The 144,179-nt window shown below is 35.7% G+C and overlaps 1 protein-coding gene and 6 pseudogenes across 7 annotated transcripts in view; 1 reads left to right on the forward strand and 6 right to left on the reverse strand.

Annotated features, from left to right (window-relative positions):
• Positions 1–7,143: 7,143 nt before the first annotated feature.
• Positions 7,144–87,236, reverse strand: LOC309870316 (olfactory receptor 6C2-like; annotated as a pseudogene). Its single transcript has 3 exons — positions 87,224–87,236; positions 64,696–65,467; positions 7,144–7,287 (listed from the first exon to the last, which is right to left on the reverse strand). The product of its transcript is annotated as an olfactory receptor 6C2-like (transcript).
• Positions 34,883–35,819, reverse strand: LOC309869881 (olfactory receptor 6C2-like; annotated as a pseudogene). The gene has a single exon. The product of its transcript is annotated as an olfactory receptor 6C2-like (transcript).
• Positions 87,237–93,727: 6,491 nt separating the features above from the next.
• Positions 93,728–94,698, reverse strand: LOC309869853 (olfactory receptor 6C3-like; annotated as a pseudogene). The gene has a single exon. The product of its transcript is annotated as an olfactory receptor 6C3-like (transcript).
• Positions 94,699–107,151: 12,453 nt separating this feature from the next.
• The window catches only part of LOC309869860 (olfactory receptor 6C1-like), a 38,606-nt pseudogene continuing 1,578 nt past the window's right edge, over positions 107,152–144,179 (reverse strand). Inside the window, exon 2 of the transcript in view lies at positions 107,152–107,947. The product of the transcript in view is annotated as an olfactory receptor 6C1-like (transcript). The remainder of the gene's footprint in view (positions 107,948–144,179) is intronic.
• LOC309869898 (olfactory receptor 6C3-like) lies at positions 116,664–117,596 on the reverse strand (the record flags this gene model as incomplete). The annotated part of the gene is made up of 1 exon (XM_082741665.1): positions 116,664–117,596. One exon carries the CDS (start codon positions 117,594–117,596, stop codon positions 116,664–116,666), a length of 933 nt encoding a protein of 310 aa, XP_082597791.1.
• LOC309868842 (olfactory receptor 6C3-like) lies at positions 132,876–136,430 on the reverse strand (annotated as a pseudogene). Its single transcript has 2 exons — positions 136,270–136,430; positions 132,876–133,764 (listed from the first exon to the last, which is right to left on the reverse strand). The product of its transcript is annotated as an olfactory receptor 6C3-like (transcript).
• LOC309869908 (large ribosomal subunit protein uL1 pseudogene) lies at positions 141,161–141,796 on the forward strand (annotated as a pseudogene). Its single transcript has one exon. The product of its transcript is annotated as a large ribosomal subunit protein uL1 pseudogene (transcript).

The following is a 144,179-nucleotide window of genomic DNA, read 5'->3' on the forward strand; positions in this document are numbered from 1 at the left end:
CTCTGTGCTCAGCACAGAGTCTGCTTGAGACTCTCTTTCTCTCTCTTTCTGCCCCTGCCCCAAGTCCTCTCTCTCTAAAATAAATTAAAAAGTCTTAAAAAAAAAATACAAACAGACTCATAGATAGAAGACTCATAGATAGAAGAAGTTTCCAGAGGAGCTAGGGGTTGGGTGGCAGGTGAAAGAGGTGAAGGAAATTAAGTTATATAAATATAGTAACATGTATATATAGTATATATTATAAATAATCTATCATTTTATACATTATATATAAATCCTACCTTCTTTATCCATTCATCTATCAGTGAACACATAAGTTGCTTCTGTATCTTGGCTATTGTAAATAATGCCACAGTGAACATAGGGGTGCAGTAACATGTCTCTTCAAATTGGTGTTTTTATTTTCTTCAGATAAATACTCAGACGTGGAATTGTTCAATCATTTGGTATTTCTATTTTTAATTTTTTGAGGAACCTGCATTCTATTTCTAATGTGGATGGACCAATTTACATTTCCATCAATAGGGAACAAGTACCCTTTTCTCTATAACCTCATAAATATTTGTTACTTTTTGTCTTTTTGATGATAGCAATTTGACTGGTATGAGGTAGTATATCATTGTGATTTGGTTTGCATTTCCCTGATGATCAGTGAAGTTGAACATGTGCCTGTACATCTGTACATCTTTGGGAAAATGTCCATTCAGGTTCTCTGTCCATTTTCTGACTGGGTTGTGTATTTTTTTTATATTAAGTTGTGTAACTTTTTTACATATTTTGGATATCAACTCTTATCAGATGTATGATTTGTAAGCATCTTCTCCTATTCAGTAGTTTGCCTTTTTGTTTTGTTGATGTTTACTTCCCTGTGCTGAAGCTTTTCAGTTTGATGTAATCCCATTTGTTATTTTAACTTTTGTTGCCCTTGACTGAGGACACTGGCTCCCCTCCCTAAAATTGCTGAGACCAATGTCAGAGAGCTTATTGCCTTTGTTTTCTTCTAGGAATTTTATGATTTTAGGTCTTACATTTGAGTCTTATACCCATTTTACATTTATTTTTGTATATGGTTTAAGACAGTGGTCCAATTTTTTTTTTTTTTTTGCACATAGCTGTCCAGTTTTTCTAACACCATTAATGAAGAAATTGTCTTTTCCCCATAATATATTCTTGCCTTCTTAGTCATAGGTTGATTAACCATTTGTTTGGGTTTCTTTCTGGGCTTCTATTGTATTCCATTGATCTTTTTACCTGTTTTCATGCCAGTGCCACCACCCTATTTTGATAACTATAACTTTGTAATATAATTTGAAATCAAGGCATATGATACCTATAGGTTTTTGTTTGTTTGGTTGGTTGTTTTTATGGGGGGGTTAAATTGCTTTAGTTGTTTCGGGGCTTTTATGGTTCCATACAATTTTAGGATTCTTTTTTTTTTTTTTTAAATTTTTTAAAACTTCTTTTCAGTGTACCAGAATTCATTGTTTATGCACCACACCCAGTGCTCCATGTGATACGTGCCCTCCATAATACCCACCACCAGACTCACCCAACTTCCCACCCCCGCCCCTTCAAACCCTCAGATTGTTTTCAGTTCTTTGCTATAGTCCTGTGAAAAATGTCATTGGTATTTTAATGGGGATTGCATTGAATCTATAGATTGCTTTGGGTAGTATAGACATATTAACAATATCATTTTTTTCAAATCCATGAGCATCAAATATCTTTCCATTTATTCGTATCTTCAATTTATCTCATCAGTGTTTTATAATTTTCAGAGTACAGACTTTCACCTCCTTGGTTAAATTTATTCCTAAGTATTTTATTCTGAATGCTGAAATCTTTTCTGTTTAGTTGAGGAATATAAAAGGATCTCCACCCCCACCATTTCTATTTATCATTTTACTGGGGGCACTTAGAGCAATAAAGAAAAAAAATATAGTAACCTCTCATTATTTGCATATTATTTGATTGTGTGTTGACATATTTAAAATACACCACATGTAAATCACTAGAATTAATCATTAAATTTAAGAATTAGTAATTACTAAATTTGGGAAGATTACTAGATAAAAGTCAATATTAAAAAACAACAGTACCTCTAAAACTAGCAACAAACAATTATAAAATAAAAATTAGAAAAATCCATGTAAAATAGCAACATATTATCAAAGGCTTAGGAATGAATCTATCAAATACCAGTAATATGTCTATCAATATTGTACAAGGCCTCTATACAGTTAAAATGAAAATATTTTTAAAAGTAATTAAAGACACAAATGAGACTCTTTTAGTGGATTAGAGTTCTTAATGTTATAATGACATTAATTTTCCCCAAATTGGCTAGTTGGTTCAATGTGATCTTAAAATCACTGAAGATAATTTTTTACTTGTAGAAATTGCCAAGGTTTTTAAAGTTTTATGAAAAACAAAGGACTGATAAGAACAAAGTCAACTTGAGGAAGGAGAAGACAGTTATTCGGATTACACTACTCGATATGAAAACTTATAAAGCTACTATAAATAGAATAGTATAGTATTGGTTCAGAGATAAGCATATCAATGGAATTAAATGATGAAACCTCAAAAATATTCACTCACATATCAACTGATGATGACAAAATCGGCACTGAATTCAAGGAGAAAAGGGAATCTTTTCAAGAAATAATTCTGTTATTTCGATATTCACATGGAAATATAGACCATTGTTCCCTATCTCAAACCATAGAAAAAGTCAATTTCACATAAGCCATTAACCTTAGTTTGTAAGAACTGTGAGTGAAACTTATAAAATAGAACATAGTTATCTACCTTCATGATGTTTAGTTAACAAAGATTTCTGAAACAGCAAAACCCCAAAACAAAACAAAAATACAAAGAACCCTCTATCAACAACAGAAATGAAATGATGGATTGGATTTCATTAAAGTTAAGATATTTTGTTTTACGAATTTAATATAAACAAAATGAACAGGCAAGACATGGATAAGAGATAACTTCAGCATTTGCCACTGACAAAGGACTGAAAATTAATAAAACTCCTAAAAATAAATTCAAACAAAGAAATCTAATAAGGACAAATTATTTGAATAAGCATTTCACAAAATAGGATGTCTGATATCTGAAAAGCATATAACAGGGTATCGAACATAATATGGCTAAATTTAATAGGTCTGACAAAGTTTCACGTTGGCAAGAATATGAAGCAATTATAGTCCATATATATTGCTGATAGGAAGATAAATCAGTACACTATTTTTGAGTGTTGTTTGACAATGTCAACTAAGCTAAACATAGGGCTAACAGATAGCCTATCAATCCACTTTTAGTTCTGTATTCTACAGATATGAGTGTTTATGTCTGCCAAAAAAAGGTGTACAAGAATGTTCTTTGACCTTTATATATGAGTCACATATAGGAAACAACCTAAATATTTATTAATAGGAGATGGCTAAATTAATTGTGCTATATTTCTATAATTTACCAGAACTTATAAATTGCTAACACAACTTGGACCACTCTACAGACACGATGTCAAAAAAATGAAACTAGACCCCGCAGAGTACGTTCTGTTTATTCCTATTAATTTGATGGTAGTGATTATACAAAACTGAGCTTTGGCATTGTAAGTCAGCAGAGCAGATGCATTTGGGAGGATATCGACATTGAGTAGTATCAGAAAGATGTCTGGGGTGCTGAAAATGTGCTGTATCTGGATCCGTGTGATGGTTACATGAGTATCAGTGCTTAAGAAAACTCATCAAGCTGTACACAATTATGTGCTATATTACATATTATCATCAATGTTTAAAAATTTATATTTTTAGTGAGTCATACTGAAATGTATATGAAATAATGTATGTATATGTTTCAAATAATCAAATAGGGGATGGAAGGAATAGATCTGTTTATAGATGAAATAAGTTGGCTATGAATTGATACTTCTTGATGTGATTGAGACAGTACTGTGCATTATGAAATGTTCTCTATGTAAGTTGAAGAGAAATGAAGTGTTTAACATACAGCTTGGGGTAGAATAAGCACTCGAAAATATTTGTTGTTGATATTAAGATTTTTTAAAAGATATTTTTAACATTTTGGACATTTTAAGAAATTTAGGAGACTAGTTGTAATTACCCTTGGGCTGAAAAAGCCTTAGAACAAGACCTGGAGGACTATAACTCCTCAGTCTGGGCCCTCAGGTAAGCTACTATTAATGGGCTACTATTAATGAGCAGTAAGGGACTTTTATTCCTATAATGCAGGCCTCCTCTAGCAACTTGTCTCAAGACAGGTGAGGGTTATTATTGTAATCTAAATTCCCAGAAACTAACAATTTCTAATAACTTAGTCATTAAGTCCACTCGTCTCTGGAAACCCCCAGTTTGTCAGATCAGGGGCTCTGGACGAGGAGAATATAATTCTTAGTATTGTCTCCTTGGGAGTGAGGGCATTTACTAGACCAGTGAAGGAAATCAGAGAAGGTTGGGCAAAGGTGAAAAAATTATGTGGAAAAAAATGATTCCACCAGAGTCAGATCTTTTGTATGAACTGGAGTCAATGCTATAGAATAATTGATACAGTGAGTTGCCAAAAAGCTCTGCCTGCATTATTAGAAAGAGCTTCCCAGGGTTCCTGAACTCATTGCACTCAGCCGTCCTTCCTGCCTACTCAATGCCAAGGAGTATTGCTCTAAAAAACCACATTGCTTACATATTCAGATTTCCATTTTTAATCTTAATTTATATATATTTAAAAGTTCAACACTTTTTAAAGGAAAGCAGAGTTATGTTATGTTAGTGGTCACTACATTTATATTTTCTTTCAAAAGTTCTTTTCATTCTTAACCCACAGATTAATTTCATTTGTACATTATTAATCTTATATTAAAAAATGTACTGCATTTTTTTTTAAAGATTTTATTTATTTGACAGAGAGAGTGAGAGACACAAGCAGGCAGAGCAGCAGAGGGATAGGGAGAAGCAGGCTCCCCACTGAGCAGAGAGCCCGACACAGGGCTTGATCCCAGGACTCTGGGATCATGACCAGAGCCGAAGGCCGTCAGTTAACCAACTGAACCACCCAGGCGCCCCAAGATGTACTGAATTTTATAGATTAAGCTTATGTGAGTGTTTTTTAATATTAGAGTTAATAATTTTAAATGTTACTTATATTGATTTCATTCCATGTAGGTTTGGCTTGAGAAGTCTCTTGAAAATATCTTTTTTGCTGAAAGTGTTTCTTTGGTGAGGTTTTCTTAAATCAAATACAGAATTTTTGGTCTAATAAACAGAATGAGTCCACTACTAACCAGCACTGCTTAAATATCTGAAGCATTCCAATAGAAAGGTGATGTAAGCCACGTATTTAATTCAGACATTTCTATAGCCATATTATAAATTAAAAATAAATCAATTTAAATGGTATATTTTATGTAATTGAGTACATCAAAATATTATTTCACAATCAAGGTCCCTGAAATGTTATTATAATTTTGTTTTACTTCTTTGTTTCTCAAGGTGTCAATGAAGGGGTCCAGGAAGTAGTTCTAAACGTAAGAAGTAGGGAGCCCTGCCATGCCCTTATTAACAGCCACTGTTTCCATGGCTGACTGTGTAATATAGATGAAAGTACTGCTTCCATAGATTTTCTTCGAGTTGTAGTCATTTCTGTGCCTAATGTAGATACATTTCATGTTTTTACTTGTTTTCTCTTTTTTACATGTTTCTCAACAACCAGTGCATATAGTTATAAACGTATAGAAACAAATAAAGATGCAAATATATAACCTCTGTCTTTAGAATTTTACTTGTTTTTTAAGAATTGTTGGAACTTTTACTTCAAATTAACCTGCTAGTCAGTGATGTGTTGAGTATTCAAAATTGAAAGAGGTTACATTTTATAATTCAGCTTTGGCATTAAGAGGCAAACATTTGTCATAACTTCCTTTTTTTTTTCACCTTAAGATATTTTTGTTGTTTATAATTGTGAAAGGTGAAATAAAATGGAGTCATTGATGTCAAGGGGTTCTAAATATGGGATGCCATTAAAGAGGTGGGCTGTATGCTTGTTCTCTTCAGGTAGAACCATGAACTTCCGAACTGGGCCTAATCCCAAATACCTCAAAGACTCTGAAATAATATTTACAACTTGCTACAGTAATGGACATTTGCTTAGTGATGGCCTTAGCAACCAGTTATGTTCAGCCAAGATTAGTTTTCTGCTGCTAACACCAATTAAAGTTTTTGTAGACAACTTATACAAGCATTCCCTTTTTGTATTTAAAACCCCTGGTTTTTGCTTCCTAGTAGGGCATTGCTGCCCAGCTCTGGTACCTGAATTATAATTCTTTGATCCCAAATACACACTTTTGCTTGACTATTGCTTCCTGACAATTGTAGGTTGACAGTGATGTTCATATTTTATTTAATGCACTAGTCACATACCCCTTCTAAAGTGTAAGGCATTTAAGGGCAAGAAACCTGTAGGTTTTCTATTCTATCTCCAGTGCCTGAATGGACCCTGGCATCAAAAATGCTCTTAAAAGCTAGAACTATAAAATGCAATACACAATTACCCTATCCAAAATACACAATTAACTCATTGGTTCTGCTTATTTTGTCTTGTTTTGTTTGCAGTTTTGTAAAGGCTTGTTAAGATGTGGAGCATTCTTTTGCTTCCTAGAAATGTATCACATTTTCTTTTTAAGAGAGCTTTGAATGTGTGGCTCAGTTGGTTGGGGGTCTGCCTTGGGCTCAGGTCATGATAGTCCTGGGATCAAGCTCTAGTCAGGCTCACTGTTCAGCAGGGAGTCTGCTTCTCCTTCTCCTCTCCATCTACCCCTCTCCTAACTTGTGCGCTCACACGTGCTCTCTCGCTCTCTCTCTTAAAAAAATAAATTTAAAAAAATTGTTTTTAAAGAAAGTTTTCTGAAATAGACTCTGCTAGAAAGAAAGGAGTTAAAAATCTAAAGATATATGCTTAGGAACTAATAATATTTTTATGAAAATGTGGTTCCTTATGAGTTTGAGACTCATGATATAGGCTCTGCATATCCATTACTGAAGATGACGAGCTCTAGTATTATAGTTTTAAAAATATGTGTTTCCTTAAACAACTCCTTTCTCACTTGAGCAAATTCTATTACTTCGTTGAGAATAATGCAATTCTTTTGACTGAGTCTTTGACAGCTTGTTTTACTTGCTTGTTTCTCAAGGTATAAATGAAGGGGTTCAGCATAGGAGCAATGGATGTAGTAAGGACTGCCACACCCTTATCAATGGCCACTGATTCCTTTGGTGAAGGCTTAACATAGATGAAAATACAGCTTCCATAGGTGATGGAAACTACAATCATGTGGGAAGAACATGTAGAAAATGCTTTTTTTTCTTTGCTGAGAAGAAGAGAATCGTAGAATAGCCTTGATGATGTATATGTAGGATAGAAGTACACATAGGGTCATAATGAAGGTCAACATAGAACAGGCTATGACCATCTGCTCTATAAGCCATGTTTCTGAGCATGATATTTTTAGGAGGGGGGATGCATCACAGAAAAAATGGTCAATAACATTAGAGTCACAGAATTCCAGATTTAGGCCCAGGCTAAGTGGTGGGAGAATAATCAAGAAGCTAGCTGTCCAGCACCCAAGGATAAGTCTTCTACAGACCCTCTTGTTCATGATGGTCACATAATGCAGGGGTTTGCAGATGGCAACATATCAATTATAGGACATGGTGGCCAGGAGAAAAAATTCTGTTACACGAAAAATAAAAGTAAAAAAAAAATCTGAAGGACACAATTGTCATATGTGGTTGTCTTGTCATCTGTTGATATGTTGTACAAATATCTGGGAATACAAGCAGAGGTAAATGAGATATCTAAGAAGGAGAAATTTTGTAAGAAAAAGTACATGGCATTCTGAAGGTGAGAATCTATGAAGGTAAGGGAGATGATTGTCAGGTTCCCAGTTATGCTTAACATATAGGTGAGAAATAGAAAGATGAAAACCATAATTTTCAGTTGTGGATCATTGGTCAGTCCCAACAGGATAAACATTGTTTTGTGTGGTTTCTCATCATTGACTTCTGACTTCAATTCAGTCTGCATTTAGAATTCAGGTATATTTGATATATATGCGTTGGTAATTAATGGGAGAAAAAACTAAGCAAACAATCACATGCATTTACAAAATTTTCATTTACAAATATTATCAATACACTGGTATTCTAGTTTCTACAATTGGGTGTTGTTTTGGTAAATTCAGGAGATATTTTAAAAAATCAGAAAAATCTGTATCATACTCCAAAATATATTTTTTAAAGATTTTAGTTATTTGAGAGAGAGACAGTATGAGTGAGGAGAAGATCAGAGAGCGAAGCAGACTCCCCATGGAGCTGGGAGCCCGATGTGGGACTCGATCCCGGGACTCCGGGACCATGACCTGAGCCAAAGGCAGTCGTCCAACCAACTGAGCCACCCAGGCATCCCCATACTCCAAAATATTATGGGTGCTTCCTTCTTATTACATTTTATTTGAAATTTATATATTTTTTACTTATACCTGGAATTTGTTTTTCCTGACAGATAGATTTGACTGCTTATGTTTTGTGAGATCATTTTGTCCCTGCTCAGAGACTGAATCTTAAAGCTGAATCTTAAACTTTCATTATCACCTTCATACATTTCCTTGAAGTTTTGTTTTAATAAGGAACAGATCACAAATAGTTTGAGACTCATGATATAGGCTCTGCATATCCATTACTGAAGATGACGAGCTCTAGTATTATAGTTTTAAAAATATGTGTTTCCTTAAACAACTCCTTTCTCACTCACCCATTTCCCTGACTTTCATATTTTCTGTTTAGAATTACACTAATTTCCCACTGTGGTATGGGAAGACAGGAAGTATTTTGATGACAAATATATTCTATAGAATGAAAATATGTATGTGTTGGATGTAAGATATATAGGGATGTAAAAAATAATTATAGATTTTCTTAGTTTTACAACTGTTTAGTTGAGGTTGAAACACATTTCAAAATATTGTTATTAATATCACTAACTACAAAAAATTTCAGATTGAGCTATTAAACACATTCTTCAAGCATGGCTTGCTTTAACTGTGACTCAGTTTTTATCATCTACAGAATGGAAATAATATTTTCCTTCATCAAAAAATTAAAGACTAATATATAAAGTACTTAGAGAGTACATGGCTGATAGAGTGTGATAAGTCTATTTTAACTACTTCAATTACCTTGTCCAGAATGATTTTCCTTTTAGTTACCTTACATTCAATCATCAATATGCTATAGTCCTGTTTTGTTCTCAAGAACCTATTGAAATACTATGTGCCAGAATTTATCACTTTTGGCTTTTTTTGCTTTTAAAGTTTAGGGAATTTCTAAGTAGAATGTGTACCTTCAACCACCCAATATTCATAGCATTTTCTCTTAACTTACCTTAATACCACATACATGTTTATTTGCCATCTTTTTGCTTTCTAATATCTCTCTCTCTCTCTCTCTCTACATATATATATATATATATGTGTATATATATATATATATGTGTGTGTGTGTGTGTGTGTATGAAATATTACACTTTTTAAAGGTTTTATTTATTTATTTTTTCAGAGAGAGAGTACAAGCAGGGTGAGCAGCAGACAGAAGGAGAAGCAGTCTCCCTGCTGAGCAGGGAGCCTGATGTACTCGATTCCAGGACTCTGGGATCATGACCTGAGCCAAAGGCAGATGCTTAATGGATTGCATGACCCATGTGTCCCAGTTGTTAATACGTTTTTACTTCTTAACACAATGCTCCCTTTGAGTGTTTTCTTGAACTCCTAATTTCTAAAAATGATTGTGCTTCAGTTACATAAACAAATGCACTCCAGACATAAAAAGCCAAAATGAAACTCTTAATTTTCTATACTCTCATCCTATTTCTCCCCCTGTGTGTGTGTGTGTGTGTTTGTGTGTATTTTTTTTTAATAATCTAACTTGTGTATTTATTGAAGTTTTACTATATGTTAGATCCTGAAAAAAGCATTTTACATGGATTATCTATCTGGAATAATCTTCCCTCCACTGTGCTGTGTTTCCCCACCCAATCTTGATTTCCTGAAATGACAGAATTCATAATACTTATACTCTGGCAGTTAATCATAACTTCTCTCTATTAAGTTAACTACAGTTATTCTTATAGCCACAACTTGAAGATGCATATAATGTTGAAAACTAGCAAGAAAACTTCTGGTCACTAATGGCTGAGTCTGACCACTCCTGCAGTAACAGCTCTCAGGAGTATACATAATTTCCTTGCAGTTTTTATCTTCAGGTGATTGTATCAATTTCCGCACAATAGCTGTAGTGCCATCACAAGCCTAGGAAATAGTTTTGTTTTTGTTTTGTTTTGTTTTTTAAACTCTCAGACATTGAGAAGAAAAACAGGTTCAAGGGCACTCTGAAAGAGTGGATGTTATGAACTGTTCTGCTGAGAGAAGAGAATTTTCCAGTTTCCTAAGCTTGATATTTATTTGCCATGTCTGCAGCAAAATTAATAAACAGAAGAGTCCTTGGTGACCCAGGTTCAAAATCGCTAATGAGTCATCTGTGTAATCATTTCACATCATTTGACCTTAGGGTAAAAATAAATAAAATAAAATAAAATAAACTTAACACAGTAGTAGTGGGAAGATGTCCTTTAGAGACAGGAAAAGCAACAGAGTCATTTAAGAAACTTGTAGGAGAACATTGACTCTTAAACTAGTCCAGTTCTTTTTTTTTTTTTTTTTTTTAAAGATTTTATTCATTTATTTGAGAGAGAGACAGTGAGAGAGAACATGAGCGAGGAGAAGGTCAGAGGGAGAAGCAGACTCCCCATGGAGCTGGGAGCCTGATGCGGGACTCGATCCCGGGACTCCAGGATCATGACCTGAGCCGAAGGCAGTCGTCCAACCAACTGAGCCACCCAGGCGCCCCCCCTTTTTTTTTTTTTTTTTAATTCTTATGATGTAAGGTAGTTAACAGATGATAAATCTCCCTCTCTGCGTCTTCAAATAGTTATGGAATGAACAAATTATATGTTAAAACTTTTGATTAGATATATAACAACATAAAAATCACAGTGAAATATTAGAGGTAATATTTTGGAGAATACCTTCCATTCTTTCCTTCCTGTAAACATATGCATGTTTGTCACATATAGTAAGTACAAATGCACGAACATTAAATTAAAAATACCTCTGTGTTGAGATATACAGACTATCTCAGCTACTTACCCTTAGAAGTGTGTGAACCTTGTTATATCTTAATTATTAATTATTGAGATGCATCATTTTAAATCTATTTAATTTCAGTACACTATATTAATATGACATCAGAATTTAAACCAAAATTTAACATTGTCATAAATGTATATTGCTTCCTAAGTTTCACCAGTGTAAGATATCACTGTATGGATAATTATACTGTTTCCAATTACCTTAAATCATTTTAGCTTCTTTTTATATTTCTTATCATTATAAAAAAATTTATAATGATTAAAACATTGTGAAAATATTTTTTGAACATTGATAATTGATAAGAATTGAACTCTTCATAGTATTGGTATATTTATAACTGTTTTTAATTAATAATTTTATTAATTCATTATTTTAAGTAATAATTAATATCTTCTTTTAAATTAAGTGTATAAGAGTATCTTTGTGCATACACCTAAGTCATGAAAATATATCTTCTTTTTTTTAAGTAATTATTACCTTCATCCATTTATGGATTAACATGGGTCTACATTGGGTTACAGATTTTATACAGTAAAATTTACATACAATAAATGGGCCATTTTTTAATATTTCAGTTGAGGAATTTTTACAAAAATATACCTCTCTAATTATTACTTCCACTGAAATGAGTATTTCCATTTCCCTACAAAGTTCCTTCCTGTCTTTTCCTATTAAAACCCTCTAATTCCAGCCAATGGAAATATGCTTTTCATCATTTTATATTAAATTTGATTTTTTCAAATGCAAGTCTTTTTCTTGTGTTTCATATGAATGGAATCATACATAATATTCTTCCCTTCTGTGTTTTTTATATTCATCTTTTTTTAAAAGATTTTATTTATTTATTTGACAGACAGAGATCACAAGTAGGAAGAGAGGCAGGCCGAGAGAGAGAGAGAGAGAGAGAGAGAGAGAGAGAGAGGAAGAGAAGCAGGTTTCCCGATGAGCAGAGAGCCTGATGCCGAGCTTGATCCCAGGATCCTGGAATCATGACCCAAGCCAAAGGCAGAGACTTTAACCCACTGAGCCACCCAGGTGCCCCTGTCTTTTTGATAATAGAAGTTCTATGAGTGTGAGTGATATCTCACTGTGGTTGTGATTAGCATTAATGATACTGAATGCCTTTACCTGTTGGCCATCTGTGTGCCTTTTTTTGAAAAATATCTATTCATATCCTCTGCTTATTTTTTTAAATTGGATTTTCCCCTATAAAGTTATGTAAGTACTTTATATATTTTGTATATTAACTCCTTATCAGATATATGATTTGCATGTTTTTCCCCATTCAGTAGATTGCTTTTTCATTTTGTTGACATTTTCCTTTGCAGTTCAGAAGCTTTTTAATTTGGCATAGTCCCACTTACTTATTTTTGCTTTTTATTGCTTCTGCTTTTGGTGTCCAATCAAAAAAAAAAAAATCATTGCCAAGACCAATGTCAGAGAGCTTACCCTCCTATATTTTCTTCTAGCAGTTGTGATTTCCTGTCTTATGTTCAAGTCTTTAACCTATTTTGAATTTATTTTTCTGTATGGCATAAGATAGGGGACAAATTTCATTCTTTTGCATGTGGCAATTCACGTTTCCCAGCACAATTTTTGGAAGAGAATATTCTTTCTGCATTGTGTATTCTTGGCTCCTTTGTCATAAATTAATTGACAATATTTGTGTGGGTTTATTAATGGACTTTTTATTCTGTTCCATTAACCTCTGTGTCAGCTTTTTTGCCAATACCATACTGGGTTGATTACTATGGCTTTATAATCTAGTTTAAAATCAGATAATGCGATACATTCAGCTTTGTTCTTCTATATAAAGATTGATTTGGATACTCAGGGTCTTTTGTGGTTTCATACAAATTTTAGGATTGTTTGTTTTATTTTTGTGAAAAATGCCATTAGAATTTTTGTGAAGACTGCCCTGAGCATGGTATATCTCTTCATTTATTTGTGTTGTTATCAGTATTTTTCATTAATGTCTCAGAGTTTTTGGTGTATAGATCTTGACTTTCTTGGTTAAACTTATTCTTAAATATTTTAGTCTTTTGATGCTATTGTAAATGAGATTATTTTCTTAACTTCTTTTGCAGAGAGTTCACTATTAGTGTGTAGAAATGTAACTGATTTTGGTATAATGGTTTTGTAAACTTCACATTTACTAAAATTCTTTGTTATTTCTGTTAAGATTTATTTATTTATTTATTTTAGTGGGGGACAGAGGGAGAGAGAGAAAGAGTCTCAAGCAACTCTATGCTGAGTGTGGAGTGTACTTGATTGCACCACCCTGAGATCATGACCTGAGGTGAAATGAAGAGTCAGACACTTCACTGACTGAGCCACCCAGGTGCCCCTAAAATTTTTATTATTTTTAACATTTTTTTTGTGGAGTCTTTAGAATTTTCTATATATAACATGTACCCAAATAAAAATAGTTTTACTTCTTCTCTGATCTTGAAGCCATTTATTTATTTTCTTTGACTAATTATCTGGCTAATACTTCCAATACTATGTTGGATAGGAAGGGTAAGAATGGGCATCTTTGGTGTCTTATTCCTAATCTTAAAGCTTTCAGCTTTTCACTACTGAGAACAATGCTATCTGTAGACCTTTCATATACGTCTCTATTCTATTGACATGTTTCCTCTGCACCCAGTTTACTGATACTTTTTACCATGAAAAGGTGCTGAATTATGTCAACTGCTTTTTCTGCAACTATATGGAATTTTATCCTTCATTTTGTTAATGTGGTGTATCACATTGATTCATTTGTGGATGTTGAATCATTCCTTGAATTCCTGGAATAAATTCCACTTGATCATTGTGTATTATCCTTTTAGTGTATTGTTGAGTTTAGTTTGCTAATATTATGTTGAGGATTTTTATATCTATGTTTGTTAAGGAGATTGGTCTGTAATTTTTTTCTAGTGCCTTTGTCTAGCTTTGATATAAGAGTAATGCTGGTCTCATAAAATAAGTTTGAAAGTATTTTCTTCTCTTTCTCTCACTCTCTCTCTCTCTCTCTTTTGGAAGAATTTATAGAGTATTGGTATTAATTCTTCTTTAAATGTTTGGTAGAATTCACGTAAAGCCATTTGGTGCTAGATTTTTCTTTGTTGGAAAGATTTTGAATAATGATTTATCCTCTGTACTAGTAATTGATCTGTTTAGGTTTTGTATTTCTTTGTGATTTAGTCTTGGTAGTTGTATGTTTCTAGGAATTTATCCATTTTTTCTAGGGTGTCTAATTTGTTGCCATTTTTTAAATATATTGTCTGATATCATTTTGTAATTATGTGGTATCAGTTGTAAGGTCTTCTCTTTTATTTATAATTTTATTTACTTGAGTCTTCCTTTTTCTTGTTAAGTCTCACTAAAGTTTCTTTATTTTGTTTTTATTTAAAAAAGTAGCTCTTAGTTTCATAGATATTTTCTTTGTGGTCTCTATTTATTTCCATTTTGATCTTTGCTATTTCCTTCCATTAGCTTTGGGCTTCATTTGTTCCCATTTTAGTCCCTTGAAGTATAAAGCTAGGTTGTTTGTATGAGATCTTTTTTGTTAATATAGGTATTTTTTATTAGAAACTTCACTCTTCAAACTCTTTTTGCTGTATCCCATATGTTTTGGTATGTTGTACTTCCATTTTAGCTTCTGTTGATTTATCTTTTGATTTCTTTCTTTGTTGGCCCATTGGTTGATAAGTAGATGTTATTTAATATTCACGTATTTGTAAAGTTTTGAGTTTTCTTCTTGTAATTGACTTCTACATTCATACCATTATGGTTGGAAAGGTTGCTTGACATAATTTCAATCTTCTTAAATTTATTAAGACTTGTTTTGTGATCTATCACATGATTGAATCTGAAGGATGTTTTATATGTGCTGGAAAAGAATATATTTTGCTATTTTTTTTCCAGTTTAAAATTCTGACACCAATTCTGATGTATATTGTTTTCCACATAAAGAAATTCTCCAACAGTAATTGGGCATTCTACAATTCAACTGAGTTCTGACACAATCTACCTGAAGATGTTGTCAGATACCACAGGTGGAGGGCTTAGTCCTACAAGACCGCTCTCCACCCACTTCAGAGGTCAATGGCAAGCCTAAGTTGTCACCTATAATTCTGACAGACCAGCTATAGATCTGAGGTTCGTTGATCTTCTCCTTGGGTTGGATTAATTTGCTAGAGTGGATTACAGAGCTCAAAAAAAACATTTTATTTATTAGATAGGCAGTTTATTCATAAAAAGGTACAATTCAGGAAGAGCCAGGTGAAAGAGATGTATAGGTTGAGTTATGTGGGGAAAAGCACAGAGCTTCATGCCCTCCCAAGTGTGCCACTCTCGAGGCACCTCTGCTTGTTCTCCACAGAGAACTGTGGAGTTCTCTCTCCACAGAGAACTTGGAAATTCTCTGAACCCATTCTTTTGTTTTTTAATGGAAGCCTCACTACATAGGCATGATTGATTAACTCACGGGCTATTGGTTGAACTCAATCTCCACTCCTCTCTGCTTCCCAGATATGAGGAGGTGAGGACTGTAAGTTTCAACCCTTTGTACAAGGTTTCTTGCTCTGGAAACCAGCCTCTATTCTTAGGTTACAAAATGGCTTCCCAAGTTACCTCATTAGTATAACAAAAGATACCTTGATTTCTTCCACCACTCAGGAAATCCCAAAGGTGTTAGAAGCTCTGTGTCTAACTGGATGAAGACCAAATAAATATTTCTTATTATAAATCACTATATCACCCAGCTGATAGGTTCTTATTGTTCATGATAACAGTACTAGTCTTGTAATTATGATGAATGTGTTATTTTCTGGGCTTATTCTGTTTTTTTTTTCCCACAAAAATATTAGATATCCTGATGTTCTTTTCATAAATTTTCACCGGTGAAGCACGAATATGTCCGTAGGATATTACAGAATTGTGAAATCTTAAAAGAGTGATTCTTTTAATAACAATAGTTATTGTTGAATGATGGGTTGGTAATCAAGTGGAGGAATCTTAACTAGCATCAATCTTTAGAAAAAGGTACTCCCTTAAAATTGTATTTGTAAATACTTATTTCCTTTTTAACTGAAAAATGTATATATGTGTATTCTTAAATATTTTATTGTGTTAAGAACACTTAATATGAGTGTTCTTAAGAGGCACTAGCCTCTTAAGTTTTAAGCGTAAAATGTATTACTGTTAACTATAGGTGTGCTGAAAAATGAAATAAAATCGGGTCACTTATGTCAGGGAGTTTTTTTGTTTTTTTTTTTAATTAACATATAATGTATTATTTGCCCTAGGGGTACAGTTTAACCTGCTACCACATCATATTTATTACTATCTCAGATCTATTTTGTAAGAATTTTTACCAATGACCACAGTCTAGATTTCTAAGACTTTTTTAGGCATTAATCAATTTACATTAGGAAACACTGAATATATTTGACAAATTATATCCATGCACAAACAAGGTAAACTAAAGGAAAAGCCAATAACAATATTTAATACTTATTATGTGGATATTAATATTAACAGCTTACTATAAGCAGATTAGGAAACTCACAAATATAATTTCTTCCCCAATCTTTTTCTTTTTTTTTAATCTATTATACTTTTTAATGCTTTATAGGAGCATATGATCAAAAGTTTTCTTGCAGCTCTCCAAATTCTGTGTCTTCTTTAGCCTTTCCTATTGCATTTTTTTTAACATATAATGCATTATTTGCTTCAGGGTACAGGTCTGTGAACCATTAGGCTTACACATTTCATAGCACTCACCATAGCACATACCCTCTCAAATGTCCATCAGCCAGCCACTCTATCCATCCCCCTAAACCCCCAGCAATTCTCAGTTTGTTTTGTGAGATTAAGAGTCATGGTTAGTCTTCCTCCTGATCCCCTCTTGTTTATTTTTTCCTCCTTACTCCCACGACCCCACCATCCTACTTCCCAAATTCCTCATATCAGAGAGAAAATATGATAATTGTTTTCCTCTGACCTATTTCACTTAGCATAATACCCTCTAGTTCCATCCATGTCGTTGCAAATGGCAAGATTTCATTTCTTTTGTTGGCTGCATAGAATTCATATATATATATATATATATATATATATATATATATATATATATATATAAAATGGATAAAGAAGTGGTATATATATATACACCACTTCTTTATCCATTTATCAGTTGATGGACGTCTAGGTACTTTCCATGGCTTGGCTATTGTGGACATTGCTGCTATAAACATTTGGGTGCATGTGCCCCTTCAGATCACTACACTTGTATCTTTAGGGTATATACCCAGTAGTGCGATTGCTGGGTTGTAGGGTAGCTCTATTTTCAACTTAAAAAAAAATTATTTATTTGACAGACAGAGATCACAAGTAGACAGAGAGGCAGGCAGAGAGAGAGAGAGGGGGAAGCAGGCTCTCCGCTGAGCAGGGAGCCATATGCAGGGCTTGATCCCAGGACCCCGAGATCATGACCTGAGCCAAAGGCAGAGGCTTAACCCACTGAGCCACCCAGGCTCCCCTATTTTCAACTTTTTGAGGAACGTCCATATTGTTTTCCTGAGTGGCTGCACCAACTTGCATTCCCACCAAGGGTGTAGGAGGATTCCCCTTCTTCTGCATCCTTGCCAACATCTGTCATTTCCCGACTTGCTAATTTGGGCCATTCTGACTGGTGTGGGGTGCTATTTCACTGTGGTTTTGATTTGTATTTCCCTGATGCCAAGTGATGTTGAGCACTTTTTCATCTGTCTATTGGCATTTGGATGTCATCTTTGCCAAAATGTTGGTTCATGTCTTATGTCCGTTTCTTTTTTTTTTTTTAATTTTAAGATTTTATTTATTTATTTGACAGAGAGAGACACAGCAAGAGCAAGAAGGAATAGAAGCAGGAGGAATGGGAGAGGGAGAAGCAGGCCCACCACTGAGCAGGGAGCCAATGCAGGGCTTGATTCCAGACCCTGGGATCATGACTGGAGCCAAAAGCAGATGCCCAACAACTGAGCCATGCAGGCACCCATTTCTTGATTGGATGATTTGTTCTTTGGGTGTTGAGTTTGGTAAGTTCTTTATAGATTTTGGATACTAGCCCTTTGTCTGATATGTCATTTGTGAATATCTTCTCCCATTCTGTCAGTTGTCTTTTGGTTTTGTTAACTGTTCCTTTGCTGTGCAAAAGCTTTCGATCCTAATGAAGTCCCAATAGTTCATTTTTGCCCTTGCTTCCCTTGCCTTTGGCGAAGTTCCTAGGAAGAAGTTGCAGAGGCTGAGGTCGAAAAGGTTGCTGCCTGTGTTTTCCTCAAAGATTTTGATGAAGTCCTGTGTTAGATTGAGGTCTTTTTTCCATTTTTAGTCTATTTTTGTGTGTGGAGTAAGGCCATCACCCAGTTTCATTCTTCTGCATGTGGCTGTCCAATTTTCCCAACACCATTTTTTGAAGAGATTGTCTTTTTTCCATTGGACATTCTTTCCTGGTTTGTTGAAGATTAGTTTACCATGGAGTTGAGGATCTATTTCTGGGCTCTCTATTCTGTTCCACTAATCTATATGTCTGTTTTTGTGTCAGAATCAACGTGTCTTGATGATTACAGCTTTGTAATAGAGATTGAAGTCTGGAATTGTGAGGCCACCAACTTTGTTTGTTTGTTTGTTTTTTCCAACATTATGCTATTATGGGTCTTTTCTGGTTCCATATAAATTTTAGGATTATTTGTTCTATTTCTTTGAAAAAAAATTTATGGTGTTTTGATAGGGATTCCTTTAAATGTGTAGATTGCTTTAGGTAGTATAGACATTTTCACAATATTTGTTCTTCCAATCCATGACCATTGGACGTTTTTCCATTTCCTTATGTCTTCCTCCACTTCTTTCATGAGTACTTTATAGTTTTCTGAGTACAGATTCTTTTCCTCTTTGGTTAGATTTATTCCTACGTATCTTATAGTTTGGGGTACAATTGTAAATGGGATCGACTCCTTAACTTCTCTTTCTTCTGTCTTGCTGTTGGTATATAGAAATGCAACTGATTTCTGTGCATTGATTTTATATTCCGACACTTTAATGAATTCTTGTATGAGTTCTAGGAGTTTTGGAGTGGAGTCTTTTGTGTTTTCCATATAAAGTGTCATATAGCTGTGATGTCCATCTGGTCCAGCATGTCATTTAAAGCCTTTATTTCCTTGCTGATCTTTTGCTTAGATGATCTGTCCATTTCAGTAAAGACAGTGTTAAAGTCCCCCACAATCATTGTGTTATTGTTGATGTGTTTCTTTGATTTTATTACTAATTGGTTTATACAATTGGGTGCTCCCATGTTAAGAGCATAGGTATTTAAAATTGCTAGATCTTCTTGTTGGACAAACACTTTAAATATGATATAATGTCTTTCTTCATCTCTTATTATAGTCTTTGGCTTAAAATCTAACTTATTTGATATAAGGATTTTCACCCTAGCTTTCTTTTGTTGTCCATTAGCATGGTAAATTGTTTTCCACCCCCTCACTTTAAATCTGGAGGTGTCTTTGCGTCTAAAATGAGTTTCTTGTAGACAGCATATTGATGGGTCTTCTTTTTTTTTTTTTTTTAAGATTTTATTTATTTATTTATTTATTTGACAGAGAGAGATACAGAGAGCACAAGCAGATAGAGAGGCAGGCAGAGGGAGAGAGAGAAGCAGGCTCCCCACTGAGCAAGGAGCCTGATGTGGGGCTCGATCCCAGGACCATGAGATCTTGACCTGAGCTGAAGGCAGCAGCTTAACCCACTGAGCCACCCAGGTGCCAGAATGGGTCTTCTTCTTTTTATTTTTTTATCCATTCTGATACCCTGTGTCTTTTGATTGGGACATTTAGCCCATTTACATTCAGGTAACTATTGGAAGATATGAAGTTAGTGTCATTGTATTGTTTGTAAAGTGACTGTTACTGTATATTGTCTGTTCCTTTCGGAACAGACAGGTTCTGTTATTTTATATAACAGGTCTGTTATTTTAGGCTCTCTTTTTGCTTAGAGGACTCCTTTCACTATTTACTTTAGAGCTGGTTTGATGTTTGCAAATTCTTTTAGTTTTTGTTTGTCCTGGAAGCTTTTTATTTCTCCTTCTATTTTCCATGATAGTCTAGCTGGATATAGTATTATTGGCTGTGTGTTTTTCTGGTTTAGAGCTCTGAATATATCATGCCAGTCCTTTCTGGCCTGCCAGGTCTCTGTGGATAGGTCTGCTGCCAATTTAATATTTCTACCATTATATGTTACAAACCCCTTGTCCTGAGCTGCTTTCAGGGTTTTCTTTGCCACTGAGACTTATAAGTTTTATTATTAGATGACAGGATGTAGTCCTATTTTTATCAATTTTGAGGGGGCTTCTCTGCACCTCCTGGATTTTGATGCTTGTTCCCTTCACCAAATAGGGAAATTATCTGCTATAATTTGCTCCAATATAAATTCTCTCTTTCTTCCTCTTCTGGGATCCCAATTATTCTAATATTATTTCATCTTATGATATCACTTATCTCTTGAGTTCTCCCCTCATGATCCAGTAGTTGTTTATATCTCTTTTTCTCAGCTTCATTATTCTCCATTATTTGGTTTTCCATACCACTAATTTTCTCCTCTGTCTCATCTATCCTAGCAGTAAGAGCCTCCATTTTTTATTGCATCTAATTAAGTGCTTTTTTTATTTCAGCTTGGTTAGATTTTATTTTATTTTTATTTATCAAGAAAGGGATTCTCTAATATCTTTTATACTTTTTTTGAGCCTAGCTAGTGCCTTGATAATCATCATTCTGAACTCTGGTTCTGACATATTACTAATGTCTGTATTGATTAGGTCCCCAGCCCTTGCTACTGCCTCTTGTTCTTTTTTTTTTAATAGTGCGCTTTTCCACCTTGTCATTTTATCCAGTTAAGAATACATGAATGAGGGGGGAGGAGTCAAGATGGCGGAGAAGTAGCAGGCTGAGACTACTTCAGCTAGCCGGAGATCAGCTAGATAGCTTATCTAAAGATTGCAAACACCTGCAAATCCATCAGCAGATCAAAGAGAAGAAGAACAGCAATTCTGGAAACAGAAAAACAACCACTTTCTGAAAGGTAGGACCGGCGGAGAAGTGAATCCAAAGCGACGGGAAGATAGACCCTGGGGGGAGGGGCCGGCTCCCGGCAAGCGGCGGAGCAACCGCGCACAAAATCAGGACTTTTAAAAGTCTGTTCCGCTGAGGGACATTGCTCCAGAGGCTACCCGGGGCAAAGCCCACACGGGGTCAGCGTGGCCTCAGGTCCCGCAGGGTCACAGAAGGATCGGGGGTGTCTGAGTGTCGCAGAGCTTGCGGGTATTGGAACAGGAAAGCCGGCTACAGAGACAGAGCCGACAGTAAGCTCGCAGCTCGGGGTGACCTTGAACCGGTCGCAGGCTCGGTGAGCTCGGAGCGCGGCCGGAGGTCAGCAGACGGGAGTAACTGAGCGCGGTTCTCTGGGCGCGCACTGAGAAGTGCGGCCCTGGGCTCTCGGCTCCTCCGGGCCGGAGACCAGGAGGCCGCCATTTGTATTCCCGTCCTCCGGAACTCTACGGAAAGCGCTCAGGGAACAAAAGCTCCTGAAAGCAAACCCAAGCGGATTACTCACCCCGGCCCCGGGTAAAAGCGGTGCAATCCCGCCTGGGGCAAAGACACTTGAGAATCACTACAACAGGCCCCTCCCCCAGAAGATCAACAAGAAATCCAGCCGAGACCAAGTTCACCTACCAAAGAGTGCGGTTTCAATACCAAGGAGAGCAGCAGAATTCTAGAGGAGGAGAAAGCAAAGCACGGACTCATGGCTTTTTCCCTGTGATTTTTTTTAGTCTTGCGGTTAATTTATTTATTTTATTTTTTTTTTTTTTTTGCCTTCGGGTAAAATTTTTTTTTTTTAACTATTACCTTTTTCTTTTTTAACGATTTTTTACTAGTTTATCTAATACATATATTTTTTTGCTTTTTTATATTTTTCTTAGGTGTTTTCTTTTTTTAAAAAATTCTTTTTTTTTTCTTTCTCTTTTTTCTTTTTTTTTTATTGTTTCCTTTTTAAACCACTTTTTATCCCCTTTCCCCCCCTCACGATTTTGGATCTCTTCTAATTTGGTTAAAGCATATTTTCCTGGGGTTGTTGCCACCCTTTTAGTATTTTACTTGCCCCTTCATATACTCTTATCTGGACAAAATGACAAGACGGAAAAATTCAACACAAAAAAAAGAACAAGAGGCAGTACCGAAGGCTAGGGACCTAATCAATACAGACATTGGTAATATGTCAGACCTAGAGTTCAGAATGACAATTCTCAAGGTTCTAGCCGGGCTCGAAAAAGGCATGGAAGATATTAGAGAAACCCTCTCGAGAGATATAAAAGCCCTTTCTGGAGAAATAAAAGAACTAAAATCTAACCAAGTTGAAATAAAAAAAGCTATTAATGAGGTGCAATCAAAAATGGAGGCTCTCACTGCTAGGATAAATGAGGCAGAAGAAAGAATTAGTGATATAGAAGACCAAATGACAGAGAATAAAGAAGCTGAGCAAAAGAGGGACAAACAGCTACTGGACCACGAGGGGAGAATTCGAGAAATAAGTGACACCATAAGACGAAACAACATTAGAATAATTGGGATTCCAGAAGAACAAGAAAGAGAGAGGGGAGCAGAAGGTATACTAGAGAGAATTATTGGGGAGAATTTCCCCAATATGGCAAAGGGAACAAGCATCAAAATTCAGGAGGTTCAGAGAACGCCCCTCAAAATCAATAAGAATAGGCCCACACCCCGTCACCTAATAGTAAAATTTACAAGTCTCAGTGACAAAGAGAAAATCCTGAAAGCAGCCCGGGAAAAGAAGTCTGTAACATACAATGGTAAAAATATTAGATTGGCAGCTGACTTATCCACAGAGACCTGGCAGGCCAGAAAGAGCTGGCATGATATTTTCAGAGCACTAAATGAGAAAAACATGCAGCCCAGAATACTACATCCAGCTAGGCTATCATTGAAAATAGAAGGAGAGATTAAAAGCTTCCAGGACAAACAACAACTGAAAGAATTTGCAAACACCAAACCAGCTCTACAGGAAATCTTGAAAGGGGTCCTCTAAACAAAGAGAGATCCTACAAGTGGTAGATCAGAAAGGAACAGAGACCATATACAGTAACAGCCACCTTACAGGCAATACAATGGCACTAAATTCATATCTCTCAATAGTTATCCTGAATGTTAATGGGCTAAATGCCCCTGTCAAAAGACACAGGGTATCAGAATGGATAAAAAAACAAAACCCATCTATATGTTGCCTCCAAGAAACACATTTTAAGCCCGAAGACACCTCCAGATTTAAAGTGAGGGGGTGGAATAGAATTTACCATGCTAATGGACATCAGAAGAAAGCAGGAGTGGCAATCCTTATATCAGATCAATTAGATTTTAAGCCAAAAACTATAATAAGAGATGAGGAAGGACACTATATCATACTCAAAGGGTCTGTCCAACAAGAAGATTTAACAATTTTAAATATCTATGCTCCCAACGTGGGAGCAGCCAACTATATAAACCAATTAATAACAAAATCAAAGAAACACATCAACAATAATACAATAATAGTAGGGGACTTTAACACTCCCCTCACTGAAATGGACAGATCATCCAAGCAAAAGATCAGCAAGGAAATAAAGGCCTTAAATGACACACTGGACCAGATGGACATCACAGACCTATTCAGAACATTTCATCCCAAAGCAACAGAATACACATTCTTCTCTAGTGCACATGGAACATTCTCCAGAATAGATCACATCCTCGGTCCTAAATCAGGACTCAACCAGTATCAAAAGATTGGGATCATTCCCTGCATATTTTCAGACCACAATGCTCTAAAGCTAGAACTCAACCACAAAAGGAAGTTTGAAAAGAACCAAAATACATGGAGACTAAACATCATCCTTCTAAAGAATGAATGGGTCAACCGGGAAATTAAAGAAGAATTGAAAAAAATCATGGAAACAAATGATAATGAAAATACAATGGTTCAAAATCTGTGGGACACAACAAAGGCAGTCCTGAGAGGAAAATATATAGCGGTACAAGCCTTTCTCAAGAAACAAGAAAGGTCTCAGGTACACAATCTAACCCTACACCTAAAGGAGCTGGAAAAAGAACAAGAAAGAAACCCTAAGCCCAGCAGGAGAAGAGAAATCATAAAGATCAGAGCAGAAATCAATGAAATAGAAACCAAAAAAACAATAGAACAAATCAACGAAAGTAGGAGCTGGTTCTTTGAAAGAATTAATAAAATTGATAAACCTCTGGCCCGACTTATCAAAAAGAAAAGAGAAAGGACCCAAATAAATAAAATCATGAATGAAAGAGGAGAGATCACAACTAACACCAAAGAAATACAAACAATTATCAGAACATACTATGAGCAACTCTACGGTAATAAATTTGACAATCTGGAAGAAATGGATGCATTCCTAGAAACATATAAACTACCACAACTGAACCAGGAAGAAATAGAAAGCCTGAACAGACCCATAACCAGTAAGGAGATTGAAACAGTCATTAAAAATCTCCAAACAAACAAAAGCCCAGGGCCAGACGGCTTCCCGGGGGAATTCTACCAAACATTTAAAGAAGAACTAATTCCTATTCTCCTGAAATTGTTCCAAAAAATAGAAATGGAAGGAAAACTTCCAAACTCATTTTATGAGGCCAGCATCACCTTGATCCCAAAACCAGGCAAGGATCCCACCAAAAAAGAGAGCTATAGACCGATATCCTTGATGAACACAGATGCGAAAATACTCAACAAAATACTAGCCAATAGGATTCAACAGTACATTAAAAGGATTATTCACCACGACCAAGTGGGATTTATTCCAGGGCTGCAAGGTTGGTTCAACATCCGCAAATCAGTCAATGTGATACAACACATCAATAAAAGTAAGAACAAGAACCATATGATACTCTCAATAGATGCTGAAAAAGCATTTGACAAAGTACAGCATCCCTTCCTGATCAAAACTCTTCAAAGTGTAGGGATAGAGGGCACATACCTCAATATCATCAAAGCCATCTATGAAAAACCCACCGCAAATATCATTCTCAATGGAGAAAAACTGAAAGCTTTTCCGCTAAGGTCAGGAACACGGCAGGGATGTCCATTATCACCACTGCTATTCAACATAGTACTAGAGGTCCTAGCCTCAGCAATCAGATAACAAAAGGAAATTAAAGGCATCCAAATCGGCAAAGAAGAAGTCAAATTATCACTCTTCGCAGATGATATGATACTATATGTGGAAAACCCAAAAGACTCCACTCCAAAACTGCTAGAACTTATACAGGAATTCAGTAAAGTGTCAGGATATAAAATCAATGCACAGAAATCAGTTGCATTTCTCTACACCAACAGCAAGACAGAAGAAAGGGAAATTAAGGAGTCAATCCCATTTACAATTGCACCCCAAACCATAAGATACCTAGGAATAAACCTAACCAAAGAGACACAGAATCTATACTCAGAAAACTATAAAGTACTCATGAAAGAAATTGAGGAAGACACAAAGAAATGGAAAAATGTTCCATGCTCCTGGATTGGAAGAATAAATATTGTGAAAATGTCTATGTTACCTAAAGCAATCTACACATTTAATGCAATTCCTATCAAAGTACCATCCATCTTTTTCAAAGAAATGGAACAAATAATTCTAAAATTTATATGGAACCAGAAAAGACCTCGAATAGCTAAAGGGATATTGAAAAAGAAAGCCAACGTTGGTGGCAACACAATCCCGGACTTCAAGCTCTATTACAAAGCTGTCATCATCAAGACAGCATGGTACTGGCACAAAAACAGACCCATAGATCAATGGAACAGAATAGAGAGCCCAGAAATAGACCCTCAAATCTATGGTCAACTCATCTTCGACAAAGCAGGAAAGAATGTCCAATGGAAAAAAGACAGCCTCTTCAATAAATGGTGCTGGGAAAATTGGACAGCCACATGCAGAAAAATGAAATTGGACCATTTCCTTACACCACACACAAAAATAGACTCAAAATGGATGAAGGACCTCAATGTGCGAAAGGAATCCATCAAAATCCTTGAGGAGAACACAGGCAGCAACCTCTTCGACCTCAGCCGCAGCAACATCTTCCTAGGAACAACGCAAAAGGCAAGGGAAGCAAGGGCAAAAATGAACTATTGGGATTTCATCAAGATCAAAAGCTTTTGCACAGCAAAGGAAACAGTTAACAAAATCAAAAGACAACTGACAGAATGGGAGAAGATATTTGCAAACGACATATCAGATAAAGGACTAGTGTCCAGAATCTATAAAGAACTTAGCAAACTCAACACCCAAAGAACAAATAATCCAATCAAGAAATGGGCAGAGGACATGAACAGACATTTCTGCAAAGAAGACATCCAGATGGTCAACAGACACATGAAAAAGTGCTCCATATCACTCGGCATCAGGGAAATACAAATCAAAACCACAATGAGATATCACCTCACACCAGTCAGAATGGCTAAAATCAACAAGTCAGGAAGTGATGGATGCTGGCGAGGATGCGGAGAAAGGGGAACCCTCCTACACTGTTGGTGGGAATGCAAGCTGGTGCAACCTCTCTGGAAAACAGCATGGAGGTTCCTCAAAATGTTGAAAATAGAACTGCCCTATGACCCAGCAATTGCACTATTGGGTATTTACCCTAAAGATACAAACGTAGTGATCCAAAGGGGCACGTGTACTCGAATGTTTATAGCAGCAATGTCCACAATAGCCAAACTATGGAAAGAACCTAGATGTCCATCAACAGATGAATGGATCAAGAAGATGTGGTATATATACACAATGGAATACTATGCAGCCATCAAAAGAAATGAAATCTTGCCATTTGCGACAACATGGATGGAACTAGAGCGTATCATGCTTAGCGAAATAAGTCAAGCGGAGAAAGACAACTATCATATGATCTCCCTGATATGAGGAAGTGGTGATGCAACATGGGGGCTTAAGTGGGTACGAGAAGAATAAATGAAAGAAGATGGGATTGGGAGGGAGACAAACCATAAGTGACTCTTAATCTCACAAAACAAACTGAGGGTTGCTGGGGGGAGGGGGTTTGGGAGAAGGGGGTGGTATTATGGACATTGGGGAGGGTATGTGTTTTGGTGAGTGCTGTGAAGTGTGTAAACCTGGTGATTCACAGACCTGTACCCCTGGGGATAAAAATATATGTTTATAAAAAATAAAAAATTATATTAAAAAAAAAAAAAAAGAATACATGAATGAGAGAACAAAATACTAAAAGGGTAGCAACGACCCCAGAAAAACATACACTAACCAAATCAGAAGAGACCCAAAACTGGGGGTGGGGGAAGGCAGGGGAGAAAAAGAAAAAAATATGCATTAGACTGGTGAAAAGAACAAAGCTGCACACTGATTTTGGGTGTATTTTGATTGGTTAGAAGAAACTACCTCCTAAAATTTTAAAGAAAGCAAAACTTGTATATATACAAAAAAACTGTTAAACACAATGAAGGGATGAAATATCAATGTGAAGATGAAAATTAAAATAGATTCTAAAAAAGGAATTGATAAGGTAAGAAGTTGGTTGAAAAGAGGAAAGAATGTGATCAGGCTGGAGACTAGTTCGAAAGCATGCACTCAATTTAGGGTATATTTTGATCTATTAGAAGAAATTGTATCCAAAACTTTAAAGGAAAAAAACCCCATATTTATACAAAAAATAAGGTTAAAAACAATGAAGGAATAAAATATGAGTATAACAATGAAAATTAAAAAAGATTTTTGAAAAGGTATTGGTAAGATAAAATAGTCAATGTTAAAATAAGAAAGAGGAGAAAATTTTTAAAAAATGGAATAAGAAAAAAATAAAATTAAAAAAATTAATTCTGAAAGACTGAAAGATCATAGGGGAAAAAACAAACAAACAAACAAACAAACAAACATGAATTCTATGTGTTGCTTTTCCCTGTCTCTGGAGTTTTGCATTTCTTGTTGGTTGGTGAAATTGGTCTTGCCTGGATGTTCTTGCTGATCTTCTGGTGGAGGGGCCTGTTGCAGTGATTCTCAAATGTTTTTGCCTGAGGCAGAATTGCACTGCCCTTGCCAGGGGCCAGGCTAAGCAATCTGCTCTTGGCAGCTTTTTTTTTTTTTCCTGAACACTTTCTGTACAGCTTTGGAGGATAGGAATGAAAATGGCAGCCTCCCAGTCTCCTACCCCATAAGAGCCAAGATCTCAGGGCCACACTCCTCAGTGCACCCTCCAAGAAAAGTGGTCAATCCACTTTTGTGGGTTTTGAAATTGACTTCTAGCTTCAGAGAAGCTCTCCCTTGTCTCTGGGTGTGCTCCGAGATCAACTACCCTGTAAACAAGCATTTCTATCTCTGGCACATGGCTGGGTTTTGAGTCTCCATTGCCAGTAGATACTTGCAATGTGCTCCTATACCACTTCTCCCAGAGAAGAAATGAGGTCTCTCTGGATTTCTTCAGTTGCAGTTGCCCTGCTGTGCCTTGGATCATGGTTTAAGGTAACCTCAAGCTGAGACCACACTCCTCGGCTCTGTGTCTGCAATTGGCTTCCCTGCTCCAATGCCTGGGAGCTCTGCTACACTCTGACCATTTCTTGTCTTTTTGTGTCCCTGAGGGTGCTGAGACCACATTGTCCCCATGAGGGCTCCACCTCCTACTTAGCCTCTGGAGAAACATACCTCAGTGGAGCAGACTAATAAAAATTCTGATTTTGTACTCCACTGCTCTCTCACTTGCTGGGTGCTGACCCCTCCTCCTTGGTCTATCTTTCTGTCTCTTCGGATTCACTTCTCCACATGTCCTACCTTCCTGAAAGTGATCAATTTCCTCTTCCTAGAATTGCTGCTCTTCCCTTCTTCAACCTCCTGTTAAGTTTGTAGGTTTTCAGAATGGTTTGATAACTATCCGTTCAGTTTGCTACTCGGCCACCATCGTGCTCCTGCCCCATGTTAAAGAGTTTTTGAGTGCAGCCAGGAGGCCATTAAGGAGATGGGTCTCATGCAAGTCTTCAGTGGTGGAACCATGAACTTTTAAATTGGGCCAAACCCAAAATATTCCAAGGAGTCATCCTGAACAGCTGCCTTCACTAGAGTAAGAGACAATTTAGTGATAGACTTTGCAGCCAATTATATTCAGTCAAGATTAGCTTTCTGTTGCCAGCACTAATAAAAAATTATTTGTCAACAACTAATACAAGAATTCCTGATTTGCTGAAAACAAAAACAAACAAACAAACAAACAAAAAACCTGGCTTTTGTTCCCTAGTAAGATACTATTTAGTTTCTCCCAAGTCTGTGTACCCTGAATTGCAATTCTTTGATTCCATATAAATACTCTTGCTTAATTCTTGCTTCCAGACAATTTTAGGTTGACATGACTAGTGTCAGAAGCTGGACTGGAAGCAATCCCACTGCTGCAGGCTCAGTGTGGTCTAGTACTGGCCGTGATATTCACTCAAGCATTTGTGCTCATCACGTCCCTTGACAGCTGTCTCCTTCAACTGTGAGTCCTTCCAGGTTCCAACCTCCCTCCTTCTGGTTGAGATTGCAGCCTTTATTTGGGGCCAAGTTGGAGATACCAAGGGAGATGATTTTGGTGCCAGCTCACAGCTATGTTATGGTGGTGGTGGCGGTGGGTCTTCCTACTGGTGAATACACTTTTCTTTCACACGGGGGGGGGTGGGTAATTCCTGGTATCTTAAAATAGCTGTTAGATAATTTAAAATTGCATTGGCCATTCTGGGGAAGCTTTGTTTTAAACGAGTCCACCTTAACAGAGACTCTTTAAAGAGAAGATTCCAAGCCACTTGAAGACCATGGAATGCATTCTTTGATTGGCATACAGAAGCTTCTAAAGACAAAATAGTTCCATACAGCTCTAAAAGGATTCTTACAGCATGCAAGTGATAATAATAATAATAATTTTAAAAGGCTTTGGTTAAAGACTTTGGACATTTCAGCTGGTAATAATGTGGTCCAGCTACCAGAAACACAACTTGGATTCAGCTATTCTTTTGAGTTTCATATCTGAGGCATATGACAATATGAGGAATATTTAAAAAAGAAACACCAAAATCTGTAAGATCTCTTTGTCTGTCTGTATACACTTTATGGGCATAGTATTTTTAAACCTCTGGGTGGTATTACCAAAATTAATTTGTAAGAGCTCTATTTAATTGTCTTAACAAAAATCAAGTGCTTATAAATCAAATATTCCTAAAGTCCTTAGAAATATAATCAAACTAACACAGACATCTTTTCAAGTTCGTATGATCTAAGATGATCTTTGATATATAAAAACTAGTTCAAGTTTATTGGCTTAAAAAAAAAACAGGAATGTCTTCAGAGTTATCAGCATTAGATATAATGTGGTAAACAAATTTTTCTACATTTGTTTACAATCAAATAAGCTCATGTTATCTCAGTGTTCTAAAATTTGTCAACGAGACAAATAACAAAATTGTGTTTAGCTGTTTAGTGTTTAATCCAAATATAAATATAATTGTTACGTTAAACAAGTGATTTAAATTAACATGAATAAGATCAAAGTTTATACTAAGTTAAACTAAATAATGGATATTTGTTAAATATTTAAATTACTTACAAATCAGGGAAACATTAACTGTTAAACATAAGTTTATTTACTTTTGTCTTTTAATATTTACAAAAAATGTATTATGAGGAAAAATATATTTCTGAAAATTTCAGATGTTTTTAAAAGTTTACTAATATACTACAGGATGCTAATTTATTATGGTCCCCAATTGCTGGTTTCCTAGTTTTCACTGAAAAGGAAAGATTACAAATAGTTAAAAAGGTTGGAAGAAGAGCTAACATTACAAAATGAACCAGAGAAAATGTTAAAAGAGAGTAATAAGCATAAATTAACTCTGTGCAAACTGTGTTCATTGAGGCTGAGAGAATGCAGACAAGGCCACAGGTTCCTCTTTAGACAATAAGGCACATTGAACTTCCACAGAGTTTTCTTACCCTGTGGAAGGATTTGCTGTAACTTCTCATTTTTCAAACTAAGGTCACAGACCATTGATGAGTTATGGTTAACATTTATTTAAATAAAAATACACAATACTTATCAATGTAGATGGATGGATGATATATGTGTCTTTAATTTTACCTATAATTTACAGATTTTATTATAGATTTATTTATTTCCTTTATATTAATAAAAAATAATAATTTTATAGAATGGAAAATAGAGTATGCATGGCATATACTGAAAATATATACATGTCAAGAAATACTTCCTGAAAATATTTCCATGTCAAGGAAATACATGTCCATTTATTGAACTTTTGTTTCCGTTACTTATATGGTTTTAATGTGTATGTATGTCCTGGGACATAAATATACACTATTTCTTGCTGTGAAATGATCCAGCATGTTTTAAAGCTACTGGTTTTATACCACAGTTAAATGAGAAACAAAAGTATCTGTGCAGCTGGCTGAAAAAGTCAGTATAAGAACAATCACTCTTCTGCCCTGTACACACACAGTCGTACCTTCTCCAGGCCAAGCTGTAATCACTCTTTGATTGCCTCATAAATAGATTGTCTTTTCAGACTTACAGCCAGGCAACAATCTGTGTTCAAAAGAACTTCCTTCATTTTTTTCCCAGTTACTTGCAAGGCTGGGAATTCTGGTCATGGCATCACAGATATTGATAATTCTGTCATCAGTTCTGAAGTTGGCGTCCCATCTTTCAAGTCTTTGCTCTCTGAGAACCTTCTTCAACAGTGATACAGGAATCCTGTTGCCTCTGCTTATTGCATCATTTCTAGTCTAGCTGAACAATGTCAGGACAAAACTTAATATTCTCTCATCTGCTAAAAGGACAAAGTTTTCCTGTACTATTGGTCTGCTTCCGATAAGAGATTATGAAAGAAAAGCAAAGATTTTGTGTTTTATTGGAGTAATTTTCTGTGCTTTATTAGGTCTTTGATAGGTTTTGCTCACAAGTCTGTAACCTTCTGGTATTTGCCTATAAAATCTTTATTGTCTCTGGTCAAATACACAGTTAAGTATCTTTCATAATAATCTGCGAGAGTATTTACTCAAAAGTTCAAAACTTTTTGATATTTTTGACAAAATTCTGTCTGCATAGGCCATTATCAAGACTTTTGGACATTCAAAATTAGATTTGTTGCTTTTAGTTTCTTCTAATTTTGAATGTCCAGAAGTCTATTGTGCCATTCTGGCAGCCCTAGAAATATCTCCCACCAGTATTGCTTCATGACATTTACCAGTTTATCAGCTTCCCAGTGGGTCATCTGATAAGTCATTTCCATCAGAGGTCACCCAATTACCCCATCCCCCCACTACTGTCCCCTCCAGCAACTTTCAATGTGTTTCCTATAGTTCAAAGTCACTTGTGGTTTGCCTCCCTGTCTGTTTTCTGAGTCCGACTTATAATAATCAAACTCATTATTGTTTTATGTATATAGAAAAATAAGATGCTCTTATATTCAGTCACACAATTCCAGTAAATCAGATTATTATGTACTCTGTGAAGATGATTACATTTTGATCATGGGATTTCTTCCTTTGAAACTGAGAAAAGGGGCGCCTGGCTGGCTCAGTGGGTTAAGCTGCTGCCTTCGGCTCAGGTCATGATCTCAGGGTCTGGGATCGAGTCCCACATCGGGCTCTCTGCTCGGCAGGGAGCCTGCTTCCTCCTCTTTCTCTCTGCCTGCCTCTCTGCCTACTTGTGATCTCTCTCTGTCAAATAAATAAATAAAATCTTTAAAACAAACAAACAAACAAAAAAACTGAGAAAAGAGTCTGGACAAAGGGACCCACTTATGTGTCCCTAGAAGTTTCTGGATTTTTGTGTGTCCATGGCATCAGTATTGACTTTGCTCTTCTTATTAAATGGAAAGGGCATTATGAGATTATTGATTTTGCCTGTGATGCTACCATTAGACTTGTCCCTCCACTGCTCCTTTAACCAAATCTCGGATCCTTCTCATAAAAAGACCTTGGTGAAGCTGGGAAGGTTATAATTTTGAATGTGTGCCCATTAATAACTCAATCTAAGATAGAAGGGGGCTTGGTTATACTTTTGCCCAAGCCTTTTTTTCCCTTGGACTGGAATAATAGACATAGAAAAGGCAATATGTACCTCATCCATAGTCATCACCAGCACCTTTAAAACTGTTCAGTTTGAATTATCAACAAACTGAAGTTAGTAGCCTGGCAGAAGTTGTCTTAGAGACTATCAAGGGCACTTGGTATCTTAATGGAGCAACAAGAAAGCTCTTGTGCCTTATTGGGAGAAAAATGCTATTTCTATAGTAATTGGTCTGTGAAGTAACATAAGAACTAAAATTTAGGGCACCTGGATGGCTCAGTGGGTTAAAGCCTCTGCCTTCGGCTCAGGTCATGATCTCAGTGTCCTGGGAGCCCCACATAGGGCTCTCTGCTCAGCAGGGACTCTGCTTCCCTCTCACGCTCTGCCTGCTTCTCTGCCTCCTTGTGATCTCTGTTGGTCAAATAAATAAATAAAATCTTAAAAAAAAACCCTACAATTTATAAAGGATAATATCAATGTATTAGGTGAAGTAGGACATAAGCTGGACTTGGAGATTATTTCAATTTCTTCAATTGTTTACTATCAGAAATAGGATCCTGGTTAAGAATGATAGAACAGACTCATTTATCGCTATTAATCTTAATTATATGTGTTCCTAAGTTAACCAGATGTTTACTAAAAATTGAATCTTATGCTGTAAATTTCCCAATTGTGCAGGTTATGTTTTCACAGAAGACTATGTCAGATAATTCTAATTGTCATGGATTTTATAGACTAGAATAGTTGGAGAAATTAGTAACAGGACCTCCCCTTACTTGCTCGCCACAACTCTGTCACAGAGGGACTAGATGGAACCAGGGCAGGTATTGAAACTATGCTGGCCTTTATTTTTTAAATAATTTTTATTTGTTTTATATGTACATTAACATATAATATATTATTAGCCCCAGGGGTATTTTCTTTCTTTAATATAGAATTGTTTCTGCTTTGCCCTGAGAGTACGTGGAAGTAAATTTCTGATTTGCTCTGTGTTGTTAGTGCTTAACATAGTACCTTACTCAAGGAAACTACCAAATTCATATTCATTAAGTGAGTCAAGGAATAAATCATTTGAAAGCTTTGGGTTGGAAGAAACAATGACAACCATTACTTAATCTTTAACTGGAAAAAGTAAAAATTTTAAACTATATTTTCCTCTTTTAATATTTTCTTATTTGAAGATATACTTCTGTTTAATTTGTTGTGTTTTGTTTTTTGATTTTCCTAATTTGGAGGTAAAGCTAGGATTTAAGTTTTTAAAAGCTATTAACATGCCTGTTTGTGGAAGGATCTTAAAAGGTATTTGTGATGAAGATGTTACTAGAATAGGATGAATGAAAATGAATAAAATAATTTGATTATAAAATTTGGCCCATTATATTTGGTTCTTTATATTTATTTATTTATTTGGCTTTACATTCTCTTATTTCCTGGAAAATATCACAATTTTTTTGAGTGAGTTATTGAAGGCCTGTTTGACTTGCTTATTCCTCAGTGTATAAATGAAAGGGTTCAGAACTGGAGCGATAGAGGTAGTGAGCACCATCACGCCCTTATTAATCACCACTGATTCCTTTGCTGAAGGTTTGATATAGATGAAGATGCAGCTGCCATAAGTGATAGAAACCACAATCATGTGGGAAGAACAAGTAGAAAAGGCTTTTTTTTTTCTTTTGCTGGTCAGAAGGGAATCCCAAAATTGTCTTGATGATATAAATGTAAGACAGAACTACACATGTAAGTGTCATAAGGAGGGTCAGCACAGCACAGATTATAACAGTCTGTTCCATGAACCAAGTATTTGAATAAGAGATTTTCAGGAGGGGAGTTGCACCACGGATAAAATAATCAATGGTATTAGAATCACAGAATTCCAGATTTAGGCCTAAGCTAAGTGGGGGGATTATAATCAACAGACCAGCTACCCAACACCAAAAACACATCTTCTGCAGACAGTACTACTCATGACAGTCACATAATGTAAGGGTTTGCAGATGGCCACATAACAGTCATAGAACATGGCAGCCAACAGAAAAAATTCAGTTATACCAAAGAAATCAGTAAAATACCTGACTGGCACAGGCATTGTAAGTAATGACCCTGTCACCTGTTGCTATGTTATATAAATACCTTGGAATACAAGCAGATGTGAATGAGATCTCGAAGAAGGAGAAATTTTGTAGGAGATAGTACATGGCAGTTTTAAGGTGGGAATCCAATAAGATGAGGCAGATGATTGTCAAGTTCCCAATTATACTCAACATATAAGTGAGGAAGAGAAAGATAAAAATTAAAACCTGCAGTGGAGGGTCATCTATCAGTCCCAGCAGAATGAATGTTGTTACTGTACCATTTCTCATCACTGATTCATGATAATCTTTTAAATATGCATGTAACATTGAGACATTTTATTATAGATTATTTTAACAATATGAACTCTATCATATGTCGAGGGCGGATGCTTCAGGGGCTCGGAGATCCGTCAACCGCAGTGCTTTGCAAAATGGCGCCTGGCGATTTGCCAGAAGGTGTGTCTAGAGTAACTGATTGTAAACAGGAAGTACTACCTATTGGCTGTTGAACTATTGCTATGCTGTGGGTACTTGGTAACAAGCTTAAGATTGGTGGATGCATATCGCTGTCTATGCTGATTGGCTTAGCGCCCATATATAAGCGATGGCCATATGAAATAAAGCGCTCTTATTTTTTTGAAACCCAACCAGATGGAGGGTCGTTATTATCGCTGCTGGACGGCTATAATCATAGTCAGGTTTTTATTTATTATTATTAAAAATGTTTGCAATTTAAGTGTACACTCTGTAATGGACTACTTTTCACTAGTATGGGTCTCTCATTTCATAGGAGAAAGATGTTTTTGATTTTCAAGAATTCTTTGATGTATTTGCTTGACATATTGTTCCTTCTTAAAGTACTAATATGTCAGAAACGTTGGGTTTAATGCATATTCTGTAGTCACTTGAAGTCTCTGTTCCAGCTCTATGATTAAAGAATTTTGCTTTCTGTCTTTGTTTATTGCATACAAGTTTTCTCCTATGCATATCCCTAAACTTCATCGTGCATGCAGTTACACACACTCACCCATATACACACACACAATGTCTTTACCTCTCTCTCTAAGATTTGTAGGTCCCTAAGTAATCACCTATAATTCACAGTGGAGCAGAATATATAATGTTTTAATGTGCAGTATACTTTGCATGAGATACTTTTATACTTTCACAAAGTGCTCTGATCAGCTTCAAAGATATTACAAATGATATATTTTTCTGATCCTTGTATATAAAGTATTTTCTTTATTTCCCTTCATTTCTTGCCGTAATATTTCCTATGTAGTTGCATCAGTTCCTATGTTTTGAAATGCTTCAAGTGGTCTTCACTTAATCTGTATCTTTAGTTTATAATTGTTCTTTCTCATTCTCAGATGCAACCTAACATTTATTTGGATATTTCACATGGACTTCAAATCCCCTGTATCACAAATGAAATATAATCTCCCTCTCTCTTCTGCCTCATCTTAATATGTCTTTTTCAAGAAGGATAATAGACTATATTTATTGAACACATTCCATGTGATCAGTATTTTAGTAAACATTTCTCATGAAACATCTGTTCTGTCTTCAACTCACTGAGTAATTTCTATTCATCCTTAAGCCCTATGGAGTTTCCTAAAAGTCTAATGACTATGCTGTCTTTCAACCTCATCACCGTGTTCCCATAGAAAACAATGCTTTCTACTATTTTTAACACTCAAAAGAGAATACTAATTTGTGAAGACCATAATGTGTTTTTTTCACCATACAGTTAACACAGCTCTATATACATTGTCAGCCATCTAATGTTTCTAAGTGAATTTAATTATAGTGTGCTTTCCAGACACCTATCCAACTATTTTCCTATTTGGATTTCTAATTCAAAGCACTTTGATAATAATTTTGTTCATTGAAATTTTCTATTGGAATCTATTATTGGAATTTGTTTTTTGTTTTTTTGTTTTTTTTTACTTTTAAAGAAGATCAAGTTTATTTATTTATTTATTTATTTTGCTTTTGTTTATTACTTTCATAGAGGATAGAAGAGAAACTGCCTTCTCTTTGCCCTATCTTCTAGTAAAATTCTGTTGATGCAATTTTTGGCATGGGAAGCAAGATATTAATTCCAGAGGGAATGAAATTTTTTGATTGAGTTTCTGTTATTAGATCTTCCACAGATTGTTTTAAGGCATTGACAGTTAATTAGTGAAGACTCAAATATTTTCATTTAAAGTTAGTGTCTCTAGGTTTGAAATTTCCTACTGCAGTGAATTATATTCAATTATTACAAGTTTCCTCTAGAGACCCCAATTTACTTATATGCAGACTACTCAACTTTCCCATGTAAACTAATGTATTTTTAAAAATTAATTTTGTTCAGTTAGCCACTGTATAGTACAACATTAATTTTTGATGTAGTGTTCAATGATTCATTAGTTGCATATAACACTCAGTGCTTATCACTAGGGTATTGTTTTACTGATGTAAAACAGGGTTGGCTCTGACTAAGGAGCAAAACCAATTAAGGCCTCAGGACGATGATATCAAACAGAAGAAAGAACTGAACTAAGCTCATGGTTGGCATGACCAAACACTCTAAGGGAATCAAGAGATGCATTCAACTACTGCAGTAAATCAAATTGATAATGTGGGAGACATTTAAAAGGATTAAAATTTGATAGCTATCCAGAAATATATTACCTGTATCATCAATATCACCAAAATGTAAGATATATATTCACATAATTGTATAAACATACCCTTACTTTCTCAGAAAAATGACACACCAACCAAAGTTTCATCCTCATTAGAGATCCTTAAACCCACATCAAACATGTTTTGAAGGCAGAATAACAAAAACCAATTAGCCACATTTCACTGAGTCTTTTTTAAGCCTTGTATTATACCTTATGACACCTCATCTCTTACCCCATCTCTTACCTTCCTCCAACCCAGTTTCTAATTTCTCAGCAATGCATACACCATGGTATTGACTAAATGTACTCAGCCCTATCTCCATAGGATATTATTTTATACTCTAAAAAGTTTTTTTTTTTAATCTGAGGTGTCATAAGGTATAATACAAGGCTTAAAAAAGACTCAGTGAAATGTGGCTAATTGGTTTTTGTTATTCTGCCTTCAAAACATGTTTGATGTGGGTTTAAGGATCTCTAATGAGGATGAAACTTTGGTTGGTGTGTCATTTTTCTGAGAAAGTAAGGGTATGTTTATACAATTATGTGAATATATATCTTACATTTTGGTGATATTGATGATACAGGTAATATATTTCTGGATAGCTATCAAATTTTAATCCTTTTAAATGTCAGTATATTCTTGTACATAAAAGTCTCTCAGAAAATTACTTTTATGTATCACTCTCATTTATAATTTTTAAAAGATAGGTAAAACATGCTTTTTTAGAGCATAATAAAACTCAGGTGACATGAAACTAAATATAACTAAAATTACACTTTTTCTCACTTACTGTTATGACTGTGAATCATAGTTTCTGCTGGTTGTTGAAACACATGAAGCTTTAAAACTCCTAAACTGAAGATGGTAGTTGAGGTGAAGATTTTTATCTGAATTCTGGCCACTTTTGCTTATGAATCCACTGTCACATTCACAACTCCAAGATGCACAGTAGTATCCATCTTCAACCAGTTACATGGAATTCCTTGTTTGCTATTAAAATCCCCCTCACAAAAGGGATTAAAAAAACAAACAAAAAATAATACAGTACAAGGCTGTGGAATGTCAGTAACCTTCTCCAGTTTCAATAAAGTTGCAATTTTGACCTGTCAGGGTTTTGAGCACAATTGCTATATCTAACTTGGCATTTGGGTTATCTGATAAGAATGCAACTAAGTGAATAAACAAAAAGTTCCTGATGACTGAAGAACAGAGTCATTAATGAATCTTCTGATAAATAAAATTGGGGTTAAAAAAAGTACACTAACTGTGGCTTCTTTGGAGACAGTGTCCTTGGAGACAGGAGGGTGCAGCAGCAGATAATAGGCATAGGACAACAGAAAAATCTGGTTATAAAACAACTTTAGCTCCTTTTGCTGTCATATCACATAAACTGAGAGACAGCACAAGGAAGGGTCATAAAAAACCACATTCTTCATTTACTGATTTGTTACATAAATTATATTTGGAAAATTTAAATACATAAATTATATTTGGGAAGTTATACTTGGACAAGAAAAAGGAAAAATATGTAAAACCATATAACCCACAGTGCTTAATTATAGCATCAAAACTCCAGTCTTTTCCCCCCAAATATATCAATATAACTATAGGTATGATTTAAAAATAAACATTATAACATAATTGTTATATTTGGACATATACATCTGTGTTCTTCTAAACATATTCTAGATTAATATACATATCATTATATTTGAATCATTTATTGTTATTAACTTATGTTCAATATCTTAATGTTCCTTCAGCTCTTAGAATCAAATTACTATAGATCCATATTCTTAAAATTTTTCCATGCTGCCATCGTCTATTAATTTATAACAAAAGAACCAAGAACATACCCTAGGAAAAGGAAAGACTCTTCAATAAATGCTGTTGGGAAAACTGGACAGCTACATATAAAATAATTCAACCATACACAAAAATCAACTTGAAATGGGCTACAGACTTGAAAGTAAGACCTAGAACCATAAAATTCCCAGAAGAACACATAGGAGGTATCAGTCTTGACATCTTTGATACCAGTCTTGGCATTAGTTTTGGATTTGACCCTTAAAGTGAAGAAACAAAGAAAAATAAACAAGTGGGTCTACATTAAACAAAAAAACTTTTACCCAGCTTAGTAAACCATCAACAAAGTGTAAGGGCTCCCTAATGAATGGGAGAAAATATTTGGAAATCATTTATCTGATAAGAGAGTAGTATCCAAAATAATATAAAGAACTCATACAACTCAATAGCAAAAAAGAAAAAAAAAAAAAAACAAAACAAAACAAATAAAATTAAAATTGGGCAAGGGGTAGAAGATCAGAATAGATATTTTTCCAAAGACACACAAATAGCCAGAAGGTACACAAAAAGGTGTTCAGCATCACTAATCATCATGGCAATGCAAATCAAAACCAGAATGGGATATTACTTGACGCCTGCTACAATGGCGGTTATCAAAAATGCAGGAGATAAAAATTGTTGTAAAATATGGAGGAAAGAGAATCCTTTGCACTGTTGTTGAGAATGTAAATTGGTGCAGCCACTGTGGAAATAGTATAGAGGTTCCTCAAAAATTTAAAAATAGCACTAAGGTGCCTGGGTGGCTCAGTGGGTTAAAGCCTCTGCCTTCGGCTCAGGTCATGATCCCAGGGTCCTGGGATCAAGCCCCGCATCGGCTCTCTGCTCAGCAAGGAGCCTGCTTCCTCCTCTCTCCCTGCCTGCCTCTCTGCCTATTTGTGATCTCTTTCAAATAAATAAATAAAATCTTAAAAAAAATAAAAATAAAAATAGTACTAGCATAAGATCCAGCAATCCCTATTCAAGGTATATATCCAAAGGAAATGAAAACAGGGATTGAAGAGATACATGAGTTGTATTTTTGTTGCAGCCTTATTCATAATAGCTGGGATATGGAAACAACCTATAAGGTTAGCAATATATGAGTGGATAAAGAAGATGTAGTGTGTATATGTACAATAGAATATTATTCAACCATAGGGAAGAAGGAAATCCTGCCTTTTGTGACAACATGGATGGTACTTAGAGGCATTATGCTAAGCAAGATAAGTTAGACAAAGAAAGATAAATTTTGCATGATATCACTTATATGTGGAATCTAAAAACATAAAAAAAATCAGTAACAGAGTGTAGGAAAGTTTTTGCTGGGACTGGGGGATGAGGAAAATAGGCAGAGTTTGGTAAAAGCATAGGAACTATAAGGTGAATAAAGTCTGAAGATCAAATGTATGACATGGTGACTATATTTGATAACACTGTATTGTATAACTAAAATTTGTTGAGAGTAGAACTTAAATGTTCTCACCAAAAAAAACAAAACAAAACAAAACAAAACAAAACAAAACAAAATAAATAATCCCCAAAAGCCTTGAAACCAAAACCAAAAAGTCAAACCAAAACATTTGATGATATATAAACTGTGATGATTTGATATATGCAGATAGCCCACTGTTCCCATGGTGGGAGCCATTTTGGAGGACACAGTCTTGAGAGAGCAGTGTGTTGTTGAAATCATCTAGACAGTATGTGATTAAACCCAGCTAAAGCTCCTACATAAACTTCTACATTCTGGAGGAGATGGGTGTAGAGATTTAATCAACTTGAAGCCACTGATGACAAGCCCCATATATAATATATTCTCCTGATTGTTGAAACTACAGTTTATCAGTCTGGAGTAGCCTGCATCTTTTGATCCCTCCTTGCCCTTTGTGTAATGGGACCAGTTTTAGATTTCACCAGGAAAGCTTCTGAAATTGTGAATCAACAACTTTTTAAAATTTAAAAAAAAAAATTATAAAGGCCATTAGTTTCCACAGTGGTACATTTAGATAATTTCAAGGTGTATTAAGAAAATCAGATTACTTTATTTATAGAGCACTCTAATGACAAATCATGATTCATTTATTCCCAATTTATGTTTTATTTTTATCTGCACATTGGGTTAGAATTACTTGTATTTATATTTTACTGCTGACTGAAGATATATCCTAAAGTTAAACTTCTAAAGTCTTAATTTTTCTTTGTAGTTTGGTTACTGGTAAAATGCAAATATCTGCAAATAGTTATGGGCTTTCTGTATCCATTACTTAAGATTTTGAGATTTAGCATTATTCTAATTTTTGAACCCATGTTCTATTCTCTAAACAACTTTTTCCTGACTCATTTCTTTTCCTCTCTCTTCCTCATGAATTTTTTGTCTAAACTTTATGGTCATTGTCTATTGCTATTGGTGAGAAATTTGTTGTTTGAAATGTTAAGATATGTTGGGTGTGACATTCACAGGATTGTATGAAAACATCACGATTTTTTTATTTTTACTTTTAATTTGTTTGGCTAAGATTTAAGCATTCCAACATCTTGGTTCCAATATCATTAAGTAAAAAAAAAAAAAAATCAGATTTAAAATATTAATCACATTCCCCAAGCACTATTTACTTTCACTCTTACTTGGTCTTGTCATCTGTGAAGTGGAAATAATAATAATGTCCTTTATATGCCATTTTAAAAAAACTAAATTCTACATATCTAAAACTTAGAAAGTGCCTAGCTTGTTATAACTATATGCTCCCTATTTGTTCTTATTCACAGTAATTTTTCTTTTGTTATTCACCCTCCATTATTCTTTACCACATTGTAATCATACATTGACCCCATTGTTCTTTTTATAAAATTTTCCGTTTATTTATTTCAGTGGGGAAGGCAAAGAGAGAGGGGGAGGGAAAGAATCTCAAGCAGACTCCCTCCTGAGTACAAAGTCTGACACGGGACTTGATTTCATGACCCTGAGATCATGACCTGAGCTGAAACCAAAAGTGGGTTGCTCAGACAACTGAACCATCCAGATGCCCCACCCCTGTTGTTCTAATAAAACCATGTTTACCAAAGTTTATTAAAGACCCCATCTTTTGATATAAAATAGTAGAAGACATCTATGTAGAATGGAACCCAATGAAATTATGATATGTAGATTGGATGTCATTCAGTGTAATAAATTCTTTCTCCTATTCCAGTATCACCCTGAAAATGTACATTATTTTCAGGCTAATGTGGTGCTTTTTATCTAGAATAGCATCTATAAGTAACACAGTTCCATATATATTCAACACCTAAAAAATTTTCAGGCAAAATTTTTTTTTTAAAGATTTATTTATTTATTTGAGAGAGAAACGGAGAGAGGAAGAGAGAGATAGAGGGAGAGAGAGGAAGAAGAAAAGGAGAAGGACTAGCAAACACTGTACTGAGTGAGGAGCTCCATCTCATGATTCTGAGATCATGACCTGAGCCAAATCAAGTCCTTATTAGTAAAAATTTTAAGTCGAATTTTCTACCCGAAGCTACATTATTCTTATTTGGGATATAGCTAAAACTGCTAGGATATTGAATTTACTTATTTAATTTCCTATATTCTGAGTGTAACATTTTTGACTTTTGTTTTTGAAGATTTTTTTTTTTTCTGGCTAGTGTAGTAAGTCTTATTATGAAGAAGCACTACTCTGATTATATTCATTATATTCACTTCTGAAAAAAGTAGTAATTGCCTTCTCTTTGCCTTACCTGTCAATCAGAGGAATAGTAGTATGTTCATAAGGAGTAATTGTATGTTTACTCTTTCTGGTTTTGCTGTCTTGATTAATCTCTCAGTGGGATATTAAACCCAGAAGCCAGGGTCTTTGAAATTCTAAATTTATGACATTATGTTTAGATTTTTCCCCCCTCAACTAACAGGAACTAAAAACTATGTTAGCTTTCTTTTTTTTTTTTTTTTTTTTTTTTTTACATTTCTTTTCAGTGTACCAGAATTCATTGTTTATGTACCACACCAATGCTGGCTTTTAAAATATTTTCAAAATGAAACCAGGGTTTCTCAAAATAGTAGATTTCCTACAATTTGAACTGGAGGCTCCAGCTCATTTACTGTGTGAAATGTTTTGCTATATGCTTTATAATATTTTCTCCATATTGAGACAGGGCCAGTACCACCTCTGATCATGTGCCTAAATGCCAGAGTTGAATCCCAGGGATGACAGTCCCTATCAAAGACAAGGGGCATGGACTTGATCATGGTTTGCTTGAGAGCTGTAATGCTCCCATAGATGTAGGTCCACTCCACTAACATTTACAATTGATCATTTCTATGAAGAAATGATCAATTCATCACAGTGAGGACCATTTCTGCAGCCACCCCCATCTCTGAATCTATTCTTCCCAATGTACAAAGACTTGTGGGCTTCTCTGGAAATGAATACAGCCCAACTGACTCTGAGAATCATTTTTCTTCCAGTCATTAAAACTATACTTCTATAAGAACTCTGACATTACAATGCACATGTTGAGTATAATTGATCTGAATTTTTATTGACTGATTGCTGTTTGTATGATATGTAAAAGGTTTTAAAATTTGATTTCTAATAAGATAATGCAATGTGGGCCAAGTTGTTAAGTGTTTTTTTTTTTTTTTTCATTGAGCAGTGCATCTTCATGTCTCTCAAATTATGCTACTTTTGGATGACTTCCTATTTATTGGTACATACAGATGATCGATGACTATAAGCTATCCCAAAGTAATACATTTTAAAAATAACATTTTGTAAATATCCATATTAAAACTCACATCTCCAAGCTTTATACAGTCAGGGAAAATCCATTTCCCAGAAACAATATGACCCAATTATCACCAAAAGATAATATAACTGAAAGGACAGAATTGATCATATTTATTTATACTTCTAGCAATTAATTGTAAACTCTCGATGTTTATCTACAATTATTCTTACAGCTACAAATTTGAAAATAAATGTAATGTTGAAAATCCGCATGACAGCTTCTGCTCACTGCTGATTGAGTCCATGGCCACAGTTACAGAATCTTTGTGATAGATGTGCTGTCATAAGCCCAGGAAATATTTCCTTTTACTTTCCATCGCTAAAAACAAAGGCTAGTACAAAGGAATTTCCAGTAGCTTTGGAAAATTTGATGTTTTAAAATCTTTGCTAATGTATAGAAATGCAACTAATTTTTGTTATTGATCTTATATACTGCAAACTGGCTGCATTTATTAGTTCTAAGAGTTGTTTGTGGATTTTCTATATACTAAATATGTCCCTTCTTCATTTACTGTCTTTTTTCTTTTCTTTCTTTCTTCCTCTAATTACCCTGGGGAAAAAAAACCTCTAGTACAATGTTGAATAGAAGTGGTGAAAGCAGATATCCTTTTGTTACTGATCTTAGGGAGAAAACATTCAATCTTTCCCCATTAACTATGGGTTACCTGAAGATGCTTTTATGAAGTTGAGGAAGTTACCTTCTATTCCTAGTCTTTCAAGTGTCTTTATCACAAAAGGGTGCTGGATTTTGTCTAAGTATTTTTACTGTGTCACTTGAGATAACCATGTGCATAATATGTAGCATTTATACATTCAGAGAGGTTTTCTTTTTTTGCATTTTATTTTTTATTGATCAGCAGTTAACAAAATACACTGCAATGTATTTTTTTTGCTTGGTAATAGACATTTAATATTCTACCCTTTTGTAGATGAAAATCTGTTTGAAAGAAATTTTATTTTCACCCAAATGTATATATACCAAAACCTTCATATATAAGTGGGATTATATGATCAGTGATTTATTTTGATTTTTTTCCTTTGTCTCATTCTACCTATTCTTCTTTCTAATTACATTGTTTAGTTTTTGCTTCAGATAACCTTCATTACAATTTGTTTTCCTTTAATATTTTATATGTTCAGTGATTATATGAAAATAAATATTCTGCAATACATAAATAATCTATGCATTCACACAGACACATGCTTATACTAAAATTTTCCAGCCTGGAATATTGGCTGTCTTTCTTTTGTTCTAATTAAATTTTATATTATTTTAAGAGATTTTATACTTTATTTATATATATACTGCACTTCTATGTTAAATTTATTCTATTGGTAATTAAACCAAGATAACATTTTATGACCAAAATAACATTTGCTCATTGATTTCCTATTGTTTTTTGCTATTACAGTCTACTTCTTTTTAAAACATTTTCCATTTTTTCAGCTACAATACCGAATTCCCTTACTAGTTCCATTAGTTTCCTATTAGTTCCTTGAGTTTTTCTTGTATGTAATGCCCTCAATATAAAAAAAGATATATCAAATTTCATCAAATTTAAGACAACATCAATTGTAAGGCATGCCATTATACTATTTATCACCATTGAAAAGATAATGTTGACAATTAGCCTATGAACAATGGTAGATGCATCCATTATGAAATGTCTGAATTTCAGAAAAGCAAAATATGAATAATACTTTAAAATCAAGGAAATGCCATTGTTTTTATTGTTTCCTATATATCATGATTATTTTGTTTTCTTATGTCATCGTCCAAAATCTAATAAAATATGGGGCATTTCTGATTTTTACTCATCACATTCATTGAGGTGGGGTTTATCTCTGCTCTTTCAAAGACTGGCTTTTGAATTTTTTTGAACTTATTTAATTGATTTGAGTTTCTACTAACAGTAACATTTTTCATTTGTTTTGTTTTCAATGTTTTTTTTTTTCAAATTCACTAGTATAAATTCCTCACTTTTGGTCTAGTTTATATATTTTTAAAAAAATGAATTTATTGGCAGGAGGAGTCAAGATGGCAGAGAAATAGCAGGCTGAGACTACTTCAGCTAGCAGGAGATCAGCTAGATAGCTTGTCTAAAGATTGCAAACACCTGAAAATCCATCGGCAGATCAAAGAGAAGAAGAACTGCAATTCTGGAAACAGAAAAACAACCACTTTCTGAAAGGTAGGACCGGTGGAGAAGTGAATCCAAAGCGACGGGAAGATAGACCCCGGGGGGAGGGGCCGGCTCCCGGCAAATGGAAGCAACAGTGAACAAATTCAGGACTTTTAAAAGTCTGTTCCGCTGAGGGACATCTCTCCAAGGCTAAACCAGAGTGAAGTTCACGCAGGGTCAGTGTGGCCTCAGGTTCCGCAGGGTCACAGAAGGATCGGGGGTGTCTGAGTGTTGCAGAGCTTGCGGGTATTGGAACGGGAAAGCCAGCTACAGAGACAGAGCCGACATTAAGCTCACTGCTCGGTGTTACCTTGAACCGGTCGCAGGCTCTGTGAGCTTGGAGTGCGGCCGGAGGTCAGGCAGACAGGAGTTACTGGGCGCTGTTCTCTGAGGGCGCACTGTGGAGTGGGGCCCCGGGCTATCGTCTCCTCCAGGCCAGAGAGCAGGAGGCCGACATTTGTATTCCCCATCCTCCAGAACTCTACAGAAAGTGCTCAGGGAACAAAAGCTCCTGAAAGCAAACCCGAGTGGATTACTCACCCGGGCCCCTGATAAGGGCAGTGCAATTCCGCCTGGGGCAAAGACACTTGAGAATCACTACAACAGGCCCCTCCCCAAGAAGATCAACAACAAATCCAGCCGAGACCAAGTTCACCTACCAAGGAGTGAGGTTTCAATACCAAGGAGAGCAGCAGAGTTCAATAGGAGGAGAAAGCAAAGCACGGAACCCTGTGATTTTTTTTAGTCTTGCAGTTAATTTAATTTTTTTCTTTTTCGTTTTTTTGTTCTTTTTCTCTCCTGGTTAAATTTTTTTTTTTAACTTTTACCTTTTTCTTTTTTAACTTTTTTAACTAGTTTATCTAATATATATATTTTTTCTTTTTTATATTTTTCTTATTTGTTTTCTTTTTTAATTCTTTTCTTTTCTTTTTTTTCCTTTTTTCTTTTTTTTTTTTCTTCCTTTTGGAACCTCTTTTTATCCCCTTTCTCCCCCCTCAAGATTTGGGATCTCTTCTAATTTGGTTAAAGCAAATTTTCCTGGGGTTGTTGCCACACTTTTAGTATTTTCCTTGCTCCTTCATATACTCTTAATCTGGACAAAATGACAAGACGGAAAAATTCACCACAAAAAAAAAAAAAAAAAGAACAAGAGGCAGTACCGAAGGCTAGGGACCTAATCAATACAGACATTGGTATATGTCAGATCTAGAGTTCAGAATGACAATTTTCACAGTTCTAGCCAGGCCCGAAAAAGGCATAGAAGATATTAGAAAAACCCTCTTGAGAGATATAAAAGCCCTTTTTGGAGAAATAAAAGAACTAAAATCTAACCAAGTAGAAATCAAAAAAGCTATTAATGAGGTGAAATCATAAATGGAGGCTATGACTGCTAAAATAAATGAGGCAGAAGAAAGAATTAGTGATATAGAAGATGAAATGATAGAGAATAAAGAAGCTGAGCAAAAGAGGGACAAACAGCTACTGGACCACGAGGGGAGAATTCGAGAGATAAGTGACACCATAAGACGAAACAACATTAGAATAATTGGGATTCCAGAAGAAGAAGAAAGAGACAGGGGAGCAGAAGGTATACTGAAGAGAAGTATTGGGGAGAATTTCCCCAATATGGCAAAGGGAACAAGCATCAAAATTCAGGAGGTTCAGAGAACGCCCCTCAAAATCAATAAGAATAGGCCCACACCCTGTCACCTAATAGTAAAATTTCAAGTCTCAGTGACAAAGAGAAAATCCTGAAAGCAGCCCGGGAAAAGAAGTCTGTAACATACAATGGTAAAGATATTAGATTGGCAGCTGACTTATCCACAGAGAACTGGCAGGCCAGAAAGAGCTGGCATGATATTTTCAGACCACTAAACGAGAAAATCATGCCGCCAAGAATACTATATCCAGCTAGGCTATCATTGAAAATAGAAGGAGAGATTAAAAGCTTCCAGGACAAACAAAAACTGAAAGAATTTGCAAACACCCAACCAGCTCTACAGGAAATCTTGAAAGGGGTCCTCTAAGCAAAGAGAGAGCCTACAAGTGGTAGATCAGAAAGGAACAGAGACCATATACAGTAACAGTCACCTTACAGGCAATACAATGGCACTAAATTCATATCTCTCAATAGTTACCCTGAATGTTAATGGGCTTAATGCCCTTGTCAAAAGACACAGGGTATCGGAATGGATAAAAAAACAAAACCCACCTATATGTTGCCTCCAAGAAACTCATTTTAAGCCCGAAGACACCTCCAGATTTAAAGTGAGGGGGTGTAAAAGAATTTACCATGCTAATGGACATCAGAAGAAAGCAGGAGTGGCAATCCTTAAATCAGATCAATTAGATTTTAAGCGAAAGACTATAATAAGAGATGAGGAAGGACACTATATCATACTCAAAGGATCTGTCCAAAATGAAGATCTAACAATTTTAAATCTATGCCCCCAACGTGGGAGGAGCCAACTATATAAACCAATTAATAACAAAATCAAAGAAACACATCAACAATAATACAATAATAGTAGGGGAATTTAACACTCCCCTCACTGAAATGGACAGATCATCCAAGCAAAAGATCAGCAAGGAAATAAAGGCCTTAAATGACACACTGGACCAGATGGACATCACAGACCTATTCAGAACATTTCATCCCAAAGCAACAGAATACAAATTCTTCTCTAGTGCATATGGAACCTTCTCCAGAATAGATCACCTCCTTGGTCCTAAATCGGGTCTCAACCAGTATCAAAAGACTAGGATCATTCCCTGCATATTTTCAAGCCACAATGCTCTGAATCTAGAACTCAACCACAAAAGGAAGTTTGGAAAGAACCCAAATACATGGAGACTAAACAGCATCCTTATAAAGAATGAATGGGTCAACCGGGAAATTAAAGAAGAATTGAAAAAATCATGGAAACAAATGATAATGAAAATACAGCGGTTCAAAATCTGTGGGACACAACAAAGGCAGTCCTGAGAGGAAAATATATAGTGGTACAAGCCTTTCTCAAGAAACAAGAAAGGTCTCAGGTACACAACCTAACCCTACACCTAAAGGAGCTGGAGAAAGAACAAGAAAGAAACCCTAAGCCCAGCAGGAGAAGAGAAATCATAAAAATCAGAGCAGAAATCAATGAAATAGAAACCAAAAAAACAATAGAACAAATCAACGAAACTAGGAGCTGGTTCTTTGAAAGAATTAATAAAATTGATAAACCCCTGGCCCGACTTATCAAAAAGAAAAGAGAAAGGACCCAAACAAATAAAACCATGAATGAAAGAGGAGAGAATACAACTAACACCAAAGAAATGCAAACTATTATAAGAACATACTATGAGCAACTCTACACCAATAAATTTGAAAATGTGGAAGAAATGGATGCATTCCTAGAGACGTATAAACTACCACAACTGAACCAGGAAGAAATAGAAAGCCTGAACAGGCACATAATCAGTAAGTAGATTGAAACAGTCATTAAAAATCCTCAAACAAACAAAAGTCCAGGGCCATATGGCTTCCCAGGGGAATTCTACAAAACATTTAAAGAAGAACTAATTCCTCTTCTCCTGAAACTGTTCCAAAAAATAGAAATGGAAGGAAAACTTCCAAACTCATTTTATGAGGCCAGCATAACCTTGATCCCAAAACCAGACAAGGATCCCATCAAAAAAGGGAGCTATAGACCAATATCCTTGATGAACACAGATGCGAAAATACTCAACAAAATACTAGCCAATAGGATTCAACAGTACATTAAAAGGATTATTCACCACGACCAAGTGGGATTTATTCCAGGGCTGCAAGGTTGGTTCAACATCCGCAAATCAGTCAATGTGATACAACACATCAATAAAAGAAAGAACAAGAACCATATGATCCTCTCAATATATGCTGAAAAAGCATTTGACAAAGTACAGCATCCCTTCCTGATCAAAACTCTTCAAAGTGTAGGGATAGAGGGCACATACCTCAATATCATCAAAGCCATCTATAAAAAACCCACCGCAAATATCATTCTCAATGGAGAAAAACTGAAAGCTTTTCCGCTAAGGTCAGGAACACGGCTGGGATGTCCATTACCACCACTGCTATTCAACATAGTACTAGAGGTCCTAGCCTCAGCAATCAGACAACAAAAGGAAATTAAAGGCATCCAAATCAGCAAAGAAGAAGTCAAATTATCAAACTGCGCAGATGATATGATACTATATGTGGAAAACACAAAAGACTCCACTCCAAAACTGCTAGAACTTATACAGGAATTCAGTAAAGTGTCAGGATATAAAATCAATGCACAGAAAGCAGTTGCATTTCACTACACCAACAGCAAGACAGAAGAAAGAGAAATTAAGGAGTCAATACCATTTACAATTGCACCCCAAACCATAAGATACCTAGGAATAAACCTAACCAAAGAGACACAGAATCTATACTCAGAAGACTATAAAGAACTCATGAAAGAAATTGAGGAAGACACAAAGAAATGGAAAAATGTTCCATGCTCCTGGATTGGAAGAATAAATATTGTGTAAATGTCTATGCTACCTAAAGCAATCTACACATTTAATGCAATTCCTATCAAAGTACCATCCATCTTTTTTTAAAGAAATCCAACTAATAATTCTAAAATTTATATGGAACCAGAAAAGACCTCGAATAGCTAAAGGGATATTGAAAAAGAAAGCCAACATTGGTGGCATCACAATTCCGGACTTCAAGCTCTATTACAAAGCTGTCATCATCAAGACAGCATGGTACTGGCACAAAAACAGACACATAGATCAATGGAACAGAATAGAGAGCCCAGAAATAGACCCTCAACCCTACAGTCAACTAATCTTCAACAAAACAGGAAAGAATGTCCAATGGAAAAAAGACAGCCTCTTCAATGAATGGTGCTGGGGAAATTGGACAGCCACATGCAGAAAAATGAAATTGGACCATTTCCTTATACCACACACGAAAATAAACTCAAAATGGATGAAGGACCTCAATGCGCGAAAAGAATCCATCAAAATCCTTGAGGAGAACACAGGCTACAACCTCTTCAACCTCAGCCGCAGCAACATCTTCCTAGGAACATCGCCAAAGGCAAGGGAAGCAAGGGCAAAAATGAACTATTGGGATTTCATCAAGATCTAAAGCTTTTGCACAGCATAGGAAGCCGTTAACAAAATCAAAAGACAACTGACAGAATGGGAGAAGATATTTGCAAACGACATATCAGATAAAGGACTCGCGTCCAGAATCTATAAAGAACTTAGCAAACTCAACACTGAAAGAACAAATAATCCAATCAAGAAATGGGCAGAGGACATGAACAGACATTTGTGCAAAGAAGACATCCAGATGGCCAACAGACACATGAAAAAGTGCTCCATATCACTCGGCATCAGGGAAATACAAATCAAACCACAATGAGATATCACCTCACCCCAGTCAGAATGGCTAAAATCAACAAGTCAGGAAATGACAGATGCTGGCGAGGATGCGGAGAAAGAGGAACCCTCCCTACACTGTTGGTGGGAATGCAAGCTGGTGCAGCCACTCTGGAAAACAGCATGGAGGTTCCTCAAAATGTTGAAAATAGAACTGCCCTATGACCCAGCAATTGCACTATTGGGCATTTACTCTAAAGATACAAATGTAGTGATCCAAAGGGGCACGTGCACCCGAATGTTTATAGCAGCAATGTCCACAATAGCCAAACTATTAAAGAACCTAGATGTCCATCAACAGATGAATGGATCAAGAAGATGTGGTATATATACACAATGGAATACTATGCTGACATCAAAAGATATGAAATCTTGCCATTTGCGACAACATGGATGGAACTAGAGCGTATCATGCTTAGTGAAATAAGTCATATATTCTTATCTAGATAAAATGACAAGGCAGAAAAATTCACCACCAAAAAAAAAAAAAAAAGAAAAAAGAAAAAAAAAAGAAAAAGAAGAACATTAGGCAGTACCAAAGGCTAGGACCTAATCGATATGGACATTAGTAATATGTCAGATCTAGAGTTCAGAATGATGATTCCCAAGGTGCTAGCTGGGCTCAAAAAAGGCATAGAAGTTATTAGAGCAACCCTATCAGGAGAAATAAAAGCCCTTTCTGGAGAAATAAAAAAACTAAAATTTAACCAAGTTGAAATTTTAAAAAAAGCCATTAATGAGGTGCAATAAAGAATGTAGGGTCTTACTGCTAAGATATATGAGGCAGAAGAGAGAATTAGTGATCTAGAAGACCAAATGACAGAGAATAAAAAAGCTGAGCAAAAGAGAGACAAACAACTACTGGACCATGAGGGGAGTATTCGAGAGATAAGTGATACAGTAAGATGAAACAACAATAGAATAATTGGGATTCCAGAAGAAGAATAAAGTGAGAGAAACGGAGAAGGGATATTAGAGAGATGTATTGTAGAGAATTTCCCTAATATGGTAAGGGGAACAAGCATCAAAATCCAGGAGGCACAGAGAACCCCTCTCAGAATTAATAAGAATAGGTCCACATACTGTCATCTGATAGTAAAACTTACAAGTCTTAATGACAAATAGAAAATCCTGAAACCAGTCCAGTACAAGAAGTCTATAACATACAATGGTAAAAATATTATATTGGCAGGAGACCTATCCACAGAGACCTGGCAGACCAGAAAAACCGGCATGATATACTCAGAGCACTAAACACAAAAAACATGCAGCCAAGAATACTATATCCAGCTAGGCTATCATTGAAAATAGAAGGAAAGATAAAAAGCTTCCAAGACAAACAAAAACTGAAAGAATTTGTAAACACCAAACCAGCTCTACAGGAAATATCCAAAGGGTCCTCTAAGCAAAGAGAGCCTAAAAGTAGTAGATCAGAAAGGAACAGAGGCAATATACAGTAAAAGTCAACTTATAGGCAATACAAGGGCACTGAATTCATATATCTCAATAGTTACCCTGCATGTAAATGGGGCTAAATGCCCTAATCAAAAAACACAATGTATCAGAGTAGATTAAAAAAAAAAAAAAAAACCATCAGCGTGCTGTCTACAAGAAAGCATTTTTGACCCAAAGACACCTCCAGATTTAAAGTGAGGGGGTGGAAAACAATTTACCATGCTAATGGATATCAAAAGAAAGCTGGGGTGGCAATTCTTATATCAGATCAATTAGATTTTAAGCCAAAGACTATAATAGGAGATGAGGAAGGACACTATATCATACTCAAGGGTCTGTCCAACAAGAAGATTTAACAATTTTAAATATCTATGTCCCTAACATGGGATTAGCCAACTATATAAACCAATTAATAAAATCAAAGAAACACATCAACAATAATACAATAATAGTAGATTAAAACCAACCACTAATATCATTCTAAATGGACAAAAACTGAGAGGCTTTCCGCTAATATCAGGAACACGGTAGGGATATCCACAATCATCAATGCTATTCAACATAGTCCTAGAAGTCCTAGCCTCAGCAATCAGACAACAAAAAGAAATTAAAGGCATCCAAATTGGCAAAGAAGAATTTAAACTATCACTCTTTGCAGATGATATGAAATCATATGTGGAAAGCCCAAAAGATTCCACTCCAATTCTGCTAGAACTTGTACAGGAATTTAGTAAAGTTTCAGGATATAAAATCAATGCATAGAAATTAGTTCCATTTCTTTACAACAACAACAACAAGACAGAAGAAAGAGAAATTGAGGAGTCAATCCCATTTACAATTGCACCCAAACCCATAAGATACCTAGGAATAAACCTAACCAAAGAGGCAAAGAATCTATACTCAGAAAACTATAAAGTACTCATGAAAGAAATTTAGGAAGATACAAAGAAATGGAAAAATGTTCCCTGCTCATGGATTGGAAGAACAAATATTGTGAAAATGTCTATGCTACCTAAGGCAATCTACACATTTAATGCAATCCTTATCAAAATCCCATCCATTTTTTTTTTCAAAGAAATGGAACAAATAATCCTAAAATGTATATGGAACAAGAAAATACCTTGAATAGCTAGAGGAATATTGAAAAAGAAAGTCAAAGTTAGTGACATCCCAATTCTAGACTTCAAGCTCTAGTACAAAGGTGTCATCATCAAGACAGTATGGTACTAGCACAAAAACAGACACTGTTTTTGTTCAATGGACACTGTTCTGTTCAATGGAACAGAATAGAGAGCCCAGAAGTAGACAATAACTCTATGGTCAACTAATCTTTGACAAAGCAAGAAAGAATGTCCAATGGAATAAAGACAGTCTCTTCCACAAATGGTGTTGGGAAAATTGGACAGCCACATTCAGAAAAATGAAACTGGACCATTTCCTTACACCACAAACAAAAATAGACACAAGATGGATGAAGAACCTCCATGTGAGAAAGTAATCCATCAAAATCCTTGAGGAGAACACAGGCGACAACCTCTTCAATCTCAGCCATAGCAAATTCTTCCTAAGAACATCGCCTAAGGCAAGGGAAGCAAGGGCAGAAATGAACTATTTGGAATTCATCAATATCAAAAGCTTTTCTTGCACAGCAAAGGAAACAGTTAACAAAGCCAAAAGACAACTGACAAGAATGAGAAAAGATATTTGCAAATAACATATCAGATAAAGGGCTAGTATCCAAAATCTATAAAGAGCTTATCAAACTCAACACCCAAAGAACAAATAATCCAATCAAGAAATGGGCAGAGGGGACGCCTGGGTGGCTCAGTTGGTTAAGCAGCTGCCTTCGGCTCAGGTCATGATCCCAGCATCCTGGGATCGAGTCCCACATCAGGCTCCTTGCTCAGCAGGGAGCCTGCTTCTCCCTCTGCCTCTGCCTGCCATTCTGTCTGCCTGTGCTCGCTCTCTCCCCCTCTCTCTCTCTGATAAATAAATAAAATCTTAAAAAAAAAAAAAAAAGAAATGGGCAGAGGACATGAACCAACATTTCTGCAAAGAAGACATCCAGATGGCCAACAGACACGTGAAAAAATGCTCCATATCACTTGGTATCAGGGAAATACAAATCAAAACTACAAAGAGATATCACCTCACACCAGTCAGAATGGCTAAAATTAACAAGTCAGGAAATGACAGATGTTGGCAAAGATGTGGAGAAAGGGGAACCCTCCTACACTGTTGGTCAGAATGCAAGCTGGTGCAACCACTCTGGAAACACAGCATGGAGGTTCCTCAAAAAGTTGAAAATAGAGCTGTCCTATGAATTAGCAATCCCACTACTGGGTATTTACGGTAAAGATACAAATGTAGTGGGGTGCCTGGGTGGCTCGGTGGGTTGCAGCCTCTGCTTTCGGCTCGGGTCATGGTCCCGGAGTGCTGGGATTGAGCCCCTCATCAGGCTCTCTGCTCGGCAGGGAGCCTGCCTCCCCTCCTTTCTCTCTGCCTCTCTGCACATTTGTGATCTCTGTGTGTCAAATAAGTAAATAATAACTTAAAAAAAAAAAGATACAAATGTAGTGATCCGAATGGGTATGTGCACCCGAATGTTTATAGCAGCAATGTCCACAATAGCCAAACTATGGAAAGAACCTAGATGTCTATCAACAGATGAATGGATAAAAATGATGTGCTGTATGTACACAATGGAATACTATGCAACCATCAAAAGAAATGAGATCTTGCCATTTTTGACAATGTGGATAGAACTAGAGGGTATAATGCTTAGCAAAATAAGTCAATCCTCTGAGAAAGACAACTTTCTTATGGTCTCCCTGATATGAGGAAGTGGAGATGCAACTTGGGGGATTTGGGAGTAAGCAAAGAATAAATGGGATTGGGAGGGATACAAACTATAAGAGACTCTTAATCTCAAAAAACAAACTGAGGGTTGTGATGGGGAGAGTGTAGGGAGAGGCTGATGGGGTTATGGACATTGGGGAGGGTATGTGTTATGGTGAGTGCTGTGAAATGTGTAAACCTGGCGATTCACAGATCTGTACCCCTGGGACTAATAATACATTATATATTAATAAAAAATTTTAAAACATTTTTTTAAAGTGTCATTGCTGATTTTTGGCATCTAGTTCTGGTTTTATAGAGCCAAATATATCTTTTGTTTTAAATTTTTAAACAGCATTATTGAGATATAATTGACATTCAATAAGCTTTACATATTTAAAGTGCACAATTTTATACGTTTTGTCATATTGTATGTTCCCAAGAAAATAAAACCATAATTGCAATCATAAATATATCAATTATTCTTCAAAGTTTTCTTGTGCCCCTTGTCAAATCCTTCCTTCTTGGCCCCCACCTCCCTACCTTCACTGCTGCTTATTTATAACCAACCATTTTTCATCAGGCTTATTTTATTCAATGTGAGTTTTTGAGATTCATCCACATCATTATGTGTATCTATAACTCACTCTTCTTATTTCTGAGAAAAATTCCATTTGTGGATATATCATAATTTGCTTACTATTCACCTGATAAAATATATTTTGTCATTTTAGTTTTAAGGCACTTACAAATAAAGCTGCTATGAGCCTTTATGCACACATTTCTCTAATGACATATCCTTTCATTTCATTGCAGATTGGATAAAAACCTAGGAGTGGAATGGCTGGAGCATTCAGAAAGTATATGTGTAACTTTTTAAGAAACCAGTTTTCCAAAGTAATCACATGATTTTACAGTCCCACCAGTGGTGTAGGATTCTTTTCCTTCCTTCCTTCCATTTCTTTCTTCTTAAGACTTTATTTATTGGAGAGAGAAAGAGAGAGACAGACAGTGAGAGAGAACCAGAACAGGAAGGAGAGGGAGGGAGCCTAACTTGGGACTTGATTCCAACACTCTTGGGTCATGACCTGAGCTGAAGGCTGACACTTAACTGACTGAGCCACCCTGGCACCCGCTATGGTCCACTTATTTTGTATGATATTTTTTTTTTTTTTACTTTTAGACATTCTAGTAGGTGTTGTGGTATTTCCTTGTGATTTTCATTTTTGTACACTTAATAGCAAATGTGTTCATTATCTTTTCATGCATTTCGTTGCCATCTGTATATTTTCTTTGGTAAGGCAGCTGTTTAAATCATTTGCCTATTTTTAAATTAGGTTGTGAGTTTTCTTATTTTTTTATTAACATATAATGTATTATTTGTTTCAGGGGTACAGATCTGTGATTCATCAGTCTTACACAATTCACAGCACTCCCCATAGCACATACCCTCCCCAATACTTTTTTTAATTTAAAAAATTTTTTTAGGATGCAGTTCCCTTGTGGAGATGTAACATGAGGGCTGGGTGGATGTTCATGTTCAGTTTCACATTAAACCCTGCCAATACCAGTAAGAGCCTGGTAAAATTGGTGCACTGAGTCATATTGCTGATGAATGGAATTTCAGGTCCCATCTCAGCCCCACTGATACCTTTCCAAAGAAAGAAGGGCAGTGGCTTATACAGTCTCATTGCCTGAGTAGGAATGGATGATTACCTCTATGCCAGTCCTCACTGCCCCCAGCGAGGGGTGTGGGTAGGTATAGTTCTTACCACTTTGTTGCTCTAGGCTCCTAGTAAGGCTCTGCTGATAGGAGAAAGCTCTTTATAAGCATTGGGTCATATTTTTACAGCTCTGTGGCACAGCTGTAATTATTATTACTGTTTGCAGATAAATCAAAATACTAGAATCCTGCAACTTGTGTAGTGTGGTGCCTCTGAGAAGTGGTGAAGTTTGGATTGAAATGAAGATCCCTGACTCTAGTGGTTGTTCTCTAGTTTTCATCATTGTATGGTCATATTTCATAGTTGTATATGCAAGTTGTTGAATGTTAGGTACACAGAGTAAAGCAAGGTCCAGTGTTAAAGAGACACCCTGATCTCCTTTTGCTACCCTGAAAGCAGAAGTGATTATTTTATGGGGGAAGAGTAAATATTTCTGATAAAATTCCACTTAACATCAGTAGTGCTGATATACTAAATTCTCTGTAACAGGTTTGCTATTATTTTTCTTCAAACTCAGAGAGCAGTATAGCTGTTGTTAATTGGTGCTGTAATACTCAAATATTGTTTTGGGGTGCCTGGGTGGCTCCATTTTTTGTGTCTGCCTTCAGGTCTGGTGATGATCCCAGAGTCCTGGGATTAAGCTTGCATTGGGCTCCCTGCTCAGCGGGGACCCTGCTTCTCTCTCTCCCTCTGCCTGCCTCTCTGCCTACTTGTGCTCTCTTTCTATCAGATGAATAAATAAAATCTTAATAAAAATACAATCAAGTATTGTTTGGAGGATAGTTGTGCTTTTCTCTTATAGGGTTAAACACATGGTAAAATCAGAAAGGATCCATACTATTGTACATTGTCATAAACAAAACAAAACAAATCTGGATTTAGTAAAGAGAGAGTTTATTCTAAAAAGATTATTGTAAGTATGAAAGCGTACTGCAATAGGGGTAACTATTGCAATAGGAAGAATATTGCAACCATGAGATTTGCCAAGTGTCTCAAAGGTAGGGAAAAGTAGCTTTTCTTGTGCACAAGGAACCCCACAAGCAGGATGTGGGAAAGTGGGATGATAGGTATGGGGAGATGGGAAGAAAAGTTGGCTATCTGATTAGGCATAGATTGGGAAGTGACCAAAGAAAGATTTCCCAAGGCAGTGACAGTTATGCTGAACTCTGAAGGATGGATAAGATTTATCTAAAGTACCAGCAAAAAACTAAAAACATACAAACAAACAAAGAAACAAACAAAAAGAATTTCTAGGATGAAAAAAAACATTTTTAAGGCACTGTAACAGTCACTCCAACCATCAGCAACCACCACCCTATCAGCTTAGCAGCTATTAACTTTGAGAAAGAACAACCCACCAGCAAAAATGTTATAACTCATTGAAATCTAAATGGTTAGCTTTTTATTAAAACAATAAAGTGTTGTTATTTATTTATTTAAAAATTTCAGGATTTATGTATTTTTTTAATTTTTAAAAATTTTCTCTTTATTTTTAAAATTACTTTTCAGTGTTCCAGAATTTATTGTTTATGTACCATACCCATTGCTCCTTGCAATACGTGCCCTCCATAATACCCACCTAGGCTCACCCAACCTCCCACCCTCTACCCCTCCAAAACCTCAGATTGTCTTCCAGATCCACAATCTCTCATAGTTCCTCTCCCCCTCCAATTTTCCCCAACTGCCTTCTCCTCTCCATCTCTCCATGTCCTCCATGTTATTTCTTATGCTCCATGTTATTTCTTATTTTCTTATGCTCCACAAATAAGTGAAACCATATGATAATTGACTCTCTCTGATTATGGAGGCATAATACTGCATAGTATATAGGATTTATGTATTTTGAAAGAAAGAGAAAGAGGGAGTGGGAGATGGGGGAAAAACAGAGAGAGAGAATGTCAAGCACACTCCCCACTGAATGCTGAGCCCAATATAGGTCTTGATCACATGACCCCAAGATCATAACCTGAGTTGAAATCAAGACCTGGACACTTACCAGGATGAGTCACCCAAGAGCCTCTTATTTATTCATTATAAAGTCTTTTTATTTGAGTATAGTTGACACACAATATTATATTAGTTTCAGATGTACCAAACTGATTCAATTATTTGAAATTTTGGGGGTAAATTAGTATTACATATTTGGCCCTTTCTCTGATCTGATTACTTACATAGCAACTAACTCAAGTACTCCCCGTCTTTAATCATTGCATACTTTGTCATTTTCCCACATTGCTGTATTAAAAGCATTTACTTTAGAGGCCTCAATTAGATGGCTACACGGAGTTTCACTTGGTTGCTGTAAAAAATTTCCTTCTTAATATTTAGAAAGGACAGTTATCATCTTCCACTTTGTACCTAGTCCCATAGTTTAGCCTAAAGAATATAGAAAAGCAAAATGAGAGTAAGAATAGGTCACAGTTAACTGTGGCATGTCAATACTAGGTTAAGGGACAACACAGCATTCCCAATGGTGGTATAGAAAGGAATTGGATCTGCAGCCCAGACACATCTCCTCCATTCCCATCACCACAATTCCAGATAAGTAACTCATACCGAGGTACCTCATTCAGCCTGCCTGTACGGAAGATGGTGTCTTTTCTTAAACACACACACACACACACACCATTTTCTCCCCGCTGTTAATTATTTGCATTATTAAGAACACTGTCATGAAATTGACATTGACATTAAAATACAGAGATTAAAAATAGACTTTACATTAAAATGTAAATGACTATTAGAGAGCAAGATCACCCACTGGTAAAATGTCAACAACAAATCTCTCAATGGAGATAAAATTTACACATTTTATCCATAGTTTTTGTTAATTTTTTATTTTTATTTTTTGCATAGTTCTTGCTTAAAATGAGTGTGAGATTGTGGCAGAGGATGGTTGTCAGTGACTGTCATATATTTGTCACTCATACTGAAAAGTCATACTTCATTAATGGTTGTCAAAACCTTTCATAAATTATTAAAATAATACATCATATCCATTATTTTGTTTTAGACACTTTCCCCAGAGAAAACATCATTCTAGAGTTCAAGGAAGAAAAAAAAAAAGCCCAAAAAAACCTTTCGGATAGTCATGATCTCAGATGTTTAATGAACCCTAAAGTTGCAAAGAGTGAAAAAAGTCATCCAGGAATGTCTTATCATGGAGATAGGTGAGTGGGCTCTGATTGCTCATTCTGTGAATACAGACTTACACAGACAGCTTAGCAATTGCAGTTTTCACTAAGTGATCCACCATCTACATAAGATGAAGAGTTTTTCAGCAGGAAGCCTGCCTCCTTGTGAGCCCAGGAAAAATTTTCTTTACCTTGTTAACTACAGAGCTTATAATAGTTAAGTGGGTAGCTAAGGATTTCTGTTTCTGTAAAATTGATATTCTGATATTGCTAGCATAGAAAAATATTTCTGAATTGATAAAATTGACCCAATTTTTATTTAAGTGAAATAAACACATATGTCCTTGGTGGTTATGTCCTAAACATTACTAATAAATCTCTTATGTAAGACTTTGGAAATAGAGAGTGGAACAAACAGAGCTGGGCAAAATATCCTGAGACACAGATATCAATAACATTAACATCAGAAAAGGCCAGGTATGCAATAATAAATACCAGATTACAAGGCAAAATGTGACTTTCTTTTCTTTTATTTCAACATCATTTTAAGTATTTGTAAGATGATAAGGACAATTTTTCTAATGTATTAATCTTGTAAAATGTAATTAATGTAATTAATGCTTAGTGTAAATATAGTTATCCAGATAATAAAAAAGAAAAAATATCTTAAAAAAAGATATACCTCCCAGATTTTTATGATTCTTCTGTTTTTATAATTCATGGGCCTATTTCTATTTTTATTATTAATTGATTATTTTTTGTATATAGGTGTTTTTTTTCCTGATTTATTAGGAATAATTGGCAAATAAAATCAAATATAATGATTTAATACACATATACATTGTGAGATAATACCATAATCAAGTGAATTAACACATCCATCACCTTATATGTATATAATTTTTAATTTTGTGGTTAGAATGCTTAAGATTTCCCAGCCAATTTCAAGTGTATAATATGGTATTATTAATTATTATCCACATTGTAGTTAGAGCCTCACAATTCATTCACCCCCTTCAGGATAATTATTTTAAATTCTACTTCACATAGATTTCCATTTCTTTGTTCTCAGTACTGGAAAGCTATTGTGCTTCCCTGATGGTGTCATATGGCTTTACCTTCTCATGTTTCTATTGGTTTTGCACTGATGTCTACAAATTTGAGGCAACAGTTGCCTCTTGCAGTTTTTTTTCAAACTGGCTTTGGTGGAAAAAGACTTGAGTTTCCAAATGAGTGTAAGGGTGCCTACTAGATGGGGGACAGTGTTTCCACTTCTAGGGAGGGAGCAGTAGTGCCCCAGTGGGCTGGGCATAGAACAGTGCAGTCTAGTTATAATTGCATTTTAGGCCCCAGGGTTGGAGTACAGAATGGTGACAGCCTGGCCTTAGTTGTGCTGGGTAAAAGCTGTGATCTAAGACCCAGAGGGCAGGGTGTATGGTAGCAGAAAGGAAGATATAACCTGGTGAAGTCCCCTTAAAAGGGATTAACTAATGACAGATCTTCAGAGAAACATACTTTCAAAGAATAAGATGAATAAAGATCAATTATTAAAATGTCACTGAAGAAGTGCTAGTGAAATGTCAATTGTAATGTGTGAAAAAGCCACTTTAGCTCAACATGCACATCAGATTTATTCAATTTATCTTACCTTGTAAGAGTTTCAAATGTAGTGAGGATTGTGATTTAGAATGGCAAACCTTTGTACAGGGGACTAAATTTAAGCTTAGGGAATCTGCAAGAGATTGAGGGACTACATCTATTTGCACAATCCCTTGTAGAGTATATGGAATATATTCCTTCTGACACAGTTACATATTTTACTCTTACCAATGTACACAAAGGGTCAAGAAAAACAAAATATTATATAGACATATTATATCCCATAATGCTCTCAATGCAATGGACTCCTTGAAATTTGGAAAGGGCAGTTAAACACTAGTTATTTAAAAAAAAGTGGTTGACAAAATTTAAATAAAAATAAAATTTTATTTAAATAATTGTCTCCTCACAGTGAAAATGAGAGGAGGTAAATGGGCACTTAACTGGAAAGGTTTATAGGACCAGGAGATGTGAAAGAGGGGTGGGTAGTACTATAACTTAACAACTTTGTACATTTTTTTGGTGTGTATTATTTTTAGTACTATTTTCCTCATATGGTTGTTCTGGGCTAGATTTGAATTTATTGGTGTCTGAGGAGGAGGATGCCAATAGTCAAGACATAATATTCATACCATTAAATTCAACAGTACATACTTCTAGCAATTCTTTAGTAGAGGACATAATTTCATCCATTTAGCTAAAATAGAGGAAACTCTGAATGTGGTTCCCTTAACTAAGTGACAGGGATAGTTCTGTAATACTTTACCTGTCCAAACTGGTGACAACTGCATTGAGGTGGGGCAAGGAAGAAGCTTTATCAAGTTTTCTGTGACTGCCTATCTTTGGATGAAGACTATAGCTGAGATGGAAAATCAGCTTCATTCATCACCAATGTGAAACTTCCAAAATCATTAAAACTGGCATCTGGCTGGTAGGTGGGGGAAAAAAAGTGTTGGTGAATCACGTATTAGATATTTTATAGGCCAGGTTTAAAAATGGTGCACATCACTTCCACAGCCATTCTTTTAACTATAACAGAGGGTACATAGTCACACCTGGCAGTGTAGAAATATGGCAAAAAAAAAAAAAAGTAGTCTATTGTGTTTGCAGGATAACATCCAACATGTTTGGCGAACATCAATTTCGGTCAGACACTAAGCGCAAATAGGCACAGAGTTTGGTTTTAGCAGAGAGTAAAAATGTGGAATAGTGCTCACAGTAAGCTGTTTAAAAAGAAAGTGAGAGTGTCCGTATGATTGGAGAATAAATGATATACAGACGAACTGTTTTAGAAGCCTCTTTGTCCTTCCTTTCAGCTGGATTCATAGACTCATTTCTCCTTTACATCTTTGAGAGGAATGCAATTTTTTAAATTGAGTCATGGAAAGCTTGCTTCACTTGCTTTTCAGTGTGTAAATAAAGGGATTCAACATTGGTGAGACAGAAGTAATAAGAAGTGAAATCCCTTTATTAATAGCTACTTCATCTTTGGCTGAAGGTTTGACATAAATGAAGATGCAGCTGCCATAAATAATGGAAACGTGGGAAGAACAAGTGGAAAAGGCCTTTTCCTTTGCTGGGCAGAGGGAAACCTTAGAATGGTCCCAATGATTTAAATGTAGGAAAGAACTATACAGATGAGGGTGATGATGAAGGTCAACACAGCACAGACGATAACCATCTGCTCTATCAACCATGTGTCTGAGCAAGAGATCTTCAGGAGAGGAGATGCATCACAACAAAAATGATCAATGATGTTTGAATCACAGAATTCCAGGCCCAAACCTAGACTAATTGGTGGGAGAATGATCATCAGTGCTGCTACCCAACAGAAGAGGATGAAGTTCTTGCAGACTTTATTGCTCATGATGGTCAGGTAATGCAGGGGTTTGCAGATGACTACATAGCGGTCATAGGACATGGTGGCCAGGAGAAAAAAAATCCGTTACTGCAAAGAGGTCTGTAAACAATAGTTGACTGACACAAGCATTATAGGTAATAGACTTGTTATGTTATATGATATGTTATATAAGAATCTGGGGACACAAGAAGTTGTGAATGAAATTTCTAAGAAGGAGAAATTTTGGAGGAAAAAATACATTGGTGTTTTAAGGTGGGAATCAATCAGAGTGAGGGTGATGATGGTTAGGTTTCCAGATATACTCAGGATGTAGGAAAGAAACAGAAAGATAAAGAGCAAAATTTTCAGTCGAGGGTCCTCTATCAGTCCCAGCAAGATGAAAGTTGGTAGTGCTGTTTGGTTTCCTCATCCTTGACTACTGTTTTTTGCCCAATCTGCTTGAAACAATAAAGAAGGCTACATGAAGAACTCCAAAGTCCTGGCCAATGTCTAACTTTAAGAGAAATAACTCTGAGAGTGATTCCTATACTACTGGTTAGTTGAAAAGTGAGCACATAACAATGACAATGACAATGTTTGAATACCTCTTGGTGTCACACGAAGTGACTTCACATTTTAATCACGTATTTATTTTCTGCTGCTGCTTCTAATAAATCTACAACTAGCTATACTTGGTGTCAGTTCAACGTATCATCTTATAAACATCATTGAAAAAAAAAAATCCTCCCTCCATAAATTGCTTTTGAATCAACAATTCTGCCCTCCCCAATTTTTCTATCTGCAGACATTCTTCCCATAGAGACGATTAAAAAAAACAAAAACAAAAACAAAAACAAACTAACTAACAATGGTCTTTGGCAAGAATAGCCCAATATTAAAGTTTACATGTGTGTTACTTGTTAAACAGACAATGAATACTTACTGCATAGTTTACCCAGTGTCAGCTTATTTAGATCATCTTCTTGGAAGTGTGTTTTTGACACTTTTATTGGAAAAAAGACATTTTTATTGGCTATATTTTCTTAAAGATTCATTTGAATGTTTTAACAGTCCATTTTTTTCTTCAGATTTTCACCATAGAAATTTTACTTCAAAGGTACACATTTAACATTGTAATATTTACCTTTGGCTGTATTTTCTTTCTACTTTCAGAATAGAATATCTATGTGATATATTTTGATGTTTCCTGGGATATCCTTGTGCTAAGAAGAATTTCTCCCCAGGTTGGAAGCTGAGGTTTGGGATTGTAATGTCTCATTCTGTACTTTCTTCTAGATTTCTTTAATAGTAAAAGTCCCAACATACTCTAACTGCTACTATTTTGTATTATCTTGATCTTGAGAAATTTTCCCCCTTTTTTCATGTCAAAGGGTTCTCCTTAAGAGCAGATTGTTGATATTAAAATTCTAAACTGAATTTCCATTGTTTTTTTTTTTTTTTTCTAAACACATTTGAGAACGACATAGCATTCCTTGGATATCGCATAGCAATGTGTTGGATTCAGAATTTATTACAAAGAAGTAAGGAAATGTTAGAAGTATGTTTAGAGTTGAAGAGCCATACATATCCCTGGTTGTTTTTGTTTGTTTTTGGCGAGTCTTGTTTCAGTTTGAAACACCATCAACCACCTTATTACAAATGACATTTAGCAATATTAGCTTTAAGAGGTTTTAGCCATTTCTTAATTATGCTTACATACATTTTCACTTAAAGTTCACCTGCATGGCAATTGTCTCCTTTGTCCTACTAACCATTTGTACATCAACTCATCTGAGTATTGCAACATTTAAACTACTCTAGCCAAGGTCACCACTAGCCTCCCTTTTGTTTCACTCATTAAACAAAATTCAGTTTTCACTTAACTCAAACTCTGTGGCATATGAGACTATAAACTGCTAATTTAAGAAACTCTTTACAGCTTTATTCCCACTATTTCACATTTCCTTGAACTTCTTCCTACTGCTTTGTCTATTCTTTTTCATTCTCTTTCATGATTTTTTCCCCCCTAATCCCTATGGCTATTTATTCATCTGAAATATCTTCTCTAGAAAATCCTTTCTTTCACTTTCTCTTATAAATGAGGTAATTCTTACAAGTAAGTTGATAATCCCCAAATTTATATTGCCAGGGAATAGTACATCTTTCAGGGTTCTGATTTCAACATTCAGCCTATTAACATCTAGATCTGATTTAGAGGGTTTGAATTTACACTTTCCCTTTTTCCTTTTGGAGTGGCTTTGAGCAATTTGCTTAATGTGCAAAATTTACATAAAATGATGTTTACATCTTAGGGTTATACTGAGAAATTCAGATAATATAGATAAGATATATACAGCTGCATTTAGAATATGGTAAACACTCATTATTATTAACTACATTTAGTATCCTTATTTTGTTATCTTATTCTTATTGAGAGTCCTGTAGATATTTCATATTTCAAGATTTAAATATGCCTCTCAGATTTGTATATCCTTTCTTATCAATCTTAAGTCTCACATAAGGATATTCTTTATTGTTCCTTTTTCTTTTTCCCCATTATCAGTTTAACACTTGGTCTTGCCATTTTGGTTTTCTTCTTAATTTGTTTCTTTTACTCTCGCACTCAAAATACTAATTTTACTGTGGGTGTCTTTATCTCATAACTAAAATATTGCAAAAGTGTATTAACATACACTTTAACATAAGTCTTTGCTTCTCCCTTTAATATTTTAAAAATCAGTGCAATCAGAATCATTATATTGTATGAAAGTTAATTCATTTTGGCTTTACATAATTGAGAAGAGTAGAAGAAGGAATATATGGATTTTAAGTTTCAAGTGCATCAAGCATTTAGATTAATGGAATATTTTCAGGCAATAAATATTTCTTTCAGAGTAGTGACTAAGGACAAGGTTTTTCATTTTTAGAGAATTTGTGAAATTTGTTTAGCAGGGGATAAGAAAGTTGGGGGATAGTTAGAGAATTTGATGGTTCTGCATGAGATCTCTATGTTTGGGGCCCTTTGCTATCTTCCAGTGATACAGAGCCAGAATAACAGAAGGAAAGAACATGAGATACACTTCAGCAAGTTTTTGTTTTTGTTTTTTTCTTGTAGAGATCTAAGGAGGAAAATAATAGGAAGTAACTAGTTGTTCTTTGAACACAGGTTAAAAGGGCTTTAGAAAGTCACATAGTTTTTCCATTTTCAAGACTGGTATAGAATTTGAAGAAGGTTGTTCTCATGCCTAATGATAACAAGGAAACTAAAATGGAACACTTGATATTTCATACATTTTCCTGTATTGCAATTTGCTGCATAAATAATAAGAGTGTCTTAAAACTTATACAGAGAACTACTAGACCGTAAGAGTAATATGGGAAGGGAAACAAGAGGTCGATCCCAAAGTAGTAGAGACAAAATAGATATTTGAGGACCTGAAAAGATGATGCATATTCTGGTAATGCCAACTCTGATGGATGCTGATATTTCTTTACCTCTTAATATCAGAAGTGTGCAAATGTACAAGAATTAAGGCGAAGCTGGGTTGAGGGTGGCAATAGATATATGGTAATGATTCATGAAAATGTGATAGATAGATGGTGGAATTAGTTACAGAGGGAAGACACTGATACTAAGTTGAATTAAAAAATAACTTTTATGTATTGTTTTCAGAGTTTGTAAATGAATTTTTGTAACCCAAGCAATAGTTTTAATCCTTTCCATCACTCCCTTTTGCCTTCATTATAAAATTTAAGTTTCTTAGTGAACATATGGAGATCTTTCTAATATTTCCAGTATCAATTCATATAGTTGACCAAATTTCTTATTCTATTTTTCTAGTATACTTACACTGGCTACTATCTTACCATCCTAGTATGCATATACCACTATGATATATAACAGAATATTACTCAGGCTTAAAAAAGAATGAAATGTTTCCATCTGCAGCAGCATGGATGGATCTGCAGGATATAATGCTAAATGAAACAAGTCAGTTACGGAAAGACAAATACCATATGATTTCACCCATCTGTGGAATTTAAGAAACAAGTGAATGAACAAAGAAAAAAAGAGACAAACGAGAAAACAGATTCTTAAATAGAGGAGCCAGACTGGTGGTAACCAGAGGGGAGATGGGTGGAGCCTGGGTGAACTAGATAAAGGGATTAAGAGTATATACTTACCTTGATGAACACTGAGTACTGTATCAAATTGTTGAATCATTATATTGTACACCTGAAACTAATATAACACTGTTAATTATAGTACAATAAAAAGAAAGATAGTATTTTATAGTGACAAAGAGTACAGTCTACGAAGTCAGTCTGCTGGTTTCACATCTCCTCATTCAATTTGGTTCAGTTATTTACTAGCAGTTCCCATAAAAGGACACACTTAAAATTATCTGTGGAAATTCCTATATGCTGATCATTTTGTCTTTAGTGATTTTTATACTTGCACGCTCTTCCTTCCCTATCCCTCCTTCAAAGTTTTGGTTTAGGTATACATTTCACTAGGGATCTATGCATAATCCTTTAAGATAGAAGTAGCTTTTCTTCTTAATATTCCCACTATAGTCTATGACTATTCTTTATTATTATTATTATTATTACTTATTATGTTATGTTAGTTACCATATAGTACATCATTAGCTTTTGATGTATGACTATTCTTATGATAGTTCTTATGACCAGCTTGCCAGTGTTGACAAATTTTATTTTGAACGTTATTGAGAGAAAGAGAGAGTGAGAGAATGAGAGGGCAGGCATGTGTGTGAGCATGGAGGGAGGGGTAAAAGGAAAGGGAGAGAGAATCTCAAGCAGCCTCCATGCTCAGCTAGAGTTGAGGAGGGACTCAGACTCATCACACTGAGATCATGACCTGAGCCAAAATCAAGGGTAGAACACTTAACTGACTGAGCCAGCCAGGCACCCCTTTCCTGAATTTTTTATAAAGCTTGTGAATTCTGGTGCCTCTGATAACCTGTTCAATGCTCTGTAAAGAAATACTAAGGGCTGAGTTCATTGACTCTGCAATTTTGGACATCAGGCAATAGGTATTTCAGATTTCTTTCTCAACTATCATTAGGTTATTAATTATATGAGCAGCTCTTTACTTTTGTAAATAAAGAGTCTATGTCCCTTTTCCCCCTCCAGTCCAAGAAAGAAAAGGTTATCTTTGGGAAAAATTGATTAGTTTGTTATATGAATGGTTTCACTAATTTCTAGCAGTCTGGACCCAACAAGAAACATAGAAGTGTGTTTTTCTAAAGTCTGGTGAATTGAAGCATGTTAATTCTATCAAGACAGTAACATAAAACAATGTCAGAGTCCTATAGATAGGAAATTACCTTGGATTGTAGGCATCTCTGTGGAAAAGTAGCACTGATCTATGGTCAAGGGGAGAAATAATTAACTGATAACTGGGCACTCTTTTAAACAGGATCATTTAGGAATTGAACCCTCTGAACCAAACTGAGAAAATTCCTTAAAGTTCTCAGTGCTTCCTTGTGGCATTCTAACTCAGAGTACAGTCCCAGATTCCCAAACTCTCCTTTCTTTCTGATCACCAACACTTATCTTCTGTGATCCTGGGATATTAAGTGAATGTCCTGGTTAACCACTCTAATTCAGGTGTATTTTCAATTTAGTGTAGTTCAAGGAGTATTTGTGTTTATAATTAGCTCATTGTTGCCTAACAACATTGCTAATAATATGGCACTCTGATGCAGGCACGGGTGCATCTTGGTATAAATATATATTGATTGGTAAGTGTGATGTTGTGGGCCAGGTCATTTCTGTTTGTTCTTCCTATTTCTATGAATTAATTCAAAACATATTTATTGAGAACCCATGATATGTTTGGTATTGGTATAGATACTAAAGATGAAAAGAGTGAACAAGTAGTGCATGAACAATGTATCTTGGAACACTGAAAAAATAAAATTAAATTTAAAAAAAAAAGACGTGAGTAGCCTGATTTAAAAAAAACAACAAAAAAAAGGCGTCAACAGTTATTGACCCATCTGCACTGATGTGTGTATCAAATATCTCCAGTGAGTCAAATCCCTTAAAATTTATTTTTTCTACAAGGAAATAACATTTTAGACATTCTGGTTTTTGCTTTTGACCATAGAGAAAAAATGCTCAGTTTTTTCCCCATTGAGGATGACATATAGTTTGGGGTTTTCATATATGGCCTTTATTATGTTGAGGTTTGCTTCCTCTCTCCCAACTTTGTTGAGAGTTTTTATCATGAATGGATGTTGTACTTCATCAGATTCTTTTTCTGCATCTATTGAAAGGATCATATGGTTCTTATCCTTTCTTTTAGGTATATGTTGTATCACAGTGATCAATTTATGGGTATTGAACCACCCTGGCAGTCAAAAATAAATCCCACTTGATCATGTTGAATGATTCTATTAGTACACTGTTTTTTGATTTGCTAGTGTTCTGTTGAGAGTTTTCACATCCATTTTCATCAGGGATATTGGCCTATAGTTCTCCTTTTTTAGTGGAAACTTTGATTTGGATATAAGTATAATACTGGCCTCAAAGAATGAATTTGGATGTTTTCTTTCAATTTCTACTTTTGGGAATACTTTGAGAAGTATAGGTATTAACTATTCTTTGAATGTTTAGTAGAATTCACCTGGGAACCCATCTGGCCCTGGACTCTTGTTTGTTGGGAGATTACTGATTATTGATTTCATTTCTCTGTTGGTTATCAGTCTATTCAAGTTTTCCATTATCTTTCTATTTGACTCTTGATAATTTATATATGTCTAGAAATTTATCTATTTCTTCCAGGCTGTCCAATTTGTTGGTAATATTTTTTCATAATATTTTCTTAAAATTCTTTGTATTTCTGTGGTGTTGATAGTTATTTCTCCTCTTTAATTTGTGATTTTTTAGTCTTTTTTTTTATGAGTCTGGGAAAGGTTTGTCAGTTTTATTGATTTTTTTAATTTTTAAATTTTTAATTAATTTATTTTTAAAGTTTTTATTTGTTTGACAGGGAGAGACATAGCAAGAGAGGAAATATAAGCAGGGGGAGTGGGAGAGGGAGAAGCAGGTTTCCTGCTGAACAGTGAATCTGATGTGGGGCTCAAACCCGGGACCCTGGGATCACGACCTGTGCAGAAGGCAGATGCTTAAGAACTGGGCCACCTAGGGACTGCTATTAATGTTTCTAATTTTTTAAATTAGCATATAATGTACTATTTATATCAGGGGTACATGTCTGTGATTCTTCAGTCTTACACAATTCATAGTATTCACCATAGGACATACCTTCCCCAATGTCCATCACACAGCCACCCCATCCTTCCCACACCCCCTCCATTCCAGCAGCCCTCAGTTTATTTCCTTAGATTAAGAGTCTCTTGTGATTTTTCTCCTTCTCTGATTTCATCTTGTTGCATTGTTCTTTCCCTTCCCCTTATGATCCACTGTCTTGTTTCTCAAATTTCTCATATCAGTGAGATCATATGATAATGATCTTTCTTTTTTTTTTTATTTTTTTTTTTATTTTCAGCATAACAGTATTCATTATTTTTCACCACACCCAGTGCTCCATGCAATTCGTGCCCTTTATAATACCCACCACCTAGTACCCCAAACTTCCACCCCCCACCCCTTCAAAATCCTCAGATTGTTTTTCAGAGTCCATAGTCTCTCATGGTTCACCTCCCCTTCCAATTTCCCCCAACTCCCTTCTCCTCTCTAACTCCCCATGTCCTCCATGCTATTTGTTATGCTCCACAAATAAGTGAAACCATATGATAATTGACTCTCTCTGCTTGACTTATTTCACTCAGCATAATAATCTCTTCCAGTCCCGTCCATGCTGCTACAAAAGTTGGGTATTTGTCCTTTCTTTTTTTTTTTTTTTTTTTTTTTTATAAACATATATTTTTATGATCTTTCTTTGATTGACTTATTTTGCTTAGGATAATATCCTCTAATTCCACCCATATCATTGCAAATGGAAAGAGTTCATATTTTGATATTGCGTAATATTCTGTTGTTTATATATGTTGATGGACATCTAGGCTCTTTCAATAGTTTGGCTATTGTGGACATGGCTGCTATAAACATTCGGGTGCATGTGTCCCTTCATATCACTACACTTGTATCTTTGTGGTAAATACCTAGTAATGCAATTGTTGGGTTGTGGGATAGCCCTATTTTCAACTTTTTGAGGACCCTCCAACTTTTTTCTAGAGTGGCTGGACAAGCTTGCATTCACTAGAGTGTAGGAGGGTTCCCCTTTCTCTGCATCCTCACCAACATCTTAGTTTCCTAACATGTTAATTTTAGACATTCTAACTGGGGTGAGGTATTATCTCATTGAGGTTTTGATTTGTATTTCCCTGATGCTGAGTGATGTGGAGCACTTTTTCATGTGTCTGTTGGCCATTTGGATGTGGTCTTTGCAGAAATATCTTTTCATATCTTCTGCCTATTTCTTGATTGGATTAAAATTTATTCTTTGGTGTTGTTTGATAAGTTCTTTTTTTTTTTAAAGATTTTATTTATTTATTTGACAGAGAGAGATCACAGTAGGTAGAGAGGCAGGCAGAGAGAGGGGAAGGGAAGGAAGCAGGCCCCTGCTGAGCAGAGAGCCCGATGCGGGACTCGATCCCAGGACCCTGAGATCATGACCTGAGCCGAAGGCAGCAGCTTAACCCACTGAGCCACCCAGGCGCCCCGATAAGTTCTTTATAGATTTTGGATACTAGCCCTCTATGTGATATGTCATTTGCAAATATCTTCTCCCATTCTGTCAGTTGTCTTTTGGATTTGTTGACTGTTCCCTTTGCTGTGCAAAAGCTTTCTATCTTGAAGAAGTCCCAATAGTTCACTTTTGCCTTTGCTTCCCTTGCATTTGGTGATTTTTCTAGGAAGAGGTTGTTGTGGCTAAAGTTGAAAAGGTTGCTGTCTGTGTTCTCCTCAAGGATTTTGATATCTCACATTGAGTTCTTTCATACATTTGAGACTATTTTTGTGTGTGAGGTAAAGAAATGGTCCGGTTTCATTCTTCTGCATCCCGACATAATTTGTTAAAGAGAATATTTTCTTTTCATTGGATATTCTTTTCTGCTTTGTCAAAGATTAGCTAACCACAGAGTGGAGGGTTCATTTATGGGCTCTCCATTCTGTTCCACTGATCAATGTGTTTCTTTTTGTGCCAGTACTGTACTGTCTTGATGATCACATCTTTGTAATAGAGCTTGAAGTCCAGAATTGTGATGCTGCCAACTCTGGTTTTGTTTTTCATCATTCCTCTGGCTATTTGGGGTCCTTTGTAGTTCCATACAAGTTTTAGGATTATTTGTTCCATTTCTTTGAAGAAATTGATGGTATTTTCATAGGGATTGCTTTAAATGTGTAGAATGTTCTAGGTAGCATCGACGTTTTCACAATGTTTGTTCTTCCAATCCATGAGCATGGAACGTTTTTCCATTTCCTTGTGTCTTAATCAATTTCTTTCATGAGTATTCTAGAGTTTTCTGAGTATAGGTTTTTTGCCTCATTGGATGAATTATTCCTAGATATCTTGTGGCTTTGGGTGCCATTGTAAATGGAATTGACTCCTTAATTTCTCTTTCTTCTGTCTTATTGTTGGTATGTAGAAATGCACCTGATTTCTGTGCATTGATTTTATATCCTGACACTTTTCTGAATTTCTGTATGAGTTGTAGAAGTTTTGGGGTGGAGTCTTTTGGGTTTTCCACATAAAGTAGCATATCATCTGCAAAAAGTGAAGTTTGACTTCTTTTCCAAACTGGATGCTTTTTATTTATTTGTGTTGCCTGATTGCTGAGGCTAAGACTTCTAGTACTATTTTGAATAACAGTGGTGATAGTGGAAATCCCTGCCATGTTCCTGACCTTAGGGGAAAAGTTCTCAGTTTTTCCCCATTGAGAATGATATTCTCTATGGGTTCTTCATAGATGGCTTTGATGATATTGAGGTTTGTACTCTACCCTGTGAAGGGTTTTGATCAAGAAAAGATGCTATACTTTGTCACATGCTTTTTCTGCATCTATTGGGAGTATCATATGGTTTTGGTTCTTTCCTTTATTAATGCATTATATCACATTAATTGCTTTGCAGATGTTAAGCCAACCTTGCAGACCAGGAATAAATACCACTTGGTTGTGGTGAATAATCCTTTTCATGTACTGTTGGATTCTACGGGCTAGTATTTTGGTCAGAATTTTTACATCTGTGTTCATCAAGGATACTGGTTTGTAATTCTCCTTTTTGATGGAGTCTTTGTCTGGTTTGGAGATCAAGGTAATGCTGGTCACATAAAATGAGTTTGGTAGTTTTCCTTCTATTTCTATTTCTTGGAACAGTTTTAGGAGAATAGAAACTAATTCTTTAAATGCTTGGTAGAATTCCCCTGGGAAGCTGTCTGGCCCTGGGCCCTTGTTTGTTGGGAGATTTTTGGTGACTGCTTCAGTATCCATACTGGTGATGGGTCTGTTCAGGTATTCTATTTCTTCCTGGTTCAGTTGTGGTAGTTTATATGTCTCTAGGAATGCATCCATTTCTTCCAGATTATAAAATCTGCTGGCATATAGTTGCTCATAATATGTTCTTATACTTGTTTGTATTTCTTTGGTGTTGGTTGTGATCTCTCCTCTTTCATTCATGATTTTATTTACTTGTGTCCTCTCTCTCCTTTTTGAGATGTCTGGCCAAGAGTTTATTAAACCTCATTAATTCTTTCGAAGAACCAGCTCCTAGTTTCGTTGATCTGTTCTACTGTTCTTTTGGTTTCTATTTCATTGATTTCTGCTCTGATCTTTATGATTTCTGTTCTGCTGGGTTTAGATTTTCTTTGCTGTTCTTTCTTCAGCTCCTTTAGGTGTAGGGTTAGGCTTTGTCTTTCTTTCTTTCTTTCTTTCTTTCTTTCTTCTTTCTTTCTTTCTCTTTTCCTACCTCATTTCTTATTATAGTTTTTGTTTAAAATCTAATTTGTTTGATATAAGGATTGCCACCACAGCTTTCTTTTGATGCCCATTAACATGGTAAATGCTTTTCCACCTCCTCACTTTAAATCTAGAGGTGTCTTTGGGTCTACAATGAGTCTCTTGCAGACAGCATCTTTTGGGTCTTTTTAAATTATCTTATCTGATACCTGTGTCTTTAATTGGCACCTTCAGCCCATTTACATTGAGTAACTATTGAAAGATATGAATTTGGTGCCATTGTATTGCCTGTAAGGTGATTGTTACTGTATATTGTCTGTTCCTTTCTGATTTATGTTACTTTTAGGGTCTCTTTTTGCTTACTGGACCCCTTTCAATATTTCCTGTAGGGCTGGTTTGGTGTTTGAAATTCATTTAGTTTTTGTTTGTCCCGGAAACTTTTTATCTCTTTTTCTATTTTCAATGACAACCTAGCTGGATATAGGACTCTCGGCTGTATCTTTCTCTCATTTAGTGCTGAGTATATCATGCCAGTCATTATGGCCTGCCAGGTTTCTGTGGATAGGTCTGCTGCCAATCCCGTGTTTCTACCATTGTATGTTGTCATAGATCTCTCGTCCTGAGCTGCTCTCAGGATTTTCTCTTTTTCTCTGACATTTTCTCAGCTTCTTTATCCTCCATTATTTGGTCTTCTGTACCACTCATTCTCTCTTCTGCCTCATTTATCCTAGCAGTTAGAGCCTTTATGATTGCTCTTCATTATTAGTCTTTTTGATTTTGACTAGGTTATATTTTAGTTCTTCTATTTCTCTAGAAGGGATTCTCCAGTATTTTCTATGCTTTTTTCAAGTTCAGCTAGTATCTTTACATCAGTTCTGACATCTTACTAATGTCCATATTGATTATGTCCCTGGCAGTCAGTACTGCCTCTTGTTCTCTTTTTTTTTTTTTTTTTTTGAGGTGAGTTTTTCCATTTTGTCATTTTATCCAAAGAAGAATAGATGAATGAGAACAAACTGCTAAAAGAGTAACAACAACCCCAGAAAATTATACACTAAACAAATCAAAAGAGACAGGAAACCGGGGGAAAAAATAGAGTATGGTCAGGCTGGTGAATAGAACAGAGGCACACAACTAGATTTTGGGTGTATTTTGGTCTGTTAGAAGAAATTGCCTCCCAAAATTTCAAAGAAAGTAAAATATATATATATATATATATATATATATATATATATATGTATATATGTATATATGTATATGTGTGTGTATGTGTATATATATGTGTGTGTGTGTGTGTGTGTGTGTGCATACATACATATATATATACACAGACACATATACATGCATGCATATATATACCAAAAATGTTTAAATATGATGAAGGGATGCAATATGAGTATAAAGATGGAAATTGAAAAAAGTTTTAAAGAATGAATTGATAAGATAAAATGTTGGTTAAAAAAAGGAAAGAAGAAAAATTCAATAAGAAAAGAAAAAATGAATATTAAAAAAAATCAACTTTGAAAAACTGAAGAATCATGGGAGAATTTTTAGGTTCACAGTTTACGACACTAAGTACATTCACATTGTTGTGCAATGATCACCACTATCCATCTCTAGAACTTTTTCATCATCTAAAACTAAAACTCTGTACCCATTAAACAATAACTCTGCATTCTCCCCTGCCTCCCAGCAGGGTTTGGTACCACTGTTCTATTTTCTATCTGTATGAATTTGGCTTCTAGTTTCTTCTATAAGTAGAATCGTATAGTATGTTAAAAAAAAAAATATGGGAAATGGCCATGAATTTTATGTGCTGTATTCCTCTAGCACTGGAGTTTTGGAGTTTTCATTGATTGGTTAACTTGGTCTTAGCTGGATACCCTTGCTGATCTTCTGGGGGAGGGTTGCAATGATTCACAAATGTTTTTGCCTTGGGAAGAATTGTACCTCCTTTGCCAGGGGCTAGGTTTAGTCATCTTCTCTGGTTTGGTCTTGGTAGCTTTTGTTCCCTGAGAGCTTTCAACACATCTTTGGAGGATGAGAATGAAAATGGTGACCTCCCAATCTGGCCCCAGAGGAGCTAAGAACTCAGGGCGCCACTCTTCAGTAAGCCCTCAGACAAAAGCAGTCAATCACTCCTGTCTCCCTGGTCTCTGGCCACAGTCCATGCTTACCCGGCCTGTGACCAAGCTTTTGTATCTCTGGCACACGGCTCTGTTTGGAATTTTCAAACCCAGTAGATTCCTACCATGAGTTCCCATGCCATTCCTCCCTGGGGAGGAAGGGGAATCTCCTTGGATCTGTTGCTTACTGGGTTTTTTCTTGCATCATATAGTAGGACTGTATTTGGTATATACTTTCCTCCTAGAACCACTTTTTCTTTTTCCCAAGGGTTTTGGGTTAATGTGCTATCGTTTTCATTTGTTGGAATATAATATGGAATATATGGAATATATATATATATATATATATATATATATATATATATATATAAAGTGTCAATATATATATATTGACTGCATGTGTCTGCATGTGTCTAGGTCTCAAATGAGTCTCTTGTAGGCAGCATATAGATGAGTCTTTTTTTTTTTTTTAAATCCATTCAGACACCCTAAGTCTTTTGATTGGAGCATTTAGTCAGGGAATAATTCATTAAGAGTAATTATTTAGTAAAGCATTTAGTCAGTGAATAATTACATTCAGAGTAATTATTGATAGATATGAATTTAGTGCCATTTTACTACCTGAAAACTCATTGTTTCTGGTGGTTTTCTCTATTCCTTTCTAGTTTTTGTCACTTTTGGTCTTTCTTTTCCAGTCAAAGAGTGCCCCTTAATATTTCTTTCACAGCTAGTTTTGTCACCATGAACTCCTTTAATTTTTGTTTGTCTGGGAAACTCTTTAACTCTCCTTCTATTCTGAATGATAGCCTTGCTGGATTGAATATTCTTGGCTGCAGATTTTCCACATCAGGTACTTTGAAAACACATGCCACTTTCATCTTGCCTGCCAAGTTTCTGTGGAGAGATATGCTGCTAACCTTATTGGTCTTTATAACTTAGGGATTCTTTTGTTTTACTACTTTAAGGATTTTTTCTTTACCTCTTATTTTGCAAATTTCACTACAGTGTGTCTTGGTGTGGACCTTCTTTTGTTGATTTAATGGCAATTCTCTGCACCTCCTAAATTTGGATGTTGGTTTCTTCTCCCAGATTAGGGAAATTTTCAGCTATAATTTTTGGGTTTCATATCTTAGTTATTTCATTTTTCATTTAGGACTGACTAATTTTTAGCTTTTCTATCTCTGTGATAGGGGCCTCCTTGGAGTCTTCTATGCTTTTCTCAGACACAATTAATACCTTTATGATCATTGCTTTAAATTCTGGTTCAGTCATATTACTTATATCTGTATCAGTTTGTTCCCTGGCCATGACCTTTTCTTGTTCTTTCTTTTGAGATAAATTCCTCCATCTTGGCTTTTTGTCTCTGTCTTCTTCTGGGTGTTATGAAAACTTCTGATGCTTCCTGCTCTGATAGTAATGGCTTTATGAAGAAGAGGTCATATAATGCCCATGTCCAGTGTTCCAGGATGTGTCTCTGGTTGTGTGCTGTGTGGACTCTGCTCCTATGTTATGGCAGCTCTTTTCCTCAGGTCAATCCTTTGCAGTGTTTCTCCTTGCCTCCAGTGGGGAGTGTCTGGACCTTTGCCAGAGTGTGGTTGAGTTTTAACCGAGTGTCATCTGGTCTGCTTGCTAAAGGAGACCTGAAGCTATTTCCACTAGAGCTGAAGCTTTGCAGAACTCTAGTCAATAGATTTGCTGTGTGCAGGGTTTGTGCTGGTCTGGGGCCCCACTAAGCTGGACCTAAGGCACACTTGCTTTAGAAGAGCTGTACCAGTAGATTGCAGCACAGCAGGACTTGGCTTAATCAGGTTATGTCTCCAGTGTTGGTGCTGTGTTGCTTAGTGAAGTTGGTTTATGCTAAGGGGCACAGGAGGAAAATGGCACCAGCCCACTCCTTTTTCCTGGAGAAGAGGGTCCATGCTTGCTTCTCCCACAGAAGCACTTTCAGAGAAGCAAATAATTCTTCCTGTTGCATCACTGACATTTTTCAGTTTACTGAATTAATACTGTCTCTGGGTCACTTGCCTGCTTGGAGTAGCACAGTGCTCATTGGCTTATATATGAGACAAGCTTTCTGCCTTTTAAAATTCCAGATTTCAGGGACATGGTGTGGCAGGACCTGCACTGATTCTTTGGGAAAGGGTCTTCCAGTCTGGGACTGATACTATCATCTAAGATCATTTTAAGAAATGCTTAACTGTCCAGATGCCTGTCCCAAGTCTGTAATGTCTCATTTGTTCTCTAGATCCTTCTGAGGTTTCAGAGTTTTCAAAAAGAATAATATTTACTCCGAATTACCAATTAATTTAATATGTTAATGAGCTTACTAAAATTCTTTACCTACAAAATTTCTGGGAGGGAATTATTCCACTTTCCATCATCTGTCCTTTCTGTGGTCATAAGATATCGATTCTTTTTGGCTTTATATTCTGGGTGCTAACTTTCACTCTAAAAAATTCACATTGAGTAAAACTGAAGCATAAAGTAGATCTTCTCAGTGTTAAGACACATGAAATAAAGTGTTTTAAATTTTGTACAGGAATGATTACATGATGTCTTGATATTGACTATATTAAAATAGTCATTAAAAGATATTTAGAGAAGAACATAAAACCATCATGTGGTCCTATCAGTCACCAATTAATGTTATAATGAACAAAAATGTATGAAACTCTTGCTTAATTGTAGCAGTTTTAAAAATGTCTTCATTTATGTATTTCATATAAATTGTGTGGCTTAATTTTATTCACATATACCATGAGCATAATTGAGATTACTTGTATAAAGCATTAATATACCCTATTAAAGCAAAACTATATTCCTGAAAGAAAGTATTAAGGACATATTTTATGGTAATTATGACTGGTTTTGACAATGTCACTTTTAATGGCTTTTTAAATTTGTTTAAACATAAGTGCTTTGAGATTTGTCAAGTGTCTTTGCAATCTGTTTGTCCTCTGCCATCTTGTATTTATAAACGAATACTTGAAATATTGGAAATAAAAAATAATTCCAGAAGCTTCTCTATAATTTCACACAAAGGGCATATTAAACTCAACTCTACACCTTAAACCAACTTTTGCTAAGGATCTAAGGTCCCAAGTTATCCTATGTATTCCCACTTAAAGAAGTATTATTTTAACACTTAAATGAAAAGAGTTATAGTTAAATAAGGGTTTATATCATCAAAGCAGAAAATCAATAAAGAAACAAGAGCATTGAATGACACATTGGACCAGATGGACCTCATAGATATATACAGAACATTCCACCCTAAAATAACAGAATACTCATTCTTCTCAAGTGCACATGGGACTTTCTCCAAAATAGACCACATACTGGGTTAAAAATCAGGACTCAACCAATACCAAAAGACTGAGATTATTCCCTGCACATTCTCAGATCACAATGCTTTGAAACTGGAGCTCAATCACAAGGAAAAGTTCCGAAGGAACTCAAACACCTGTAAACTAAAGACCACCTTGCTTAAGATTGCTTGGATCAACCAGGAGATCAAGGAGAACTGAAACAATTCATGGAAACCAATGACAATGAAGCCACTTCAATCCAAAACCTATGGGATATAGCAAAGGCGGTCCTAAGGGGGAAATACATAGCCATCCAAGCCTCCCTCAAAAAAATTGAAAAATCCAGAACAAAGCAGCTGTCTCTACACCTTAAAGAACTGGAGAATCAACAACAAATCAAACCAACTCCACACATAAGAAGGGAAATAATCAAGGATAGAGCTGAGATCAATGAAGTAGAAACCAGAGATACAGTAGAACGTATCAATGAAACTAGAAGATGGTTTTTTCAGAGAACCAATAAGATCAATAAACCATTGGTGACATTAATCCAAAAGAAAAGAAAGAAAGCTCAAATACATAAAATTATTAATGAAAAGGAAGAGATCACAACAAACACCAAGGAAGTAGAAACAATCATCAGAAGTTATTATCAACTGTTATATGCCAATAAGCTAAGCAACTAGATGAAATGGATGCATTCCTGGAAAACTATAAACTCCCAAAATCAAATCAGGAAGAAATTGACAGCCTGAATAGACCAAAATCTAGTAATGAGATTGAAGCAGTGATCAAAAACCTCCCAAAAAACAAGAGCCCAGGACCTGATGGATTCCCCGGAGAATTCTAACAAACTTTCAAAGAAGAAATAACACCTATTCTCCTGAAGCTGTTTAAAAAAATTGAAGCAGAAGGACCACTTCCTGACTCTTTCTATGAAGCCAGCATTACCCTGATCCCCAAACCAGGCAAAGACCCTACCAAAAACGAGAATTTCAGACCAATATCACTGATGAATATGGATGCTAAGATTCTCAACAAGATCCTAGCAAACAGGATCCAACAGCACATTAAAAAAATTATACACCATGACCAGGTGGGATTCATCCCTGGGCTACAAGGATGGTTCAACATTCGCAAATCAATCAATGTGATAGAACAAATTAATAAGAGAAGAGAGAAGAACCACATGGTCCTCTCAATTGATGGAAAAAGCATTTGACAAAATCCAGGATCCATTCCTGATTAAAATGCTTCAAAGTATAGGGATAGAGGGAAAATGCCTGAACTTCATCAAATCTATCTATGAAAGACCCACAGCAAATATCATCCTCAATGGGAAAAAGCTTGTGTCCTTCCCACTGAGATCAGGAACACGACAAGGATGCCCACTCTCACCACTCTTGTTCAACATAGTATTAGAAGTCCTAGCAACAGCAATTAGACAACAAAAGGAAATAAAAGGTATCCAAACTGGCAATGAAGAAGTCAAACTCTCTTTCTTTGCAGGGACATGATTCTTTATATGGAAAACCCAAAAGACTCCACCCCTAAACTACTAGAACTGATACAGCAATTCAGCAACGTGGCTGGATACAAGGTCAATGTACAGAAATCAGTGGCTTTCTTATACACTAACAATGAAAATACAGAAAGGGAAATTAGAGAATCGATTCCATTTACTATAGCACCAAGAACCATAAGATACCTGGGAATAAACCTAACCAAAGAGGTAAAACATCTGTACTCAAGGAATTACAGAACACTCATGAAGGAAATTGAAGAAGTCACAAAAAGATGGGAGACCATTCCATGCTCTTGGATCGGAAGAATAAACATTGTTATATACTTTTAATGCTATTCCGATCAACATTGCACTGGTATTCTTCAAAGAGTTGGAGAAAATAATCCTAAAATTTGTATGGAATCAGAAGAGACCCCGAATCGCTAAGGATTTCAAGCTTCACTACAAAGCTGTGAACACCAAGACAGCATGGTACTGGCATAAAAACAGACACATAGACCAATGGAACAGAGTAGAGAGCCCAGATATGGACCCTCAACTCTATGATAAATTAATCTTCGACAAAACAGGAAAAAATATACAGTGTAAATAAGACAGTCTCTTCAATAAATGGTGCTGGGAAAACTGGGCAGCTATATGTAGAAGAATGAAACTCGACCACTCTCTTACACCGTACACAAAGATAAAATCAAAATGGATAAAAGACCTCAATGTGAGACAGGAATACATCAGAATCCTAGAGGAGAACACAGGCAGTCATCTCTTCAATATCAGCCACAGCAACTTCTTTCAAGATATGTCTCCAAAGGCAAAGGAAACAAAAGCGAAGATGAACTTTTGGGACTTCATCAAAATCAAAAGCTTCTGCACAGCAAGGGAAACAGTCAAGAAAACAAAGAGGCAACCCACGGAATGGGAGAAGATATTTGCAAATGACAGTACAGACAAAAGGTTGATATCCAGTATCTATAAAGAACTCCTCAAACTCAACACACGCAAAACAGATAATCATATCAAAAAATGGGCAGAAGATATGGACAGACACTTCTCCAATAAAGACATACAAATGGCTATCAGACACATGAAAACATGTTCATCATCACTAGCCATCAGGGAGATTCAAATTAAAAGTACATTGATATATCACCTTACACCAGTTAGAATGGCCAAAATTAGCAAGACAGGAAACAACATGTGTTGGAGATGATGTGGAGAATGGGGAACCCTCTTACACTGTTGGTGGGAATGCAAGTTGGTGCAGCCTCTTTGGAGAACAGTGTGGAGATTCCTCAAGAAATTAAAAATAGAACTTCTCTATGACCCTGCCATTGCACTCCTGGGTATCTACCCCAAAGATACAGATGTAGTGAAAAGAAGGGCCATCTGTACCCCAATGTTTATAGCAGCAATGGCCACAGTCGCCAAACTGTGGAAAGAACCAAGATGTCCTTCAACGGATGAATGGATAAGGAAGATGTGGTTCATATACACTATGGAGTATTATGCCTCCATTAGAAAGGACGAATACCCAACTTTTGCAGCAACATGGACAGGACTGGAAGAGATTATGCTGAGTGAAATAAGTCAAGCAGAGTGAGTCAATTATCATATGGTTTCACTTATTTGTGGAACATAACAAAAAGCATGGAGGACATGGGGAGTTAGAGAGAAGGGGGTTGGAAGGGGAGGTGAATCATGAGAGACTATGGACTCTGAAAAACAATCTGAGGTGTTTGAAGTGGCGGGGGGTGGGAGGTCGGGGTACCAGGTGGTGGGTATTATAGAGGGCACAGATTGCATGGAGCACTGGGTGTGGTGAAAAAATAATGATACTGTTATGCTGAAAAAATAAATGAAAAAAATTTTTAAAAAATAAGGGTTTATACAATGTCTTTCCAAGCTTGGTGGGCAAGATGATATGATCTTAGTAATGTTAATGATTCAGGCTAGCCATAATTTTATCTGCTTTCTTAACAATAGATGCAGGGGATTAGTTGAATGGATAAACAAAAGGTACCATGGAGTTTTGTGTTCTCAAGACACAAGCATTAATCTGTAGTCCAAATTAGGACATAATTTAGATACAATATTTCAGTGATAAGGGCCTGAAATCAGAGCAGAAAAATAATAGAAGAGTTTAAATTTTTATTATAGTCCATAACTGCACAAGGATAAGAAACTTAACAGTTGGGTAAGACGGAATAACAATTTCTCAATAGCAGTATTTTTTCTCCAATCTTAGGGAAGATATTAAAAATTCATTGTGTTGATTTAGACTGGGGCTGAGGTCTCTATCCTTCTACACCATAAGAGAAGTCAGGCTTGCCATTTTGTTTTGTATCTTCACAAAGAATGGCGACTAGAACATCTGACCATGATTAGAGTCATTACCATTTATTCATTCAAAAATTACTTTTTAGATGTTTATTATGTGTTGGGCTTAAGCTTTGTTTTGGAGAATACAAAGATGCTAGTGACAGCTGTATGTGTAATTTTCCTTTTACAGCAAAGGGTGAGAATTCTACATTATTTTAGACATCTCAGATTCCTTTTTTCATATCTGATACAAGCAACATACCCTCCATCTCATTCATCTTCTTATTCCCTGCAATGATCTGGAAATACATCTTTAATATTCAATTTATATTCATTATTTAAGACTTATATTTAGTTTCTACTGTAGCCAGGATCAGGGGAGTAAGTGCCCCTCGCTCTGGGGTTCCAAAGAGACAGGTTTGGCCACTCACTGCTGACAAAATACAAAGGCAAAAGAATTCATGGTGGTGAAACAAGAAAGGAATTTATTTCAGTGACACTAACTCAAGGAACACAGGGGACTAGCATCTCAAAGACTGTGTCCAAAGTACCAAAGTGCCAAAGTCCTCCCAGACATACAAGGGAGATGTGGGAAATGTGAGCTGGTAGGGTCAGGCAGGCAATAAATTGAAATTGATCATTGTCTTGGAGATATTGTTATGGCGTCTTGCTGACTGGACAGTTCTTATTGCTTGAGAGGTTAATTTCAGTTCCCCTCAGGAGATGTTTTGTCCTCAGGGTCTTTCCCTAAGTGAAGTGATAAACTGGAAAGAAGAATTTAATTAATTAGAAAGTTTGAGGTCACAATGGAGGTAGCTGAAACCCTCTTTCACTACTTAATCCTAGAGCTCCATAAATCAATTTCCAACTCAAGTGGAAATTGGGATTATTTAGTAATCTTAAATTGTTAGAGACTCTTTGAAGAAAAATTTAAAATATTTTACTATTCCTTTGGGAGATGTGAAATTATTCAAGTTATATGATTAAGGAATACAGAGTGCACACTGAAGAAGGAGACTGATAGAGCTGCTACTTTAAATTCCAGAAATATTAATCTATTCATGATAAAATTCAAGAACTTGAAGAATGTGTCATAAATATGACAGTATATTTTTGCAATAACACTTATATGATGTTTATGTATGGGCCAAAATATTATTTAAAATTATGCATTATGGGGAAGCTGTTATTACATCCAGAGATCTGGAAAATTGCTTTAATATATATGACCTCATCTTTGCCTGATTATGTAAGGGTGGAAGGATAATTTTCCCTTTACTGTTGGCTGAGACCATGCTGTAATAAAAGACAGATTAACTGGAGAAAAACAGAAGTTTAATAACATGTATACTTCCTGTATACATGGGTGATATTTAAGATAACTGAATAACTCTTTGAAATGGCCCAAGGCCACTACTTTAACACCTTCAACCAAAGACAAAAGAAGTTGTCTGGGGTGGAGAGGGAGCCAGTTGTGGGAAATTATCAGGCAAAGGGTAGTAAATGAGGGTATGGTTATTACACAGATTTAAATCATTGCCTTCCCCTTTGATAAGAATTTCTAGAGACAGGATCATCCTCCACTTCCTGACACAGAGAGGTACACCCTTATAAATGGAGATTTCTCTTATAAATGTAAATGTCTTGGGAAAAGTACCCTCTCAGTTTTCAGAACTGTATCTTTGTTATTTCTTGAAGAAGAAGAAGAAGGGGAAGAAGAAGAAGAAGAAGAGGAAGAAGAAGAAGTCGTCAAAATAATACCATACCACAGAGGCACATTTTGGGGTATTATAGTCTGCTCTCTTTAGTTATCTCTGCAAAGACCCTGTTTCCAAATAAGGTCATATCTATATTGAGGGGAGAATGCACTTCTGAAAGTCACTTTGCTAAGTAGTGCAGTACCCAAAGGAAATACTATTAATAACAGTTTTAAATAATAACATACCTCTGATGAGCATAGCGCTTTATATGCTTTCAGTATTTTTAGCAGAATCTGCTTTTATATCAATGTCGCCAGCACACTATAAGGGCATTTGCATGAGTTGTATTTCCCACAATGCCAGCTTTATTCAGCCATAAAGCAAGGTGGGATTACAAATTCAATGACATTTCAGTACACATTTAATTTGGCTTCATAAAAGCCAAACAAAGCAAATCACAATACAAAGTTATATAGCAAACAAGATACAACAAGGTGTTACAGGATTTTTTTTTCTCCTTTGGTACCATGGTTCTTGATCACACCACCTTGAAGAATGAAGAGGTAGACCAGACAGAGTGGTGGTCAGCAAAACAAGGTTTATTGAGTGACAGTAAAGAGGCAGTACAAAAGAGGGAGTGGACCTGCTGAGCAGGGAACCCTACATGAGTCTCTATCCATGGGATCATGACCTGAGCTGAAAGCAGGCACTTAACTAATTGAGCCACCCAGGCATCCCTGAAGGCAGATTTTAGGATGAACTTCCTAAATGACCTCAAAGCAGCTTCACAAAATTAACTCTCCAGGAGAACTCCTCCTCAGGAATCTAGTGCTATTGCTAGAAAATTTAGGGTCATTTGAACCTGCTATGATCTACTCCAGCAATGTAGATGCTTAACTCTAACAATGCATAAAGTTTGTATCTTTTGTGAATGTATCTGATTGGCAGAACTAAAATTAACTTTAGATTCCTAGCTTCAAGGACAGCTGAAAATGTAGCCTTTGAAGCCTTTGGATATAGATAGACATATTTGAAGGAGTTTGGAAAATGCAGAATGTGTAAGTTCATAATAAAACACTGGTACAGTAATGATGTGCAGAAGAGTAGTCTAAATTACTCACATCAACATATCAAATAAACATTATTGTCATCCTCAATTAACAGATGGAATACCACATAAAGTACTCTGCAAGGACAGTTTTCCAAGAGACACTGTTGTGATACATAAAGCCAAATTACTTTTAAGTAAATTGCATCTGACTGGCTTTATAACATTTAATTAAAACTAACATTATTTAAGATAATAATAATTGTTTTAATTTATTAAGCCCTGGGAGGTACCAGGCATGTTTGTTAGCCTTTGTAAGCCTTGTCTAAATAAATATTTATAACTACCCTCTGAGGAAAATTCCTACTATTCTCTTTAATTTTTGATCAGAAAACTGATGCACTGAGAGTTTAACTAATTTGTCTGAGGTCACACACATAGAATTCTGTTTCTGGGGACTATATAGAATCAATGATGGAGTACATGAGCTGCTATGGATATCTGAAGGGAGCCATATCAAGGAAGACATTAATATGTGCTAAGTAAATGACACTGTTTAAAAAATGTTGTTTTTGAGTAGCATTGTGATTTTTCACTATTGCCTATATGAAAATATCTCAAGAACACATTAAAGTGTGTTATTCATGGACATCTAATCATAGGGTTCCATCTGGCACCTTAATGATTAAAAGATAGAATTTTGCCCTAGATGTGTCCACAGTGGAGATCCTGGGAGGTAGACCTTAGAGAAAAGAAAGTTTCTAACTGTTGAGTAAGAAGTTTAAAAATTGCTACCATTGTTGAAGAGATATAACAATTTCTGTCCATGGTACTGAAAAATTAGGCATCCTGGAAAACCGAGTCATAGAAAATTATTCAAACAAGCTATCAAAGCAGAGCAATGATAATTTCAAGCAGGAGATATCAACAATTTAGATAGGAATAGGTTTTTTGATATCTCCATCCTTTTGTTGATAAATTTAACAAAATTTTAGTAAATGATGGCATTATGGTAAGCCCTTTGGTAAGCAATAATGAACAAAGTATCCCATTTTCTAGCAAAATGTTCATAGTCTGTGAAGATCTAGCATCGAGAAAGATGACATTTTAGTATATGGTGAAACTTCTAATCATATCGATCAGCATACTGTATCACAAAACTCATGTAATCCTATTTGACTATAAATTACAGCAATACAAAACCAATTTTATAGATGGAGCAAAGAGAGCAATGCGAATTTGAGGACTTCAGCATTGGAGATCTACCATCAGACAGAGTGGTAGAGGGCACGATGAACACTAAAGAGATCCGATTATTTAAGTCTATAAAGACTTACTGTGACTCAAATTGGACTGATGGAGAATGACAGTATTATCTATCAGTGAGAGAATCAGTTGTTAATCCCATATTCTATGGTTACAGCTGCAGTTGCTATGGATAACTCAGTGCTCAATCCAAAAATGACAGAAACTCTTGCCAGTAAGAGATGATATTATCATACAGGCATATGTTACATCTGAGATTACCAGTGGAAGAGTTTGGGATTCTAAGCTTCTTTAGTGAAAGCAATTTTCTGCATTTAAATTTAGGGATTAAGCTTAATTCCAAAAGAGTAGTTGTCTTCTGAATTTTTAATTTCCTAAAATACGTTATTTTAGAGAGAAATCCCCATAAACCAAGCCTAGCATTTTAGACGAGCTTATTTAGTACTCTTGTGAATGAAAGCGATTTTGTGGGAAAAATAGCATCCTATTCTTACAATCTAAGATTTTTTGATATATGTTCATGTTGCAAGATTTCTCACCTCCCCCAATAATTGGTACAATGGCTACTTTGGGGGGAACAGCTTTGATCTGAATCACTGTTCAGATGCATATTGGCCATATACACATTATTTGTTTCCTATTAATATCTGTCTCATTATTTAAAAGGAGGAGAAAGCATATTCACTTAAAGGGATTGTTAATATCTTGTGGGAGGGTAGGTAAAAGGTTGAACAGAGTTTAAAATATACAATGTTGCTCTTTCATCTGGTTATTGTGTCATGAGGCACCATGAGCAGCAAAGTCTCCAAGTGACACCCTGTACTGGTGGTGTGGGAAGTCCTGAATGGGAACCAGTGCCAGTGTCAGAAGTTTCTGGAGATGGTAGAGCTGAAGATCAGCTTGAATAACTACAACCCACAGAAGGACAAATGCTTCTCAGGCACATTCAGGCTCAAGTACACTCATCTCAATAAATCCTAGTGCTAATTAAAAAAAAAAAAAAAGAAATATAATATCCATAAGAGGAACACTGGTATTAGTTTTATAACATAAATTTTTTTCTGTGCATAATAAATTGAATCAATAAAATCAGCTTCTCATGGAAAGCATAAAAGAGAAGTAATGACTCCTTTCAGTTTTCTCTTTCTATCCACATTACTCCCATTCACTTCGCTCACTTTAAGACCTGTCATTTGCAATCATTATTCTCTTTGCCCAGGACATCCATTTAATTATATTTTTTACTTTTGTTTGGAATTCTTATTGCATTATTGCAAATGTTGTGAGCCGTCCTATATTTTATATTCATATGGCCCTGGGTATATGTTTTTATAAAAGATTAATAATTCCATACCTAAATGTCTACCTTTTTATCTGTTGCTCAAAATCTTATAAGGTGGTGATGGTCTATTCTAATAATCCAAATGGCTAGTGCATGCCTGCAATGTAGTTGTTTTCATAGTCTTTTCAGAAATAACATCTGAAAGATTTTCCCTACAAGAATTAGGAAGAAATTATAAGAGACCCTTAATCTCAGGAAACAAACTGAGGTTTGCTGGGGAGTGGGGAGGGAGGCATAGGGTGGCTGGGTGGTGGACATTGGGGAGGGTATATGCTATGGTGAATGCTGTAAAAATTGTGTTAGGCTGGTGATTCACAGACCTGTATCACTGAAGCAAATAATGCATTATATGAATAAAAATGCAACAACAAAGGCAAAGAAGACACAGAATGTGGAGAGGAGAGCTGAGAAAAACTTGATCATTTGTTCCTATAAAGCATTAAAAAGTACAATGGGTAAGAAAAAGGAAGGAGGAAGATATTATATTTGTGAGTTTTCTATTCTGCTTATAGTAAGCTGTTAATATCCACATAATAGGTATTAAATATTATTGTTTTTTCTTTTAGTTTACTTAGTTTGTACATGAACTTAATTTGTCAAATTATATCCAGTGTTTCCTAATGTAAGTTGATAAATTCCTGAAAAAGTCTTAGAAATCTAGACTGTGGTCATTGATATAAATGCCTTCAAAATAGATCTGAGATAGTAATAGATATAGTGTGGTAGCAGGTTAAACGGAGTGTAAGAGGAATGAATGATCCACAATGCTGTTTGAGGGTAAAGGGAGCCTTGCTGGAGAGTCTTAGAGAGTATCATAATCCTATTCTCAAAAACCCTTCTTACTGGGGACCTGGGTGTCTCAGTCATTAAACATCTGCTTTCAGCTCAGGTCAAGAACACAGGGTTCTGGGACTGAGCCCCATGTCAGGCTCCCTGCTTGGCAGGAAGCCTGCTTCTTCCTCTTCCACTCCTCCTGCTTGTATTCCCTCTCTCACTGTGTCTGTCTCTGTCAAATAAATAAATAAATTTATGTATACATATATGTGTGTATATATATGTGTGTGTATATATATATATATATATATATATATATATATATTTTAAAAAGCAACATTCTTACTGAGGAAATAGTGTGACTTTTTTTTTAATAAATATTTTATTTATTTATTTGACAGAGATCATAGAGAAGCAGGCAGAGAGAGAGGAGGAAGCAGGCTCCCTGCTGAGCAGAGAACCCAATGTGGGGCTCGATCCCAGGACCCTGGGATCATGACCTGAGCCAAAGGCAGAAGCTTTAACCCACTGAGCCACCCAGGTGCCCCATGTGACTTTTTTTTCAAACATATGTGGTAATGAATGAGAAATAAAATATAGGCAAAAATTGAGGTAACAGCCAAAGCAGACAAGGTTTGTCTTATGCATGTGACTTTAGGGTTAAAAAGAATCAATGTTAAGCAATTATTGAGAAACTGACACTAATTGTGCTAAGGCAGGAAAACTGATATTTTTCTTTGACGATGATAACATTACCTGGCCAATAGGCTTCTCATGTTTAAGTTGCTATATTGATCAAATTAAATTCTAATTTCATGTTGGTTTTTCTCCCCACTTGAATCTAAGTTAGAACAAGAATCCTCCTTCTTCATCACTGTGTCCCCAAAGCCTGCCATAAGTAAGAAAAGCATGAATAAGCTCATTGAACATTACAAAGTCTTTTTAATGTAACAATCCTAATATTGAACAGGAGCTTTTTCTTTTTTTTTTTAAGATTTTATTTATTTCGTAGAGATCACAAGTAGGCAGAGGCAGGCAGAGGGAGAGGGATAAGCAGGCTCCCTCTGAGCAGAGAGCAGGATGCAGGGCTCTGACCCCAGGAACCTGGGATCATGACCTGAGCCAAAGGCAGAGGCTTTAACCCACTGAACCACTCCGGTGCCCCATGAACATGAGCTTTTATTCTTAAACTATTACAAATGAACGTCAGGGTAAAGATGAAAGTAACCCAATTAGTCTGGGTTTTGAGATGAAAGGAAAGTGATTGAAATGCCAGTTCTGAAAGCTGCAGTCTCTGTACATTGAACTTTCAACCTCAGTTTCATCATGTTCATTCACCTATAAACTGGAAGTAATAATGTTCACTTTCTAAGAAGTTTTGTAAAATAAATACTGCATGTGATTTGCTTAATACAGAGTAGAGTGTGTAGAATATTATCAGTAGATATTTTTTTCTCTTCCGTACCCCCCAAAACCCTAAAGTCAGTTCTAGAAGCCACAAATAAAGCTCGGTTCTCCAAAAAGGTGAACTTCCAGTGGTTTATCATAGTTTCATCCATTTTATACATCTGGTGTATTTTTACATTGTCTGCTCTTTACCTATTTTTTAATTTTTGGAGGCATTTGATCTGCCTAAGGAAAAATACCTCTGACTAAGAGACATTAGTAATTAATAGCACCCCAAAAAGTTGTTGGCAGGATTAAGTGAGTCAATACAAAGAAAACAATAGCTCTAGAAGGTAGGAACTGCTGAAAATTTTTATGTTATCTTGTACCTTCTTCTAGCTCCTTTCTCTTCCTCCTTATTAGCATCATAATTATTATAAACAGTATAAATATTTTTAGAATGTATGAGTCTCTAATGTTTTAATATTTTGAAGTACATATTTGTATTTTATTCCCAGTCCTCTGGTGATTGTGTTTACTTGATTTCATGGAAATGACAAAGAGAATCAGAGTTTTCTAATAACATTCATTTCTATTACTAGAAGAAAGAAAGAATGAAAAGTTCAGAAATCCACATCTATCCTGACACTCTTTCCATCAAAGTAAATGCCCAGTGTCTCTTCAAAGGCAAACCACTACCAATCAAAATCACAATCATTAACCCAGATGTTTTAATGCATTGAACCCAGAATTTACAGAAAATTCTGAAACAATATTCAGTTCCTCAAATGTATTGAGGTCAAGGATTGGTAGTTTAATATGGGAGTGGAAAAACGGGGAAAATACATAACTCTAATAAAGAAAAGGGAGTTTTGAGAAAGTGTGAATTATAGTATTTACAAGAACATCATCCTTGTAATACTCCTTATACTTTCATTTACTGGAGAAAAGCATAACCTTTTGGATAGTGTCTTTAAAGGCTTGCTTTACTTGCTGGTTCCTGAGGGTATATATAAGTGGAGTCATCATAGGAGCGACAGAAGTATTCAGAATAGCCACTCCTTTGATCAATGATGTCTTGTCTTTTGCAGAAGGGTTGGCGTACATGAATATGCAGCTTCCATAAGAGATGGAAATGACAATCATGTGTGAGGAACATGTAGAAAATGCCTTTTTTCTCTGACTGGCAGAGGGCAGTTTCAGAATTGTTCTAATGATGAACATGTAGGACAAAATTATTAAAGCCAAAGTGAAAAGCAGAATCACTATGGCACAGTAAAAACCAATCACTTTTAAGAGCATGTGTCTGAGCAAGATAATTTCAAGAGGGGAAAATAATCACAAGCACAGTGATCAATAGCGTTGGAGTCACAGTAGTCTAACTGGAGAAAAAGAATAACTAGTGGGAAGATATTTAAGAATGCTGCTAGCCAAGCACAGAAGACAAGTAAAATGCAGACTCTTTTGTTCATGATGGTGGTATAATGCAAGGGTTTACAGATGGCAACATAGCGGTCATAGGACATGGCAGTTAGAAGGTAAAACTCAGTTATTCCCATGAAGATGAAGAAAAACAACTGAGCTGTACAATTATTAATGAGATCGTCTTGACTCTGGTGATAATTGTGCCCAGAAATCTAGGAATACAGACAGTTGTAAAGGATATTTCTAATACAGAGAAGTTCCTGAGGAAGAAATGCATGGGGGTCTAAAGATAGGAGTCAACCAAGGTGAGAGTGATGATGGTCAAATTACTAGTGATACTTATATATATATATATATATATATATATATATATATATATATATATATAATAATTAAGAAGATAAAAACATAGTCTCCAGCTGTGGGTCATCTGATAGCCCTAGAAGAATGGATTCTGTGGGTACTGTGCGGTTTTTCATTGCTGAACCATTCTTCCCCCCTGTAAAGCGGAAACTGTATGTTCCCCTATAGAACATAAAAAGTTAAAACATGATTGAAGTTAGAGTACAGAATTTTAAAAATATCCACAGTGATGAATAATCTATGAAACCCAAAACAAATGTTTTCCTTCAGCAACTCTCCAATTTCTACTGGGCCTCACATTCAGGTAATACATATTATTTGAAGTTAAATACTGATTTCTTTTTGTTGGAAATGCACTGTCATGAGCCATGGATAAAAAAATCTTATGCTAACATTTAAGTAGAAGCTACTTATTTTGATGTTTTTAAAAATAATATTCTAATTATTCTTGAAAATATTTAGCTCCTTTTATTAAAAAAACATGAAAATATTCTAATTGATATTTTCTTGTCCTCAATATTATAAAAACTAGTCTGGATTATGGATAATCTAAATACAGGGTTTCAAATCTCACAGGGGTTATTTGGGCCCACCTCCACATTTCATATTTGGAGACCTACATAGCTTAGAAAACTTCCACAAGTTTACACAATTAGTCACCATAGTATTCATCTCACTGTACAACATGCATGTTTATCCATGGGAATGTTGGTATTCCCTCATAAATTACTTTCTTAAGAGTTTGGTTGATGCTATCACACTCTTACCTTTTTTTTTTTTTTGCTTTATTTATAAAAATATCTAATGGACAAGAAGATAACCTTCTATTAGTAAATTAAATAATTGCCTAGAGTAGTTGAAATCATTCAATGCATAATCCTTTTCCTTTTTATTTCTTTTTTTTTTTAATTATAGAATACTGCTATGGAAAATGAACAAATGGATGGTCAAAATAACATCAACTAGGAAGCAGATATTCTTTACAATTTTAAAAATAATCCTGTGTATGTGACAGAGTACATTTTTAAATTAGGTAAAAATGAACAATCCGAGATTTATTTCTTTGTTCCTGCTTTAGGATTTTATTAATAGTCTCTTGATAGTAGGCAATTATTTAATTTTTAATATTTAAATGGTTGTAAATCCACAAACATATATGCAAATGTGATCTTTAAAACATTTAAGTAAAATGAAGCTTCCTTATATTATATTGAAGAATAAAAAATTTACTTACTTCTTGATTCTTCTTGATGACCTAGTCTCAAATTTTAACAACTGATTTGCTTAAACATTTACACAATTTCAGAGTGGGTAAATTGAGTTAACAAAATATTTGGTTTCTACTGTACTCTTAAAACAAGTGTGTTGATTTAACTTTTTCATGGTTCTTAGGAATTATAATTCTCTTTGACTCGCAATTTCCTTCATTCCTGATATAAAATGCTGACAATATTTTATTATAATTCAACTCATTCTTGCTTTTCATCTCTCTCTCAAACTCTACAGACAATTCAGTTACACCTAGGTTGACTAGTACTTTCCCATTTGCTTCTATTCATATAATACAAAGCACTATTTATTCAATCATTTTCCTTTCTATTCATGCAAATATTTAAAATCAGTATTTTGTAATTCTATGATTATACATCTATAAAACCTAAGTAATGTTTTCCTTAAGTTCATGGACTGTTATATTTTCCTCCAAACAGGAAATTTTGGAACAGAGGAAATTTGAAAACAGGAAATTTGGTTTTGAGAAACCAAAAATATGGAATGTTCTTTATGTCTGCCATAGAAATGGAACTGGACTTATTTTATCTGTTTCTTTTTGTTGGTCCAGGGTAATTCATTAAGTAAACAGAGTACCAGAAGAAGTATCCTTAAAGACAGAGGTGAATCATTTTTATAAATATTGATTAAGAAGTATAAACAGCAAAATGACTTAGGTAAATAGGTAAATATAGAAACGATGAGATCCTAAGTATGTGAAAGCTAGATTTAGAATTTCACACTTCTATTGCTTCTCGGCCTTTTGGCTAAGATCAAGTGTAAAATTTCAGTCTTCTGTGATTGCATAAGGAACACACATTTTTCTTCCAGAAACTGGACTTGACTTCAGTAGAATTAGTGTGCTGATATCTTTTGAATTTTGGGTATCCAGAGAAGAATTCTTTATCAGGATGAAATGGTGGAAAACACTGCTGTGGATTTCTAGTATGACTGATTGTCTTCTGAAATGGACAACCTCTTAAAGACCAATGAGGAGATTTATACTTACATTGACTCTTTGAATTTAGGGAAGCCATTCCCAAGCCTTTTGTGGCTTTTATTGCCTTTTGACAACTTTCTTCACTGTGTTATTTACTTCAATTAAACAGCTATTTATATTTGTGTGTATGACAACTTCTCATATTGAGAATATTTGTGAATCAATAAAATAAATATCTGGAAAGCTGGCATTGGATATTTTGTCTTGTTTATTTCCAGAATTCCTTCAATGAAAGATGTCATTTTTATTACTAGAAGGGTAATATAATATAGAAATATAGAGCATCTCAATGGCTCAGTGGCTTGGGCATCTGCCTTCGGCTTAGGTCATTGTCTCAGGGTCCTTGGATTGAGCCCCACAACAGGCTCTCTGCTCAGCAGGGAGACTGTTCCCCCTCTGTCTCTGCCTGCCTCTCTGCCTACTTGTGATCTCTCTCTCTCTGTCAAATAAATAAATAAAATAAAAAGAAATACATATGAATACCATATGTACACATATGTGTAATATAAATTTATATTTAACAATTTATCTTTATTTTCTTTGCAGTTATATATGTGGGCATAAAACATGTGTGCATTTAATACCAGTAGTGCAGATTATTACTATTTGTGGGAGGCAGGATGCAGATTATTTACAAGATTGAAAGATGAGAGTATTTGAAAGTGGGACAAAAGAAAGAAGTGGGAAAGGATGAACAAACCACTGACTCACACATAGGAAAATATGTAGATGCTGAGATGTGTAGAATTTATAACTGCTACACTTTAAAATAAGCATTGAAAATATTATTCAAGGGCGCCTGGGTGGCTCAGTGGGTTAAGCCGCTGCCTTCGGCTCAGGTCATGATCTCAGGGTCCTGGGATCGAGGCCCGCATCGGGCTCTCTGCTCAGCAGGGAGCCTGCTTCCCTTTCTCTCTCTCTGCCTGCCTCTCTGTCTACTTGTAATCTCTCTCTGTCAAATAAATAAATAAAATCTTTTAAAAAAAAGAAAATATTATTCAAGATATTTCAGTGAAGATGGTGAAACTGATTCTCTACTTGTGAAAATTCTATTCTTTTGCCTTTAGTTTTGTATTCAAATAGCAATTCTTTTTATATTTTATTCAGAGCTTTTATTGATTACCAGGCACTGACCATAAAATTGTCTCATTTTTTCAAACAAGCAGACAATACAAAACTATCTGAGGTCAGTGCTATTATTATTGAGGAAAAGAAAGATTCTGAGGCAGAAAGAATTTAAAGTGACTGGTGTTCACCATTTTTGTGTTTGTGAGCAACACAATCTTTAGTGTCTCACAGGGAATGGGAATGAATTTCTATCTCACAAAGCACTGTACTTCATGAAATATCCTATTAGAAATGTTTCTTCTCCATATCTTTTCTCAAACTCATAGATACTGGATTGCCTCTCTCTTTCTTCCTTGATCAATCACCCTCTCACTCTCTAACTTTCTACCCTTACTTCTTTATTCCTAGTTCCTAATAGTTGTCTAGCTTTTCTCTAGGCCTTGGAATAATTTACTTTTAATGAAGACTGATTACACCTGTTACCCTCCTATCCACAAGCTTGTAGGCATCTACTTTTTAGTAATGTGTCAATTACCTCCATGTATTCTGAGGTTGATGAGTGACTATGTTTTAGGTCAATGAAAGATCATTCAAGGTACAGGTTTCACTCTCCTCAGAGAGTGGAGGATGGATTTTAATTACAAATAATGGTTTGCTCTAACATGTTCTAAATCAAATATGAAATTTATTAAATCAAATGGTTAAGGGATCCAAATCTTTTAAGACTTTCTCTAAAACCTGAACTGGAATCCTATTACTTATTACTCTCAGTATATATTAATAATCATTTTCAGTGATATATTATCATGCACTTGTGCAGGTAAGCCCCTCCACTAGATGTCTGGTTGGCCTCATGCTTACTAACTACCATCATTTAATTGAGCTATTATTCTATAAGTTGAATGTTTAATCTCAAATCTATTGATTGACAGATGATGTCGGACCTGATAAGTTACTAGTTGTAACCCATATAGTTAAGAGAATCCTTTTTGTGTGTGAAAAAATAATAATGGTTTGCATCATGGAAGTTCCTACCATTAGAAATCTCCAATGCAAACCTTAACAAGAACTGTTCTCAATAACTTCATGAGAGATCAATAGACATCAAATAAACTGATTTTTGCATAGTTGTCAAAAGACCCAATGTAGGGCAGGGAGTCAAGATGGCAGAGAAGTAGTAGCAGGCTGAGACTACTTCAGGTAGCAGAAGATCAGCTAGATATCTTATCTAAAGATTGCAAACACCTACAAATCAGGCAGCAGATCAAAGAGAAGAAGAACAGAATATCAATGACTTTCTTTACTTTCTTTTATTTTTCTTTCTGAACCTCTTTTTTTTTTAAAGATTTTATTTATTTATTTGATAAATAGAGATCACAGGAGGCAGAGAGGCAGAGATAGAGGAAGGAAGTAGGCTCCCTAATGAACATAGAGCCTGATGAGCGGCTTGACCCCAGGACCCTGGAATCATGACCTGAGCTGAAGGAAGAGGTTTTAACTCACTGAGCCACCCAGGCTTTTAATCACCTTTCTCCCTCCTCACAATTTGGGATACCTTCTGATTTGGCTAAAGCATATTTTCCTGGGGTTGTTGCCACCCTTTTAGTATTTTTACTTGCTCCTTCATATACTCTTATCTGGACAAAATGACAAGGCAGAAAAATGCACCAAAAAAAAAAAAAAAAAAAAAAAGAACAAAAGGCAGTACGAAAGGCTAGGGACTAGGGACCTAATCAATACAGACATTGATAATATGTCAGATCTAGAGTTCAGAATGATGATACTCAAGGTTCTAGCTGGGCTCGAAAAAGGCATGGAAGATATCAGAAAAACCCTCTCAGGAGATATAAAAGCCCTCTCTGGAGAAATAAAAGAACTAACATCTACCAAGTTGAAAAAGAAAGCTATTGGGGCGCCTGGGTGGCTCAGTGGTTAAACTACTGCCTTCAGCTCAAGTCTTGATCTCAGGGTCCTGGGATCAAGCCCCTCATCGGACTCTCTGCTCAGCAGGGAGCCTGCTTCCTCCTCTCTCTCTGCCTGCCTCTCTGCCTGCTTGTGATCTCTCTCTGTCAAATAAATAAATAAAATCTTAAAAAAAATAGAAAAAGAAAAAGAAAGCTATTAATGACGTGCAATCAAAAATGGAGGCTCTCACTGCTAAGATAAATGAGGCAGAAGAAAGAATTAGCGATATAGAAGACCAAATGACAGAGAATAAAGAAGCTGAGCAAAAGAGGGACAAACAGCTACTGGATCATGAGGGGAGTATTCGAGAGATAAGTGACACCATAAGATGACACAACATTAGAATAATTGGGACTCCAGAAGAAAAAGAAAGAAGGAGGGGAGCAGAAGGTATACTGGAAGAATTATTGGAGAGAATTTCCCCAATATGGCAAAGGGAAAAAACATCAAAATCCAGGAGGTGCACAGAACCCCCCTCAAAATCAACAAGAATGGGTCCACAGCCCATCACCTAATTGTAAACTTTACAAGTCTTAGTGACAAAGAAAAATCCTGAAAAAAGCCCAGGAAAAGAAGTCTGTAAAATACAATGGTAAAAATATTAGATTGACAGCAGACTTACCCACAGAGACCTGGGAGGCCAGAAAGAGCTGGCATGATATATTCAGAGAACTAAATCAAAAAAACATGCAGCCAAGAATACTATATCCAGCTAGGCTATCATTGAAAATAGAAGGAAAGATTAAAAGCTTTCAGGACAAACAAAAACTGAAAGAATTTGCAAACACTGAACCAGCTCTACAGGAAATATTGAAAGGGGTCCTCTAAGCAAAGAGAGAGCCTAAAAGTAGTAGAACAGAAAGGAACAGAGACAATATACAGTAACAGTCACCTTACAGGCAATACAGTGGCACTAAATTCATATCTCTCAATAGTTACCCTGAATGTTAATGGGCTAAATGCCCCAATCAAAAGACACAGGGTATCACAATGGATAAAAAAAATAAAAAAAACCTGCTATATTTTGCCTACAAGAAACTAATTTTGAGCCCGACGACACCTCCAGATTTAAAGTGAGGGGGTGGAAAAGAATTTACCATGCTAATGGACATCAGAAGAAAGCAGGAATGGCAATCCTTATATCAGATCAATTAGATTTTAAGCCAAATACTATAATAAGAGATGAGGAAGGACACTATATCATACTCAAAGGATCTGTGCATCAAGAAGATTAACAATTTTAAATATCTATGCCCTCAACATGGGAGCAGCCAACAATATAAACCAATTAATAACAAAATCAAAGAAACACATAAACAATAAGACAATAAGAGTAGGGGACTTTAAAACTCCCCTCACTGAAATGGACAGATCATCCAAGCAAAAGATCAACAAGGAAATAAAGGCCTTAAGTGACACACTGGACCAGATGGACATCACAGACATATTCAGATCATTTCATCCCAAAGAAGAGAATACACATTCTTCTCTAGTGCACAAGGAACATTCTCCAGAATACATCATATCCTCGGTCCTAGATCAGGTCTCAACTGCTATCAGAAAGTTGGGATCATTCCCTGCATATTTTCAGACCACAATACTCTGAAGCTAGAACTCAATCACAAGAGGAAATTTGGAAAGAACCCAAATACATGGACACTAAACAACATCCTTCTAAAGAATGAATGGGTCAACCAGGAAATGAAAGAAGAATTTAAAAAATTCATGGAAACAAATGAAAATAAAAAGACAATGGTTCAAAATCTATGGGACACAACAAAGGCAGTCCTGAGAGGAAAATATATAGCGGTACAAGCCTTTCTCAAGAAACAAGAAAGGTCTCAAATACACAACCTAACCCTACACCGAAAGGAGTTGGAGAAAGAACAAGAAAGAAACCCTAAACCCAACAGGAGAAGAGAAATCGTAAAGATCAGAGCAGAAATCAATGAAATAGAAACCAAAAAAAAAAAAAAAATAGAACAAATCAACGAAACTAGGAGTTGGTTCTTTGAAAGAATTAGTAAGATTGATAAACCCTGGGCCAGACTTATCAAAAAGAAAAGGGAAAGGACCCAAATAATTAAAATCATGAATGAAAGAGGAGAGATCACAACACCAAAGAAATACAGACAGTTATAAGAACATACTATGAGCAACTCTACGCCAACAAATTAGACAATCTGGAAGAATTGGATGCATTCCTAGAGACGTATAAACTTCTACAACTGAACCATAAAGAAATAGAAAGCCTGAAGAGACCCATAACCAGTAAGGAGATTGAAACAGTCATCAAAAATCTCCAAACAAACAAAAGCCCAGGGCCAGATGGCTTTCCGTGGGTATTCTACCAAACATTTAAAGAAGAATTAATTCCTATTCCTCTGAAGCTATTCCAAAAAATAGAAATGGAAGGAAAACTTCCAAACTCATTTTATGAGGCCAGCATCACCTTGATCCCAAAACCAGACAAGGATCCCATCAAAAAAGAGAACTACAGACTAATATCCTTGATGAACACAGATGCGAAAATTCTCACCACAATACTAGCCAATAGGATTCAACAGTACATTAAAAGGATTATTCACCATGACCAAGTGGGATTTATTCCAGGGCTGCAAGGTTGGTTCAACATCCACAAATTAATCAATGTGATATAATATATTAATAAAAGAAAGAACAAGAACCATATGATACTCTCCATAGATGCTGAAAAATCATTTGACAAAGTACAGCATCCCTTCCGGATTAAAACTCTTCAAAGTGTAGGGATAGAGGTCACATACCTCAATATTATCAAAGCCATCAATAAAAAACCCACCGCAAATATCATTCTCAATGGAGAAAAACTGAAAGCTTTTCCGCCAAGGTCAGGAATACGGCAGGGATGTCCATTATCACCACTGCTATTCAACATAGTACTAGAGGTCCTAGCCTCAGCAATCAGACAACAAAAGGAAATTAAAGGCATCCAAATCTACAAAGAAGAAGTCAAACCATCACTCTTCACAGATGATACAATACTATATGTGGAAAACCCAAAAGACTCCACTCCAAACCTGCTAGAACTTATACAGGAATTCAGTAAAGTGTCTAGATATAAAATCATTGCACAGAAATCAGTTGCATTTCTCTACACCAACAACAAGACAGAAGAAAGAGAAATTAAGGAGTCAATCCCATTTACAATTGCACCCCAAACCATAAGATACCTAGGAATAAACCTAACCAAAGAGGCAAAGAATCTATACTCAGAAAACTATAAAGTATTCATGAAAGAAATTGAGGAAGACACAAAGAAATGGAAAAATGTTCCATGCTCCTGGATTGGAAGAATAAATATTGTGAAAATGTCTATGCTACCTAAAGCAATCTACACATTTAATGCAATTCCTATCAAAGTACCATCCATCTTTTTCAAAGAAATGGAACAAATAATCCTAAAATTTATATGGCACCAGAAAAGACCTCGAATAGACAAAGGAACATTGAAAAAGAAGGCCAAAGTTGTTGGCATCACAATTCCAGACTTTAAGCTCTATTACAATGCTGTCATCATCAAGACAGCATGGTACTGGCATGAAAACAGACACATAGATCAATGGAACAAAATAGAGAGCCCAGAAATAGACCCTCAACTCTATCGTCAACTAATCTTCAACAAAGCAGGAAAGAATGTCCAATAAAAAAAGAAAATAGCCTCTTCAATAAATGGTATTGGGAAAATTGGACAGCCACATGGAGAAAAATGAAATTGGACAATTTCCTTACACCACACACGAAAACAGACTCAAAATGGTTGAAGGACCTCAATGTGAGAAAGGAATCTATCAAAATCCTTGAGGAGAACAGAGGCAGCAACCTCTTTGACCTCAGCCACAGCAACATCTTCCTAGGAACGTTGCCAAAGGCAAGGGAAGCAAGGGCCAAAATGGGTTTTCAACAAGATCAAAAGCTTTTGCATAGCAAAAAGAAACAAACAAACAAACAAAAAAAAAACAAAAAACAAAACAAAAAAACAAAAAACAACAGTTAACAAAACCAAAAGACAACTGATAGAATGGGAGAAGTTATTTGCAAATGACATATCAGATAAAGGGCCAGTGTCCAAAATCTGTAAAGAACTTAGCAAGCTTAACACCCAAAGAACAAATAATCCAATCAAGAAATGGGCAAATACAAGAAGAGACATTTCTGCAAAGAAGAGACCCAGATGGCCAACAAACCCATGAAAAAGTGCTCCATATCACTCGGCATCAGGGAAATACAAATTAAAACCACAATGAGATATCACCTCACACCAGTAGAATGGCTAAATTAACAAGTCAGGAAATGACAGATGCTGGCGAGGATGCAGAGAAAGGGGAACCCTCCTACAATGTTGGTGGGAATGGAAGCTGGTTCAACCACTCTAGAAAACAACATGAAGGTTCCTCAAAATGTTGAAAATAGTACTACCCTATGACCCAGCAACTGCACTACTGGATATTTACCCTAAAGATACAAATGTAATGATCCGAAGGGGCACGTGCACCCACTCGAATGTTTATAGCAGCAATGTCCACAATAGCCAAACTGTGGAAAGAACCTAGATGTCCATCAACAGATGAATGGATAAAAAAGAGGTGGTATATATACACAATGGAATACTATGCAGCCATCAAAAGAAATGAAATCTTGCCATTTGCAACAACATGGATGGAACTAGAGCATATCATGCTTAGCAAAATAAGTCAATTGGAGAAAGACAATTATCATATGATCTCCCTGATATAAGGAAGTGGAGATGCAACATGGGGTGTTAAGGGGGTAGGAGAAGAATAAATGAAACAAGATGGGATTGGGAGGGAGAGAAACCATAAGTGACTCTTAATCTCACAAAACAAACTGAGGGTTGCTGGAGGGAGGGGTGTTGGGAGAAGGGGGTTGGGGTTAAGGACATTGGGGAGGGTATGTGCTATGGTGAGTGCTGTGAAGTGTGTAAACCTGGTAAATCACAGACCTGTACCCCTGGGGATAAAAATATATTATATGATTTTAAAAAATAAAAAATTAAAATAAAAGAAGATAATAATTGAAAAAAACGGTCCAATGTAAAATAAAAGAAGAAAATTAACACCAAATGCCTTAGAAAATATTCAATTAATTATTCTCTTGTCATACAATATATTGAGTTTTGTTAAAATTTACATTTTATATGATCACTGTTTTAAAAGCTAACTCAGTGTTATGTACATTATTACATGTGTTTATGTTGGGTAAAATATTTAGTCAGACCACTAGGACATTGGAATATTTCTAAATTATTCAAATGTATTTATGTATTCCAAAAATGTTTATCGAATGCCCACTAAAGGGCAGAAGCCGGTTCTAAGGTAAGAGTATTAGTGACTTCTGGTCAAAGTCTAACAACTGCTTCTCCTGGGATGGAGATGAGGGGCTGATCTGTAGAGCTGATCCTAAGATGTGAAGTCTCTCACATGGCAGGTTTCAACAAACTGATGTGGGCTTTCTGAGTTTAGAATTGAGAAGACACAGCACAACCTGCTTGTGGGAAGTGTCTAGGCAGGCTCTGCACCCTGCTGTGGGGACCACAGCATTTTGTCTACAGGGGGGACAAAGATCTCTGCCCCCCTAGAGTGAGGGATGTGAGAGAAAGCAGACAATAAGCAATGAACATGATTGATTCCCAAATTATAGGGTCTTTTATAAATTAGTAAATATTTTTTAAAGGAAGAGAAAACTGAAAAACCTTGGAAGTTGAAGGCTACTATAATTTTATGTAGAGAAGTTGGGGGAGGACTTATTGAGGTGACATGCAGATATCTGGGATAGGAGTGTGTCTGGTTTAAGAACCATCTAGTGTAAATGCACTAAGGCCTTAAGAGGAAACATCATGTGATTTTCTAAGAAGGATTTATTTTTTTCTTCCTTTCCAATATTAGTAAATGTATTGGTGCTTGTCCTGCTAGTCTCCTGGATAGAATATCCAGTATAGTACCGAATAAACACAGTGATAGTGAGCTTGTAACTGAATTTTGTTAAAATGATTTTTCTATGAACAAAGCATACCATGAATCAAATAAGTTTTTGCATCATTTGCATTTAAATGAATTGTATGTGTAATCTATTATATCAAAAGAGCCAGAAAAGGTATGAGAAACTTACAATCTTAGGTGTTGATTATCAAGAAGAGCAGTTTAAAGTCAAGCATGTAAATACACTACTAAGGGGCGCTGGGTGGCTCAGTGGGTTAATCCTCTGCCTTCAGCTCTGGTCATGTTTTCAGGGTCCTGGAATGGAGCCCCACATTGGGCTCTCTGCTTAGCAGGGAGGCTATTTCCCCACCCCCCTCTCTGCCTGCCTCTCTGCCTACTTGTGACATTTCTCTCTGTCAAATAAATAAATAAAATCTCAAAAAAAATTAATACACTACTAAGAAACAGTAAATGTACTCATATCTTGTACCTAGGAATATTTATGTCTTCAGGCTTTTTTAAAGAACTGATATAGTTTATGTGTTAATTACGGAGTTGCTAGAAATAAGGGCTACTTCATGTTTTCCATAAATATATGTGACTTCATATTTGCATTTTAAATTGATAAATTATATGGCACAGAAAATTTTAAACTGGGTACTTGAAAAATACTTTGAGACTTCTCAAAAAGAATAAATATATCACTTTCTTAGTGATAGTTTTTTACATATTACTAAGTATACTATCATATGGAGAGGATGGTACATGTAATATTCCAATAAGACTAAGTTATATTACTAAGTTATATTTACAGTTTTTGTAGAGTAAAATAAAAATAATGTTAAGCATGACAATTTTTCTGAATTCTTTCAAAGAATGTTTCCTGGTGAAATCATAAAACAATTTTAACTCATTAATCGTACAGTGTCTTTTTGTCTTTCTTTGATTTTCTAAGTTTCATTGTGAAAAAATTGGTATTTAAATATATTTAGAAGAAGGAAATGAGGTCAGTCTCATAGAGAGTGAAAAGACAATCTCAAAGGAAACGAAATGCGTGAGAAAATGATTGGAATTTAAGTGGAAATATATATATATAATATATATATATAATATATATATATATCTCAGTATTCTCAAATATTTTAGGTATACTGCTGGCAATAGAAATACAAGCAATGAAATAGAACTCTAGAGAGATTATGTGGATATTCATAGACTTTTTCAGGCCCGGTTTCCTATTTACTTGTTCTTAACTATGTCTCTAATTTATGACAACATTTTAATTTTTTTTATTTGCTTGAGAAAAATACAATCTTCCTTGCCCTGTCCACGAGGGCTAGCTTGACTTGCTGGTTCCTTAAGCTGTAAATAAAGGGGTTCAGCATGGGGGCTACTGAGGTGTTTAGCACAGCAACACCCTTGCTCAGAGACACTCTGTCTTTTGCTGCTGGATTAATGTACATGAAAATGCAGCTGCCATAGGAGATGGAGATGACAATCATGTGGGATGAGCAGGTAGAAAAGGTCTTTGTCCTCTGACTAGCGGAAGGAAGCCTCAAAATTGTTCTAATGATATATATGTCGGACAGAATTATTAATGCCAAAGTGAACAGTAGAGTAAACACAGCACAGGAAAAACCCACTGTCTCTAGGAATTTTGTGTCTGAACAAGAAAGGTGTAGTAAGGGGAAATAATCACAGGTAAAATGATCTATAACGTTGGACTTACAGTAATCAAGCTGTATGAACAGCATGAGTGATGGGAATATGATTAAGAATGAAGCCAACCAAGAGGCAAAGACAAGGAGTTTGCAGACTCTGGGATTCATGATGGTCATGTAATGCAGACGCTTGCAGATGGCAATGTAACGGTCATAGGACATGGCAGCCAGAAGGTAAAATTCAGTGACTCCCAACAGAATGAAAACAAAAAGAAAAACAAAACAAAAACAACTGAGCTATGCAATCATTAAAAGAAATGGTTTTATCTCCTGTAATCAGGGTGCCTAGGAACTTGGGTATGCTGACAGCTGTGAATGAAACCTCTAGCAAGGAGAAATTTCTGAGGAAGAAATACATGGGAGTCTAGAGGTGGGAATCCAGCAGGGTAAGGGTGATAATGGTCAGGTTCCCAGTGATGCTGAGCATGTAGGTGATGAACAGAAAGACAAAGATCACCCCCTAAAGCTGTGGGTCATCTGACAATTCCAGGAGGATAAACTGTTTATCCTGTGTGGTTTTTCTTTTTTCTTCTTCTTCTTCTTCTTTTGTGTAAACTAGAGAAGAAAACACAAACAGAAGGATTAGAGAAAGGGGATTGCATATGGGAAGCCGCTGGTATTTGTCTCTGGAAGCAAACTAATTTAATTTAGTTTAGTTTAATTAATTTAATGTAGGAGAACTTTAAGACAACTTAATAAAAGTGGGTGACATGTTTTAAAGTAAGTTTTTACCATCGGCCACACTCTGTGTTTAACATAGAATGTTTTTTCAAAATCCTTTATTTCAGAGATTGGGAATTGATTCTAAAAAGATTTAAAAAAAATCCTATCCCCATTACATACCCTACATGAGAAGAACAGGAATTTTAACCTAGGTTTCTCTGAATATTTGATAACTGGAATAGAAATTCTTCCTGTTGACTCTTCAAAATAATTCCCTGAAGGATTCCCTTTCCATTGAGAAAATCTTTGTTTTCTTCCAACCACATTGTCTCATTTCCTCATTTCTGTCACCTAATTCCCTATATTATTACTTGGTAGTATAACATAGAAAAGACAGTATGTTTGGAGGGAAGTCACTCAAATGAGGATGTGGCCAAAATTTGAAAGTCAGTGAAGTTCAATTTTTAACACTGTGACAAAATTCCCAAGTTTTCACTCTGGTTCACATTCTTCTTTTCCAACCTCCTATTCCTCTTCTGAAGCCACAGTTAATGAATTCTTTGACATGATGTCCTTGGACTTTGGACAGCACAGAGTTGACAGAAGGCATGGTAGAAATTTAGGTTAATCTACACATTCATGAGCTAAAGAAACAATGTATTTATATCTAAATTATTTTATAGAACATTTTTTCCTTCAGAGTTTCTTCTATCTAAATGTTGTTGGTATTATTCTTTATATATGAATTCTGCTCTCTATCCCATATTATAATTTTATATTTTTCCTTTTATCTACAAGAGTATTCAGTTATAAAGTTTTATTATGGCAACAACTTGGAGTATAGGATAAGACAGTACATGAGATCCCTTTATATTATTTTCCTGAATAATAATAACTTTAATAATACAATGCATTTTGAAGTGAAGCTAAATTTTTCTCAATATATCAAACTAGTCCGTTATCATATCCCTCATTCTGTGCATTCTCACTAAATAGTAAAGTGTCAATTCAGAGTTATGAAAGACATTTTGCAAATAGGATATTTAGTTTCAAGATGTAGAATTATTGATTACTGGTATATAATAATGCATCATAATACTGTGAAGTTTCTTACTCCTTTTTTCCGTTATATGCCTGAGTTCTCTTTTCACCCACTTCACACTGTTTAGCAAAAAAAATGTTGCTGTTGATTACTTAAGGCAAATTCCAACTAGATGGATAGTGCCAACGCTATGGGGAAAGCATGTGAAAGTCACAGGAAATGAACAATTCTTTTGCTATTTCTCAGGACTGGAGGAAGCAGGCTGAAGGGCTTTTAAGCAGACATCATAGTGACATATTTTGTAAACAAACTTGTGGTAATTCAGGTGTATGATCGATATTTCAATCATAACAGTCACACAGTGTTAACTGTGTGTACAACTCTTTGATCTGTAAGTTATTTCTTCTTCTGATGTTTTTGGTAGAGTGATGAAAATATATCCAAGACTCTAAAACATCATTTCAAGCTCTCCTTCCTAACTGCTTATCCATGTTTATTTTACCCAGTCACATGTAACTTATGTTCACAAAATTTGTAGTCCCATTTGCTCCTTTCTTTTCAATGAATTCTATTCTGTCATGGATATCTAATTGTTGAATCAAGTGTGTCATTCATTGAAAGTGAAAATTAACAAATTGTATAAACAGCTACTTGCTATTTTGTTAAATAAAATAACTGGAAATGATTTTTAGGACACTTCTGCCATTCCATATACATTTTGAAAAAAGAACAATAGCATTCTCCAGATTGTCCAATTTAAAGAAACAACAATTTTTTAAGGCCTACTAAAGATGAAGAGATTGTTTTCTTTATTTTTGCAATAATTAGAAGTAGTAAAAAGCACCATGATTCCACAATATAATTGGAAACTAACTTTATCATCCTGCACTCTCTTCCTAATTTAAAGAGAGAGAATTCTTTAATTCTGTATAATAAATTCTCTCTTCGTAAGTTAAATCTCCTTAAAGAAAGGTGTGAACACATATATCCGAGGAAATTTTCGTCCACAAATTAGTACACAATTTTCCAATTCTCTTTCTCTCTCATGTGACACTCCTTTTCTTGGTGTTAGATTTAGATGTGAGGCTAATTTGTCAAATAAGAGAACAAAATATTGGTTTAATGTGGTATCTCAAGTAATAATTCAGGTTGTAACAACCACTAACTTTTTTTTTTTATTCCTGACCATATTTACTGACAACTAATGTCATGCAAGAACTTTATGGTGACTGAATAGAAAAGAATCTCATGAACGATCAATTTAGGTTTTTTGCCCCCCCAGATTATTACTTTAGTAATGTCACAGAATTTTCCTCAAATTTGATCAGAATCTTGTTTCCCTCAGTCCCCGGGGGGGGGGGGATCACCTTGTTTTTTTCCTAATAGAAAGGGAGAATTTGGATCCCAAATCAGATCAAAGCATCAACCAGCATGAATAGGAATAATGAAGGAAAAGCAGTAATCATATAAATTACGCTCAAAATCTGTAGGTTTTCATTGAGATATTCTACATATATCCTGATTATCTCAATTTGTTATTGTTAACTAGGTATCTATATTTGGGTATAATTTTTAATGTAAAGAAGGAAAGGAATTCTTCAAAAACATAAAGCACAGAACTTAATTTTTATTTATAAGATATGATGTTATTGGGGTGCTTGTGGGCTTTGTCTTCAAAGAGAAATGGATTAAAAATGTAACATAGCATTGTGACTTTGGACAAGTTACTTAATCTCTCTAAATTTTACTTTTTCCTTCATTTAAAAAAATAGGAATAATAAGTTATGGAATAGTCACGAGGACTAATTTAAGAAAAAGTAAAATTAAGTCATACAAAATCTGTATAAAATGTACTCCCAAAAAGTGGTTAATATTATCTTTATTCTCCCCAAAATTAAGTCAATGAACATATTTGAAGAATATAGCCCCACTTTAAATACCAAAAACATCTTTGGAACAGTGAAAACTGTGTGCACTTATCTCATTTACTCAGTGTGAGTTATCTATGTTAATTTGAAGACACTGACAATGAAAGAGATTAAGTATAATAAGCAAGATCAGACATCAGATGTTAGCTGATAGTAGAATTGGAATTCCTAAGTCTTTCTGCCTGAAACCAGAACATTTACTACTTATTAAACATGTATTCGATGAGGAAGATCAAATTGAGAGACAATAATTGTATGAAAAGTAATAGAGGAATAAGATATTATGACAAACAGGAAATGTAACATACTCATTTTTCATAATCCTTGATAAATACAGCTGACATAAGAAACCCAAATTATTCTATGTATTCCAAAATAAAGTTAAGGTAAACATTAATGAATCAGTGCTAAAAAAAAAAGAAATTTTCCATTGGCTACAACTTTACAATCTTACCTCTATTTGTCACACAAATGACATCATCAGCTGGTTGAAATGGTTAAAAAAAAAAAAAACAAATTGACAACTATTTCAGTTTTAGGTTAAGAGATTCAGTATTTTAAAAATCAGTCTTTCTCAATACATTGAAGTTACTTTATTTCTGTAGCTAATATTCTTTTACACACTTTTCCCTATAGCTATGGGAGCAAAAATAGTGAAGAGAAGTTAGATTTGGAGTTACTTTGGACCTTTTGGAAGAAGATTCCATGTGGATTGTCTCTTGCCTAATGCACATGTTTAATTTACCATATATATCCATGTCTCAGAGCAAATACTCCAGTGAATCAAATGTGCCAACAAGGGCCTAGAGGAAAATACACTAAGGATTGTACAAATGTTATCAAAAGTTGCACTAATATTGGAACGAGAAACTTTTGGGATAATGCCCAAAGAGATAAAAAAGGTCATAAGAAATCAGCCAGAAGCACTTGGAATATTTTGCATATAATCTAAATGAAAAATAACTAAATATGCAGTTTTTTGGGAACATTTCCTGCATTTCCTGAATCAGGATTTCTCTCAAGAATAGAATCTCCTATTTCTTCTTTTGATGAGTAAAATACTGAGACCACTTAATTTCATCTGAAAACATTAGATTTTATCATATACTAAAACATCTCCATAAAAGTGGCACTCCAAGCTAGTAGGTGTGAAATAAAGTATTCAAAAACACTGAATATAGAATGATAAGGAGAATGGGATAGAGTTCAGTGCTCAGTGATTTCCCATTGAAAGGCATGAAAAACTATGGATTAAATACTCATTGAACTCTTCAATCTTTTCCAAGAATCACTTGAAGTCATTCTCCCATCATAGTAATGGTGCTGATTCTTGAGAAGCATCTACTACCCAGAAAATCCCTTTCCATTTGAAGGATGTGCTGGGTTTATCCCTGTAATTGATGGAAACATAAAATCTAGGAAATTGGCAGGATTTTACAATTCTGATTTCTTTTTGTCTCATTTTAGAAAATTATCAAAAAAGAAATCTGTTGAATCAATCACTATTTTTTTCCTTCAACAAATATCTTCACTGATCTTCTACATTTAAATAGTATATAAAGCACTGGGGATAAAACGGAATCAAAAGATATAAGATTTCTATTGCCACACAATTACTAAAAATCAAGGAAAGCCAAATGAGAGAAAATGTTCTGAAAGTTATAAAGTAACCTATCAGTTCAGAACTTTTTTAGTACACCAAACCATTTTTTAATCAGCAAATTTACTCCATTATACCAAATAATGTATACTATTGAACCCATTATTTTTTTTTCATTTTTCAAATATAAAATTATACAAAATTGTACTTTTAACATTTTCTGACTTGTCTGTTGATTCCCATTTCACCAAAAGTTGCCCCAAAGTAGTGATTTTTTTGCTTGTTAAATATTCTAAATTATTCTGATTCAACCACAGTATTTAATAAATTATGTGATCCAAGTAATTTAAGAGTGATGATCTAATTGTTCATATCAAAGTTAATCAGTAAAACCAGCATATCATTAAAAAGAGCTATTTTAACAGATACCTAATTTCTATTGAAGTTTTCATATATACATAAGTTTATTACTTTCAGGACTTAAAACTTCTAAAAAATATTTTTAGTTTTTTATGTAAGTGCCTATGATATATAAGAATATCAATGGAAGGCAGTGTATCACAAGGATTTTTTTTTTAAAGGAGTTTTAGATCCAAGAGAGATAGATTCAAATTCAAGCTTTGTTATTTATTCACATTAAAGGCCTTTCTTTCTCCATTTCTTTTTTTTGGGGGGGGAACATTTCCTGAATTTCCTGAATTATTTCTTTTTTTTAAAGACTTTATTTATTTATTTGACAGACAGAGATCCCAAGTAGGCAGAGAGGCAGGCAGAGGGGGGTGGGGAATCAGGCTCCCTGCTGAGCAGAGAGTCTGATGCAGGGCTTGATCCCAGGACCCTGGAATCACGACCTGAGCGAAAGGCAGAGGCTTTAACCCATTGAGCCACCCAGACACCCCTCTTTCTTCATTTCTAAAAAAGTTTAACAATGTAAATTTTTAGCGAATTAAATAAAACATAATATGTGGAGCTCTCTGTTTCTATAAGAAGAAGTAGCTTGAGAGAGATCAATAGTCATGCAAGGAATGTATAGAAATGTGAGATTAAACAGAAAAATAATGTGGTCTAAGACATATGACACCTTCAGTTTGCAGTTCTGCATGTAAGAAGTCACAAATCACCACCTGGGTATAACAATAAGTAAAAAGAGGAACAGCCTGACAAATCAACTATTTTGGATCCTTAGAGCAGGCAAATCATTGCCCTCAAGATTGAAAATCAGACAGATAAATATAAGAAGTGAAGGTTTAAGGGAACAGAGGCTCATGAGCAGGAACTGCCATAAGGTCCAGTGCTAGAGTAGGAAAACCTCAAGTATAATGTCAGAAATATCACCTCATGCTTCTTCATGGGAAGAGGAAAAGGGACCGTTTTTAAATACATGAGAGTGCTGTGCTCTTAAGAAAGCCAGCCCTCACAAAGAGCCAGCCCTCACAGAAATCTAGCTGACCAGAGTCTAACCTGCTGGGACATGATAGAGCTTAACTCACCCCAGACAAGGAAATACCCAACTCCAGTATCCTCTAGACTTCCATTGGGAAAAAGAAAATACACAACTTCAGCCCACTCTAACCTTCCAGTTCTATTTAAGAGGGGAGAAAAATCCGAGAAACACTCACGAAGTTTATAATCCAGAGGCTGGAGGCTCACTAAAACACTGAGCTCTAACCATAGGACTATAGAATCCGTCCCCTTCTCCCATGCCTAACCATAACATTTCTTTTCCTTTTTTTCTTTTATTGTGATTTTTTAAATTAACATATAATAATAACAAATAATGATAGCATATAATTAACATTATTTGCCCCAGTGGTGCATGTCTGTGAGTCACCAGTCTTAACACAATTCACAGCACTCACCATAGCCCATACCTTTCCCAATGTCCATCACCCAGCCCCCCATCTCTCCTCCGACACCCCCTACAATCCTCAGTTTCTTACCTGAGATTAAGAGTCTCTTATAATTTGTCTCCCTCCCTGGCCCCATATTGTTTCATTTTTCCCTCCCTTTCTCCCACAACCTCCTGCCCAGATTTTAAATTCCTCAGAGAGATCATATGATAATTGTCTTTCTCTTACTGGCTTACTTCACCAAGCATAATACCCTCTAGTTCAATCCATATCATTGCAAATGGCAAGAATTTTTTTTTTTTTTGAGAACATCGCATTTCTAAACGTCTATCTGTTCTGTATTTGTTTTTGTTTTTTTGTTTTTGTTGTTGTTGTTGTTGTTTCCCAGTGCATTGTGTCTGGGTGTCAAGAAGAGTACAAACATAAAAAAGGTAAAAAAAAAATTTTGGAGAGTCAGAGAATGATTCAGAACGAGACATGGGTGAGGTGTTAGAATATTAAGACTGGAAATTTGAAATAAATGTGATTAATATTGCAAGGATCTAGTGGATAAATTAGATGAAATGTAAGAACAGAAGGGAAAGACAAGCAGAGAAAATTACAATCCAAAAACCCATACAAAAAACAACCACAACCACCACCACCAACAACAAAAACAATTCCTGAAGAAATAAAGAATTCCTTGGAGAAAAGAAATTAAATGTTTGTGTTGTCAATATTCAGGCTGGACGGAATTGTTAAGAAAAATGCTTTAGAAAGAAGGAAAATAATATAGTTCACTATGTCAGAGATTTACATAATGTAAGAAAGAGCACTGCAGAAAGAAGAGTCTAAGGTAAAATTAAAAAAAAAAATTGTTTGTTAACTTAGGTCACTTGGCATACTCTAGGTATTATAGGCTGCTGAGAATAAGAAGGATCTAGATGGCAAGATGTTGCTTCAAGGACCTGAGGTAACACAGAAACAGAGTGAGCAAGAGATCAAACTCCATGAAATAAGAAAATAAGGAAACGGGCAAAATCTTCGAATTTGATCTGCTTCGAAGATCCCTGTAAAAGTGTGAGAAGGCACATCCTTGGAAAAGGTCTGAGAGGCCCCCAGAATTTTGTGGACTGAAACTAGACTGAAGGGTGATGGTCTTACTCTGTACAAATCCAGGTTTATAAGACTGTGAGAGGCCGTTGTTTTCTCAAATGTATCAACACAAAGGTACAAGAAACATGAAGAAACAGAGAAAATTTCTCTAATCAAATAACAAAATTTTCATTAGCAGAGTCTAGAGAAATATAAGCACATCTGACAAATTATTCAAAATAACTGTCATAAGATACTCAAGGAATTAGGAAAATGGCATGTGTTTTAGTTTTATTGCATTTGCTTCAAATCTTTAACAGGTATAAATAGTTTTTTAAGATTTTATTTATTTATCTGACAGAACAAGTGAGAGCAAGAGAAGGCCCGAGTAGGCAGAGCGGTGGTCAGAGGGAGAGGGAGAAGCAGGCTCTCTGCTGAGCAGGGGGCCTGATGTGGGACTCCATCTCAGGACCTGGGATCATGACCTGAATGGAAGGCAGATGCTTAACTGACTGGGCCACCCAGGTGCCCCAACTATAAATACTTAAAAAAATGGTAGAGAACATGGAAATTCTATAAATAATACATAATATCATGATCAATATTTACCCTGTAATATGCACTATATTTCACAAAATACAAAGCTCTACATTTAAAGTGCAAATCACAAGTACTTATTACTTCTAAGAACAGAATTTAATATACAATACTTTGGGAGTATAGATTTTTAAAATTAGCACATAATGTATTATTTGCCCCAGATATATAGGTCTGTGAATCATCAGACTTACACATTTGACAGCACACACCATAGACTATAAGAAGAAACATATTGATATAGATATTAGGAATTTCAGGATTTTACCTAGTTACTCTTTAGACTCTCCTTCCCTCCCACCCCTGCCCCAGGAGAAATATTTAATTTACTTGAAGAAAATATTTACTTTATAGATCACATCTCTGAAGGCTTGTTTTACTTGCTGGTTTCTCAGAGTGTAAATGAAGGGGTTTAGCATAGGGGCAACAGAGGTGTTGAGAATAGCTACTCCTTTTGTCAATGATGCCTTTTCTTTTGCAGAGGGATTAGCATACATAAATATACAGCTTCCATAAGAAATGGAAATGACAATCATATGAGAGGAGCATGTGGAGAAAGCCTTTTTTCTCTGACTGGCAGATGGGAATCTCAAAATCGTTCTGATAATATACATATAAGATAAAATCACCAGTGCCAACGTGAATAGCAGAGCAACCAAAGCAAAGTAAAAACCAATCACTTCTAGGAGCCACGTATCCGAACAGGATAGTTGTAGAAGGGGAAAATAGTCACAGACAAAGTGATCGATGACATTGGAAGCGCAGTAATCCAGCTGGAGCAGAAGCATGAGGGGTGGGAAAATGGTCAGGAACCCGCCCAGCCACGCACAGAGCACAAGCACTGTGCAGACTTTCCTGCTCATGATGGTGGTGTAATGAAGAGGCTTGCAGATGGCAACATAGCGGTCATAAGACATGGCAGTTAGAATGTAAAATTCTGTCACCCCCATGAAAATAAGGAAAAAGAGTTGGGCTATACAGTTGTTATAGGAAATAGTTTTATCCCTGGTGATAATTGCTCCCAGAAATCTAGGAATACACAGAGTTGTAAATGAGATTTCTAAGAAAGAGAAGTTTCGGAGGAAGAAATACATTGGTGTCTGCAGATGAGGGTCCACCAAGGCTAGAGTGATGATAGTCAGGTTTCCAGTGACACTTAATAAGTATGTGATAAATAAGAAGAGAAAAATCACAATCTGAAGGTCAGGATCATCAGAAAGGCCTAGCAGGACAAACTCTGTGATCACTGTGTAGTTCATTCCTCTCTTGCTCTCCCTCCTTCTCTCTGTCTCCTGTTTCTTTAAAGATATCTAGATGGCAAAAGCATTAAAGGGAGGATATGAAAGGTGTAATTCATGATGATCAATATCACCATCACTGATACAATTATAAAATATATTCTATACTTCATGTTGATCTTATTTTGATCCTCTTGTTTGCATTTGGTTATAATGCATATTTGTGAGTTTTGCTTTATTACTTTTCTTATTTGAAATGTAGCAGAAGTTTGTTAATCTTCATGCAATAATCTTTCTTATGTATTTATAAGTTATACCACCACCTAAAAACAGAAATGTTCTTAATTCCATCACAAGGTAGTGAAAGAAGGCTTAAGTAACAACCTTTATACATCTTCTGACATAAGAAATCAATTAATGATTTTCTTACAAGTAATTTATCACTATTAATTATTTAATTTAATCATTAATTTTATTTTATATATTAATAATTTGGGGTATAATTTTCAAAATAGTGTGAGAATGCTGTATACATATATAGTAGCATATTATATATACTTACTGTGTGAGAGAGGTAATAGCCCTATTATATTATTTAACAAATAAAGAATATATTCACTTACTCATTTATTGTTTTTTCTTGTAATTCCATCAAAATTAATGTTTCACTAGTTTTTCATTAATTTTCATATCTTCTGTGACTTGCTAGAAATATACATACAAAAATATTTTTATTTTTGAGCTTAATGGAGCTGCACCTTTTTTAAAAAAATTTTACACTGAAGCACAAATTTGAAAAGTAACTACTTGCCTCAGATATTAGCAGTTCTGTCACCCAGATTGTTGCCCAGTGCCTATTTCATTTGAACATCCTTCTTCCTGAGCTATTAGTTTTATGAAAAAAAAAAAATCTGGTTCTCTTATAATTCTGTCTCACACTTATCTTTTACATGAGAACAGTGATCCATAAGGATATTTCAGAAACATACAGGAAAATGTCTTCTATTTGTACTAACATACAGGCAATTCCCAGTTGTGCTGGATATCCTGTGCTATAGATTTTGATTATTAAATTTATGACAGTTATCTCCTTTATATTTTAAGAGTTAAATTTGTGCTGTGAAGAACAGAATGCAAATCATTGCTTCTCTGCCAGACTTCAGCAAAGTTCACTCTGATCAAATTTGATTCGATTTGATTAGATTTCCTTTGATGGCTCGAAGGAAACAGTTCAGGAAATAAATACAAAATGTCAGAAAACCTTAAAAAATGTGGAAATAATATGAGAGTCCTCTTCAATAATGTTAATCTAAAAACTTAGGAAAGCACTAATTAAAGAGAGGACTGAGAAGGATATAACATCATTGGTGTATGAGTGCGAATTCTTAAACTAGATTGATTTTCCTCCACTTGCACTTATAGCTCAAATTTTCCAAGTCAATTTGTTTTGACCTCAAAAGAAAGTTGTTCATTGATCTAGTGGGAACAAGACCAAGTCCAGGTCAGACTGTATATTTACAGACCACGAGGGATTCCTGGAAGCCATCCTTACATTTCTCAGTAGCCTTTTAATTCTTTTCTATAGTGAATCTCCCTTGAGAATGGTTGTGTTCATTTTTGTATCCCACAGGGGACCTAAAATGTTGACTTCTACAAAATAATTAATCCATTAATCACAATTTCTTAATATTTTGTGAATAATAAAAAATGTTGTGAAACCTTTTTTATAAAAATAAACTCAATCTAATTTATTTTTAATCATCTGGAAATATAAATCTTTCTAAATATGCCCTTTTTATTATTTATCCTTAGACTTTCTTGGTGTTGAAGCATTGAGAAACAAGGTTATTTCATAATTCTAAGTTAAATAATAACTATTATAAGGCACCTATTGTGGTTACATTTTTTAAAAATTCCAATATACATGTTAATTTAACCCTCAGTACAAATACGAATATTTAATTACAGTGTCAATTTGCCCATCTAATTTTTAAACTTGGCCTTTATATTTATTTGTCTTATCTTTAATATTCTAATGAGAAATATCACCAAGTACTAATATTTTACTTATTTGAAATTCTGGATAGTGAATTATTATTGATTTTTAAATGTCATTTTTTATATGTCCCAAATATTTTGATAATAAAAATTATACTACATGCAATCAGTTAAAAGTAAGGCATACATTTGTTATATAATTATATAAACTAATAATACACATTAAATAATAACTATTTAATATTAAATAAGTGCTGTATATATAAAAATAATAACAAGACATAAGTACTTTAACATAAAAAATACAATTGTCAGTTTGTATAATCAGATAATGACATAGTTACCGATGCAGAAGTAAATCACAGTTGGAATGCAACACTTTTCGGAAATTACTTACTGGAAGAGAGGAATTAGAACAGAGTGGGGAGAAAAATGGAAGGAAAATGTAGGCATAACTGAAATTTATGACTGTGAATACTGTGTTTACTTAAGGTACTTAAAGGAGCAGTCAATAAAGGAGCATGCTGGCAAATGTGGCTTTATATCATAGGGAGTGATGCCCTTGTCCACTTCATTTATATTTTTTTCAGCTTTGTTGAGCTAGAATTAACCTATATAATATTGTGTAAGTTTGAAGGGAACAATGTGTTGATTTTAGACACTTGTGCATTGTGAAATGATTACCAAGGTAGGGTTAGTTAGCCCATCTTTCACTTGTATATTTACCTTTTCTTTTTTTGTGGTGAGAACATTTAAGATTTACTCTCTCAGCAACTTTAAGTATATAATATGGTAATCTTGTAGATCAGTTCTATTGCAAGAATGAAATGGTGTCATGTTTTTATCCTAAAAGCCCAATTAATAGGCAACAAGAAACTCTCTCATATTCATGGGGGGCACAGGTGCAGTAATGCTCATTTGACTGCATTCTCATTCCCAGGATTTTCTGTAATTGCTGTTTAGGTTTAGAGGCTTAATCCTGGTTTAGGTTTGGGGACTCTTATTTTGCAAAAATTTAGGTTTGGGAATTTTTTTGTAACTATCAAGAGGAGACACATGTTTTTTTTTTTTTATTCTTAGCAGCTACTGTTGATCAATGGCTGGATCCTTTAATTCATGATGTGATGCAAAATGGCGATGTTCTTAATCTGTTATTTACCATTTGCTTATTCATTGTTACAGTTTACAGGAAAAAGCCCAGGTGAATACCTACTTCATTTCTATTTCATAGTCAGAGTTGGTTGTCTAGTATCTTTTTGTTGGTATCTTTAGGAATACATGGCTCTAGGGGGTGGGATTATGTACATTGGGGAGGGTATGTGCTTTGGTAAACCTGGTGATTCACAGACCTGTACCCCTGGGGATAAAAATATATGTTTATAAAAAATAAAAAATTTTAAAAAAAGGAATACACGGCTCTATAAATTTTGTATTTGTTGTAGGTCACATTAGTGATTGACATACGTATTTCAAGGGAGATTGAAATTGTCATCCCTCTCTCTTTGGAGTGCTTTAGTCCGGGGGAGACCCTTCTCTTTTGGACCGTACACTTTTCCTCTTTGATTGTTTCCTTTGCATCTTGTAGAACAAGTGTTTCCAGGCTCATGCTACACTTTTCTGTATTAGAACTGGACTGAGTCTTTTCTCCAAAGAGGCCTTCTTACATTGGTTAGGAAATGTGAATCAAGGTAAGAAACTAGGTACTAGCTGTGAAAATTACTATGAGCTTGATCATCCTTTCTAGGTATTTTCAGTGGATAGGGCCAACACACAGAATTTTTAAATCAATATTTCATTTATTTATTTGAGACAGAAAGAGCACACGTGAGAGAGAAAGCATGAGTGGGTGCTGGCAGGGGAATGGGGGGGAAGAACAGAGGGAGAGGGAGAAGCAGACTGCTCACTGAGCAGGGAGCCCTAGGTGGGGCTCAGTTCCAGGACCCTGGGATCCTGACCTGAGCTAAAAGCGGCCGCTTAACCCACTGAGTTACCCAAGAATCACACACACACGTATATATATATTTTTTTAAGTAAAATGCCTATGAGTGCAATTTCAATCTATCATTCAAATTTAGGACTACAATATTTTTGTGAAACTCCTTCTACCATATACATGCATATATATAATATATTAATATATATTTATTAATAAGATAAAGATATATGTATATATCTTTAATTAAAGTGTTATTTATTTGAGAGAGCATAAGTGTGGCAGTAGGAAAAGGTGGAGGGAGAAGGAGAAGCAGACTCTCTTGTTGAGCAGGGACCTTGGCACAGGGCTCAATCCCAGGACTTTGGGATCATGACCTGAACTGAGGGCAAATGCATAACTAATTGAACAACACAGGCACCCCTTTATATATTCTTTATCTCATAATTAGAACCCTGGCTATGGATAGAATTAGAGAAGATTCTAATATTGTATTAATCTTCATTTGCTTCTTTTCCTCACGCTGCCCATAAAGTAACATTACAATAACAGTGACAGCACTACTATCCACCATATTATTCCTACCTAGAAACAACTTAAGAATTTTTTAAGCTATTGTTTTTGCTCTTAGATTAAATCCCACTTGGATGTACAGTTCAGTTATAGCACTTAAGATCTCTTGGAATAATTCCACCTCATTTGGTTATCTCACTAACTAAATATATATTAAATATACTTATTACAGTTCAGTATAATGGCTTATGCCATTATACACATTTCTTTCCACTCCTTTCAAACAATTTTAACTTGCTTTCTGAGGATTCCTGAGACAGATTCATGGAGCCATTGAAAAGTGAAACTAGAGGGGTGTCTGGGTGGCACAGTCATACTTTTTTTTTTAAATTTTTTATTTTTTATAAACATATATTTTTATCCCCAGGGGTACAGGTCTGTGAATCACCAGGTTTAAACACTTCACAGCACTCACCAAAGCACATACCCTCCCCAATGTCCATAATCCCACCCCCTTCTCCCAAACCCCCTCTCCACAGCAACCATCACTCAGTTGAGCCTCTGACTATTTGTTTTGGTCAAGGTCATGATCTCAGGGTCATTAGATCCAGCCTTACCTTAGGCTCAGTGCTCAAGGAGGAGTCTGCTTGGGATTCTCTCTATGTCCCCCGTTGGCCCGCCCCCACTCTCTCTCTCTTTCTCTCTCACAAAAATAAATATTTTTTAAAAAATATTAAATAGAATTGAAATTGAAGCATAATACTGAATATTGGCTGAATAAGAAGTCTAGGAAGCATCTTCAGAGGTTTTGTTCTTAACACATCAATATCATGGGGTGCCTGAGTGGCTCAGTCGGTTGAATGACTGACCCACTCTTGGTTTTGGCTCAGATCATGATCTCAAGATTGTGAGATGGAACCCTGAGTCAGTCTCCATGCCCATAATGGAATTTGCTTCAGATCGCCCCCCACCCCGTCCCCTCTGTTCTACCAGCGCACACCCACTGTCTGTCTCTAAAATAAATAAAATCTTTTAAGAAAAGTTGATATCTTACCCTTTTGAAATTTTTACAATTAAGTACATATGAATGATGATTAATTAATACTACTGATAAACTAGTCAATGGCAATTTCACTGATGTTCAAGGTAAGAAAATAACTCTACTTTATTTTTATTTATTTATTTATTTTTTATTTATTTTACAGTTTGTATTTTCAGGTTCTTCCTTAATTTATATATTTCATGCAGTTATCCTCAGTTTTTTTTTTTAAGAACCTACTTAAAAAGTTATGGTTATCATTTAATTTAAATATTTACAACATTAATTCTATTAATAGTGGGTTAATAACATATTTAACACTCTAAGTTTTATTTGAACATATTTATGCCCATGTAACATGGATTTTAATATGTGCTATTTTTAACTTTCATTATTTCCTAATCAAAATATAACTTCACATTTGTTTTACAATTTAAATGATGTTTAGAAGATTGTTAAATTTTTTCAAGTAATTATATTTTTATAGTATTGATTGGTATTGATTTCTGGGTTTCATACTTTTATTTTTAATTTGTTATTTTTTATAAACATATATTTTTATCCACAGGGGTACAGGTCTGTGAATCACCAGGTGTACACACTTCACAGCACTCACCAAAGCACATACCCTCCCCAATGTCCATAATCCCACCCCCTTCTCCCAAACCCCCTCCCCACAGCAACCCTCAGTTTGTTTTGTGAGATTAAGAGTCATTTATGGTTTGTCTCCCTCCCAATCCCATCTTGTTTCATTGATTCTTCTCCTACCCACTTAAGCCCCCACGTTGCATCACCACTTCCTCATATCAGGGAGATCATATGATAGTTGTCTTTCTCTGCTTGACTTATTTCGCTAAGTATGATAAGCTCTAGTTCCATCCATATTGTCGTAAATGGCAAGAATTCATTTCTTTTGATGGCTGCATAGTATTCCATTGTGTATATATACCACATCTTCTTCATCCATTCATCTGTTGATGGACATCTAGGTTCTTTCCATAGTTTGGCTATTGTGGACATTGCTGCTAGAAACATTCGGGTGCACGTGCCCCTTTGGATCACTACGTTTGTATCTTTAGGGTAAATAGCCAATAGTGCAATTGCTGGGTCATAGGGCAGTTCTATTTTCAACATTTTGAGGAACCTCCATGCTGTTTTCCAGAGTGGCTGCACCAGCCTGCATTCCCACCAACAGTGTAGGAGGGTTCCCCTTTCTCTGCATCCTCGCCAGCATCTGTCATTTCCTGACTTGTTGATTTTAGCCATTCTGACTGGTGTGAGGTGATATCTCATTGTGGTTTTGATTTGTATTTCCCTGATGCCGAGTGATATGGAGCACTTTTTCATGTGTCTCTTGGCCATCTGGATGTCTTCTTTGCAGAAATGTCTGTTTATGTGCTCTGCCCATTTCTTGATTGGATTATTTGTTCTTTGGGTGTTGAGTTTGCTAAGTTCTTTATAGATTCTGGACACTAGTCCTTTATCTGATATGTCCTTTGCAAATATCTTCTACCATTCTGTTAGTTGTCTTTTGATTTTGTTAACTGTTTCCTTTGCTGTGCAAAAGCTTTTGATCTTGATGAAATCCCAATAGTTCATTTTTGCCCTTGCTTCCCTTGCCTTTGGCGAAGTTCCTAGGAAGATGTTGCTGCGGCTGAGATCGAAGAGGTTGCTGCCTGTGTTCTCCTCAAGGATTTTGATGGATTCCTTTCGCACATTGAGGTCCTTCATCCATTTTGAGTATATTTTTGTGTGTGGTGTAAGGAAATGGTCCAATTTCATTTTTCTGCATGTGGCTGTCCAATTTTCCCAGCACCATTTATTGAAGAGGCTGTCTTTTTTCCATTGGACATTCTTTCCTGCTTTGTCGAAGATTAGTTGACCATAGAGTTGAGGGTCTATTTCTGGGCCCTCTATTCTGCTCCACTGATCTATGTGTCTGTTTTTGTGCCAGTACCATGCTGTCTTGATGATGAGAGCTTTGGAATAGAGCTTGAGGTCCGGAATTGTGATGCCACCAACGTTGGCTTTCTTTTTCAATATCCCTTTGGCTATTCGAGGTCTATTCTGGTTCCATATAAATTTTAGGATTATTTGTTCCATTTCTTTGAAAAAGATGGATGGTACTTTGATAGGAATTGCATTAAATGTGTAGATTGCTTTAGGTAGCATAGACATTTTCACAATATTTATTCTTCCAATCCAGGCGCATGGAACATTTTTCCATTTCTTTGTGTCTTCCTCAATTTCTTTCATGAGTACTTTATAGTTTTCTGAGTATAGATTCTGTGCCTCTTTGGTTAGGTTTATTCCTAGGTATCTTACGGTTTGGGGTGCAATTGTAAATGGGATTGACTCCTTAATTTCTCTTTCTTCTGTCTTGCTGTTGGTGTAGAGAAATGCAACTGATTTCTGTGCATTGATTTTATATCCTGACACTTTACTGAATTCCTGTATAAGTTCTAGCAGTTTTGGAGTGGAGTCTTTTGGGTTTTCCGCATATAGTACATATCATCTGCGAAGAGTGATAATTTGACTTCTTCTTTGCTGATTTGGATGCCTTTAATTTCCTTTTGTTGTCTGATTGCTAAGGCTAGGACCTCTAGTACTATTTTAATAGCAGTGGTGATATTGGACATCCCTGCTGTGTTCCTGACCTTGGCGGAAAAGTTTTCAGTTTTTCTCCATTGAGAATGATATTTGCGGTGGGTTTTTCATAGATGGCTTTGATGATATTGAGGTATGCGCCCTCTATCCCTACACTTTGAAGAGTTTTGATCAGGAAGGGATGCTGTACTTTGTCAAATGCTTTTTCAGCATCTATTGAGAGTATCATATGGTTCTTGTTCTTTCTTTTATTGATGTGTTGTATCACACTGACTGATTTGCAGATGTTGAACCAACCTTGCATCCCTGGAATAAATCCCACTTGGTCGTGGTGAATAATCCTTTTAATCTACTGTTGAATCCTATTGGCTAGTATTTTGTTGACTATTTTCGCATCTGTGTTCATCAAGGATATTGGTCTATAGCTCTCTTTTTTGATGGGATCCTTGTCTGGTTTTGGTATCAAGGTGATGCTGGCCTCATAAAATGAGTTTGGAAGTTTTCCTTCCATTTCTATTTTTAGGAACAGTTTCAGGAGAACAGGAATTAGTTCTTCTTAAATGTTTGGTAGAATTCCCCCAGGAAGCCGTCTGGCCCAGGGCTTTTGTTTGTTTGGAGATTTTTGATGACTGTTTCAATCTCCTTACTGGTTATGCGTCTGTTTAGGCTTTCTATTTCTTCCTGGTTCAGTTGTGGTTGTTTATATGTATCTAGGAATGCATCCATTTCTTCCAGATTGTCAAATTTGTTGGTGTAAAGTTGCTCATAGTATGTTCTTATAATTGTTTGTATTTCTTTGGTGTTAGTTGTGATCTCTCCTCTTTCATTCATGATTTTATTTATTTGGGTCCTTTCTCTTTTCTTTTTTATAAGTCGGGCCAGGGATTTATCAATTTTATTAATTATTTCAATGAATCAGCTCCTCGTTTCGTTGATTTGTTCTATTGTTTTTTTGGTTTCTATTTCATTGATTTCTGCTCTGATCTTTATGATTTCTCTTCTCCTGCTGGGCTTAGGGTTTCCTTCTTGTTCTTTCTCCAGCTCCTTTAGGTGTAGGGTTAGGTTGTGTACCTGAGACCTTTCTTGTTTCTTGAGAAAGGCTTGTACTGCTATATATTTTCCTCTCAGGACTGCTTTTGTTGTGTCCCATAGATTTTGAACCATTGTATTTTCATTATCATTTGTATCCATGATTTTTTTCAATTCTTCTTTAATTTCCCGGTTGACCTATTCATTCTTTAGAAGGATGCTGTTTAGTGTCCAATTTATCTGGGTTATTTCCAACCTTCCTTTTGTGGTTGAGTTATAGCTTTTGAGCATTGCAGTCTGAAAATATGCAGGGAATGATCCCAATATTTTGATACCGGTTGAGTCCTGATTTAGGACCGAGGATGTGATCTATTCTGGAGAATGTTCCATGTGCACTACAGAAGAATGTGTATTCTGTTGCTTTGGGATGAAATGTTCTGCATATATCTGTGATGTCCATCTGGTCCAGTGTGTTGTTTAAGGCCTTTCTTTCCTTGCTGATCTTTTGCTTGGATGATCTGTCCATTTCAGTGAGGGGAGTGTTAAAGTCCCCTACTGTTATTGTCTTATTGTTTATGTGTTTCTTTGATTTTGCTATTAATTGGTTTATATAGTTGACTGCTCCCATGTTGGGGGCATAGATATTTAAAATTGTTAGATCTTCTTGTTGGACAGACCCTTTGAGTATGATATAGTGTCCTTCCTCATCTCTTATTATAGTCTTTGGCTTAAAATCTAATTGATCTGATATAAGGATTGCCACTCCTGCTTTCTTCTGATGTCCATTAGCATGGTAAATTCTTTTCCACCCCTTCACTTTAAATCTGGAGGTGTCTTCGGGCTTATAATGAGTTTCTTGTAGGCAACATATAGATGGGTTTTGTTTTTTTATCCATTCTGATACTCTGTGTCTTTTGACAGGGGTATTTATCCCATTAATATTCAGGGTAACTATTTGGAGATATGAATTTAGTGCCATTGTATTGTCTGTAAGGTGACTGTTACTGTATATGGTCTCTGTTCCTTTCTGATCTACCACTTGTAGGCTCTCTCTTTGCTTAGAGAACCCCTTTCAATATTTCCTGTAGAGCTGGTTTGGTATTTGCAAATTCTTTCAGTTTCTGTTTGTCCTGGAAGCTTTTAATCTCTCCTTCTATTTTCAATGATAGCCTAGCTAGATATAGTATTCTTGGCTGCATGTTTTTCTCATTTAGTGCTCTGAAAATATCATGCCAGCTCTTTCTGGCCTGCCAGGTCTCTGTGGATAAGTCTGCTGCCAATCTAATATTTTTACCATTGTTAGTTACAGACTTCTTTTCCCAGGCTGCTTTCAGGATTTTCCCTTTGTCACTGAGACTTGTAAATTTTACTATTAGGTGACGGGGTGTGGGCCTATTCTTATTAATTTTGAGGGGCGTTCTCTGAACCTCCTGAATTTTGATGCTTGTTCCCTTTGCCATATTTGGGAAATTCTCCCCAATAATTCTCTCCAGTATACCTTCTGCTCCCCCCTCTCTCTCTTCTTCTTCTGGAATCCCAATTATTCTAATGTTGTTTCCTCTTATGATGTCACTTATCTCTCGAATTCTCTCCACGTGGTCCAGTAGCTGTTTGTCCCTCTTTTGCTCAGCTTCTTTATTCTCTGTCATTTGGTCTTCTATATCACTAATTCTTTCTTCTGCCTCATTTATCCTAGCAGTGAGAGCCTCCATTTTTTATTGGACCTCATTAATAGTTTTTTTATTTCATCTTGGTTCGATTATAGTTTTTTTATTTCTCCAGAAAGGGCTTTTATATCTCTCGAGAGGGTTTCTCTAATATCTTCCATGCCTTTTTTGAGCCCGGCTAGAACTTTGAGAATTGTCATTCTGAACTCTAGATCTGACATATTACCAATGTCTGTATTGATTAGGTCCCTAGCCTTCGGTACTGCCTCTTGTTCTTTTTTTTTTGTGTTGAATTTTTCTGTCTTGTCATTTTGTCCAGATAAGAGTATATGAAGGAGCAAGTAAAATACTAAAAGGGTGGCAACAACCCCAGGAAAATATGCTTTAACCAAATTAGAAGAGATCCCAAATCATGAGGGGGGAGAAAGCGGATAAAAAGAGGTTCAAAAAGGAAGAACGAAAAAAAAAAGAAAAAAGAAAAAAAAGTCAAGAATTAAAAACAAAAGAAAACAAATAAAGAAAAATGTAAAAATGAAAAAATATATATATTAGATAAACTAGTTAAAAAACGTTAAAAAAGAAAAAGGTAAAAGTTAAAAAAAATTTTACCAGAAGGCGAGAAAAAAAACAAAAAATGAAAAATAATAAAATTAAATTAACTGCAAGAGTAAAAAAAAATCACAAGGAAAAAGCCATGAGTTCCGTGCTTTGCTTTCTCATTCTCTGGAATTCTGCTGCTCTCTTTGGTATTGAAACTGCACTCCTTGGTAGGTGAACTTGTTCTCGGCTGGATTTCTTGTTGATCTTCTGGGTGAGGGGCCTGTTGTAGTGATTCTCAAGTGTCTTTGCCCCAGGCGGAATTGCACCGCCCTTACCAGGGGCCAGGGTGAGTAATCCGCTCGGATTTGCTTTCAGGAGCTTTTGTTCCCTGAGCGCTTTCCGTAGAGTTCCAGAGGCTGGGAATATAAATGGCAGCCTCCTGGCCTCCAGTCCGGAGGAGCCGAGAGCCCAGGGCCCCACTCCTCAGTGCACCCTCAGAGAACAGCGCCCAGTTACTCCCGTCCTCCTGACCTCCGGCCCAGTCTGAGCTCACCAAGCCTGCGCCCGGTTCAAGGTAACACCGAGCTGTGAGCTTACTGTCGGCTCTGTTTCTGTAGCCGGCTTTCCCGTTCCAATACCCGCAAGCTCTGCGACACTCAGACACCCCCGATCCTTCTGTGACCCTGCGGGACCTGAGGCCACGCTGACCCCGCATGGGCTTCACCCCAGTTTAACCTGTGGAGCGATATCCCTCAGCGGAACAGACTTTTAAAAGTTCTGATTTTGTGCGTTGTTGCTCTGCCGCTTGCCGGGAGCCGGCCCCTCCCCCCAGGGTCTATCTTCCTCTCGCTTTAGATTCACGTCACCTCCGGTCCTACCTTTCAGAAAGTGGTTGTTTTTCTGTTTCCAGAATTGCTGTTCTTCTTCTCTTCGATCTGCTGATGAATTTGCAGGTGTTTGTAATCTTTAGATAAGCTAGCTAGCTGATCTCCGGCTAGCTAAAATAGTCTCAGCCTGCTACTTTTCTGCCATCTTGACTCCTCCCCTAAATAGCTGCTTTATTTATTTTTGTTTTAGTTGGCATTAATTTCAGACTTTGGGAAGGATGCTCATGATAGCTGTGATTTTTCAAAGACAATTTATTTCTGTGATATTTAGCACTTTTATCATTTATCTCACTTAGCCCTTAAACACAGTTATGAAAGTTTTATTCTCTTATTCTATATCCCCATTGAAGAACCGAGGTTCGTAGAGATGGTATACCTTACACAAATTCACATAGCTAGCAAGTATCAAATATAATCCTAGGCTTCGTGAAATTAAAGTCTGTCCTCTTGAATACAATATCCATAGCCTATCTCCAAATGGCAACACACATAGCCATAGTAACTTCCTGTTCTTTTTTTTTTTTTTTTAGATTTTATTTATTTATTTGACAGAGAGAGATTACAAGTAGGCAGAGAGGCAGGCAGAGAGAGGAGGAAGCAGGCTCCCTGCTGAGCAGAGAGCCCGATGCGGGACTCGATCCTAGGACCCTGAGATCATGACCTGAGCCGAAGGCAGTGGCTTAACCCACTGAGCCACCCAGGCGCCCGTAACTTCCTGTTCTTAACTGAAAATGAATTAATTGTTACAATAAAACAAAATATACTGTCCTGTTTTTATACTTTTTAATATATCCAGTTGCAAATCCTAACCCCAATATACTTCATTTAATTTGAATAAAGTTGAACTAATGAGTCAATAATAAGGCTTGAGAGACTTTCATTGCCTTCTATATGCTAGGCTTAACTCTGCTTTTCATACAGGTTCACAACATAGATTGCCTGTAATAGTAAAATATTGGCAAATCTCGTCATTGTCATCTAGGGGAACAAGCATTTCTGATAGCCTTCCTTTGCCATTGAACGATGGTGTTTTCTATCATCAATATTTTTGTCTTGTTCTTCCCATTTTTTCCCAGGACGAATATACATATTTAACTATAGAGAGTTAGAAAGAGCCAAATACATAAAAGACAAAAAGGAAATATCAGTAGGTGTGTTAAAACTTTTAGCATGGTTTTTACACAGATTTAACTTGTACAGAGTAGTTAATATGTTATGTGTTCCCTGGCTCAAGGAAAATAATTCAGTGAATCAAAATTGCCAGAAATGGGGGAACCTGGGTGTCTCAGTGGGTTAATCCTCTGCCTTTGCCTCAGGTCATGATCTCAGGGTCCTGGGATCAAGCCCCGCATCAGCATCTCCACTCAGTAGGGAGCCTGCTTCCTTCCCCTTTCTCCCTGCCTCTCTACCTATGTGTGTTCTCTGTCTCTTAAATAAATAAATACAATCTTTAAAAAATTGCCAGAACTGGAATGTGTACAAATGCTAAAGAATATAAAACATAGTACACATTAGTATTGAAGTTGAAACAGGAAGCTTGAGAGATAGTGTCCAATGAGATAGGAGAAATAAAACCCAACAGCAAGCAACAACAACAAGCACTAAGTGTGAAGTTTGTTTCCTTTGACATTACTTTTCAGACAGAGATTAGCAACCAAATATCTTAATTCCTAATGCAGATCTCTGTTGAATGCATCTCTACTCATTAGCATGTTTTTTAAACTGGTGATCTACCACCTTGTACTAAGTCAATTAATTCACTCCATTATTTTTAATCTGACTTCTAATAAGAAGTTTTGGTGTCATAATACCGCTCATATGTTTTTATTTTTTATTTTCACTCACTCTATTGCTCACCACCAACAGCAGTTGAAGAATTTCTTATTTTAGTTAATGTTCTATTTTATATGCCAAGTACAGTAATAGGAGTTAGTACCACCTCTGACTAGACTATAATCATATAGTCATGTCCAAATGAGATAGTATGAATGAAAAGCACCAGTAAAATTGTGCAAGTCCTTAGTCAAAGCTATGCAAAGTATGGAGGTCTTTAGTGAGTTTCAATTGTGTATATAATAAAGCAAATAATTTTTTGTCAGTTTGTTTTGTTTTTCGAATCAGGTTATGATACTGGCTGTTATAGCTGAAGACCTCAGGCAAATAGTACAACTTTTTTGAACATCTATTTAAGAGATAATTAGTCTAATTTGCCATATACCTGTGAAGATTAAATATGATGTGGTTTAGGACATATCTAGTTCAGCATAAGGCACAATAATAATGTTCTCTAAGAATATATTTGTATGGAATTCCCATCAAATGTTCTGGTGGCATGAGTGTAATGATGACTGCCTAACTATTCACCTAGTATATATTTAAAAATAATGCAGTGGGATGGCTGCATGGCTCAGTTGGTTGGACGACTGCCTTCGGCTCAGGTCATGATCCTGGAGTCCCTGGATCGAGTCCCACATTGGGCTTTCAGCTCCATGAGGAAGTCTGCTTCTCTCTCTGACCTTCTCCTCGCTCATGCTCTCTCTCACTGTCTCTCTGCCAAATAAATAAATAAAAATCTTTAAATAAATAAATAAATAAATAAATAAAATGCAGATAAAGAAGGAGAGTATGTAAAAAATGGCATGTCACATGCCTTAAGTATAACTAGAAAACAGAAGACATATGACCTCAAATCATTTGTAGTAATAGAAACACTCCAGCCAACTTGCTGAATTGGAGAATTGGACAGACACTGAAGATAGTGTGCAAAAAATATGGCTGTTACAGATAATTTCATATTTTTTATAACTTTAGGAAAGAAACCATGATATTAGTAAAAAATTTAAGAGTTTATTAAGACAGCGTTTACTCATTCACCATTACAGTATGCAATACAATATTTTTATTATTCAGAACAATCAGAAAATAACTTATATTTTATAATAAATCAGTCAGAAAGTGGAACCTACAGACAGTTTGAAGGAAAGCCACAACATGATTATTTTCAGTTTAAAGAAAGCTTCAACAAAGTGCTCAGCCTTGCAAGCATCTCTGAGATGGATATGGGAGGATATTGTAGAAGTTGAAATTTTATTTATTCTTTGTTGAATCTTCACGATGACATCCATTCATGTTAATATATATTTTCATTTCTTTCTCAACAACACTGTTAAGTAAGTTTTTGTAAACTTGTTTTACTTGTTGGTTCACCAGGACATAAAATAAAGGGTTCAATGTTCAGGGAGGGGGCAATTGAGGTGTTGAGAATAGATGCTCCTTTGGTCAGTGATGCTCTTTCTTTTGCTGAAGGCTTGACATACATGAATATACAGCTTCCATAAGAGATGGAAAGGACAATCAAGTGAGAGGAGCACATGGTGAAAGCCTTTTTCCTCTGACTAGCAGATGGGATTCTCAGGATGGTGCTAAGGATCTACAGGTAGGAGAGAATCACTAATGCCAAAGTGAAGAGCAGAGCGACAAAAGCAAAGTAAGAGCCAGTCATCTCCAAAAGCCATGTGTTTGAGCACAAGAGTTGTATGATGGGGAAACAGTCACAAGAGAAATAATCAATTACATCAGAACACAGAAATCTAGCTGGAGGATGAATGTGAGTGGTGGGAAAATGGTAAGAAATCCTCCTAGCCAGGACCCAAAGACAAGCAGGGTGCAGATTTTTTTGCTCTTGATGGTGATGTACTGAAGAAATTTGCAGATGGCAATATAATGATCAAAAGATATGGCAGTGAGAAGTAAAAAAATTCAGAAACACCCATGAAGATAAAGAAAAATAGTTGAGGTAAACAATCGTGATAGGAAATGGGTCTTCATATTTATGATTGCCCCCCAAAATCTTGAGATAGAGACACTGGTGAATGTAATTTCTAAGAAGGAGAAATTCTACAGGAAGTAATATATAGGAGTCTTGAGATGACAGTCAATCAAGATGAGGATGATGCTGGTTAGGTTTCCAGTGACACTTAATACATAAATCACAAATAAAAAGATATCGTTGTGGCATCTGAGATGCCTAAGGGAGTGAACTCTGTAATCATTGTATTATTTCTGATGCTGCTTTTTATTTTCTTTAGGCAAAATCTACTGTTGAGAAATAAAACAAAAAGAAAAAGTAGAATAGTAAAGGAATCGAATAGTAGAGGAATAAAATAGTAAAGGAATTAAAGATTTAAATGTTCATATTTGCTTCTTTTTTAATTTTTTTTATTTAAATTCCAGTTGGTGGGATCCCTGGGTGGCTCAGTGGGTTAAGCCTCTTCCCTTGGCTCAGGTCACTATCTCAGGGTCCTGGGATTGAGTCCTGCATCGGGCTCTCTGCTCAGCGGGTAGCCTGCTTCCCCTCTCTCTCTGCCCATCTCTCTGCCTACTTGTGATCTCTCTCTCTGTCAAATAATAATAATTTGCTCCAATATACCTTCTGTCCCTCTCTTTCTTTCTTCTTCTTCTGGGATCCTAATTATTCTAATATTGTTTCATCTGATGATATTACTTTATCTCTTGATCCCCTCATGATCCAGCATTTATTTATCTCTTTTTCTCAGCTTCTTTATTCTCTATTAATTGGTCTTGTACATTACTCATTCTCTCTTCTGCCACATTTATCCTAGCAGTTAGAGCCTCCATTTATGATTGCTTCTCATTAGTAGCCTTTTTTATTTTGACTTGGTTAGATTTTAGTTCTTCTATTTCTCCAGAAAGGGATTCTCCAGTATTTTCTATGCTTTCTTCAAGCTCAGCTAGTATCTTTACATCAGTTCTGACATCTTACTAATGCCCATATTAATTAGGTCCCTAGCAGTCAATACTGCCTCTTGTCTTTTTTTTTTTTTTTCTTTTTGAGGTGAAGTTTTCCATGTTTTCATTTTATCCAAAGAAGAATAGATGAATGAGACAAGAGAACCAACTGCTAAAAGAGTAATGACAACCCCAGAAAAATATACACTAAAGAAATCAGAAGAGACAGGAAACCAGGGGAAAAAGAAAGGGGAAAAAATAGAGTATCATCAGGCTGGTGAATAGAATAGACACACAAAACTATATTTTGGGTATATTTTGGTCTGTTAGAAGAAATTGCCTCCCAAAAATTTAAAGAAGGAAAAAAAAAAAAAAAAAAAAATATATATATATATATATATATATATAGTTAAACATGATGAAGGGATGCAATATGACTGTAAAGATGAAAATTGAAAAACATTTTTAAAAAAGAATTGATAAAAAGTTTATTGAGAAAAGAATTTTCTCAAAATTTTTAAATTTAAAATTGCTATTTAAAAAAAAAAATTTTTTTTTTAAAGAGAGAGAATGTGATGAGGTAGAGCACTAGAATAAAGCCATATACTAGATTTATGGTATATTTTTGTCTGTTAGAAGAAATTGTATCCCAAAATTTTAAAGAAAGAAAAACATATATATACAAAAAATAAGGCTAAATACATTGAAGGGATAGTCTGTGACTGTAAAAATGTAAATTAAAAAGCTTTTAAAAAGCTTTTAAATTAATTTCAACCATAAGATGGTTGAAAAAGGAAAGAAGAAAAATTCAAAAGAAATAGAAAAATAAAAAATGATAATTAAAGAAATTAACTTTTTAAAGACTAAAAACATGGGAAAATTTTTAGGTGTACAGTTTACGACATTAAGTACATTCACTTTGTTGTTCAATGATCACCACTATCCATCTCTAGAATTTTTTTATCATCTAAAACTGAAACTCTATACCATTAAACAACAACTCTGCATTCTCCCCTGTCCCCCAGCAGAGTTTGGTACCACTGTTCTACTTTCTGTCTGTATGAATTTGGCTATTCTAGATTTTTCTATAAGTAGAATCGTATAATATTTGTTTAAAAAAAAAAGGAATCATGGGACAAAAGCCATGAATTTTATGTGCTATTTTCCTCTAGCACTGGAGTTTTAGAGTTCTCATTGATTGGTTAACTTGGTCTTGGCTGGATATTCTTGTTGATCTTCTCGGGGATGGTCCTGTTGCAGTGATTAACAAATGTGTTTGCCTCAGGCAGAATTGTACCTCCCTTGCCAGGGGCCAGGTTTAGTCATCTGCTCTGGTTTGGTCTTGGTAGCTTTTGTTCTCTGAGAGCTTTCAACGCATCTTTGGAAGATGAGAATGAAAATGGTGACCTCCCAATCTCTGGCCCCAGTGGACCTAAGAACTCAGGGCCCCACTCTTCAGTGAGCCCTCAGAGAAAAGCAGTCAATCACTCCTCTCTCCCTGGTCTCTGGCCGTACTCCATGATTACCCGGCCTGTGAGCAAGCTTTAGTATCTCTGGCACATGGCCCTGTTTGGAGTTTCCAAACCCAGCAGATTCCTACCATGAGTTCCCATGCCATTCCTCCCTGGGGAGGAAGGGAAATCTCTTTGGATCTGTTGTTTTCTGGGTCCCTGCTTGAAGAATAGTGGCTCTATTATGCTACAGATCATGAATTAGGGTAACCCAGACCTACAGCTCACTTCTCAGCTCTGTCTTTGCAGCCAGCTTCCCCACTATGATACTTAGGAGCTCTGTCACACTCAGGCACCCCTGGTCTTTCTGTGACACCGAGGGTCTTGAGACCACACTGTCCCAGTGAGGGTTCCATACCCCTCCCCACGGCCTCCCCCACATCCGACCGCTTAGCCACTGGAGTGATGTCCCTCAGCAGAGTAGGATTCTATAAGTTCTGATTTTGTGCTCTGCTGGCTTGGTGTTTGCAAATTGCCTCAGATACACTTCTCTGCATATCCTACCTTCCAGGAAGTGACCGCTTTTCTGTTCACGGGATTGCTGCTATTCTTTTCCTCTATCTCCTGTTGAGTTTGTAGATATATAGATGAATTCCTGGGACCCGAGGAAATTTAGGTCTCCTACTCCTCTGCCACCTTGCTCCCAATTAATTTTATTAATTTTTTTCTTCAAAGAATGAACTCCTGGCTTCATTGATATGTTCTATTGATTTTTTTTTTTTTTTTGGTTCTTTGTCATTTTTTGGTTCTATGTGATTTTTTTGGTTCTATGTAATTTTTTTTCTGCTCTAGTATTTATCATTTCCTTTCTTCTACTGGCATTAGGGCTCATTTGTTGTTCTTTTTTTAGCTTTTTAAAGTATGAATTTAGATTTTTTGAGTTTTTTCTTGCATCATATAGTAGGGCTGTATTGGTGTATACGTTCCTCCCAGAACCACTTTTTCTTTTCACAAGTGTTTTGGGCTAATGTGTTATCATTTTCATTTGTTTCTAGACATATATATATATATATATCTATATATATATAGATATATATATATATATACAGTCATTACGTCCAATGGGTTTCACATCTTAGTTTTTTTTCATTTTTCATTTAGGGCTGACTAATTTTTAGCTCTTCTATCTCTGGTAGTGGCCTCCCTGAAGTCTTGTATGCTTTTCTTAAGCACAAGTAATATCTTTATGATTATTGCTTTAAATTCTGAATCAGGCATATTACTTATATCTGTTTCAGTTTGATCCCTGGCCATGACCTTTTCTTGTTCTTTCTTTTGAGATGAATTCCTCCATCTTGGCTTCTAGTCTACGTCTCTTCTTCTGTGTGTTATGCAATCTTATTATGTTTTCTGCTCCTGATATTAACATATTTATGAACAAGAATTCATATAATGTCCATGTCCAGTGCTCCAGGATGTGTCTCTGGTTGTGTGCTGTGTGGACTCTGCTCCTATGTTATGGCAGCTCTTTTCCTCAGGTCAGTCCTCTGCAGTGTTTCTCCTTGTATCCAGTAGGGAGTGTTTGGACCTTTGCCAGAGTGTGGTTGAGTTTTAATCAAGTGTCTTCTGGTCTGCTTGCTAAAAGATACCTGACGCTATTTCCACTAGAGCTGAAGCTTTGCAGAATTCTAGTCAGTAGATATGCTGTGTGCAGGGGTTTGTGCTAGTCTGAGGGCCCACCAAGCTGGTCCTAATGACCTACATTGGTTCTTTGGGAAAGGGTCTTTCCAGTCTGGGACTAATACTGTCATCTAAGATCATTTTAAGAAATGCTTATCTGTCCAGACGCCTGTCCAATTCTGTAATGTCTCATTTGTTCTCTAGATCCTTCTGAGATTTCAGAGTTTTCAAAGGGAATAATATCTACTCCTAATGACCAATTAATTTAATATGTTAATGAGCTTACTAAAATTCTTTACCTACAAAATTTCTGGGAGGGAATTATTCCACTTTCCATCATCTGTCCTTTTTGTGGTCATAAGATACTGATTCTTTTTGGCTGTATATGCTGGATGCTAACTTTCACTCTAAAAAATTTATATTGGGCAAAACTGAAGCATAAAGTAGATCTTCTCAGTGTTAAGATACATAAAATAAAGTGTTTTAAATTTTGTACAGGAATGATTACATGATGTCCTGATATTGACTATATTAAAGTAATCATTAAAAGATATTTAGATAAGAACATAAAACCATCATGTGGTCCTATCAGTCACCAATTAATGTTATAATGAACAAAAATGTATGAAACTCTTACTAAATTGTAGCAGTTTTAAGAATGTCTTCATTTATGTATTTTATATAAATTGTGTGGCTTAATTTTATTCACATATACCATTGAGCATAATTGAGATTACTTGTATAAAGCATAAATTTACCCTATTAAAGCAAACATATATTCCTGAAAGAAAGTATTAAAGACATATTTTGTGGTAACTATGACTGGTTTAGGCAAGGTCACTTTTAATGGCTTCTTTAATTTGTTTAAACATAAGTGCTTTTTCAAGTGTCTTTGCAATCTGTTTGTCCTCTGCCATCTTGTATTTATAAACAAATACTTGAAATATTGAAAATAAAAAATAATTCCAGGAACTTCTCTATAATTTCATACAAAGGGCATAGATAAACTCATTTCTACACCTTAACCCAACTTTCACTAAGGATCGAAGGTCCCAAATTACGCTATGATTTGTCACTTAAAGAGGTATTATTTTAACACTTAAAATGAAGCCAGTTATAGTTAAAATAAGGGTTAATACAATGTCTTTCCAAGCTTGTTGGGCAAGATGATATGATCTTAGTAATGTTAATGATTCAGGCTAGCCATAATTTTATCTGCTTTCTTAACAATGGATGCAGGGGATTAGCTGAATGGATAAACAAAAGGTACCATAGAGTTTTGTGTGCTCAAGACACCAGCATTAACCTAGAGTCCAAATTAGGACATAATTTAGATATAATATTTCAGCGATAATGGCCTGAAATCAGAGCAGAAAAATAATAGAAGAGTTTAAATTTCTATAATAGTCCATAACTACACAAGGATAAGAAACTTAACAGTTGGGTAACACAGAATAACAATTTCTCAATAGCAACAGATTCATTTGTGAACAAGTGAATTTTTTTCTCTAATCTTAGGGAAAATATGAAAAATTCATTGTGTTGGTTTAGACTGGGGCTGAGGTCTCTATCCTTCTACACCATAAGAGATGTCAGGCTTGCCTTTATGTTTTGTATCTTCCCACTGAATTGTGACATAGAACACCTGACCATGATTAGAGTCATTACCATTTATCCATTCAATAATAGCTTCTTAGATGTTTATTACGTGTTGGGCTAAGCTTCGTTTTGGAGAATACAGAGATGCTAGCGACAGCTGTATGTGTAATTTTCTTCTTACAGCAAAGGGTGAGAATTCTACATTATTTTAGAAATCTCAGATTCTTTTTTTCGTATCTGATAGAAACAACAAACACTCCACTCCACTCATCTTCTTGTTCACTGTAATGATCTGAGAAGACATCTATAATATTTAATTTATATTCATTTTTAAGACATATTTATTTCCTACTGAAACCAGGATGCAGAGGAGTAAGTGCCCCTTGCTCTGGGGTTCCAAAGAGACCAAGTTTGGCCACTCACTGCTGACAAAATACAACAGCAAAGAAATGCATGGTGGTGAAACAGGAAAGGAATTTATTTCAGTGACACTAACACCAGGAAGACAGTGGACTAACATCTCAAAGACTCTGTCCAAAGTGCCAAAGTCCTCCCAGACTTAACAAGGGAGATGTGGGAAATGTGAGCTGGTAGGGGAAGGCAGGCAGTAATTGAAATTGATCATTGTCTTGGAGATATTCTTGTGGAGTCTTGCTGACTGCACAGTTCTTATGGCTTGAGAGGTTAATTTCAGTTCCCATCGTAGAAAACCCAGTCATAGAAAATTATTCAAACAAGGTATCAGAGGAGAACAATAATAATTTCAAGAAGGGGATATCAACAATTTAGAAAGGAATAGATCTCCATCCTTTTGTTGATTAATTTAACAAATATTTTAGTAAGTGGCGGCACTATGGTAAGCCCTTTGGTAGGCAATAATGAACAAAGTATCCCATTTTCTAGCAAAATGTTCATAGTCTGTGAAGATCTAGCATCGAGAAAGATGACATTCCCGTATATGGTGAAACTTCTAATCATATTGATAAGCATACTGTACCATGAGGCTCATGTCCTATTTGACTACAAATTGCAGCAATACAAAACCAATTTTATAGATGGAGGAAAGAGGGCAATGAGAATTTCAGGACTTTAGCGTTGGAGATCTACCATCAGACAGAGTGGTATAGGGCATGATGAACACCAAAGAGATCTGATTATTTAAGTATACAAAGACTTACTGTGACTTAAATCAGACTGATGGAGAATGACTAAGTATTATCTATCAGTGAGAGAATCTTTGTTAATCCCATATTCTATGGTTATGGCTGCAGTTGTTGTTGTGGATAACTCAGTGCTCAATCCAAAAATGACAGAAACTCTTGCCAATGAGAAATGATATTATCAAACTGACATATGTTACATCTGAGATTACCAGTGGAAGAGTTTGGGATTCTAAGCTTCTTTAGTGAAAGCAATTTTCTGCATGAAAGTTTAGGGATTTAAGTTTAATTCCAAGAGAGTAGTTGTCTTCTGAATTTTTATTTCCTAAGATATTTCGGAAAGAAATCCCCAAAAGCCAAAACTGGCATTTTAGATGAACTTATTTAGTACTCTTGTGAAGGAAGTGCTTTTGTGGAAAAAATAGCATCCTATTCTGACATTCCAAGATTTTTTGGTATATGTTCATGTTGCAAGATTTCTCACCTCCCCCAGCAATTGGTACAATGGCTTCTTTGTGGGGAACAGCTTTGATCTGAATCACTGTTCAGATGCATATTGGCCATATATACATTATTTGTTTCCTATTAATATCTGTCTCTTTCTTTAAAAGGAGGAGAAAGCATATTCATTAAAGGGATTGTTAATATCTTGTGGGGGGTAAGCAAAATGTTAAACAGAGTTTAAAGCATATAATGTTGCTCTTTTCATCTTGTTATTGTGTCATGAGGCACCATGAGCAGCAAAGTCTCCAAGTGACACTTTGTACTGGTGATGTGGGAAGTCCTGAATGGGAATCAGTGCCAGTGTCAGAAGTTTCTGGAGCTGCAGATCAGCTTGAAGAACTATAGCCCACAGAAGGACAAATGCTTCTCAGACATATTAGGCTCAAGTCCACTCCCTGCCCCAAGTTTTTGGGGACCAGCAACACTGTGATGAGTCCAAGGTTGTGGATATTCCCCACATGGACACTGAGACACTGAAGAAACTCAACAAGAATTAAAAAAAAAAAATAGTCAAGAAGATGAGCAACAAGTGTGATGCCTTATTGGCTTCAGAATCTCTGATCAAGCAGATTCTACAAGCTTGGGGTCCAGACCTGAATAAAGCTGGCAATTTCCCTTCCATGCTGACCCACAATGAGAACATGGGGCCCAAAGTAAATGAAGTAAAGTCCACAGTCCAATTCCAGATGAAGAAGTTGCTATGTCTGGCAGTGACTTTGGTCACATGAAGATGGCAGATGATGAGCTTGTGTGCAACATCCACTTAGCTGTCAATTTCCAGGTGTTGTTGCTTAAGAAGAATTGACAGGAGGTCTGAACTTTATACATCAAAAGCATCATGGGCAAGCCCCAGCACCTGTACTAAGGGACATCTCAATAAACTTCAGTGCTAACATTAAAAAAAAAAAAAAAGAAAGAAAGAAAAAAATGTAATATTCATATGAGAATATGAATATGAACCATATGAATATGAACCATATGAATATGGTTTTATAACATAATTTTTTTCTGTGCATAATGAATTGAGTCAATAAAATCAGCTTCTCATGGAAAGCATAAAAGAGAAGTAATGACTCCTTTCAGTTTTCTCTTTCTCTCCACATTATTCCCATTCACTTCGCTCACTTTAAGACCTGTCATTTGCAATCATTATTCTCTTTGCCCAGGACATCCATTTAATTATATTTTTTTACTTTTGTTTGGAATTCTTATTGCATTATTGCAAATGCTGTGAGCAGTCCTATATTTTATATTCATATGGCCCTGGGTATATGTTTTTATAAAAGATTAATAATCCCATACCTAAATGTCTACCTTTTTATCTGTTGCTCAAAATCTTATAAGGTGGTGATGGTCTAGTCTAATAATCCAAATGGATAGTGCATGCCTGCAATGTAGTTGCTTTCAAAGTCTTTTCAGAAATAACCTCTGAATGATTTTCCCTACAAGAATTAGGAGGAAATTATAAGAGACCCTTAATCTCAGGAAACAAATTGAGGTTTGCTGGGGAGTGGGGAGGGAGGCGTAGGGTGTCTGGATGGTTGACATTGGGGAACGGTATGTGCTAGGGTGAGTGCTGTAAATTGTGTTAGACTGGTGATTCACAGACCTGTACCCCTGAAGCAAATAATGCATTATATATATATTTAAAAAAAAATGCGACCACAAAGGCAAAGAAGACACAGAATGTGAAGAGCTGAAAAAAATCTTGATCATTTGTTCCTATAAAGCATTAAAAAGTACAATAGGTAAGAAAAAAAAAGAGGAAGAAATTATATTTGTGAGTTTCCTCATCTATAATTATAATATATTATATATAATTATATATAATTTTAAGAAGCTGTTAATATCCACATAATAGGTATTAAATATAGTTATTGGTTTTTCCTTTAGTTTACATAGTTTGTGCATGAACTTAATTTGTCAAATACATCACAGTGTTTCCTAATGTAAATAGATAAATGCCTGAAAAAGTCTTAGAAATCTTGACTGTGGTCATTGATATAAATTCCTTCAAAATAGATCTGAGATAGTAGTCGATATGGTGTGGTAGCAGGTTAAACGAAGTGTAAGAAGAATGTATGATCCACAATGCAGTAATGAGGGTAAAGTGAACCTTGCTGGAGAGTCTTGGAGACTATCATAATCCTATTCTCAAAAACCCTTCTTACAGGGGCACGAGGTTGGCTCAGTAGTTAAGTGTCTGCTTTCCATTCAGATCATGTTTCCAGGGTCCTGGGATTGAGCCCCACATCAGGCTCCCTGCTTGGTGGGAAACCTGCTTCTCCCTCTTCCACTTCCCCTGCTTGTGTTCCCTCTTTCACTGTGTCTAACTCTGTCAAATAAATGAATAAATATTTTTAAAAAATTCTTAGGAGAGAGTGTGACTTTATTTTTTTAAACAGATGTGATAATGACCAAGAAAATTAAGATAATACACAAAGCAGACAAGGTTTGTCTTACGCATGTGACTTTAGGGTTAAAAAGAATCGAGGTTTAGCAACTATTGTGAAACTGACACTAATTGTGCTAAGGCAGGAAAACTGACATTTTCTTTGACAATGATAATATTACCTGGCCGATAGGCTTCTCGTGCTTAAGGTGCTGCATTGATCAAGTTAAATTTTAATTTCATGTTGTTTTTCTCCCCCACTAGAATCTGAGATAAGTTAGAGCAAGAATCCTCCTTCTCATCACTGAATCCCCAAAGCTTGCCATAAGTAAGAAAAGCCAGAATGAATTCATTAAACATTACAAAGTCCTTTAATGTAATAATCCTAATATTGAACATGAGCTTTTATTCATAATTTACTACAAGTGAAAGTCAGGGTGAAGATGAAAGTAACCCAACTAGTCTGGGTTTTGAGATGAAAGGAAAGTGATTGAAATGCCAGTTCTGAAAGCTGCAATCTCTGTACATTGAAATTTCAACCTCAATTTCATCATGTTCATTCACCTATAAATCAGAAGCAATAATGTTTGCTTTCTAAGAAGTTTTGTAAAATAAATACTGCATGTGATTTGCTTAATACAGAGTAGAGCGTGTAGAATATTATCAGTAGATGTTATTTCTCTTCCGTACTTCCCAAAACCCTAACGTCAGTTCTAGATGCCACAAATAAAGCTCGGTTCTCCAGAAAGGTGAACTTCAAGTGATTTATCATAGTTTCATCCATTTTATATATCTGGTGTGTTTTTACATTGTCTGCTCTTTGCCTATTTTTTAATTTTTACTAAGAGAGATTAGT

The sequence above is a fragment of the Mustela nivalis genome, assembly GCF_964662115.1.
Source record: "Mustela nivalis genome assembly, chromosome: 7".
Classification (NCBI taxonomy): domain Eukaryota; kingdom Metazoa; phylum Chordata; class Mammalia; order Carnivora; family Mustelidae; genus Mustela; species Mustela nivalis.